Below are 144179 nucleotides of genomic sequence, written 5' to 3'. Positions count from 1 at the left end.
ATATTCTAGACATAAAACGAATATTTAAAAATCTCAAGGCTTCAAGTCATATAAATTATGTTTTCTAACTACAGTGGAATTAAAATATAAGTCAATTACAAAAAGATACTTGGAAAATCCCCCAATATTAAGGACTAAATAATACACTTCTAAATAGCCCATGGGTGAAAAAAAGAAATCAAAAGGAAAATTATAAAATATTTCAAACTGAATGAAACTGAAGTAACAGTATATTAAACTTTGTGTTATACAGATAAAATAGTACTTAGGGTAAAATTTATTGCACTAAATAGGGGTGCCTGGGTGGCTCAGTTGATTGAGCCTCTGACTCTTGGTTTCCGCTTAGGTCATAGTCGCAGGGTCCTGAGATTGAGTCCTGTATCATGTTCCATGCTTAGTAGAGAATCTGCTTCTCTCCCTTTCCCTGTGCCCCTTCTCCTGTTTGCATGCCCTCCCTCTCTCCTCTCTCTCTCTCTCTCTCAAATAAATAAATAATTAAATCTTTAAAAAAAAAAAAAAAGAAAAGAAAAGGAATGGCCTTGGGGTGCCTGGGTGGCTCAGTCGTTAAGCATCTGCCTTCAGTTCAGGGCATGATCTTAGGGTCCTGGGATCGAGCCCCACATCAGGCTCCTCTGCTGGGAAACTGCTTCTTCCTCTCCCACTCCCCCTGCTTGTGTTCCCTCTCTTGCTGGCTGTCTCTCTCTCCGTCAAACAAATAAATAAAATCTTTAAAAAAGAAAAGAAAAGAAAAGAAAAGAAAAGAAAAGAAAAGAAAAGAAAAGAAAAGAAAAGAAAAGAAAAGAAAAGAAAAGAAAAAAGAAAGAAAAGGAATGGCCTCAGCTTCAACCTTGAGAAACTTAGAAAAAAGAAGTGCACATTAAATGCAAAGTAAGCAAATGAAATTGAGAACAGACAAATACGCAATATAAATGAAACCAAAGCTGATTCTATGAGATCAAGATTATTAAACTTCTAGTCAAAGTGATCAGGAAAAAAAGAGAGAAGAAATAAATTAATAATATCAGAGATGCAAGAGATAGCATCACTGTGGACTCCACGAATATAAAAAGAATAATAAAGGAATGTTACAAATAACATGATGCAAATCAATTCAACAACCTAGATGAAATTAACAATTCCCTTGAAAGATACAAACTACCAAAGTTCACTAATGTAGGATAGTCTGGGTAGGCCTGTATCTATAAAGGAATTACTTTTCTAGTTAAATACCTTACCACAAGAAAACTCCAGGCCAAAATGGTAAATTTTAATGAATATTAAAGGAAAAAATAATATAAAATCTACATGAATACTTCTGGAAAGTTGCAGAGGAATAAATAAATACTTTTCTACTCATTCTATAAGACCTGTAGCATCCTAACACCAAACCGAGCACAGACATCACCAAAGGGAACAAACCAACAATCCGCATGAGCATAAGTGCAAAACCATTAACAAAATTTTAAGAAGTCAAATGAAAAGTATATAAAACTTATATCCTGACTAATTATGGCTTATATTTTGAATGCCAAGTTGGTTTAATATTTGAAAATCACTAAATGCAATTCATCACATTAGCAAACTAAAAAAGAAAAAAAAACATATTATATATAGTTATATATATATTCCAGTAGATAGAGAAAAAGCATTTGATAAAATCCAACATCCATTCCTGAAAATATAAGAAAATATCTTTGTAATCTTGGGTTAGGCAAAAATACCATAAATACAACACCAAAAATAGGACACATAGAAGTAAGAAATTGATAAACTGAACTTCATCAAAATTAAAAAACTTCTTTGAAAGATACTGTTCAGAGAATGAAAAGGTAAGCAACAAATTTTAAAAAATTATAAATCATACATCTGATAAGATTTTATCCAAACCAACTCTTAAATCTCAATAAGAAAACAAACAACTCAATTTTTAAAATAGGCAAAATATCTGAACAGACACTTCCCCAAAGAAGACATATGGATGGCAAATAAACACATGAAAAGATGTCAATTATCTCTATCCACTGGGGAAATGCAAATCAAAACCACAATTAGATACCACTACCTATTTATAAGAAAGGCTAAAAGTAAAAAGGCTGAACATATGAGACCTTGTCAAAAAAACTCAATCACTATTTATTAGAATATAAAATAGTAAAGTAACTTTGCAAAGCAGGTTGAAATTTTCTCAAAAGCTAAATATATATCATCATAGGATCCATTATTTATTCAAAATAAATGAAGACATAGTTCCATATAAAGCTATATAGAAATATTCATAGTAGCTTTATCTGTAAAAGCCAACAATAGGAAGCAACCCATATGAGTCAACAAAAAAAACAGATTATTATGTCCATACAATGGCATAATTCTGAGTATAAATAAGTGGACTATTGGTACACACAATAATTATTGATACACACAATTATAAGGATTGAACTATTAACACACAATAACATAGATGAATCTCAAAGTAATTATGCAAAGTGAAGGCAGCCACACAAAAACAGTACATACTCTATGATCCTGTTTATATTAAATTCTAGTTAATGTAAAGTAAGCTAAGCTAACAGAAAATAAATCAGTGGTAAGTTACCTGGGAACAGGATGGGGGTCAGGAGGAGATGGGAAAAGGGAATTAAAAGAAGAGAATAAATTTTCCAGGTGACAGATATGTTCATTATGTTAAGTGTGTTGATGCTATTACTGATAAATGCATATAATACAAGTTATCAAATTATATACTTAAATATTCATAATTAACTGTTAATTATTCTTCAATAAAGCTATTTAAAAATAAAATATAACAAATGACATAAAAACAATAATTAATTTCTTTCAGAAACATGTATTTCTACCTTTAGTAGCAGAACATACCATTATAGTTGCACATAGGGGCTCTAGGGCCACACTGGGTGCAATCCTGGCCTCCTTGAATCAAGGAAGAAAGGCCTCGAATGAGGAGAAGTGAACATTTTGGTTCTAAGATGAGATGTGCACTTTGCTGTTGGGTTTGCTCACCCACATCTGTGCCAGTGAAGAAGGAGGAACAATACTGGAGACATGGTCAGGGGAAAGGTGACAGAAGCTGCCCTACTAGGTTCTTTACCAATTGGTTCAGAAAACAGGCTCTTATTTGACTGAGGTCCTGTAGTTGGAAACTTGTTTGTTTCCATATAGGCCAGATGTGGGCCAACAGGAATTCCAACATGCTCCATGGACAAGAGGGCCAAACAAGACAAATTGACCAAAGACTCAACAGCAGCTTTGCTGTGGGTGACCATATATGGAGACATATGCCTTTCTTTTCCTCTTCTGTACCCTAACACTAAGTCAGTATGTGCCAGAAAGAGGGATGGGGTGGGGCGGTGGGGGTCATGTGAAAGCAGATCCCTTCACCAGCCCCTCCTCACACACCCTACCACACACTCACATGGCCAAATGTTATGTTGCCTAAGCTTTCTTGGGGGAAAAAAAATTGAACCAACTAGAGATTAGAGTTTTAAATGTCCACAATTAAAAGTGAGATTATTTAAATAGTAGAAAATATGTGAAACATCATGGAATCAGACTGACAGGCTATTGAAAGAGCATTCTGTTCAGATGGAAAACAGATTTGATAAGGTACTGTCAGCAGAAATTTCTAGGGAAAAGAAAACTTTCTTATGTTTATCCTTGTGTTTTGTGACTATGTATTAAATTGGTTAACACTTTCTTAATATACATGTTACCTGAAAAGTATATCACATAAAGCATTCGGGTCATTAAAACTTGATGTAACATAGTGCTCTTGAAGCTTTAACAATGTGGTTTTGGGTTGGAGTAGGGAGTCAGGAAGATGAGAGAGGTGGCCATTCTCATTTCTAGTTAGCATGTGAAGATTTCTCCTTCCAATAAATAGGGTGGGAAGCTCTGTTTTGAGGAGAGATTCAAACGGAATTGAGTAAATCTGTGAACCTGACAATCTAGAATGAAAAAATGTACATGTTAGGGCGTTTTGGAGGGAGAGAATCCACAGTTTTTATAAGATAATTTCAGGATTCCATGATCCCCCATTCTAACTTGCAAGCATAGTTCTAGGTAGTGGCTGAAACAGTCTCTGGGAAAATGGGCTGGCGGGCAGATATGGATTAAAAATGAGTAGAAGAAACTAGTGAGATATGGGTAAGCAATGATTACCTTTAGACAGGAACGGAAGGACACAGAAAGGAGAGAAAATAGTACTTAAGGGGGAACTAGAAAGGCACAAAGGCAAGAGTGCAATTAGAAAAGTGTGCCTAGAGTCAGAACAGCATATTTTAATGCAGTACATTTAAATATGAGTGTGAAATTGCTTCCCGTTATAATTTTTGTTTCTGCAGAGAACTTTAAAGAACCAAATAATTAGTTACCAAGGCAGCATTTAAATACTGCTAACACCAAACATATGTTAAGGTTTAAAAGGAAACACCCAGCAAGAAATTAATTTATTTAAATTTTGTGTAAATAATTTCTGTTCTCTAAATTATAGGAAATAAGTCAAATGTAAATATATATAATTTAACGGGTTACCACTCTATCCACTTACTCTTACTCTTGCTGTTATATGCACTTAGCTTGGAGATTTTTTTTTTAATTCAACTGCCCAAAGTATTTATGGAAACAATATAATAAAATAGACTATCCCCACTTTAATACTCATTGCTTTATTCTGGGGGGGGGTGGATTAGGATTATGGATTTTTCATTTTTCCCATTAGACTTGAAGCTCCTTGAAGCAAGCAATATCAATTTATTCCTGTCTGTGTCTTCAAGTTTAGCAAAGAGTTCTTTACACACAGGGTATTACATATCATAAATGCTCAGTGCATGTTGCTGAGAAATAAATAGAACCCTGGAAACATAGAAGGTTACAAGGAACAAGTTCTTAATATTTAGGAAAGCGATAACTCACTGTAGGCTCTAGTAGAGAAAGGTTTATAGAAGAGGAGGAAACGAATTGCATTACAAGAGGTAGGTAAGATTTTATATCAGGGTTTATTTATATTCAATAAAATACTAAACAAAAACTATAGAGAAATTTTAGTTAAAATAATGAGCTATGAAATATGATTTGTCAAAATGTTTGCAAGCAGACTTAGCATTCCATGGCTAAGAGGATATCACACTAATAAGACGTACCTTGAGGCAAAATTGAGACCAGGAATACACTGGAGAACAAAGCAAAAAAGATTATCCACTAGCAAACACACATAAACAGAGAAGCTTGAAAAGCCTTTTGGCTCTTACATCTAAATGCTTTGAAAATAGAAATGCTTGAAGGGATTCAGTCAAAGTTCCATCCGAAGTTGCCTACCAACTTACTAAAATCAGAGCTGGAAATTCCAAACAAATTATGTTTCTTGTGATGGCATACAAGTTATATACATGTTTGGGCCAAGAATTCCCCCTACCTCAGCCCAATTTCCTCTTCCCCGGGAAGTCATTTGTCACACCTGAAGCTGACTTTTATGTACCCAAAACAAACAAACAAAAAACAAAACAAAAACAAAAATAAAACGTAAAGAAACAGATCAGAAAAGGCAGAAGGAGGGAAGTAATTTTTCTTTTCTTTTTTTTTTCCTCTAGGGAAGTAATTTTCCAAAAGTCAATCCTTGTACTGAAGGCCTCAGAATATTACAAGGTATTTGGAAGGATTTGAGAAAAGGGTGTTAAGTAACGAAGATGTCCTGAAGTGGGGTTCTCTAAAATGAGGCATGAGAAATGTTGCTAGCCTGGGGTTATAAATATTAATATTCCTTATAATATTCTGCATACCGAGAAGTAAAAAAGCAAATCCCTCATAAGACTGCTTTATGTTTATTTGGATTATGTGTCTTTAAAGACTACACCTTGTCAGGCCTGAACTCCAAGAGGCCAGCTTCAGTGATGTATACAGAAACTATGAATTAATATATTAAAAGAATTCATGTCTCTGCTGATTTTTTCTAAGTCCTCCCGAACAAAGTTTCACTTGTCCAAAAATAGCATTTTGGTTTTGATTCTGGCAGCTGATGGGCTTCTCCTGGTCTTGGGAATAGAAGCGGTGCAGTAATCTTTGGAGAGGGTAGCACAATCGGTTTTACCTTATAAACTGCATATCAAGGAAGGGCATCTTTGTGCTCAGGACTAAACATGAGCCTTGGTATATTTCTCTGAAGACTTAATCCATGGAAAAAGACTGGCTGTGGTAAAGTAGGTGTGGCTGAATAAACGAAAGGGAGAAATAAATTAGAGAAGAAAGGAAAAAGGAGAAAGATTATGGTTGGGTCTGGCTCACTCAGGCTCTCCCATTAAAATGGTCATTTCCCTGATGTGTGCACAAAAAGAAATCCTTTCACCCAAGGAATTAAAATGAGCTCTGAACTTTCTGACATGCCTTTAAAATGCAAAATACTTCAAAATCTTACACAGTGCAAAATTTAAAATGTATTTTCTACATTTACTGTCCACATCATGTTAGTAGCTTCCCATGCTAGTTTCATCTCTAGGAAGGAAAGAGACACCAGGAGCAACTATTTACACCAAGGATGAAGAAAACTCATTCAGAAAATACCTGAAGTTAAAGTATTTAACAGGCTCTACAGATAGGGCCTGACCCACCTTATATAGGGGGAAAAAATAAGTTATCTGTATCAGGCTATATTCATATCTCTTATCTCCCCCAGCCTGCATATATCAACATCAGACCAATTTCAGTCCTTGGCTATTTGATAGAATTGAGGTAGACATTAGCCATGGTCTAATAGAGAGCCAACCCCTGACATAGAAATAAGAAATTAATACAGTTTAATATGATAGCATCAAATGAGTATACTGGGAAACTCTTGCTTCATGATTCTAGGTCCTCTAATATTTTTCTTAGAAATTTCGCAGTGAGGGAGTAAAGTTGAAACAAATTTTTCATTGAGTAAACAGTCTTTTTCATAAGAAGTAGTAAGAATTTCATTCTGAATTCAATAAATGATATTAATTCTATTTCTACCATCTTCTTAAACACACACAACTAATTTGACTAAAAGCTCACTTGGGCAAACTTCTTTTGACTGCTGGAGGCTGAATGCCCTTGATTAGCTCTGGTTCGAACACCAAAACTACAGTTCTTTAGCTCATTTAGGTCATAAGTTACACAGCTGTTTCCCCTTACCCACAGGGGATATGTTTCAAGACCTCCAATGGATGCCTAACCTGTGGATAGTACCAAACCCTAGGTATATACTATATTTTTTCCTATACACACATGGCTATGATAAAATTTAATTTATAAATTAGGCACAGTAGAAGATTAATGACAATAGCTAATAATAAAATAAACAATTAGAATGATATACTATAATAAAAGTTAAGTGAATGTGGTCTCTCTCTCTCTCTCTCAAAATATCTTATAGTACTGTACTCACCTTTCTTGTAATGATGTGAGTTGATAAAATGTCTAAATAATGAGACTAAGCAAAGTGAATGACAGTGTTAGGCTACTATTGACCTTCTGATGTGCCATCAGAAGGAGGATCATCTGCCTCCAGACCACAGTTGACCACGAGTAACTGAACCTGGGGAAGGGGACATGTTGGATAAGTGGTGTCTACTGTATTTGCTATTCTCACACCTGTGTGTCCAGAAAAGTTTGCACATTTCCAGACTTTAATTTGTAACCCTGCCAGGGCTGAGAAAAGCCTTCCGGAAGTGTTAGTCATTCTTATTAATTATGGAGACCCAAATTCCCACTTGACATTGCTCATAGGGATGTCTGTTAGGACTAAGCACTCCCCACCTCCTCTGACTTTGTGTACCTTATGAAATAGTGATTCATTTCCCTCTTGTTGGAGAATGCTTGCCAAGCACTTTTCTATAAAGTTACTGACCTTCTGGCCCATTCATTTAAAACTTATGTATGTGCACTAAATTTAGTTCTGAAAAGAGGACCCTCAAGCAGCCCACTGAGGTTCTTGGAAGCCATACTGCTTAACGGCAAGTATCTGCAAGTCATGTCCTTACAACTGTCTGAGCTCTTAACAAAAGGTTTTACAATCACACTGATCAGACTTTGGGGTTCATCTCTATTGCGAAAACATGCTTTCTTGATAGCACTCTGTATTACTCACTGTCCCGATGCTTCTCTTACTGTTAGAATCTTCTGCTAGAAGAGACTGGGAATAAAACATAATTTCATTTTCTAACTCGGCAAACCCTGGCTCCTTTAAATTATCTTTAAATTCCTTGTAATGAATAAATAATTACTTCATTACATCATCTATCTCCATCTGTATTATATGATTATCAACTAAAAGAAACCAGCTGACATTTTTGACATTATGTCTGGAAACTTCCTTAGCCAGATCCATCGATTAAGTGGGTGAATTTCCTATTTTTCATGTTATCTCAGGTGACAGGTTTTCTGTACTTTCTACCACCATGTAAAAAAGAATGTCTAAGATACCTTCTTCACTCACATGTTAGTCACCTGGGCCAGGCTGGATGGAACAGCAAAGGCTAGGTGAACATCTGTCCTCTTTTCCTGTCTTTTCCACATGGGAACATGGGCTTCCCCATAGCACAATAGTCTCAGGATAATCTGACTTCTTGTGTGGCAGCTGTCTTCCCCAGAGAGAATATTCCAGGAGACAGGAATTGGAGGCTATGAATTTCTTAAGGCTTGGATCTAGAAACTACCATGGAATCACTTCCAGCATACTTTACTTGTCAAAATAGAGAGCCTACCCAGACTAAACAGGAGAGAAAATAGACCTCTCAAAGGTGCAAATGTCAAAGAATGTTTGGCTCTCTGTAATCTACCATATTTAATCTATGCTCTCCCCTCTACATTTTACTGTTTTAGAGGCTTAAACTTTTAGTATCCATCCATGTAATTGGCAGCTCCATGTGGATGTCTCAAAAGTATCCGACCACATCAAAAATTAAACTCAGTCCTCTAGTGTTTCCAGAAGCATTCAAGGGCTCTGTCACTTCCAAAACCCTTGAGGTCATCTTTGACCTTTCTTCTATATACTTTATGTAATGCATCACCAAGTTCTGAGGATTTTACCTCATAAATATCACTATTTGCTATTTTTAATCTATTAAAGATCCATTCTAGAGCTCAGATTTCTTGAGAATAATTTATCATTCAGATATAAAAAGATGGTGAAAAACTAACATCACCCCTCTCAGAACTGCCTATTTCTTGTTTACAAACCCTAAGCCAGCAAGAATCTACATATCCCTCCCCCTCCACTTTAATTAGAAGCTGCATAATTTTAATTAATGTCTTACAAACCATATGAATAAAAAAATTGTAGGAGGAAGAAAAGATGGTGTTTTTCTGTAAAAGAATAAATTACCACTTGTCATCCTTTGGACAATGAAAGTATACTCTGTAATATAGTTTACAGAAATCTTTAAGATACAGGACTGCCAATTTCAGGAAGCTGAAATTGTACCATTATGTAATTTTAAAGCATGACCTCAATTTTAGTCTTCATTTATAACTTATGTAATTTTAAGGCATGACCTCAATTTTAGTCTTCATTTAGATGATTTTGTTTTTCTATTATATTGTTATGCAGCTCATTGTTTTTTCTTTTGGTCTTAGGAATGCACTGAAATAGACTTACCTCTGGGGTGGAGGGGACATGAACCATCCTACACTTCAACTTTAATCTCCCTTCCTTCTCCCAATACATTTCTCACAGGTTGAGGTCTAGGATTTTTTTTCCTTTTTTAAAAATATTTTATTTATTTATTTGTCAGAGAGAGAGAGAGAGAGCACAAGCAGGGGGAAGCAGAAGGCAGAGGGAGAAGCAGGCTCCTCGCTGAGCAAGGAGCCCGATGTGGGACGTCATCCCAGGACCCTGGGATCATGACCTGAGCCAAAGGCAGACGCTTAACCAACTGAGCCCCCAGGCATCCCGAGGTCTGTCTACTTCTTGATCTCTGGCCTAGGTTTTCTTCTATGATGGAGATACTGCTTTCTAACTCTTAAGGAGCAGGGGTATCTCAACTGCTGTTAGGTTTGTCAAATCCCTAAAATACCAGTCCACAAATGGAACTTTTTAAGTTTGAAAGAAATTAATACTAAGGGTGTGTGTGTGTGTATACATAATAAAATTTAGCTTATTATGTACTAAAATCTCATTATTTGCTTATGAATTTATACTTTCATCACAAAAATAAAAATTACTACTATTAAATGTTTATTTGGTGTCTAGAACCCACACAATATTGCAATATCTTCATTATGCTGCCATTTTTACAAATGGAAAAACATAGTCTCAGTTTTTAAACAACTTTCACAAGTCACATAGTAAACGGTGATCTGGAATGGCCTGTACAAGGACCTCTCTTCATCATGAAGATGAAGTCCCACAAAATTATGGAGTGTGTGTCTCTGTCCTAGCAAATCTCACATCCTGCCATGTACTTAAGTTATTCGAATACATGCTTTTCTTTCCAATGTATTTTGTAGTTTGGAGTCAAGGACTCCCTACTTCATAGCTTTTTCACCTTGGGAAAGTTATTTAACCTCCCTATTCCTCATTTCTCATGTATGTGAAATGAGGGGGTCAAGCTAGAAGGTCTCTATGGTCTCTTTAGGTTCTAGCGTTCTATGATTTCTGTGACTGTGAGCTCCTTGGAAAGAAGTATCTACTCATCTTGTATTATCGAGAACACATATTTGAATATATTATACCTAGCAGCTAATCTACAAATGACAATTGAGTGAAGTGGGTGGGTTTTAGAATGTCTTAATAATTAGCATTTAAAGTTAGAAGTCCATTTATACATACATGCATTCATCTTTTTCATCACTTACTTCCACAAATGCTATTGTTGTAAAAAGATAATGTATAATCTCTGCCCTCAAAGAATTTCCACTTAAAAAATAGGTTTTGATCCTTTTTACAAACAACTAATATGAATTTCATAAAAAATGATGCAAGGTAAATATTATTACCATTATTTTAACTTAAAATATGTGAAAACTAAGGCTCTGAAAGGTTAACTGAACTGCCTAGGATGACATAATCAGTGAGTGAAGAAGTCCAAATTAAAACTCAATATTTGATTCTAAGTCCAATAGTCTTTCCAGTATAGTATATAACAATCTCTATTATCTCAATGACCACAGGAGAAACAGGCTGACTGAAATCAGATGAGTGAGCTGAGGACTAAAATGTAGCAACACCCATACTTAGGGGAATGGAGAAGGGAATAAGGTTAATATGATCCCGCATACATGAGGAGAGAAAGGAAGTCCAATGACACAAGAACAGTTCCTAACACTGCATTCTAATAATAGTCATTTTTCAAACCTAAGGCCTCAGAAATGGGAGCTTACACTTATTTTGTGTTTAATCAATAAGATACACATGTGATCACAAAATAAAGAATATCTGTCTTCTGGAGGCATTTGAAAATAGAAATGTTTCTACTTTACATAGCATAATGGGGAGGAATGGTGCTATCTGAGGGCAGAAGATAAAGATGGTTCTTCTTTAAATTCCTAAATATAGGTATCCTTCTTTGATGATAATAACCCTAAATATGGGTATCCTTATTTGATGATAATAACCCAATTCATTTGAGAGTAAAACTTAATAGGCGAAGAAAATGAAAAGCACTGTTGATTTGTTTCATACCTATCTACCTAAATCTGTACTTTGGGAATAAATAAATTTTTCCTGAAGAGTAAAATAAATCTATTAAACCACTGTGCTAAAGGAGCCTATAATTTAATAAGAATCCTCATCCGCTAATACTCCCTCCTTGATTCTACTGAAATTGAGTTTTAAAAATAAGATTGTAAAATAAAACAATTCCCAGTCAATGCCAACTATTTCTGGACTTCTCCATTTTCCTCCATACCTCAAATTTTATAAATTACCACTAACTTAAAACCTGGTTTGAGAGTCTTATTAAAGGAACACTGAATATTAGCTATAAAAATAAGTATGGGACCACTTGAGCAGAGCTTAAAAGAAAATTACAGTGGTCTTATTAAGAATCAGAAGATAGTCTTAATGAGGATGAGTCAGCAGACCTAAAAGGAAATTTAAAAATGGTTCTTGTTGTCTTTTCCATCTCACATTGGCTTGATTTTCTTCTGCATTGCTCTATGTTTTGAAGACAACTCAGAGTTTATAGGCTCTAGGCAAATTTTCAGCTGTGTATTGAACTGGGGAACAAGAAGGGAATGCTAGAAATGAGAAGACATGATTTCTTTCCCAGGCACACATTCTTTTGAAAATGTTGACATGGCTATCTAAGCAGGGAAAATTACAAAAAGGTCAAAGACTTATTTTCTATAAGCCTGGGATATAGCCTTAGTATAGGGATAACCTTGTCTTATTTCTAATACAACTCAATTTATAGACCAGGTTAAAAATTTTAAAGGAACAAGAGCAATTTCTGAGTTGAATATTATTGCACTTCAATTACTTCTACAGAATGTTTTCTTTTTCTTTTTTTTAAAGATTTTATTTTATTTATTCGACAGAGATAGAGACAGCCAGCGAGAGAGGGAACACAAGCAGGGGGAGTGGGAGAGGAAGAAGCAGGCTCATAGCGGAAGAGCCTGATGTGGGGTTTGATCCCATAACTCCAGGATCACGCCCTGAGCTGAAGGCAGATGCCCAACCACTGTGCCACCCAGGCACCCCTACAGAATTCTTTTCTTTTCTTTTCTTTTCTTTTCTTTTCTTTTCTTTTCTTTTCTTTTCTTTTCTTTCCTTTTCCTTTTCTTTTCCTTTTCTTTTTTCTTTCTTTCTTTCTTTCTTTCTTTCTTTCTTTCTTTCTTTCTTTCTTTCTTTTTTTTTGTCACTAAGGTTAGGAAACAAAACCTAACTAGCTCTATTATTGATTTATCACTGATTTTTGTTCTGATACTTAAGATTTTCATGCCTTAATTTTGTCATTTTTAAATGAAAAAGTGGGTGTCATTTTATTGTACAAGGATATTGTAAATGCACTTAAAATATACTGCACTAAATAAAATATCTCAGCAAGTAGGAAAATGTACATAAATAATATTGCTAACAATTATTCAGACCCAATGTTACTTGAAAATATGACTTATTTGAGGGAGGAAAACTGTAACTACACTCAGCTTATTTTAGAAGGGCCCAAACTGCCAGGATATCATTTTGCCTGACCCAAGAATTTCCAATGCAACTATGAATTTTAAGAATATCTCATTCTATGAGCCCAGCATTACCTTAAGACCAAAAGCAGAGAAAGATATTACAAGAAAATTACAGATCAATATCTCATGAATACAGATATAAAAAGTCTTCAACAAGATGGTAGCAGATTGAATTCAGTAATGTATAAAGAGAATTATATACCACAACCAAGTGGGATTTATCCTAGGTATGCAAGACTTGCTCAACTTCAAAAATCAATTACTGTAATCCATCACACTAACAGTCTAAAAAAGAAAAAATACACATTATCATACCAACGGAAGCACAAAAAGCATTTGACAAAATCCAACACCTATTCATGATAAAAACTCATAGTGAACTAGGAATAGAGAGAAACTTTCTCAATCTGATAAAGACTATTCACAAAAAATCCTACAGCAAACATCATACTTAATGGTGAGAAATGTGAAGCTTTCCTACTAACATCAGAAACAAGAAAAAGATGTCTCTCATTATTTGTTTTTCACATTGTACTGTAAATTCTTGCTAATTGCAATGAAGCAAGAAAAGGAAATAAAAGGCATACAGATTGAGAAGGAAGACATAAAACTGCTTTTGTTCACAGGTGACATGAATACCTATTTAGCAAATCTGAAAGAATCAACAACAACAACAAAAAAAAACGCCTGGGCTTAATAAGCAATTAGAACAAATTTGCAAATATGTTAAGTAAATGAATTTAAATAAAATCAGTTAATAAAAAAAGAATAAGTTTGTAAGATACAATTTACAATAATAAATTGCTTTCCTATATACTAACAATGAACAAGCAGAATTAGATATAAAAAACAAATACTATCTACATTAGCACCCAAAAAATGAAATACTTAGGTATAAATCTAACAAAATACATACTATACAAAATATGTATAAGGAAAACTACAAAACTCAAATGAAACCAAGAACCAAGTAAACAGAGAGATATTACATATTCATTGATAGGAAGACTCAATATTGTCAAGATGTCAGTTATTCCCAACTTGATTTATAGATCCAATGCAATCATGAACAAAATCCTAAGTTATTTTATGGATATCAACAAACTGATTCTGAATGTCATATGAAGAGGCATAAGACATAGAATAGCCAGCACAATATTGAAGGAGAAAAATAAGGTTGGCATTACCCGACATCAAGACTTAAAATCAATCTACAGTAATTAAGACAAAAGAGCCCAGAAATATATATATATTTTTTCCTCCTATGTTATATTCTAGGAGACTATATATATATATATATATATATATATATATATATATATATATAGATAGCCAACTGATCTTTGAGAAAGGAGCAAAGGCTACAATGGAACAAAAAGTACTAATAATTTATAGTAGAAACTTTAGTATAATTTTCTATCCATTCTCATGATTCTACTGATGAAATGATACCTGAATTCTAATTTTTATTTAGGTTGTAACATCAGTGTACATTTTATAATTTATTGTCCTTCAGTGGAGAGAGAACATCTTTGATGTTCCTATTGTTTGAAAAAGTGGGTTTTTATAAATTCAGAATGATAAGTCATACATTTAATTAAATCAAAGTTCTTTACATATTTAAACTCAAGCAGAGAAATTTCTATATTGAAAAAATGATCCAATTTATGCAAATTGTACAGCAGGAAAATGTATATGGCAACAAGTTGAATAATGGATATACTATGATCAATATAGGGCAAAATATAATATTAAGCCACGTGGTTCACATATTTTTTACTTTACTCCCTGGGAACAAATTACTGTCTGGAGAGCAAATAGAAGAGCCAGAGCAGAGAGGTAAAAATTTTTTTAAAGATACTAGTCAATACCAACCCAAAATAAACAACGATTACAAATTGTTACAATTGTCAAAATTGTTATAATTGTTAAATTACAGTTATAAAAATATTTATAATCATAATCTGATAAGACTGGATAAGATGTTTTTTGGCACTTTGATGTACTGTGGAAATAGCCAAAGATTTTTTTTTTTTAAAGATTTTATTTATTTATTTGACAGAGATAGAGACAGCCAGCGAGAGAGGGAACACAAGCAGGGAGAGTGGGAGAGGAAGAAGCAGGCTCACAGCAGAGGAGCCTGATGTGGGGCTTCGATCCCATAACGCCGGGATCACGCCCTGAGCTGAAGGCAGACGCTTAACCGCTGTGCCACCCAGGCGCCCCAAAGATTTTTTTTTTAATGATTTTACTTTTTGGGGGAGCAGTTTTTAGATTTACAACAGAATTGAGAGATACAAAGATTTCCCATATGTCCCCACCCCCCACACATGCATAGCCTTCACTGCTGTTAACATCACTAACCATTATGGTACATTTTTTATCAAGGATGAACCTACATTTGTACATCATTGTCACCCAAAGTCCTTAGTATCTTAAGGTTCACTCTTGATTTTGTATATTCCATGGGGTTAGACAAATGTATACCAAAATTTCTACTATAAATTATCATTTTGCAAGATCACGAATTCTTACCTCCGATACGGACCAATACAAAAATTAAATAAAATAACAATACAGTTGTTTTCATTTAAAATATGCTCATTGTAAAGGGAAGAAATTTACAATAATTATTCCATTTTCTTACTTTGGTTGCCTTTTTTTTTATAGTCATCCATTTCGTCTTAATCTGAAGCTGAAGTCTTCAAAATAATTGTATTTTTTTTTAAAGATTTTATTTATTTATTCAACAGAGATAGAGACAGCCAGCGAGAGAGGGAACACAAGCAGAGGGAGTGGGAGAGGAAGAAGCAGGCTCACAGCAGAGCAGCCTGATGTGGGGCTCGATCCCATAACGCCGGGATCACGCCCTGAGCCGAAGGCAGACGCTCAACCGCTGTGCCACCCAGGCGCCCCTCAAAATAATTTTAGTCTCAATTTTATAATACAATGTAACCATTACAACTGCCTTCCTAAAAAAAAAAAAAAGGTTACCTTCTTTATTGAATACTCATAAAACTCGTTATTTGAGCCATTAGAAATCTTGCTATCTCTACTAAGTACAATGAAATAAGGAGGTTTATCTTTATCATCTGGCTTATGGCAGAAACAAAGCTAGAATGCTTCCATACCATACGTATTTTAATGCACTTGTTCAGAACAAAAAAGAGTGTCAGTTTCTGAGGCCTGACAAATCCATTTATTACATGTAGAGACAGAAAGATTTAGTTTATTAAAGAGCTGCTAAATTTTTTATCATACCTAGATACCTGATCCATGTAAATGAGCAAGCTACATTGTCACCCAAATTATAACAGGTTACTTGCATTGTCTGTGAAAGAACAAAGTAGGCATTTTGAAAATTGCAATAGAAACAGAAGTTTCCACAAATTCATTATAGTGTAAAATACTGACTTAAAAAATGTTGATAAGTTTATCAGTTACTCATGTCTAATTGTCTTATGTAAATGCAGCACATTTTTAAAACTGTTTTCTATGTGTTGAGTATTTTTTCCATTAGATTATTATTTTTTGTTCCATGATGTGTTCCAGTGCCCTCTGCTGAAAACTAAGATGAAGTTGCTATTTAATAGATGAAGGTAGAATTCAGTAAAAGTACTTTAAATTATAACTGTTATATGAAGATGATTATTCTGAGGTGGTGGTGTATCGGTAATAACAAGAGGTGGCATTCATCATACAAGAAACATCTGTCACTATTTAATGTAGATGTCTTATTTATTATCTTTCTCTCCACAAGAATTTGGTCTCTTGTGATTCTATATATTGTTACTCATCTGCACAAAATTCCCAAATATATACATTTATCATAAAATGCAAAACTACAAATTATTTTCAAATTATCTTGCTAATAGAGAGTTGTCATCCTAAAATGTTACAGTTTTAGAGTCTATTCTGTGAATCCATTAGTATATTTCTTTTTTACTTATTTCATTTTTTTCCAGCTTTTTTTAAACTTTGGTGTATTTTTGTACATAATTTTCAGGTGTACATCATTACAACTCGCCATCTGCATACACTACAAAGTGATTACACCCAAAAGTCCATTACCATCCATCACCCTACAATTGACCCCCTTCAACCCTTTTGATCACCGCCCAACTCCTTTCCCCTCTTGTAACTACTAATCTGTTCTCCATAACTGTGAGTTAGTTTTTGTTTTGTTTTTTGTTTCTTTGTTTTGTTTTTGTAGACATAAGGGAAGCCATATGGTATTTGTCTTCATCTTTCTGATTTATCTCAATTAGCATAATACCTTTGAGGTCCATCCATGTTGTTGCAAATGGCAAGATTTCATTCTTTTTTATGGCTGAGTAATATTCCATTTATATAATAATAAACCAGACTTCTTTATTCATCCATTGATGGATTTTTAGGTTATTTTCATCTGTTGGCTATTGTAACTAAGGCAATGAACATAGTAGTGTCTGTATCTTTTCAAATTAGTGTTTTTGACTTCTTTATACAAAAACCCAGAAGTGGAATTGCTGGATTATAGTAGTTCTATACTAAAATTTTTAAAGAATCTCCATACTGTTTCCTATAATGGCTGCACCAATTTACAACCCCACCAACAGTGTACAAGGGTTCCCTTTTCTTCACATCCTCATGAACACTCAATATTTCTTGTCTTTTTGATAATAGCCATTCTAACATGTATAAGGTGTACCTCATTGTGGTTTTGATTTGCATTTCCCTAATAGTGATACTGAACATCTTTTCATGTGCCTATTGGCCATCTGTATTTGTTCTTTGGAAAAAATATCTATTCAGATCCTCTGCTCATTTTTTATTAGGTTGTTTGTTTTTCTGTTGTATGAGTTCTTTATATGTTTTGGATATTAACCCCTTATCATATATATGATTTTAAATATCTTCTCCCATTCTCCTATTTAGTAGTTTGCCTTTTCATTTTGATAATGAAAGAACAACTTTTGTTGTGCAGAAGTTTTTTGTTTGCTTGTTTGATATTGTCTCATTTGTTTATTTTTGCTTTTGTTTCCCTTGCTTTTGGAGTCTGATTCACAAAAACATTGCTAAGACTGATGTCAAGGAGCTTACTGCCTATGTTTTCTTCTAGGAATTTTATATTTTCAGGTCTTACATTCAAATCTTTAATCCACTCTGAGTTAATTTTTGTGTATGGTATAACATAGTGGTCTAGTTTCATTCTCTGGCATGCAGCTGATGAATTTTCCCAACACAATGTATTGAAGAGACTGCCCTTTATTGTATGTTCTTAGCTCCTTTGTCATCCATATGTGCGTGGGTTTATTTCTGGGCTCTCTATTCTGTTTCATTGATCTTCATGTCTGTTTTTGTGCCAGTACCACACTGTTTTCGTTACTACAGCTTTGCAGTGTATCTTGAAATCTGGGATTATGATACCTTCAGTTTTGTTCTAAAGATTGCTTTGGCAAATTCAGTGTCTTTTATGGTTCCATACAAATGTTAAGATTATTTATTCTGGCCCAGTGAAAAATGCTATGGGTATTTGGATAGAGATTGTATTGAATCTGTAGATTGCTTTGGGTAGTATAGACATTTTAACAATATTAATTTTTCAAATCCATGAGCACTGAATATTGTTCTATTTATTTTTGTCTCCTTGGATTTCTTTCACCAGCGTCATCATTTTCAGAGTGCAGTTCTTTCCCTCCCTTGGTTAAATTTATTCCTAGGTATTTTATTCCTTTAGGTGAAATTGCAATAGGATTATTTTCTTAATTTCTCTCTCTGATAGTCTGTTATTAGTGTATAGGAACACCACAGATTTCTGTATATGGATTTTGTATCCTGTGACTACTAAATGCATTTATTAGTTCTAACAGTTTTTTTAGTGGAGTTTTTAGGATCTTTCTATATATAGTATTAGTGACAGTTTTACTTCCTCCTTTCCAATTTGGATGCCTTCCCCCTCCCTTTTTCTTGACTAATTACTGTGGCTAGGACTTTAAGTACTATATTGAATAAAAGTAGTGAGAGTTGCCATCCTTGTTATGAATTATTAATGCATTGCTTTTTCAAATAGTTCTATACTATTTTTATTTTAGTACTTATTTAAAACTCTGTTGTTTCATCTAGAAAATAGACATGGCATGCATGTTTTATTTAGCTCTGCATGTAACTAGAAAATGTCTCCAATATCTTATACTGCAAAGCAGAGTTCAAGGATACCTACCACAGAGGGCTCTTGGGGGGGGGGGGTGAGATAAAAATTAAATCCTCTCACAAATTATACCATAAAACTACAGTATGATGGATAATATAATCGACTTCCCTTGAAAGAGGTAATCCTATATTGATTTGAATAGCTATCATGGACACCAATTGTTGTTTTCAGGCATATTATATTTCTACTGGACACAAAGCAAGAAAAGCAGAAAATGTACTGATCATATTGGAATGATCCAGTTATCTTCTACATGAATCCTAAATAGCCATGCATGAAAAAGAAATAATAAAAATAGTTCTCATTGAAATTTCCCATATGAAAAATATCAAACTTACTTTGATCTATTTAATATAATATTTAAATGTAATGTCTAAATTAGAACATTTAAAACATTATCAAATTATTTCCCTGAATGCTAGTCTAAGAAACTGTATTCTTAATTGTAGTCCATCTCTTAACAACTTTTTATTGTTCTTTTAAAAGCAAAATAATAAGCAAAATGTATTCATTTTTTATTAGTAAGTCGCCACCTATACCTCTTGGCTGCATATCATAATAAGAAGTACTAAATTTTACAAGTTACAATCAGGTTCCAAGATAAAGTCCCACCTTCTGAATTTCATCTACTTCCACAGATAATAGATATAAAAAGAAATGTAGATAGATACAGATATAGATAAGATAGAGATGATAAAGATAGAGATAGAGATAATGAGAGAGACAGAGACAAAGGGTTGAAAAATTTCCCCATATTTCTAATTTAGGGCAAATGTTACTACATTCCAATTTCCCATTTAATCTATGACTATTAGAACCATATCATTAAAATAGTTAAGGCGAAGTTTAGATGCAGTTGGGTCCAGCCAGGAAAATGGAAAACATACATAATTCCACAAAAGAACTAAAATATAGAAAATAGGTTACATAAGCTTTGGAGTGATGAACAAGCAAAAGGGAGATGCTTAAACATCTCAGAGATAATAATGGCAACAATCAGCTATCTTTTCCAAAACTGGCGGCATAAAAGAATACATTGGGGGTTCTCAAAAATTAGGAATTCAGAGGTGAGGTTTTATCAAATAGGTGCTCCGATGTTTGAAGGAGAAAATTGTCCTGGGAGCTACTAGCACCATAAGAACTTGAAGGAGAGGTAGAGTCACCACTGAGCTTTTGCTGATCTCGTAAGTGGATACAAAATTGTGATTCTGGGAGTGCCTGAAAGAGGCTGGAGACCGGAGTCGACTTGCCCTCTGGGAGTGAATGCTGCTCCTCAGGTGTCAGTGAAGGAAGATCAAAGCAGAAGGAAACACCTTGTCCCTGACTACTGCCATACAGCATTATTGTTCTTAGTCTTACCTTCTCACGAGAATCATTTAATCCTAAAAAGCCTGACCCCCAGTCCTCACCAGCAAATAATGAAATCTGAAATTGTGGACATGGAAGTTAGGCACGAATAGTTTTCAAAGATCCCCAGATGATCTCAACATGCAGCCAACGTTGAGAACCACTGCCCTGGTGCCTCCTATTGGAAGAGGTGGTCTAGGAAATGAGTCTGGGTAATACAGTTCACAGTTCCTGCTCCAGAACCACAGGAAAGAATATATAAAGGTGGATTTGGAGTAGAGAGTCAATAACAAATCAGCAACAATGCGACCAATGTTTCTTGGCAACTAACCACAAATAAATCAGCAGTAATAGTAATACTGGAAAATTGTCACAATGTATACCAATGTGTTTAACATATTGTACAGGATCTGTCATAATGACTCAATTTAAAACTCATATAGTCTACATTATACCATTTGAAAATATATTTTATTACATAATGACTCAAACCTACACAATATAATCAATAAATATTTTTAAATTATAGAAACAAAGTCTTTAAGATATAATAAATGTGACTGTAATATTTTGATATCTTAATTTCCATCACATATTTCTACAATTGAATAATCTTCATACAAATCAACTTTTTAAAATCTGAATTGTCACTTTTCATAATAGAAGAGGATACAGATCAATGCCTCAAACAATTAACAGTACAGAAATAATCAAAATAATAATTATCTTAACATTGAACTTTAAAAGGTTTAAAAAATGACATTATCACTTTCCAACAGATTTTGTGTACTAATAAACAAGTAAAAAGACCCATATCACCCCAAGTCCTTGGATATAAGTGACTAATATTGCCTTTAGTAAGACATGCTCTAAATTCCACACATACCGAATTAAAGTAAGCAAAATTTGATGTAAAGACACCCACAAGATTTGACCATTCATTAGTTGCACGTATTGGTAAATCTTAAGAAGTAATAAGTCATTCTAAATGGAGGTTGGTGAACCAGAAGTCTAGATAACCAGTCAGCAGGGTAGTTAAAGTTGACACTTGCAAATGTCTTAAATTACTATCAAACTATCTGATCTCATTGACTTGGTTGCATAGACCCTAGAACCTTATGCTATTAGACATAAAATCCTATTTGTAGATCCCATTCCTTGGAACCTATGTGACTCTCCTAAAAGAAAACCCCACTGACAGTTTAGTTTCGATGTAGTTTTTCTGGTGTAAAGAACACATTGCCCAAGATGATTCACTGGGAATCATCTGTGTCATTAAAAATTAAAATAAACAAATTGGCATTCTATATTACACACTAAAATGTGTTGTGATTTTGGTTAGAGTGAGTCATTGGGACACTCAAGATCAAGATTCTAGGCTTAAAAGACCCATTAGATCTTCCCCTGGAGATTCCTGAACTTATTGACAGCCTCTGCATTCAAACACACTTACTAATAAAATGAATTGTTTCAAGTTTTGAGTAACACTCTTTTAAGCTTTTTGCAGGTGTCTTAACATAATACGTCATTTTCTTATCTCCTTAGTCTGTTGTAAATGACAACATTTATATTGTATAAATTTGTAACATATATGGAATTATAGAACAAAGGACCTCAGAGATTTCCAAAGTCAAATTCTCTCTCCTTTATGAGTGAAGTTGTAATCTCTCCGATGTCATCTGTTGTGGTAAAACTTGAATGCAGGTCTTTAATTCTACTGGTCATTTATCAAAGTAAATAAATACATCTTTTACCAAATGATATATAAATTCTTGTTGAGAAAATGAGTGTATTCATGAATAAAGATATCAATGAAATAATGAATAAGATATAACATTTTAAATTCAAACAAATATAGAAATTCAATTCCCATAGAGACAAAATTTGTTTGACAAGCTCCTGAACATTATCATTCATGACCCTGTCAGCAGGTCCTGTTTAATCGTGCATCAACTTACTTTAAAATACATAGCATAGATTATTCAATCTGAATATCAAAGTGATCTTACAAGTTTCAGATAAAGCAGTATTTCTTGAGCTTGATATAAAATATTACACATTGGAATTCTGTAATCTTTTGGTCTGCCTGCCTCCCTGTTAGCCTGAGAAAGTCTACTGTATATGTTAAGGACAAAGGAAATAGTGCTGTTTCCATTCTAAATACCTTATACACTTATCCTTTGACGCATTATTAAAATAATAATATTACTGTTAAAACTGTTAAATTTTGGTATAATTATAGGTGCATGGGTGTTTAAAAACTTTAGGTCCTCTTTTGAAGGGGAACCATTCTACCAATATTCAGGTAAAAAACATCCTATAGGAACACAGTAGAAAATAACAACTCACAAACTTTCAGCCCAAGTTTTTACATTTCATTGCAAGGTACTTGGCAAGATATGCTAATGAAAGAAATATTTTCTGTCATATTTCTATATACAACAGTTGCTCAACATACCTTAGTTATAAAAAAGATAATGTTGATTCTTCCAGACTGCTCTCATTAATATTATATAAGCATTTTTTAGAAAGTAGGTTCTATTTTTACACACAAAAACAGTAATTGAATAAGTGTTATGTTAATGGAATAAATAAAATGTTGAGAGATAATCCAAACTTGTTATCAGTGATAAGCTAGTTTGTATAGATCTCATAAAAACAACAAAATACTTCATAAAACATTAAGACTCCTTTTAAAAGTAATGAGCTAACAGAATAATAAAGAACCACCAGACTAACACATAAGAAAATTTAGAACCCTAGGGCAAAAATTGAAATTGCAGAGCACCAAAGCTGAGATTGACTAAGATCTTCTTTTTTTCTTTCAGTGATATAGATTGGAATAACTAACATGATGTGGGAATTCAGAGGAAATTGTGATTCATTGCTATGGGTAGAGGGCAGGAAATTGCAAAATATTAAAACAGGTGGCTTTTATATGTGGGCCTTCATGAATGGGCAAATCTTGAAAACCATTATGTCTTATTTATTCATATTCATAGAAAAATTACAAAATGTTGATCAGAGAAGAGGCTTACTTAGTCCCATTAAAAAATTTGAAAATCCCACTACTTAGAAAAAAAATACCATTTTTTCTAGTTTGAGAAATAATGACGTATAACAGTGTATTAGCTTAAAGTATACAGTGTAATGATTTGATAGATGTATATATGGCCAAATGATTACCAAAATAAGTTTAGTTAACACCCACCACACATAGCTACAGTTCTTATTTTTTGTGATAAGAACTTTTAATATTTATTCTCTTAGCAATTTTCAAATATATAATGCAGTATTGTTAGGATTAGTCATCATGTTGCATATTCCATGCCAAGAACATGTTTATCTTATAACTGAAAGTTTGTACACCTTGACCGTCTTCACCAATTTCTTCCACTGGCCACCCTCCATCACTGGTGAAAACCAATCTGTTCTCTGTATTTATGGATTCGGATTTATTTATTTATTTTTTTGGTTCCACATATAAGTCAGAACAAACAGTATTTGTCTTTCTCTGTCTGACTTATTTTACTTAGCATAACTCTGTCAGGGTTCATCCTTTTGTCACGAATGGATTTCCTTGTTTTTGATGGCTATATATAAAATATTTTCTTTGTCCATTCTTCCATCAATGACACTTAGGTTGCTTTCATGTCTTGGCTAGTGAAAATAATGCTGCAATGAACATGCAGTTATCATTTGTTCCTTCAAATATATACCTAAAAGTGAAATTGCTGGATCATATGGTAGTTCTGTTTTTAATTTTTGAGGAATCTTTACACTATTTTCCACAGTAGCTATACCAATTTAAATTCCAACCAACAGTGCGCAAGGATTCCCTATTGGCTACATCCTCACCAACATTTGTTATCTATTGTCTTTTTGATGATAGGCATTGTAACAAGTGTGAGGTGATATCTCATTGTGATTTTGATTTGCATTTCTCTGATAATTAAGTGAAGTTGAGCACCTTTTCATGTACCTGTTGCCTATTTTCTTTGGAACAATGTCTATTCAAATCCTCTGCCTATATTTTATTCAGATTGTTTTTTGCTGTTGTGTTGCATGAGTTCTTTATATACCTTAGATACTGGGCATTTATCAGGTATATGAATTGCAAATATTTTCTTCCACACATAGGTTACCTTTTCACTTTGTTGATGGTTTCCTTTGTTGTTCAGAAGCCTTTTAGTTTAATGTAAACCCACCATTTACTTTTGTTTTTGTTGCCTTCACTTTGGGCATCAAATCCAAAAAAGTCATTACCAAGGCTGATGTCAAGGAGGTTACTCTCTATGTTTTCTTTAGGTGTTGTTATGGTTTCAGGTGTTATGTTTAAAGCTTTAATCCATTTCAAGTTGATTTTTGTTCATGCTGTAAGATAAAGATCCAATTTCATTCTTTTGCATGTAGCTGATCAGTTTCCCAACACCATTTGTCAAAGAGACTATCCTTTCCTCATTGTGCATTCTTGGCTCCTTTGATGTAAATTAGTTGACCTATATGCATGGGTTTATCTTGACTCTCTATTCTTTTTTTTAAATTTAAATTCCATTAGCCAACATATAGTACATCATTAGTTTCAGATGTTGTATTCAATAACTTTTGTTTGTTGTCTGATTGCGGAGGCTATAACTTCTATTACTGTTGAACAATAGTGATGAGAGTGGGCAACCCTGTCCTTTTCCTGACCTTAGGGGAAAAGCTCTCAGTTACCCCAATGAGAATGATATTCACTGTAGGTTTTTTTAGACGGCTTTTATGATATTGAGGTATGTTCACTTCATCCCTGCACTGTGGAGAGTTTTAATCAAGAAAGGATGCTGTGGGGTGCCTGGGTGGCACAGCGGTTAAGCATCTGCTTTTGGCTCAGGGCGTGATCCTGGCGTTATGGGATCGAGCCCCACATCAGGCTCCTCTGCTATGAGCCTGCTTCTTCCTCTCCCACTCCCCCTGCTTGTGTTCCCTCTCTCGCTGGCTGTCTCTATCTCTGTCGAATAAATAAATAAAATCTTTAAAAAAAGAAAAAAGAAAGGATGCTGTATTTTGTCAAATGCTTTTTCTGCATCAATTGAGAGGATCATATGGTCCTTGGCCTTCCTTTTATTAATGTGATGAATCAAGTTGTTTGATTTGCAAATGTTGAACCACCCTTGCATCCCAGGAATAAATCCCACTTGGTGGTGGTAAATAATCCTTTTAATGTACTGTTGGACCCTAATGGCTAGTATCTTGGTGAGAATATTGGCTTCCATGTTCATCAGGGATATTGGTTTGTATTTTTCCTTTTTGATAGGTCCTTTTTTTTTTTAGATTTTATTTATTTATTTGACAGAGAGAGAGACAGCCAGCGAGAGAGGGAACACAAGCAGGGGGAGTGGGAGAGGAAGAAGCAGACTCCCAGCAGAGAGCCTGATATGGGGCTCGATCCCAGGACCCTGGGATCATGCCCTGAGCCGAAGGCAGACGCTTAACGGCTGAGCCACCCAGGCACCCCTTGATGGGGTCTTTGTCTGGTTTTGGGATCAAGGTAAGGCTTGCCTCATAGAATGAATTTCGGTTTTCCTTCCATTTCTTTTTTTTTTTTTTTTTTTGAAACAGCTTCAGTAGAATAGGTATTATTTTTTCTCTAAATGTTTGGTAGAATTCCCCTGGGAAGCCATCTGGTCCTGGAGTCTTATTTTTTGGGAGGTTTTGGGAGGTTTTTTATTTCTGTTTCAATGTCTTTCCTGATTATTGGTCTGTTCACATTTTCTATTTCTTCCTATTTCAGTTTTGGTAGTTTATAAGTTTCCAGGAATGCATCCATTTCTTCCAGATGGCCTAATTTGTTGGCATATAATTGCTCATAATACATTCTTTAAATTGTTTGTATTTCCTTGGTGTTGGTTATGATCTCTCCCCCTTCACTCATGATTTTATTAATTTGGGTTGTTTCTCTTTTCTTTTGGATAAGTCTGGCTAGAGCTTTATTGATCTTAGTAATTCTTTCAAAAAACCAGCTTCTAGTTACATTTATCTGTTCTACTATTCTTCTGGCTTCTAGTTCATTGATTTCTGCTCTAATCTTTATTATTTCTCTTCTCCTGCTGGGTTCAGGCTTTATTAGCCATTCTATCTCCAGCTCCTTTAGGTGTAAGGTTAGCTTGTGTATTTGAGATTTTTCTAATTTTTTGAGAAAGGCTTGTATTGCAAGGTACTTCCCGCTTAGGACCACCTTTGCTGTATCTCAAAAGTTTTGAACAGATGTGTTTTCATTCTCATTAGGTTCCATGAAATTTCAAAAATTTTCCTTAATTTCCTGGTTGACTCATTCATTCTTTAGTAGGATGTTCTTTAACCTCCAAGTGTTTGAGTTCCTTCCAAATTTCCTCCTATGATTGAGTTCAAGTTTCAAAGCATTGTGGTCTGATAATGTAGGAAATAATCCCAGTCTTTTGGTATCAGTTGAGACCTGATTCATGACCCAGTGTGTGATCTATTCTGGAGAAACTTCCATGTACCCTCAAGAAGAATGAGTATTCAGTTGTTTTAGGATGGAATGTTCTGTATATATCTGTGAAGTCCATCTGGTCCAGTGTGTCATTGAAAGCCTTTGTTTCTTTATTGATCTTCTGCTTAGATGGTCTGTCCATTGCTGTGAAATGGGGTGTATAAGTCCCCTACTATTAATGTATTGTTATTAATGTGTTTCTTTATTTTGGTTATTCATTGATTTATATAATTGGCTGCTCCCATGTTGGGATCATAAGTATTTACAATTGTTGGATCTTCTTGTTGGATAGACCCTTTAAGTATGATATAGTGTCCCTCTTTGTCTCTTACTACAGTCTTTGGTTTAAAATCTAATTTGTCTGATATGAGGATTGTTATCCCAGCTTTATTTTGAGGTTCATTAACACGGTAAATTGTTCTCCACCCCCTCACTTTCAGTCTGTAGGTGTTTTTGGGTCAAAGATGAGTGTCTTGTAGACAGCATATGGATGGGTCTTGCTTTTTTATCCAATCTGATAATCTGTGTCCTTTGATTGGAGCATTCTGTAATTCACTGAATTCATTTTTTAAGTATAACAATTTTTTTTTCTTTTGTGGAGTCTTTAGGGTCAGGTCATCTGACAATAAAGGTAGTTTTCTTATTCCTTTCTGATTTTGATGTCTTTTACTTCTTTTTCTTGTCAATTACTCTGTCTAGGACTTCCAGTATTATGGAGAATAAAAGTGATAAGAATAGGTATCTTTGCCTTATTCCTGATCTTAGAGGAAAAGCTTTCATCATTTCACTTTTGAGAATGGTGTTAGCTGTGGGTTTACCATAAATGGTTTTTATTAAGTTGAGGTATTTTCCCATTATACCCAGTTTTTTTAGAGTTTTTATTATGTGTGGATATTGAATTTTATCAAATGCTTTTTCTGCACCTTAAAATGAACATGATTTTTATGCTTCATTTGTTGATGTGGTATATCACACTAATTGATTTGTGAGTGGTTAATTATTCTTGCATACCTGCAATAAATCTCACTTGATTACAGCATATGACCCTCTAAATGCATTGTTGAATTTGGCTTGCTAATATTTTTTTGAAGATTTTTGCATCTATGCTCATCAAGGATATGGTCTGCAGGGTTTTTTTGTTTGTCTGTTTATTTGCTTTCTTATAATGTCCTTGTCTGGTTTTGTACCAGGATAACAGTGGTCTAGTAAAATGAATTTGGAAACAATCAAAAGACAAATAAAAAATATCTTGAGACCAAAGGAAATGAAAATACAACACACCAAAACTTATGAAATGTACCAAAAGCAGTTCTGGGTGGGGGGGAATGTTCATAGCAATAAGCACTTATATTAAGGCAAAAAAGCTGATTTTTTTTTAAAAAAGCTAACTTTACACCTCAAGGAGTTAAAGAAAAAAAGAACAAATAAAGGTCAAAGTTAGTAGAAAGAGGGAAAGAATAAAGATCATAGTGAAAATAAATGAAATAGAGACTAAAAAGACAGTAGGAAAAAATCAGTAAAACTAAGAGCTAGTGTTTTGAAAAGATAAATTGACAAACCTTTACTTAGACTTACCAAGAAAAAAAAGAATATCAAATAAATAAATTAGAAATGAAAGAGGAGACATTATAATGGATAATACACAAACTTAAAAAATCATAAGAGACTACTATGAACATTACAGCACTGACAAACTGGACAACTTACAAAAAATGAAAAATTCCTAATAACATACAAGCTAGCAGGACTGAATCATGAAGAAATAGAAAATCTAATCAGATCAATTACCAGTAAGGAGATTGAATCAGTAATCAAAAACCTCATAACAAAGAAAGTCCAGGATCAGATGGCTTTTCTGGTGAGTTCTACCACATTTAGGAAATAATACCAACTAATACACAACTCTAAGATCATTTGATGATGCAGGATGAAGAATAGATTCTTCAACCTTAGGCAAGTGTGGGCTTTAGTGTTGGTGTCCTCATGGAGCAAAGGAAACATAATTCAAAGCCCTTGACTATGCCAGGGAAGATGCTATTGCTTCCCAATTGGTTAAGCTTTTACATTCCATATTATAAAACCCAGAGTCCCTCTTTGAATAGCTTAGCATACTACACAACTATATCAGTGTGCACTGCTCCTGAGTGCAACAGACAAAAAAAATCTGTATATTTGCTACTGTTCTATTCTCTGTGATCTTCTGCATGTGAACACTGTTCTAGGCCTGATATGTGTGTTGCATTGATATTTGTCCTGTTTGATAAACATCTTACTTTGCTCAAAATTATGTAATCCTCTCCCCAGATCTCCTGGGGGTGAGATTTTGATTTCAACTCTTATTATAAAGCTATAAATCAAGGTAAAGGGATAGATCAATAAAACACAACTGAAATACAATAAATAAATCCACGGGTGTATGTCAATTAATTTTAGACAAAAAACAAAGCTATTTCAATAGAGAATGTAAAATTTTTTTAGAAGTGCTAAAAATAGGGGTGCCTGGGTGGCTCAGCCATTAAACATCTGCCTTGGGCTCAGGTCATGATCCCAGGGTCCTGGGATCGAGCCCCGCATCGGGCTCCCTGCTTGGCAGGAAGCCTGCTTCTCCCTCTCACGCTCCCTTTGCTTGTGTTCCCTCTCTCACTGTCTCTCTCTGTCAAATAAATAAATAAAATCTTTAATAAAAAATAATAAATAAATAATTAATAAAGTGCTAAAAATATTGGATATACATATGAAATAAATAAACATGTAAATTAAGCCTCAATTCATACCTCTCTTCATATACAAAAATTAACTCAAAATGGATCACAGACATATGTATAAAACAAAAACTATAAATAATCTAGAAGAAGACACAGGAGAGATCTTCCAGAACTTAGATTAGGCAAACATTTCTTAGTTTTCTTGGTACCAAGGGCACAACCCATTCAAAAAATAGATAAATTGGATTTCTTTTGTTAAAAATCCTCCATTCTTTGGAAGACACCACTAAGAAAATAAAATTATGCTAAGCAAAATAAGTCAGTCAGAGAAAGACAAATACCATATGATTTCACTCATATGTGTAATTTAAGAAACAAAAGAGATGAACGTGGGGAAAGGGAAGGAAAAATAAAATAAGATAAAAACAGAGAGGGAGGCAAACCATAAGAGACTCTTAACTCTAGGAAACAAACTGAGGGTTGCTGTAGGGGAGGTGGGTGGGTGGATGGGGTAATTGGGTGATGGGCATTAAGGAGGCACTTGATGTAATGAACAGTGGGTGTTATATGCAACTGATTAATCACTAAATTCTACCTCTGAATCTAATAATATAATATGTGTTAACTAAATTGAATTTAAATAAAAAATTTTTTTAAAAGAAAGAAAAGAAAATGTCAAGCCACAGATTGAGAGCAAATACTTGCAAAACACATTTGACAAAGGATTTTATCCAAAATATATAAGGAATTCAAAGTTCAATAATAGTAAAACAACCAACCAATTAAAAAATAGGTTTGAGTACATACATCACCAAAGATGATATATGGATGGCAAACAAACACATATAATAATGCTAAACATTATTAGTGATCAGGGAAAGGCAAATTATAATCAATGAGATACCACTATACATCTATTAGAATGGTTGAAATGATAAAGATGCTAAACATCTGGGACTTTCATGAGTTGTGGGTGATAAGGCAAAATGATACCGTCAAATGGAAGTATTTGGCAATTTCCTGTAAAGTTAAGCATATCATTTCGATATGATCTTACAATACCATTCTTAGGTATTTAGTGAAGTAAAATGAAATTTATATACATGTAAAAAACTATATGAATGTTTATAGCTATTATATTCATAATTGCCAAAAATTAGAAACAACCCAGTGTACTTCAACTAGTGAATGGTTAAACAACTGTGGTACCTCATTCAATGGAACACTAGTCAGCAGTAAAAAGTAATGACCTATGTACAGCAGCATGGATGGATCACAAGTGCATTAAGCTAGGTGAAAGAAACCAAACTCAAAAGACCTGCATACTATCATTCCAGAAAAGACAAAACTCTAGGAACAGAAAACGGATCACTAGATTCCAGGAACTGGAGCTGAGAGAGGAACTGACTAAAAAGTGACAAGAGGGAATTCTTTGGGGTGTTGGCAGTGTTTCATATCTTAATGTTGGTGGGGGAACATGGCAGCATGTGTTTATGAAAAGTCATGGAACTCCACGCAAAAAAGGATGAGTTTCACAGGACAGTGGTTATAGCTCAAGAATAATCAAGCCGTAAGTTTTCCAACATAACAATTTGCCACTGAAGGACTGACAAAAACAAATTCTTAAGAGTTTACTACAGGCAGAAACAAACGGCTAACAGAAGAGTCTGAGCTGCAAGAAAAAAATAATGATTTAGAAAGTTATATATATGTAAGTAAAATTAAATGAACATTGACTGTATAACACAATAATATTTTGTGGGATTAAAAATATCTAATTAAGATGCATACTAACAATAATATGACATTTGAGAGCAGTGAATGGAATAATTAACTTGATCCTCTCAGTGGAGGGTAAAGGAGAAACTTGAGACTTTAACAAGTACATATGTTTTAACATCTATTATAGTTAAGAAAATAATAACAAGAAAATGTGTAACTTCAAAACCAGTTAAAGAATAAAAATGACAAGAAAAAAATTACACAATCAGTTCAAAAGGGAAAAAAATAGAAAAGCAACCCATAGAAGCAGAAGTTTTACTTTTAGCAAAATATAGGATAAGACAAACCATTGTTCCCACAGTAGGAAATAAATAAAAAAATGCAAGGTTTATTCAGAAAAAAAAAAAAACAAGAAAACATTGCCTAAACAAAGCAATCTAAAGAAACTTTATTACAAAGAGACACAAGCCCTTTCTAAATGACTAAAACCTACTAGCTATACCCTTCACTAGGAACATTTGCCTAATAATATGGAGAGCAGAAAATTGATGTTCCTGAAAGCTTAGATACTCTACTGAATTAAGAAATTACAGCAGAGTTTTTAATGACAGTGTGAGTTGGTGGGATGAAATGGAATTTGTAGAAACTGAAAATATACAGCTAGTTCCAACACCCCACTGATTCTCCCCAATAGACTTTTGCTAAGAGTGTGGGAAAGTTGAATGGAAACAAAGAATTAGATGGTAATAACAAGTAAATACTGTTTTTCTGATTTTATATGGGTGTACTGTGTTTTTGTAGGGGAACATCCTTTTATAGAGAATACATACTAAAGTATTGGGGCATGGTAGGGCATCATGTGGGCAATCTACCCTACAATAAGAGTTTTTTAAGTTCATTATTCTGTTCTTACCATTTTTTGTAAGCTTTAGATTGTATTAAAATAAAATTTAATATGTTTAATTCACTGGATGAATTAAGAGCTGAATAAGGACCAGTAAACTCTAAGATAGCTCAATAGAAATTATCCAAAATGAAACAGAGAAAAAAGGAATGAAAACCTGAAACACCAGAGATCAGTGGGATGATATCCAATAGTGTGATACAAATATAATTAGAGATCCAGAAGAAAAAAAAATGAGGGAGAATAAAACAGAAGAAATATCAGAAGAAATAAGAGTATTTTCCAAAACTGATGAAAGATATCAAGCTCCAAAGCTTCAAGAAATTCAGCAAAACTGCCAGAGGATTAAGAAAACATACATTCAGGGGCACCTGGATGGCTCAGTCGATTAAGCCTCCAACTTTTGATTTCGGTTCAGGTCATGATCTCAGGGTCGTGAGATTGAGACCCAGAGCGGACTCCACGCTCGGAGCAGAGTCTGCTTGAGATTCTTTCTTGCCTTCTGCCTCTCCCCCGGCTTGCGCACACTTTCTCTAATTAATTAATTAATTTAAAAAATTTTAATAAAAAAATTTTTTAAATTTAAAAACAATATTGAAAAAACACATGTGGTCATCATCATAAAACTGCTGAAAAGCCAAAGATAAAGTGAAACAAGAAAAGACATTACATTCAGAAAAGCAAAGATGACCAGTAAAAACAGTGAAAAGCAAAAGACAAGATAACAACATTATGAAAGTGCTGAGGGGGCAGGGGGAATGCCCATGCCAAAATTCAATATTCAACAAAAATATAATTTAGAAATGAAGTGAAAAAACATAGTAATAGTGATATGTCAAAGGGACATAGGAACCAAATGAAATAGTACTCAGTGACCAAAGCTGGAATAATTTCAGCAACAAAACAAATAAAATAGCTTGGGGTTATCACAGTATAAAATAAGGCCTCATGAATCCATACTGATATAAATAAATAATTCAATAGGTAAGTGGAAGAGAAAAGACAAATGTCCATACAGAAGTATTCTCCCATACAGAACATTTCAAATAATTTGGAAAACAGCAGATACTCTGCCCTTGGTGAAGTAAGACAAAACTCCCACTCGTTCGTGTTCCTGTGGGGCTCTTGCCCTGATAGAAAAACTACAAGAAGGAGGTTATAAGAGTGAACTATGATTACTATAATTAATTCTGGAGATGTAACTCACACTCATCCTCTCTCCCACTGCCATTCTAAATTTTCCTCCCCTTAGCTATTACATTGGCAGTTTTGGCTGGCTTATCTGGAGGTATAAGGCAAGTCTTAATTCTTGCAGGGTCTGAACCCTTGTAATCACATGCTTCTCTGGCCTAGGTTGTTACATGTGTTTGGTTACACTGACAATGAGGCAGGGTAGTACCAGAAGGCACTCAAGTGGATCATAAGTAAATGCACATGCTTCCACCCTGCCCACATGGTGTAGAAACAATCCTACCACTGTTTGTTGATCAGAGTCAATTACCCAAATCAGAATGGTGCCTCTTCTTGTCTGCTGTTCAATAGATACTAAAAGTCCCAAGTTCTCTGGGAAGTCATAGCTTGTGACTAAATGGGTTACTTGCTCTTTCTGGGCAGTGTCCTCTTTAGGAACCAGTACCTTCACAACCCTCAAGAGCCCATAGTTTCAGGGATGAAAAACAAAAGGGTCCTCGATCACTTTTACCTTTGAGAGTGTTAAGTGGGACCAGCATATGTATTGTTAATATGTTAAGTATGGACCTATGTATTGGGACCATAGGATCATATTAGAAGCCTCCGATTCAATTCATATACCACATTCTAAAGGATAACACCCCATTCTTTAAGAGTGTTGCCTTCAAGTGGTCTTTCAGGTCTGCCTTTAGCAGGCTTTTCCAGAATTCTATTGAGGCCAGCTACTTCTGGGTAGTATGGTATGTGATATGACCAGCAGAGCCCATGGTCATGGATCCACTCCTATACCTCCTTCTCTGCGAAGTGGGTCTTCTGGTTGATTGGTATATTCTGTGGGGTTACATACTTGTAGATTAAGCTTATTCCATACACCCCAGATAATGGTGTTGGCCAAGGCTTTCTGTGTAGGAAGAGAAAAATCCATACTTGGCATATGCATCTATTCCTGAAAGTACAAACTGCTGATCTTTCTAGGACAGAAGGGTCCAAGATGGCCAATTTGTTCCAAATGGTTGGTTCAACTTCTCAAGGTACAGAAGCAGCCCACAGCTTGAGTATTTAGAGGTTGATTGGTCTCGGCAAATGAGAATCTATGTTGTTGAATCTCTACATAATCTCCAACTCTTCCACTTGTGGCCCCTATGTTCGTGTGTCCATAATGCCAGTTACAGAGGAACTTAACAATAAAGACTGGCTACATTCATCAAACTCCATCATTCTGTCTACAGCTAAGTTGCTCCTCTATAGGATGCATACCTTATTAGAACCACATTCAAAGAAATTATAAATTAGCTTTAGCTTCTATAAAATAAATATAATTTTTGAATAGATAAATTATTTAAATGTACATTAAACTTTAACAACCTTCTAGACAGAATGCCTTACAGGAAGAATTTTATGTTATCTTTTAGAGTATAATTTTGTTGTAAAAACAGGCAATATATGCATGATGAAATATTACATATTCATAGAATCATTATAGCTTCACTCTGGAAAAAAGCATATTCTCTATACTTACCTAAGATTTGCAAAAATGCTTTGTTATTCAGTTAGTCTTATGCAGGATGTTAAAAGCAAAAATGAATGTGATATTTATATGCACTATTCAATACTGACAAGATGCAGACACATGCCTCACCCTGGCTAGCACTTATTTCATCATGTGGTCACTCATTTTAGTACAAGTATTGTTCTGTTTAATAAGTGATCTTGGAATCTGCTAAGAAGGCTAAACCAAAATTGTCTGAGGATATGGTCTTATATCCAAACACTTATTTTGTTTACAAAAAAACTTATACCAGTTTGACTTAGATATGTAAGTCAAAGTGTGGTCATATGCTTTTGGGAGTGGTACCAGTTTTATTCATTAAGAAACACTTTCAATAAAAGGTGATCACTTTGTTTTATTTTTTTAACTGTGATAAAATATATATATATATATATACACAAAACATAAAAATTTACCATCGTAATCATTTTAAGTAGATAACTTTGTTTTTCATTAAAAATTTTTGTGTGATTTTTAAAATATGCAAAGAAATATAAGGAACAATGTAACAAATGTGTATGAACTCATTAAATTATCATAAAATATAAAACATTACAAATAAATTGAAGCCTTCTATGTCTTACTTTGATCTCATTTTTCTCCTCAACACATATGGAACTTCTTAATTTTTCTTGTAACATTATGTTACTTTATGATTTTACTACAATGCAAATATACTTAAGAATTCATTGAAATGTTTGAATATTATTATTACTATAAATTATATCATTGTATGTCATCTTCAACTTGCTTCTTTTTTTTACTCTGTATTAGTGATATGATTCATTCCTCTCCAATGCAGTTTAATATTCAGTTAACCATATTGCAATATATTTGTGTTGTTCATCTGGTAGATATTTATTCTATTTCCATTTGTCAAGATTACAAATGCTGATGCTTTGAACATTCTTAAAAACATTTATGTTTGAAAATCGGAAGAGTCTTTCTGTGGTATATGTCTAAGACAGTTCTTATGTCAAAGGGTATGTGCATTTTCAATTTTATTAGTCTTTGCCAAATTTAGAGTTCAAATTTATACCAGGAGTGTATAAAAATTTTTGTTGCTCTATGTTTTCAGAACACTTGGTATTGACAGACTTTGTAACTATAGCTAACCTGAGTCTGAAATGTAAACTGTTGTGGTTTAAATTCTCATTTCTCTGATTAGAATGGTATAGAGCATTTTTTCACATTTTTTGGCAAATTATGCATTTTCTTTAGTGTCATATCTGTTCAAAAATTTAGTTATTTTTTCGTATTTTAATATTGCAATATTTTATATACATTAAAAATTTTTTCATATTTTTGTGTTGAAAACAATTTGCTTTCCAGTATAGATTTTTGTTTGTTTACTGCTTAACAATGTTTTTTGATGAGTCTGTTTTTTTAATGTAATAAAATTTATCAAATATTTATTTAAGGTTTTGTACCTTTGTGTGATGTCCTTTCCCTATTCCAAGGCCATGGAGATAATTTCTTACATTTTCTTATACAAGTTAAAAAGCTTTATCACACTTAAATTTTAATCCAGTAAACACTGATCTTTTTCTCAAATATTATCCCAGTACTATTTACAAAAGTATCCACCCTTTATGTATCACGTGCAATGCTACTTCTGCCATATTTTAAATCTCTGTATCTGCATAGGTCTGTTACTAGGCTATCCTGTGTTATAGGATTGTCTGTAGCTATACAAATAACACTCCTATATGCTTAAAACAAGTCCTGCAATCTGTGGAACAAATCCAGTTTTCCCTGTCTCCCTGTCTTGTTCTTTACTCTTCTATTAGAATCATCATTAGAATGATTCATCATTAGAAATTTGACCACATGCACACACAAAAGAACTTGTCTGAATTTTAACTGAAATTGGTTAAAATTTTTAGCTCTTTTCGGGCAATTTTGATATTTTAAATGGGCTTCAAGTCCATGAACATGATATATTCTTACATTTAATTAAGTCTCCTTGACTATATTCCAATAAGTTTTTAAAATTAACTCATTAAAAGTTTTACAAATTTTGTTAGAGTATTCCTAAATATCTCATATTTTCCATGCTTATTATTAACAATGTATTTTAAATTTTAAATTTTTACCTCTTACTTCTTTTATGTAGTAATGCCATGGATCTTTTACACTGCTTTTACAATAATAAAAATAATGAACATTTACATAATGCCTATTACATGCAGATACAATTCTATATTCTTTACTCAAATCTTTTAAGTCTCAGTAAGATTTACATCATTATTATCTACCTTTTTTTAGTTTTTATTTAAATTCCAGTTACTTAACATACAGTGTACTATTATTTTCAGGTGTATGATTTAGTGATTCAACACACATACATCACTGACGCTCATCACAAGGGGACTCCTTCATCCCCAGTACCTATTTAACCCATCCCCCCACCCACCTCCACTCTGGTAGCCATCGGTTTGTTCTCTATAGTTAAGAGTCTGTTTCTTGGTTTTCTTCTCTTTCCCCCACTACGTTCATCTGTTTTGTTTCTTAAATTCCACATATGAGTGAAAACATATGGTATTTGTCTTTCTCTGACTGAATTATTTCACTTAGCATAATACTTTCTAGCTCCATCTGCGTCATTGCAAATGGCAAGATTTCATTCTTTTTTATAGCTGAGTAATATTCTACTGTATATAAACACCACATTTTCTTTATCCATTCATTAATGGACAAACCCGTCAATACATTAAAAAAAAATCATTCACCATGATCAAGTGGGATTTATTCCTGTGTTGCAAGGATGGTTCAATATTCACAAATCAATCAACATGATACACCACATTAATAAAAGAAAGGATAAGAACTATATGATTACTTCAATATATTTCTAAATATGTTATCATGTACATCAGAAATTCTTTGCAATGCAAGGCTTTTGGATACATACTATCTTTAACATATGAACTTTTGATTGACTAAATTATAGTCAGAGCACATCTGTATGGTTACCAGTTATTTGAAAATTTTGAGGCTTCACTTATGTCATATTAATTGTTCAATTTGGTAAATATTTCATGAATGCTTAAGAAATAAATGAGTTGTTCAGCGGCGCCTGGGTGGCTCAGTCATTTAAGAGTCTGACTCTTGATATCAACTCAGGTCATGATCTCACAGTCATGGGATCAAGCCCCACATAGAGCTCCCCACTCAGTGGGGAGTCTGCTTGAGATTCTCTCTCTTCCTCTTCCTTCACCCCTCCCCTCCCACCACTCGGGTAAGCACACGTGTGTATGCTCTCTCTAAAAAAAAAACAAACATGTTTTAAGAATGATATGAGTTGTTCAAATTTTAATTACATTGTTTCCACTTTATCAAGCTTATTAATTGTGTTCTATATCCTTATTAATGTGTGCTTAATTCATCAATTATTGGTAGGTATGTTGAAATCCCACATGATAATGGTTAATTTGGCCACCAATGTTTATATTTACTTGAATTTTTTCTCATATAACCTGAGATTATGCTATTACAAACTGTACAGAAGTATATGATATTCATGGAGGGCTGAACCTGTTGAAATTATATTTTGACCTTTCCTTAATAGCCTTTGCTATAAAATATATTTTGTATTGACATAATGAAGCAAATATTATTTTAGCAATTAAAAACACATAATATTAAGTGGTATTAACTTATTCACACCTATTCACCAGTTTACGCCTTATATAACGCCTGATTAGGAGAGACTATGCCTATGTTTTATTTAAGGGTAGAAAAGACATTATTTTCCCACTGTAAATATTATATTCTCACATGTCAGACTCTTTTGTGTCTTCTTTCTTGGTATTGAACCAAAGAATATATATGAGGAAGTAACAGAAACAGATACAAACCCAGTAAGACATGCATAAAAACACCATGAAAAGTATCTCAAAAAACCAAAAAAGGATCTAGTCATATTTTGGTTAAATATCAGAAAATGTCAATTTTGTGGTCAAATGTTCAGTAGATCTGTATGTATTTGGTTACTTTCAATAGCTCCCACGATCTGTTGACTTTCTGCCATATGTCAGGCAATAAACTATGCATCGTACATGTATAATCCCAGTGTATACACTGCAGCAGGGTACTTGGTTTCACCTTTGCCCCAATTTCCGCATCTTTAAAAAAACACAGTAATATCAATTTAGTTTTTTGAGTTGCTTTTTGATGTTATAAACTTATTAGAAATACCCTCTTCTGTGAGTTTTCCTGAGGGACAGAAGAGAAACCTCTGTAAGTTAAAAAAACAAAAACCCCCACAAAACCTAAGTTTTGCAATAGTGTACTAAAGGCATGTGAATTGAAAAGGTGAAAAGTAAGCCTTCGATAGGTAGCTTTTTTCTTAAAAAAATAATAATGCACACACATGTACACAAACATACACATACACAAAGAACTAACAATTTTCTCTTTAAAAATGTTTCCAAGTAATGAGCACACTGATAAAAGGGCAATTTAATAGCAAGAGTAACTGATAGGCTTTTTGCCCGAATTTTATTGATCTACTTGTCTACAAGAATAAATCTCTTTTCACACTACTCATCTGTTTATGTTTTATGACTGTACTTACAAAATTTTTCTCCTTTGCTAAATGTTTTTGTATAACAATAATTAAATGTTCTCCTTTAGTTTTCAGATTTAAAATACCCATGCAGTTCATATGAGCACTTTATAATATTAGAAAAACAAAAGAACATAGTCCCTATTAAATAAAAAATTATTTATTAAGCTATACTGTTTTTCATTTTCTTGTATTTTATGATTGTGCAAAGTATAAACTTTGTCTGAGTTTCACTTTTAATTAAGCTTTGTATATTTTTCAGACTCATCAATGAGGAAAGAGAGAGCAATCATACAACTGGTAAGAGCCAGCATATACAACACACCAGGCTTGAAATTAGTGGTGGCAAAGATAATTAACAGATAATGTCAATGCAATGAAGTGTTGTCACAAGATAATGGTCTCCTGCTGCTATATAGATGTTGAAATGGAACCCATTTTTCAAAAACAAATGTCAGGGGCGCCTGGGTGGCACAGCAGTTAAGCATCTGCCTTCGGTTCAGGGCATGATCCCAGCGTTCTGGGATCGAGCCCCACATCAGGCTCCTCTGCTATGACCCTGCTTCTTCCTCTCCCACTCCCCCTGCTTGTATTCCCTCTCTCACTGGCTGTCTCTATCTCTGTCAAATAAATAAGTAAAATCTTTAAAAAAAAAAATGTCAAAGTTGAGACAGGAATTTTTATCTCATAAAATAATAACCTTTAAACAATGTTGTATTGCAATAATTTATTTTGGATACATTATACCTTGCTCTAAAAAATGTTAGAAAAGTAATTATTTTATAATAGGGATGCTATAATTGTGTCCTGACAGTTATTTATTATTATATTCAATGTTATAGTTATTCAGATTAATCAAAATCTGGCTTATTTTTAACAACACAGAAATATTTATTTTAGTGTATTTTCCAGCACAGCTAGTTATCATTTTACTTCTTACACAGGTACCCTGGATAAACTCTACTTGAAAATAATAGATTAGCATCTGAGAGACTAAATGGAAAAATTATGTGCTAATTTATTAACAGTAAGCATGACTTACTGATGTTTTCAAATTCATTGTTACATTTTTATCTAATACCTTCAATTGAATATTATAGTTTAATATGCCTATTTATTTAACTTACATTTTTTTTCCTAAGGAATATATCTTTCCAACTCCCAGATAATTGGAAGTAATATCACAAACCCAAATGACAAGTAAGTAATCACATATGAATGATTACAGAAGACTCATGAATTAATATTGGAGGCTATTGCCAAGATAGAGACCTTTGTGTAACGTATTTGATCTAAACTTACTTTGTTAAAATAATTTTGTGCCAGTTAAAAATGTATTGTTTCTCAGCTGAAAACCCTCTTTTCCTTCCTGACATGGAATAGTGGAAATAATAATGTAACCTTGTAAACATTTTCCTTTGCCAGTTGGCACATGTCAGGCTTTGTTAGAGCAGAGTGCTGCAGGGACCCAGCAGGAGGAAGGGTCTTTTCTGGGATCCAGAATGCTCTTCTGGGTAAAACTGCAGTGCACAACTGCCAACAGCACTTTGTGGGCAGCTTCCCCCAGCAGGCTGTTTCCCAACTCACATCCTTGCAGGAGGATTACCAGTAAGTTCCACAGCCCAGGACCTCAGCCAACATTTTTGCCATTGTATGAGGTACTGCTAGACCCTCTCTAACCAGGTCTAGGTCTCAGCCTTGGGAAGCAGGTTCTTCCATATTTGTTCCTTCCTTCAGCACTGTCTCAGCCAAAAATGTAGGGGTTTTTCCTTGTATCTGCTCTTCTTATATTCTTTATTTTAGTAGGTAATCCATTATAATTCTTTATATTAAAACTTCCCTGCTAAAATTACTATGTAATTTTCTCTCTCTTGACTGGACCCTGACTAGCACAACTTTTAGTTTCTTCCCATCACTTAAAAACAAAACAAAACAAAAGGTACCAGAATGAAGTGGGTTCTTTATTTTCTTATTAAGGTGTAACCTATTTAATATGGAATTAACCACTTGAAAGTATGTATCTCAGAGCATTTAGTACATTCACAATGTTGCTCAACCACCACATACCTCTATCTAGTTCCAAGATATTTTTATCACCTCAAAAGAAAACCCTATTCTCTTTAAATGATCATTCCCCATTTCTCTTTGCCTCATTCCTAGAAATCACCAATCTGCTTTCTGTCTTTATAGGTTTACCTATGCTGATTATTTCATATAAATGGAATATATGTGACGTTTCTACCTGGCTTCATTCACATAGTGTTTTCAAGCTTCATCTACATGAAGGCATTGTATCAGTACCTCATTACTTTTTAAGGTAATATTTCATTCTATGTATACACCACATTTGCTTATCCATACATCTATTGAAAGACATTTGAGTTATTTGTACCTTTTACCTATTGTAAATAGTGCTACTATGAATATTCATATACAAGAATTGGTATATATCTCTGTTTTTAATTCTTTGGACTATATACCTACGAGTGCAAATAGTAGCCATGCGATGATTCTGTTTAAATTTTTTAATGAACCACCAAACTGTTTTCCATGGTGGCTGCACCATATTATATTCTCTCCAGCAATGTACAATGGTTCCAGTTTCTCCACATTCTTGCCATTTTTGTTTTTCATTTTTTTAAGTTATGGCCATCCTACTGGATGTGAAGCAGTATCTCATTGTGGATCTAATTTGGATTTCCCTAATGATGCTGAGCATCTTATGTTTGCTGGCCATTATGTATCTGCTCTGGAGAAATGTCTATCGAGTCTTCTCATTTTTAAGTTAGCTTGGATGTCATTTTGTTGAATTGGAAGAATTTTTTATATATTCTGGATAATAGACTTTTATCAGATATATGATTTACAAATATTTTCTCCTATTGTTTAGGTTGTCTTCTTACTTTCTTGATAATGTCCTTTGGTGCACAAAAGTTTCAAATTTTTTGTAGTCCAATATATCTACTTTTTCTTATGTTGCTTGTGCTACAGTGTTATATTGAAGGATCCACTGCCAAATCCAACATCATGAAGATGTACCACTGTTTTCTTGTAAGAGTTTTATACCTTTAGCTCTTATATTTACATAACTGATCCAGTTTAACTTTTTTGCACCATGTGAAGTATTAACTTCATTCTTTTGCATGTGAATAGCCAGTAGTGCCATCACCATTTGTTAAAAAAACTATTTCCTCATTGAATTAAGGACTTATCAGCCTTATCAAAAATGTTGCACACAGGGGTGCCTGGTTGGCTCTGTCAGTAGAGTTTGCAACCCTTGATCTCAGGGTTATGAGGTCAAGCCCCATGTTGGCATAGAGCTTTACTTTAAATTCAATTGCACACAAACGTATGGGTTTAATTCAGGACTTTCAACTGTATTCCATTTATCTGTATGTCTATTCTTTTTTTTTTTTTTTAAAGATTTTATTTATTTATTTGACAGAGATAGAAACAGCCAGCGAGAGAGGGAACACAAGCAGGGGGAGAGGGAGAGGAAGAAGCAGGCTCATAGCGGAGGAGCCTGATGTGGGGGCTCAATCCCAGAACGCCGGGATCACGCCCTGAGCCGAAGGCAGACGCTTAACCGCTGTGCCACCCAGGCGCCCCTCTGTATGTCTATTCTTATACTAGTACTACACTGTTTTGATAACTGCACCTTTTATATCATGTATCCTGGACAATGTTCCATGTGCACTTGGAAGAAAGTGTATTCTGATGGTTTTGGATACAGTGTTTTATATATATATACACGTGTGTCTGTTAAGTCCAGTTATTTTATAGTGCTGTTCAAGTCCTCTGCTTCCTTATTAGTCTTCCATCTAAATGTTCTATCCATTACTGGAAGTGGGTTATTGAAATCTCCAATGATTATTACACAACAGTTTATTTCTCCTTTCAATTCTGTCATATATTTTCATATATTTTATTTTCATATATTTTAAGGCTCTGTTGTTTGGTATATGTTTATAATTTTTATATCTTCTTGGTTAATTTTAATTTAAACTCTCCTTTTCTCATATTAAAATAGCTACCTTAGCTCTCTTGTTGTTTCTATTTGCATCTTTTTTCCATTCCCTCACTTAGAACCTATTTGTGTCTCTGGATCTAAAGTGAGTTTCCTGGGTCATGTTTTAGATTTTTAAATCTACTGTGCTAATATCTGTCTTGAATTGGTGAGTTTAATCCATTTACATTTAAAGTGATTAGTGATAAGTAAGGACTTCCCTATTTTGAAATTTGTTTTCTGTATATCTTAACTTTTATTATTCTTTCATTTTTTTTTTAAAGATTTTATTTATTTATTCGACAGAGATAGAGACAGCCAGCGAGAGACGGAACACAAGCAGGGGGAGTGGGAGAGGAAGAAGCAGGCTCATAGCAGAGGAGCCTGATGTGGGGCTCGATCCCATAATGCCGGGATCACGCCCTGAGCCGAAGGCAGACGCTTAACCGCTGTGCCACCCAGGCGCCCCATTCTTTCATTTTTCTAATAGTACTTTATTTTCTGTTTGATTATTTCCCATGTATCATTTCAACTTCCTTCTCATTTTTTTTCTGTATACCTTCAGCAATTTTCTTGTTAATTTCCCTTGGTATTACAATTAGTAACATAAATTAGTCTACTCTGAATTGATATCAACTTAACTTCAATAGCATTCACAAACTCTGTTTCTATATAGCTCCATGCCCCTTTTATGTTATTATCGTCAAAAATTACATCTTTGTACATTGTGTGTCTCTGCTAAAGACTTATAATAACTGTTTTATGCATTTATTTTTCAAATCATATATGGAAAGAAAGAGATGTTACAAACCAAGAATACAATAATACCTACTTTATATTTACCTGTGTAGTTACCTTTACTAGAGTACTTTATTTCTGTGTATGCCTTCAAGTTATTTTCTACTATCTTTTCATTTCACCATGAAGGGCTCCCTTTAACATTTCTAATAGGACAAGCCTACAGCTTTTATTTCTCTATTAAGATCTTAATTTTTTTTTTTCATTTTTGAAAGATAGTTGGTCCAGATATAAACTTCTTAGTCAACAGGTTTTTTTTTTTTCTTTCTTTCTTTCAGCAACTTAAATATGTCATCCACTGTCTGCTGGCCTGTGTGATTTCTAGTGGTAATTAAGTTATTAATCTTATTCAGAATCAATGGTTGATGATGACTCATCTCTCTCTTGCTACTTTCAAGATTCTTCATCTTTGCTTTTTCACAGTTTTATCATGTGTCTCAGTGTTAATCTTTGAGTTCATGCTACTGAAGTTTGATGAACTTCTTGGATTTGTAGATTCATTTATTTCATCAAATTTGTGAGGGTTTTTTAGCCATTATTTCTTCAAATATTCTTTTTCCTCTTTAACTCTTTCTTCTTCTGGGTCTCCCATTACGCCATGCTAGTCCACTTGATAGTGCCCAAAAGATTCCTTAAGCCCTGTTCATTTTACTTCATTTTTTCTTCTTTCTATACCACAGAGTGGATAATTTCAATTGTTTTCTATTTGGTTTTATTGATTCTTCTGCCTACTCACATATACTATTTTTTCACTCTAGTGAATCTTTTATTTCAGATATTATATTTTTTCAGCTCCAAAATTTCATCCGATTTCTTTTTCATAATTTGTAAGTCCTTACCGATATTCTCTATTTCATGAGACATCCGTCTCCTGGTTTCTTTTATTCCTTCAAAGGCTTCTTTTAGCTCTTTGAGAAAATTAAGACAGTTGATTTAAAGTTTTGTCTATTAACTCCAATGGCTAGGCTTTTTCAGTTATGGTTTCTGTCCACTTTTTTTTCTAGGAATGAGCCATACTTTCCTGTTTCTTTGTATGCTTTGTATTTTTTTAATTTTTTATTTTTTTGCTGAGAAGTTGATATTTTGAATATTATAATGTGGGAACTCCAGAAATCAGACTCTTCTCCTTTCTTTCTCCCCAAGCTTTTCTGTTGTTGCTTGTTGAGGGCCGTACTTATCCATTCATTTAATGACTTCTCCAAGCTATTTTAGCAAAATTTGTTTTCCTTATTGTATGTAGTCACTCATTCTCTGTTCCATTGTCTCAAGATTTAGCCTGTGACCTGATGGACATTTCTTTAAATGCTGAAATTTAGCAGCCTTTTCCTTCATTAAGTAATTCCCTGGTTTCTATAAACTTTTCATAAGATTTGAGAGTTCTAAAAAGTTTATTCTGTTTTTGCTAACTTAATGATAATTTCAGTGGAGTTCCCTACTTTATTTTCCATATCGTCACTCTTAAAGTGCATTTTTAAATGTTGTATTACCAAAAAAGTGACAAATTATTGACAGAATCTTGAATTACAAATGGAAAGAACTATCTTACTTGAATTCATAACTTACTCATGAACATATTTTCTATATAGAACCTAGATGATTGACAAGCTTTGCTAAATCTTTGAATCCTTTAAATAAAGTTATTTTTCCATGCTTACCCTATTAACAATATCCATTATGTTTTCTAGATCTCTTTTCAGAATTTAAAAGTAGTAAAATTTCTTAAGCAGGTGTTATTTACAGGGATCTTATTCCATATATTTTAGTACACTTTATCAGAATTCAAGGATACAGTATTATATAAAATTTATAAAACTTGCAATTACATAAAATTGCAAGAACATTTTAAAGACATTTACCATTTTCTATTCTTTTAATATAATGATGACAGTAAGTTTTTACCTGTTATGACCAAGATGAAATATCTTAGAAAGGGGGATATGATTGTAAAAATCTAAATTCTCCCCTAAAGAATCATGCTGCACCCCAGATATGAGAAACCTACCTACAGAATAATAATGTCACATGGCAAGACAGCATACCAGATAATTTTTCCCTCTATGTTTCATTTCAATTCAAATGAGAAATAAGCTCAGGAAGAGAACTTATTTTATAATAAAAAGACTTTTTAAATCTTAATTCCATTTTTGTTCATATTGCTATTCAAATATTAATCAGAAAATTGTCCACATATAGCAAAGAAAATTTTGTCCATTTCCAACATTCACCTTACAAAAAAAGAGAGAGACATGTTACCCATTTGAATTTTATTGTAGACTACAAAATAAAAAGATAATGTAAAAATAATTATATACATGTTTAAAATGAGAACATTCAGAATGGGTGTGCTTCTTCAATTTGGTGGCTCTGCACAGCTGATTTCTCAATGCTCTTCCAGAATTCAGCTAATGGAAAATAAGTCATTTGTATTTGTTCTCAAAATGCTGTTTGCTTCTTTCCTCCAAGGAAGCAAGCAAACAAATTTAACTCAAGGAAACAATCTAGATACTTACCCATTTGTATATGTACATATATGAAAGAAAACTCAATTAAAATAATTTTTTAAAGAATATATTCACCAAACCAGAACTGATATATGCCAGTCCTTAAACAAAACCAGAAGCCAGAATTAAAGAAAATATTCCTGTCAGGCCAGGATGGTGGAGTTAAATAGAAAGTCCAAAATTAAAGTGGTGGAAAAGTGAATCTAATAAAAATGAACAGAACAGGGATGTGTGTGTAGGATGGGAAATTGGGCTCATAAAGATGGAGAAGGGTAGAAAAACAATTGATTCAATTAACTTGCAAATTTTAAAGTTTCTCTTTTCTGACCTCTTTATTTTTCAACACTAGCTATGAATCAAAGCCACCTGTGGCACTTTGTAAAAATGCATACTTCTGGCATCTCCCCTTCTGGGAACCTTATCCACGAGTCTGGGGTATAATCCAAGCATTAGTATTTTAGGAAGCCCTGCAGGCAACTCTGATGAATATCCAGAGGAGCAAATTGCTAATTTATTTGTGTAGATGTTTAATAAATATATATGTGTTTATTAACATTAAATATTTTATTTAATATTTAATATACATTTAATATTTTTACTTTTGTATATCTGTGCCCATTTTATTGGCAAAATTATAATCTCTACTCTTTTTTTTTAAAGATTTTATTTACTTATTTATTTGAGAGAGGGTGCGTGCACATGCACTGGTGTGAGTGAGCAGGGGGAGGGGTAGAGGGAGAGAGAATATGAAGCAGACCCCACAATGAGCACGGAGACCACTGAGTATGGAGATCGAGATTGAGCCGGACTTGGGGCTGAATCTCACAACCGCAAGATCATGACTTGAGTCAAAAGCAAGAGTCAGATGCTTAACTGACTGAGCCACCCACATGCCCCCTAATCTCTACTCTTTGAGACTCCACAATGTTAATAGATGCATGAATTTAAATAAATTTACTTTCAGGGCTACTTAAATTTTATTTGATGATTAAATAAAAAGTAGAAACTGGGAGATATTTTTTAGTCTTACTGTAAAAAGTAAGATGCAAGAATAAATGCAAGGCCTAAAATTCAGTAACTACTCAGTGTAAACTACCAAGTTTGCCTTAACTTCAGAGTCTTTGCCTAGAGTGTAAAATAAAACTTGATGTGTATTTAATTCATTTCCTATTATGTCTGACATGGAAGCAAAAATGCCTGTTATGTCCTTTTCATGGCCTGCTATGGCCCCTTGGTACAATGTCATCGTAAGCACCAGGATTTTTCTTTCTTCTGATAACAAATAAAATTATAAATGTGACAGAAAAATTGAGTTTTAACTCTGTTAACAGCGTAAGTGTAGCCACTCTGGGTATAAAAGGGTGACCTTAATTCTAGAAAGTCTGAAAGGACATTAGGGTGATAGTGAAGTAACACTCATTCTTGCTTAGTAGATTGTGACTGTGAGTCTTAGGCTTTCTCACCCCAAAACAGATTTCCAAGGAAAGGCTACAAGTATCTATCACTCTTAGAAGACTGAATTATTGTTCATGCAGTGGAAACTTCACAGATTTTACAGTCTGAATAAACTACATTTATATTCTAGCTCCGGTATGTCCTAGCTGGGTATCTGGAGTGTCCAATGGCAATATTTTGCATTTCTTTATAGTCACATCACACCATGGGTTACCAGTGTTCTCTTTACCACTCAAGATAGAGTCATTAATGCCTTTAAATCTAATGAGATTAGAGAATCAGTTCCAGAACACCCAGAACCAATTTTAAAAATTCACCCTAATATTGCCTTTTTCTAGAACTACTCTTGGTACCAAAACTCTTTTAGGGAGGACTATAACAGAGAAATAGTACTAGTAAGATAGACAGGTAGGTAGGTAGGTAGGTAGATAGATGATAGACAGACAGATAGATAGACAGATAGAGATAGATAAATTTAAAAAAAAGATTTGTTTCAAAGAATTAGGTTACACAGTTGTGGGGGCTAGCAGTCTAAATTTAATTAATTAAATTAAAAACTAACTAACCAAATAGACAATTTAATTTAAAAACTGGGTTCTACAGCCTAGTCATGTTGACATGTAAAACTAACCATAGCGGACCCCTCTGCTTGGAAATGACAATAGCAACTTCTGAGTAAATGATTAATCAACTTGAACGTCTTCATGTGACCCATGACTTCCTTACAATGTATTATTATGTAATTTGTTGCATATAATTATCATTCCATTGAAATCACCTTTTATGTTACATCTAATGTATAATATGTACATCTTTGTTTCCACAGTTACATTTTATAAAAATCACTATTAGTTGTTTACTTTATTCCAAAATTAAAACTGTGGGACAATATCAGCAGGTACATTGATATTTCAATATGAGGACAGGCACAGAGTGATATTAATTTCTGTAACTTCCTAAAATCTTCTATAGGTCATGGCTATCTTCCATGAAATTCTGATGTAAAATTATAGGAAAATACACTTCTACAAGCTCCTAAGATATGTTGATTCATCCTAAATGTAAGGAGCATGTTCCATCTCTTTAGTGACACCTTCGGTCATGCTACAATTCCTTACATAATATTGTAGAAGAAGAATCCTACCCCTTCTATATAACAGTACTCCAATCAAAACTCCAGTAAAAATTTCATTTAAACTTTGTCCAAATATAAAGATAGCATGGTCTTTCAATTTCAATAGCATATGTTAAAAATGATTAACTCTGTGAACGCAGATTTATACTTTTTGACACCTGCAGTATCCCCAGATCCTGAGACATAACCTGGCATAAAAAGGGTTCACAACAAATTTTTTAGTTTTTTAAATATAAAAATGAGCTTTATGAGATATAATTCTCACACCATAATATTCACCCTTTTAAAGGTGCATAATTCAGTGTTTTTTAGTATAATCACATAGTTATGCAAACATCACAATATAATTTTAGAACATTTTTATCACCCCAAAAAGAAAACCCATATCCATTAGTAATCATTTCCCATTCCCTCATTTTTGTCTAAGACTCTGAGAGCTAGTAATCTACCTTCTATCTCTATGGATTTGTGTGCTCTGAACATTTCCTATAAATAGAATCATATAATATGTGGGTTTGTGATGGGCTTCGTTCACTTAGCACAATATTACAGGTTCATCCAGGTTGTGTCATATACCAATACTTCATTTTTATTGCCCAATGTATGCCAGTGTAAGGATCTATCATCTATGTTTATCCATTCATGAGTTGATGGATGTTATCACTTTTTGTCTATTAGGAATAATGATGCCATGAATATTAATGTACAATTGTGTGTGTGTGTGTGTGTGTGTGTGTGTGTGTGAACTTGTTTTCAATTCTTTCGGGTAGATTCCTAGGAGTGGAATTTCTGGTCATATTGGGAACCTTATATTAAACATTTTGAGGAACTTCCAAACTGTTTTCCAAAATGGCTGCGCCATTTACATCCCTTACTTATTTTGTTCACTGCTCTATCTCCAGCACTTAGCAGATTCCCTAGTAGGTCTCATACCTATATATATTGAATGAATGAATGAATGAACAGAGTTTTCCTACTTATTAACAAGTTCTCACTATAACAAATTATTGCCAAGTACTTATTTAAAAGAAGATGTTGTAAGGCATTCTTAATCTCATTGTCATTAGTTAAAGCAGAAAGGAATTTCAAATAATTTCCCACAACTCAGGAGCACATTATCTCTAGGAATAATCTCCTGAACATCATTTTTGTCAAGGACATAGGAATTACACATTCAAAGTAACTGATAGATATATATATGATTTACTCATAGTTAAAACAGCAAATGAGCTCAGTTGGTTAGTGTATATGCTAATAAAACCAAGGTGATAAATTTGAACCCCATAAAAGGTGGTTTTCTATTTTTTTATAGAAATATGGCTACATATTGCACTACTTTCTGTTGGCAACTTAACATTCCCAAAGAATAAGTTGAATGCAAGCACATCAGCCGAAACCATTAACTTTACTAGACAAGGTGCTTTGAGTATGCTGACAGTTTCGAGAGATCCATCTGTAATCATACAATATTCAGGCGTAAATACTCAATATTCAAAGGTAATATTTACCCTGTGTACTCTGGATACTTGAGTTAAAAACAAATCAGAGGCATATTCTTATTTTAAATTCCTAGTAAATTCATTGTGTGCCGTCATTTACTATTAACTCTACTAAGAGCTATGCATGTGGATCCACAAAGCAAAGACCCCTTAATTATCAGACATTGATGTGTTGCTGTATTTTGAACAACAGGCTGGCTCTTACTTCAATTTGAAACAATCACTGTGCTGAATACTAAAATCACTTAAAGTAGGATTTGTTTTCTTAAGTAATGTCAAGCATAAAATTCAAACTCACATGGAGAAATAATTTTCATTTAATATTTTCATGAGATTAGGACATTTATCTAAATTTATTTGGGGGTAGTGTAATGAATACAATGAAATGCAGTTCAAAGCAAAACATTTAGGAAAGATATGCACGGATATTCTTATGATCAAGATAGAGAAACGTGAGTTCTATGAAAGTTTAAGGGAGACTGCAAGGCTGCCATTTATTGAATTCCTATAAAATATTCAGCACTGGGATCTCAGCTTTACACACATTATCTCATTTAATCTTCACACCACAAATAAAGTGTTCTAATCCTCAGTTTATAGAAAATAATTCTGAGGTTTTAAAAGTGTTATTGCTTAAGAATGCTAAAGGAAGAAGCTGGGATTTAAGCCTACGATGTCTCCAGAGTCCAACTCTTAACTACCTAACTATAATACTTTCTTCCAAAAGCTATAATCTTAAAAGAAGCCCCTTTGTAAACTTCAGATTTATTCCAACAATATTATTATTATATAAATTTTTATATTATAATAGTAATATATAGTTGTTGAAAATGTGTATAATACATATAAACTAAAGAATGAAAATGAAAATAATCCAGTTGTATCCATGTTCAGAGTCCAACTGCAGAGAACCAAATCCTTTCTGCCAGTGTAAACCAGAAGAAATTTTACTATTAAATGGCCTACAGAATTACTGAAAACAGTGAAAAGAAAAATTCTAGGTTGTGCTTTCAGAAATGAATCCTACTGCCATACCACAGTTAACTACCGATTCTTCAAGATTAGAAGTTAGGATGCAAAATCATAACCTTACTGCCAGGACTCGGCACAAGCTCCACAATCTCTTCTGTGCCCACTATACTACCCAACAGCAAAACGGATGTCCCACGGATGTCCCAAGACATCAGGGTGAGAGTGAAGTACCAGCCATTCTTTCTTGGTAGATTGTGACAGTGAGTCTTAAGCTTTCTCACCCAAGAACAGATTTCCAAGAAAAGACTACAAGTATCTATCACTCGTAGAAAACTTAACTATTGCTTCTTAGCAATCATATTACAAGCGGGACCCCTGATGATGCTGCAACAAAAAAATCATATGCTTCTCCAACTCTGTTTAGAAAATGGCAAGAGTAATAGTTTCTGCTTCACCCGCAACTTGGAAATCTGCAATGACATGGTGTTCATGGACATTAATTAGATACAGAACCCAGGCTGTAATGGAGTTTAAGAAATGGAATTTCTAATTTCTAATTCTAGTCTCTACAGTATAGGAAAGCCTCTGGGTGGAAAAGATGCTGAGTGCCAGCCATCACAGCCACCGAGCCAAGCCCAACATCTGACATAACCACTGGGAGCATTTGTTACTTTTCTTGTTACTTTTTCCTACTATTTATAAATCAGTAAGTTTGTACCTACTGCTCTATAATCTGATTATTTTTTTATTGAGTAGCTGAATGGTGTTCAATTTTATGGATATACACAAGTGATGTAATAAATCCCCATTTTGGAAATGCAGGTTGTTACAACAATATAACATATTACAGTGTTTCAATAAATATCTTTGTGGCTAAATCAATGAACCCATTTATGATATCTTCCTTAGGATGCACTGTTAGAAGGGAATTTCTAAGTAAAGTATGCAAAACTGTAATGCTGTTAAATAATTTAGAGAAATATGGTATCAATTTGTTTTACCAGCAGTGTATACAATTACCCAGTTTCACCCCAAATCTGGCCTACACTGCACCTTATCATTTTTAAAAGGATTGTCATATTGATAAACTTTGTAGTTATTTGACTATTAATAAAGTTATTTTTACATGTTACAATTTGTCATGTGTACAGCTTCTCAAATTCATGTTTCCTACTTCATTAAAATTGAGCTTTTGTTTTAATTGATTTGTAAGAGATGTTTTATTATTAAGATACTATTATTATTGTCATTAGCTTTTTTATTGCATATATGCCACACACATTTTTCTCAATTTTTACGGTGATTTTTCAAAATATTTTTGTCCTGTATGTTATGGTCTCAATTTTTATAATTCAAAATTCTCTAAAAGGAGTTTTCATTTTATAATTAATTTTAAATATTTAAGGCATTCAAAATTAAATAAGCTCCCTGGTGACAAATCAGCATTTTACAAAATACAACAGCTTTGGTGAGATCAAATTCCCATACCAGAACAGTCACACTTAAAATATATAACTCAGCGGGTCTTAGTATATTCATAGAGTTGTGCAGACACTACCACCATATAATTTGGGAACATTTTCAAATGAAAATGGAGAAACCCCATCTCTATTAGCAGATAACTCCATTCTCTAGTTCTCTCCAACCACCCAGACCCCAGAAGCCACTAATTTACTTTGTCTCTATGTATTTTGTATTCTAGACTTTCATATGAATGGTTATCATATAATTATGTCCTCTTTTGTAACTGGCTTCTTAAAACAATCTTTTAGGATTCATCTATGCTGTGGAATGTATCAATAATGTATTCCTTTTTATTGCCAATATTCTATTGTACAGATATACCACCTTTATCAATTACTGGACATTACCATTTTCTATCTACTAGAGATAGTGCTGCTCGAACAGCAGTGTACATGTTTTTATGTGAACGTGTTTCCAATTTTCTTGAGTAGATACTAAGTAGTGAATTAGTAGATACCTCACAGGAAGTTCCACACTGTTTTCCAAAGTGGCTGTACCAATTATATTCCTACCAGAAATGTATGAGAGTTCTAATTAGTCCATTCTTTCCAACACATGTTTGTCTTTTTAGTAATAATTATCTTACTTACTTTGAAGTGGTATATTATTATGGTTTTAATTTGTGTTTCCCTAGTGGCTAATGATGTTGAGCATCTTTTTATAAGCTTATTGATGATTTGTAAATTTTCTTTGGCAGAATATCTATCCAAATACTTTGCCTATTTTTTAATTGGGTAATCTTTTTATTGTTGACTTCTAAAAGTTCATTATATACCCATCACCTGATTTTCCAGGGCCCACAATCTCTCATGGTTTGTCTCCTTTTCTGATTTCTTCCCAGTTTATCCCTCTGTGGGCTATTCCTTATATTCCACATACAACTGAAACCATATAATTGTCTTTCTCTGCTTGACTTATTTCACTAACATAAAGCCCTCCAGTTCCATGTTGATGCAAATTGTAAGTATTCATCCTTTCTGATGGCTGAGTAATATCCCATTGTATATATGAACCACATCTTTTTATCCATTCATCTCTTGATGAGTACTGGGTGTTATATGCAACTGATGAATCGTTGAACATTACATCAAAAACTAATGATGTACTATATGTTGGCTAATTGAACATAATAAAAAAAGAGTTCCTTATATTTTCTGATAAAAATCCCTTATTACATATGTTTTGTAATATTTTCTCCAAACAGGTAGATTGCCTTTTCACTATCTTGATAATTTCCTTTGAAGCACAAGTTTTAATTTTCATTAAGTTCAATTTATTTTTTGTTGCTGTTGATTGAGCTTTTGGTGTCATATCTAAAAAATCATTGTCTAACCTAAGGTCACAAAAAAATACTCCTATGTTTTCTGCTAAAAGGTTTATATGTCAGCTCCTACATTTAGGCCTATGATCCACGATGAGCTAATTATTGTGTAGGATGTGTAAAAAAAGTTTCAACTTCATCCTTTCACATGTGGATACTAGTTGTCCCAGTCCATTTGTTGACAAGATTATTCTTTTCCCATTGGGGCTCTCAAATATACTCCATTGATCAATACAAGTACCTCATTGTCTAAATTGCTATAGAGCTTTCAGTGGGTTTGAAAATGGGAAGTGTGAATCCCCCAACTTTCTTCTTTTTCAAGATTGTTTTGGTAATTCTGAGTGTAATACATTTCCTTATAAATTTTAAGGTCATTCCATCAACTTCTGCAAAAAAAAAAAAAGCAGCTGCAGTTTTTATATGGATAGCATTAAATCTGCAGGTCAATTTTTTGACTCATAAGCACAGGATACTTTTCATTTATTAAAGTCTTCTTTAAATTCTTTCAGCAATGTTTTGCAGTTTTCAGGGTTCAAATTTTGTGCTTATGTTAACTTCATTCTTAATATTTTATTCTTTTGATGCTATTATAAATGAAACTGCTTATTTAATTTCATTTTGGAGCATTCATTGCTAGTGTAGAGCAATACAGTCTTTTGAAATATTGGTCTCGTATCCTGTAACCTGGCGGAACTCACTTATTAGCTGTGATAGTTTTGATACAGACTCCTTAGGATTTTCTATACAGAAGATCATGTCCTTGTAAATAGAGATAGTTCTATTTCTCCCTTTTCAATCTGGATGCCTTTTATTTCACTTTATTGCCTAATTTCCCTGGCTAGAACCTCCAGTACAATGTTGAATAGATATGGCAAGAGTGGACATCCTTATCGTTTCCTGCTCTTAGGAGGAAAGTTTTCAGTCTTTCACTGTTAAGTATGGTGTTAGCTGGGGTTTTTTTCATGTTTGTTGTTTGTTTGTTTGTTATCAACTTAAGTCCTCTTTTATTCCTAGTTTGTTGAAAATTTTTATTATGGAAGAATCTTGGATCTCATTTTTTTTTAAGTTGACATTAAGCAGCCAGTATTCAACATTGATAAATAAAACATTTAATCAAATTACACTACTACAATTTAGGTTTTTTAAAAATAGTGTTAATCTGAAGTTCTTTGGTTTTCTTGGTTGCGTGTGAATTGATTTTGAAGTCAGCCCATAAGGAAGCAATCCCAAAATATTAAGTAATGTAACATTCTGAAAATTAGTGATAATCCTATAAAAATGACTATTCAGAAAAACAGTATGCTTCTTATTTAATAGGCACATTCTATGTTCTAGCACTAACTAGAGCCAAAAATGCTACAAATGCTTCTGCAGAAAACTTATTCAACAAATTAAAATTGAAATATTATGAGAATAATAATGATCATCAGAAAGTTGTTTCTAATATTCAGCCAAACTTATCCTCCTAGAATTTACACCATTTAACCTAGTTCTGCTCCCAAGAGTAGACACAACAACTTTATCATTTTTTCTGCTGGAAAAAGTGTACATGATATTAGGAAAGTTGGTTCTAGTGTACCAAACTAGAAATTGCTTTTTTCCTAGGCGTGCTTTCTTCCAAGGATATGTCTTGGGATTAGAAAGTTGCTAAAAAACTTATAAACTGTTAATTTTATCAGATATAAATTGCATGAGTATTTGTTCAATGAATGCATAAATTGTAATCATCGTGATTTACAAAACATTGGATCACTATAGCCTTCCTCTGGAACTTCCCAAAAAAACTAGTAAAGTTTCAACTTTCTGATGCTTAAGAATTGGCATAGTGCATTCTAAGTGACTATTTCAAACTTGTCAGTCCCAGATAAAACCTACTTGTAAACTGTAGTACAGTTTCAGTTAGTCCCTAAAAAGCTACATTGTTTCACTTGCTACTACATCCATCATTTTTCTCAGTTCTGGGGAGGTAGGGGGTGAAAAAAGTCAGAGAGATCTAGCTCTCATGGAGTGTGTACTCTAGTATGGGGAAGATAGATTGTGAACACATGAATAATCAAGATAATTTCAGAGAAGGGCTACTGCTACAGAGATGATAGAATATTCTAATAAGATGTGGAACAACTGGAACCTCCTCGATGAGTAGAAAGTGGAGTAGAGCACTGTCTAAAGAGGAATTTTAAGGAAGTTAAGGGTGTGCTTATAAGGTAATATATCATTTATCTCTTGAGAAAGATGTTACTTTTTAAGGCTTCTGTGGGTCTCCACTGCTTTATTTATGAATGAGATGTCAGTTTGAGAAAAGCTTTGACAAGGAATGATAAATGTAGCTTGTATGGTTTACATACCAAGTAATTCTAATCCAAAGAATGATGATGATAACTTGTATTTGCATAGCATTTGATAGCTTTTTTTTTTTTTTTTTTTGGCATTTTCATATATGTTGCCAGTATTGAGCCTCAGGACAATCCTTTGATAGAAAGTAAAACACAGTATCATTCTAAGGTTTAAAAAAGAAACACTAAGTTCAAAGAGTTTGAGTAAAGTGTATATCACACAGTCGACAAATGATGGAATTTAGACCAAAACTAAGGTTTTCTACTTAATTTAACTAACACCTTCAATCTTTTGTTATTTTAGACTGGTTATTTTGAACTGACCAGGTATGATTACCGGGGAACTTACTTCTGGTGTAAATTCTTAGGAATACTTTTTTATTTTATTTTGATTATTTTTGAAGATTTTTAAAATTTATTTATGAGAGTAAAAGAGAGAGACAGAAAGATAGCAAGCAGGGGGAGTGCAGAGGAGAGGCAGAAGCAGGCTCCTGGCTGAGCAGGGAGCCTGATAAGGGGCTTAGTCCCAGGATCCCCAGATCATGACCTGAGCTGAAGGCAGATGTTTAACTGACTGAGCCACCCAGGTGCCCCTACTTCTTGATTTTAAAGAAGCTCCGTAGAACAATAATTCTCAATGTGTGCTCCCTGGACAAGCAGCATTGTCACCTGGAAACTTGGAAATGCAAATCCTCAGACCCTCACCTCAGACTTACTGAATCAGAAACTCTGGAAGTGGGGCCCAACAATTTGTGGTTTAGCAAGCCTTCCAGGTGATTCTGATACATGCTATGGTCTGAAATTATTAATTTAAAAGATAAGTAATTGCTATCCCCATATTCTTGTCTTTTAAATTGAAAATAAATGTTTAAACTTTAACTTCATTTATATAGAGATAAAATTATTATATAGATAAAATTTTACAAAAATGTATACATATGACCATTTAATTCATGTTTTTTAGGGAAGTCTGAAAAAAATATCACACAAAATAGTGGCAAGAATTTGTAACATCTATTTTTGTTAAGCAACAGATAAGAACACATAATATTATGTATATTCCTGGTAGAAAGGTGATTTTAAATGTGATTTCATATATCAGAATTCTCTTCCTTGGGAATCTAGATCAAAGAAATAAAATTCTTGGTATGTAAGTAAATATTACAAGGAGGTTTACTGCAACAAGCTCTATAGACTACAACATACACTACCACTCTATAGAGAGAGCCACAGTGGTAAATAACTAAAAGTAAAGTGAAGTCCTATCAGTGGGGAAATAGTTGAATAAATTACGGTATATCATCACATTGAATAATTTATAGCTATTTAAAATAATTAGTTAAAGCTACCCAAGGAGACTAGAGATATTGTCATGACAGTTGGACAAAAACTGCACCTTTTTGGAAAATAAACAATGACAGAACACCTATGTTTGCACATGTCCACCCATACACTTATTTAATTATATGAGAGAGGAGAAGAATATGACAAAATGCATTCTAAGTTCTTAAATGGCATAACCATTGGGGCAGGGACTGATTGCTAATGTGAAGTAGATAAAAGTCATAATTTATCATTATACATTTTTACCAATTATAGCTGTCCTTTACTCTCATCCTGCCCATCCTATAAGCATGTCATAAGGATAGATAAGAAGCAGCATACTACAATAGTTAAGACCTAAATTCTGCAATCTTAATGCATTAGTCTGAATCCAGGCTCTACTACCAATGGCTATTTAGCTTAAGAAAGGCTACTTAACATCTCTGTGGCTCAGTTCACTTACCTATAAAATGAGAACATAATAGGCCCTATCGCACAAGCTTGTTGTAAGAATTAAGTAAATTAACTCTTACAACATCTGAGCACCTAGGTGGCTCAGTCGGCTAAGCGTCCGACTCTTGATTTCGGCTCAGGTCATGATCTCAGGGTCATGAGATCGAGCCCCATATCCAGCTCTTCGCTGGGCATGGAGCCTACTTCAGATTCTCTCTTTTCCTCTCCCTCTGCCCTCCCCCCCCACTCTAAAAAGGAAAAAAAAAAAAGAATTAAGGAGGTTAATATACCTATAAAGGCTTGTGTTATACCTATCACTATTCTATGTGAGTTAATATAAGAGTTACTGTAACAATTAGCTTACAAAGTATTTCGTTCTATACAGCTTACACTTCAAACAAAAACGATCATGATGATGATTATTATTAAACCATGTATAGAATATACATAACAGACCTGGTACAAAGCATGTATTCAAAAGTTAGTGTCAGTAGCTAAGATACAAATAACCATCTTCCTCCTTCTCAAAGGACATATTCCACTACTATCAGTCACTCTTCCTTCTCTTCCCTCTTCTCTCAACTTCCCTGGGAATAGAACAGTTTATCAGTTTCTACTATACCCAGTTTCTATATACCCAGGTATTTCTTAAACAAGTAAATAAAGGCTTTTATTTCTGATAACTAGAGGGAAAGAGGATTAACAAAAGTTACACATTAATTGATCTATTCGGCAAATATTATTGAGTGACTATTACTGCCAGCACAGTGAAGGCTCCTGGAAAGGAGCAGTGACGAGGGAGGAAAGGTTCTCTACCTACCAGTTTATATCAAATTAATTATTTAATGTAAATTATGTTATGTGCTACAAAGGAGAAATAGAGAGTGAAAAGAAAACACAAGTCAAAGAATTCAGAAAACAACAAAGAAACTAAGCGGAGGCCAGAGCACCCAGGATTCTACAGGCCCCATTCAAGGAAGTGGCATAAATCAGAATTGCCTTTTTAAACAGTTAAACACGATGGATTAAAAAAGTATGTGTGTTCCTACCTGTCCTGAAAAGACACTGAGATGACAATAGAGCAATAAAAAGCTATAAACTCAAAAGGACAGAAAGAATAGGGAAGGACACAGGAGATGACGTCAGGACAGAAGCTGTCAGATGGTTTACAAGATGGAAGCGGTGAAGGAGTGTGGCTGCCTTACTGGGCAGAAGGAGCTGAAACCCCCAGAGCAGAGGCAATGAGAAGCTAGCGCTTCACCTCACAGAGTTTCAGAAAAACTCAGAAATGGAGGTGCCTCACCCTGACTCCGCAGAGGATGGCAGGAGGAAGAAAGGCTAACAACGCAGGCAGTGTCACTCTGAAGATGTCCGGAGGCTCAAATCTCCATCCATACAACTCCTCTGGTAAGGTGATGGCCCTTCCCCAAACGTGCAAGTGAAATAGCTTTTCCCTGGAGATACTAAACTAGAAAAGCTCCAGACCTAAGGCACCAGAACTAGAAGAGGCCAGAACCATGAGAGGCTCCAGGTTGGAAAATAAAAACAGGTAGACTTCAATTATCGCCCCACATCCCTAACAAAAGATTAGATAGTCCCTTTCTGATATTTGGGGGTGCTCCAATTCAGAATACCCTGAGTCACCCCGCAGTAAAGCCCCTAGTTATAAGCCTTATTAATACACTTGGGGCTTCAACTCCATATCTTAGTGGTGAATATTTATACTTGATTATTTAAAGGAGCAAACAGCTGAGGAAATTTTACAAGAACAACAAAACAAAACAAAGTTATTCAGAGAAAAAAGACACAAGTTAGAAGTGGGGTGGGGGTAGTTAAAAATATGTAATTAATATGGTCAGATAAATAAGCGCAGACTATATATCCAAGAAATAAGTAACCAAAACAATCAGTAAATGAAAAAGTATATGTATCTTAGAACTATAATAGCTGAAATTGTAGTGATTTGAGAGAAGGCTCAGAAAAGAAAGCCAAGGAAATCTCCCAAAACTTAGAGCACAAGGAGTAAGGGGTGATAGAGATAGAAAATAGAAGAGAAATGAAAATTAAAGATTCCACCCTGGCAGTCAAAAATTCAACATAAAGGAGTTCCAGACAGGAACTACACAGAAAAACAGAAGGCAGAGAATTATTGAAGGAATAAATCATTAGAATTTCTCAAAATGAAGGAATCAAAACTGCCTGTTTGAAGTGCTCAAAGAGTATCCATCAGGATGAATGAACAAAATGAACACACTGGAACGAGGGAAGACACCAAACCTTCCAGAGTGATAAATAAGGCTGATCAAAGGATCTGGAGTCAGAATAGAAATGCACTTCTCAATAGCAATACCCATCCATGCAAACCAGAAGTCTGGTCATCTTACCAGTCGGGAGTGAGTAGTGATGTCACTCTCCAAATTAAGGAATACAGGAGCAGGACCAAGTATGTACAAGCAATTAGAATTGGGCGCATATGAATCTGAACTGTAGACCACAGAAAAGTTAGGTAGGAAAGTTTTAAGTAAATTACAATTTAATACTTGTCTCTGATCTTCATTCAGAGTAAACTCAGCTATTCTGAGATTTCCTCATTTACCCAGCTTCTTAGTGCCTGACCTGATATGGGGGTCAAGTAATATTTGAAATTATAGTCTCAGGAATGATTCCCAAATTCCCCTTACCTTAGGGAGATCTCTACCTAAGAAGATAACTCCCTCCCCTCCAGATTTTGAAAGAGCCATGGGGAAAAAGAAAGAATTGAGAGAGGATTAAATAAGCAAGGAAATCATAGTGTTGACAGTTTAAAACTACCTCTCAAGAGGCTGGCTTAGTTTATAGGGATGGGAGTGAGTAATCCTGGGCTCTTCAACTCCCTATCAATTCCTCCTTTACTTACTTAATGCAGAGATCATTCAGAAGGAAGCTGTGTTAGACACCTACCTATATATCTTGACTATCAGTGCCTCAATTATCACTTAGTATAGCAATTGGTGCTTAGTAAAATCAGTCTAACCTGCTCTCCCCTCCTTTATTATTTCAGCAACTCCTTCAGAGCATGGATGGAGAAATGCAAATCTGTATTGCTTAGATTACTTGATGGGTAGGTTCTTGTTAGTTGAAATAGTTCCCAAACATTTTTTAAAGATTGTAAATTGAAATTCTTGTCATCTTATCCTTCAGCGTTGAAAATAGTGACCTTGAATGCAGTTTCTACATTTCCGACACCTCTTACCCGAGCTGTTAATAAGTGACAAGAAAAAACTGGTTTGATTCACCTGCTAATGAGCTGTATGAGATGGTCTAAAGAACAAAGGGGAAAAAAAAATCAAAACCTTAGGATATTAATTTTAGATGAAAGCAAAAATATTTCAGACAAATTCAGAGAAATGAATATACAAGTAAAATTAACTCTGCTTGTTATGGAAACACAGGTATGAGTAACAACAGGCCAGGAACAGCATAAACAAATACCAGGAAAGTTATTTTCAAAATTTATTTACCTAATAATATTTAACACCAAAATCAAACATAAGAGGATCATGGGAGAGACCTGCATTACTCCACTTAAGCAATTAGAGTCTGCAAGTAGATAGAGATAAATTGCTCATTTGGACTCCCACATAACAGCTTGCTCATACAGTAAATATGAAAGAACAGCATTGCATTTCAGGTTGTCTTATATGGATTTGTCTAGACTGTAGGGGACTGGAAGGCAAGGACAATTGGAAAGGGCCTTTTTAAAGTGTGTTACTTTGTTTCAAAGATACAGTAGATATTTAATATTTTTGATAGTGAAATTATTTCAAAATAGTCAATCTTATCTAAAATCCATCCAAATCAATGTGCATAAAAATAAAAAGCAAAGGAGGCCTGCAGATTTTAGTTTGTCTTGATTCATGATAAAAATAGTCCTAGTTATACCAGTTGTCCTATGAATCAGGTCAAAATGATTCAACTAATGAATGCTTAGCTACTGGGATGCTATGCCTAGTATTTATAGTAAATTTAGCATAGTGTCCTTACACAGGAAATAATTTATCATAAACTGCCTAGCAGTTTAAAATAAGATTACTTACTCTACTAGTAATGCTAACAAGGTCCTGATATTCCACTTCAAAAATAAAGATCCCCAACTAATAAAGGCTAAATCAATCTTCGGGTTATAAGAGGGTATCAAACTGTCTCAAAACAGTTTAAAAACAATGTAAATCCATTTACTGTAATTTGTGGCACACACTTATTAAACATTATTTTGTAGTTGTAGCTCCATGAATGATTTTCATCCATTTGCATTAGAGAATTATAAGAACAGTAGAGTCCCAGCCCTTCATTTTACAGATTGAAAGAAGGACCTGAAAGCAATCTCTTCAAGGTTAAGCACAGATGTGTGTGTGACAGGTTTGAACTTCACTCCCTTGCCCTTTAACACCCATGCCTTGTTTTCAGTATTTCCGTGCAAAAGTGATAAGGAAGACAAGTTATGCATTCTCAATTGCCAATTACGGATTAATCGACAGTGAATATTAATACAAATAACATTTCGTTTTGCGCAGGACCTAAGAGAGTTTTAAAAAGATCAAAGGCAATAAATTAAAATCTGACTAATCATAGCATTTACGCATAAAGAAAAACTGAATTGGGTATATAGGAAATGAACCTTATGGTGACTTTCAGTGATAGCAATAAAAAGAAATGTCGGATTAAATTTTGTCTCTAAACCATCATCATTAGAAATCATTTTAAACATGCTTCCCAGTCACATCTTTCTTTTCTGTATAGACGTCTGGCTTGATTATTCATCTATTCATTCTTTAAATTTAACTTTTTCAGTTTGTGTTCAGTTGAAATGACTTTTCAGAAAAGTAAAACCGGAGAAACCAGAGAGAGCAGCACACATGTGGAGTGGAGTTGGAGAGGCAGAGGGCTGAGGTTCGGGTGGGGGCGGGCTGAGACTGGGAAAAGTACGGAGAAAACGGAGATTTCTCTAACCCCCGCCTCGCTGCATTGAGTACCCCAGCCTAAGCAGGGGCCCCAGTAGGGGCGCGGGGCCGCCCCTCCTCCAGGGACAACTCCATCCCCAGCTTAGCGGGGAGGGGGCGCTGCGGGCACCGCCAGGAGTCGTCCAGGCTCGCGCCGGGCTGCGATTGGACGCGCCGCCGCCAGACACAGGCCAGAAACACAAACGCGCTGGGAAGAGGGGGCCGTTCTAGAGAGCCGAGGGCTTAGGCTTTTTTACGCCCCCCCCCACCTCCTCCCCTCCGCGCTCCATGCCGGGTCTCTCTCTCCAGCTCGCCGCGACTGGCAGACACGACGGGAGAGTTGGCGCAAACCTCGCCGCCGCCACCTCGCGCGGGTTCCCGCCCCAGCCTCGCCGCCTTCCCCCGCGCCCTCCACTCCTGCCATGGGGATAACTTGCGGCTCCTAAGAGTTGCCGCCTCTGAGCAGCGCACTCTCCCGCCCATTTCCCCGCGGGCGGGTGATGGCTTAGGGCGCCCAAGGGGCCAACCTAGAGGTAACGGGAAGGGGAAAGGACGGCTGACTGGGGAGTAAGAGGCCAAACGATGAGTTTCCACAAGGAGGACGGAGTGAGCAGCCTGTGCCAGAAGGCGCTACACATCGTCACCGAGCTGTGCTTCGCGGGCCAGGTGGAGTGGGAGAAGTGCTCGGGCATCTTCCCCCGGGACAGGGGCAGCCAGGGCGGAAGCAGCACAGGTAACCGCGAAGGGCTCCTCTCGCTTCCGCGCGCGCAGCCGGGACCCCGCGCAGCGCCAGGCATCTGTGGGACGCCGCGCCTTCCTACCTTGCTCCTTCTTTCCGCTCCGCTCCTGGAGACTTCCAGCGTGGGCTGTTCGTTGTTGTGTCCTTGTCTCTGCCTGCCCAGCTTCTTCCACTTCCCTGGTCTGCTCCTTGCCCGCCGCGCTGTCCCTAGCTCCCCGGCTCCCGCACCCCCACTCCGCCGCTCTCCCACGCCTGCGGGCTCCCTTCCGGGGTGGCGAGGAGAGCGCGGGCGGCTGCGCCCAGCCCGCTTACCCAGCGCTGCCCGCGGGAGCCGCTCGCCCGCGGGACTCGCGCTGCCCTCTCTCGTCTCGCGGGTAGCGAGCCTGGGGAAGGGGCCGGAACCGAGAATCCTGCTTGAAAGCGAAGAACCGTCTTGCAAATGGGGCTGCCTTGGATTCCGGGAGCAGAAGGGTTCCCAGGAGGTGTAACTAGCGGCTGCAACCTGTCGAGCTTTTGACAGTGTCTAAGTCCCTTTATTAAATATGATTTTGTAGGGCTTCTTGACAACGCTGGCAAAACAGCGGGGCTTATTGATCCCAGTTCTTTTGAGGCGACAACTAAGGCTCAGGTCACATATAAAGTGGAAGGAGAAAAGATATAAATCTTTAAGGGTACACACCCCAACACACGGGCATCCTCCCTCTCCGTTCAGGAAACTTGTAAAGAAATGGGGTGGGATGGAAAAGGACATTGACCGTCAGAAATCTGGAGGTGGAAAGAAACCTCAGGCGACAGATTTTTTCGGGGGGGGGCGTATCAGAACCACTGTTTGGTCACGCTTGGGTAGGGTTTTAACCACCTGCGCAATGTTTGGTTTGTGCAGCCTGTTGTGCTGTTCATAGGAACTAGAAGGACTCCAGAGTTGCGGGCCGCGTGGTTTCAAGAGTCCCTTGTGAGGGTCACTTGTTGCTTTGGGAGACAAACACTGGTTTCGGAATTTTCCGTTTCAGCCTGGAAGATTGCCATTCCTGCTGTAGGTCTCATTTCTCTCCCTTAGCTTTCCTGCCATTGTGCTCTCCTGGCGGGGCTTCGTGGGCTGAGGGTAGCCAGGGCAACAAGTGAGAGCTGGACCACTCAACTCGAGTGGAGCGCGACTGCAGAAAGCCTGGGAAGTCTGGGAAGAAGGTCAGGAGGGCACACTTAGTGAATCTCTCCTGCCCACCACCACCACCAAAGAAAAAGGGAGAGGAAATGGGGGGGAGGATAGATGCGGTTTAGTTTTACATACAATTTTGTAAATGGAATATCTTTGGGATTTTCAAATTCTCTGATCATGGCAACAGGAACCAAGAGAGGTTTCTTTCTGTCTGCAGTTGGCAGAACCTGTGGAGATGCTGCTACTTGGACCCGGAGCAGAATGATACATAATTGGTGCTGTCCACATGCTGGGAACTTAGACATTTTGCGAATATACAGACACAAGTCTTTATTTCCTGTTCCGGGGGTGTTGATTCCTAGGAATGTATGAAACAACTATTAGTGGAAGGGACTGGTGAATACTGTGTATGCACATCATGTGTGTGGTTGCTAAGCATGAGATAAACACTCAAAATAGTGTGACCTTAAAAGTCCTTTGTGGTGCTGTTGGATAAAGTCTTCTGAACTGTCTTTAGCGATAGACATGCTAAAGATAAGACTCAGAGAAGGGCGTATGGTGGAAGAAATTAGAGTATTTAAATTTAAAGACCTATAATTTGGTCATTTAACAGTTGATGCTGTGATCCAACTGTTTGTGATCACTCACCAAGTAGTGGTTTCCTGAGTCTCAGATTGGCTGGTAATGAGGACAATTTGTGAAGGTTGGAATCCACTTACTAGCTTATAAATCTAAGTACACAACCATATAAACTTAAGGTAAAACACAGTATATGAATTGCAGAAAGGGTTTGGACTTGTTCTAAGCACTGCAAGAAGTAGTTGTAGTCCTCATTCCTTTTGGACTTTCCCTTGGAAAGAAAAAAATGGGGAAAAACTAGTCTAAAACAATTACATCGATATTTTTCTCCTGTTAAGGGAAATATGTATATATATCCAAGTGGGGTGTTTGATTTAATATATGAATATATTTTGAGTGGCTACCACTAAAGAAGATATTCTTTTAGGTTGTATATGAGATATAAAGATGCATAAGATTACATATTCCATTTGTAAATCTATGTAACAATTAGAAATAAAATAATTTAATCTGCAAATAAACTCCCAACACCAATAGATAGCTGTGAAATGGATTCAAATATTATTTACTGAATCTTTGTATTAATTAGCCACTCAGCTTCACATTGTTTTCTTGTAACTTATGCACATGTGGCCTTTATTATAGGTCCCTAAATAAAAACACCTCTAGTAGGTGATCCTTCTCCTCACTGTTTATTTAATGGGAAACACGTTGGTAGGAGGACATCGGTATTGAATGGTACAGTGGTTATTTACTTTGAATGTTAATCAGCACTGCCCATTTGGTGTCAGTTATCCAAAGGCTGCAGTGACCATTGCAAGCTTCCAGATCGTGTATATTTTTAGATTCCTTCACATAGGAGTAGAGGGAGAGAAATTCTGTTAACCTCAATGAAAGTCATTCTACATTAAAGAGCTAATGAATCACGTATATAAGTAAGATATTCTCCTACTGGTTTTTTAAATGCCAATAAAAACACACTCTTTACTATAACAGCAGTAGCAGAGGCAGCAGCGGTGTTATTGGCATTAAGGATCTACCAATCAAGTTGACCAATCCCATGTTTTCATAAAATTTGTGAAGTAGATTACATCTGCCAACACTAGTTAGTTTACTTTCTTGGAATAGTCTAATAGAGACATTATTGATGTCAACATTACTCATACACTAGAAAGTTCATCATGTGCAATTTTTAGAAAATCAAATTTTTGCCTTCTTTTTACCACTGATACTCCCGCCACCCCATAGACATGTCACCCACTAAGTTCATCTTCATGCACAATATGATTTAACAATAGATGCTTAGGAAAAATACAAAACACTATATCCGCCTAAAATGTTATTTTTCAGATATACTGTAACTAAGATACATGATGAATTTTGAATTCCATTTGGGTTCATTGCTGGTCAGTCTTTAATTGCTGCTCCATATTCAAATGCTTATGAGGTTTCAGGAACCAATGTTGCTTAAAAGGCAGACCCCATAAATCATAACTAATCAAACCCACTGAAGCGCACAGTCACATCATAATTGTATAGACCTAACCTTAATTTAAATATTTTAAATAAACATTTAATTCATCATTGTTTTGATTTTGCATTTTATACTTTTAATTTGGAACTAAAAATTCTAAAATAAAAGTTTAAACAAATTTTTCTAAATTCATACGTGTTCCTCAGTTTCTTAGATGTGGGGATAAGTAGGTCTATCAAAGAATTTCCTTGAAGTTACTTGGCTAATAAAAGAGATGGCTAAGTAAAATGTTAAAATTATATCATGATTTTCCTCTGAGATTAAAGCTTTTTAAGTCTATGATAAGGGCTTAAAATGAATAAGGGTGTTTCACAGGTTTTCTCTACAGACACAAGACAAATGACTACTCAATCAATTTATAATTATTGTATTACTACACCACTGAGATTTACACATTCTAATAGTTGTATAAAGAGTTACAATTTAGAAATAGAGTGGAAATTTTTCTTCAAGACTTATAGGTCTGAGAAAGAGTAATTGAACCATAATGAATTCAGATAGGCCAATATGAAAAAGGATGTATGAGAGGATTTTTTCCTTCCTCCACACTGTCATCCCAATGAAGAATGGCCACCTTCTATTTCTAGTCTCATTTTTACATGATTATCAATACATATTGTGCTTGGTCTCATTTGCTCCAAAGGGAAATGAACAACTACCTTCAAAGGCCAAGCCAGTCTCAGCAAACATCTATTTTTCTTAATTCTGAGATATCAATATTTTGGAAATATTGACAGGACCTTTTTTGCTTTAACCTTTCTTCTTGAAACAAATTAAGATCTATATTTTCTCTTTATATGAGCTGTAAATCTCTGAAATCTGATTCTTACAAGAATGATTTTATTATAGCTGCCCATTTCATTCGAGTCTCATTTTCTTTAAAAGTTAATCATTGTTATTTTGTTTTATGCAAAAAACAAATGGAATGTGTTTGCATTCACTTATTTCTTTTTTACAAAATGCTGGTAGAAGTTAAACATTATCACAAATGTTTATTGGAATCTCTAATGACAATTAAAAATATCTATATTTTGAAAATGTAATTGTGTGCCACCTGATGTTTACATTAAGTCAGTAGAATATAAGCTCTTTGAGAACAGTGGTTTGTTTACTGTCTTATCCTCAGTGCCTAGAAAAATCTGTGGCTCCTACTAGAGTCTCAATAAATATTTATTGAACAAATGAAAGAATGAATAAATGAATTAATAAATTTATCCTCAAGAAACCAGTTTCTTTATTTGTAAAATGATGAATGCTATTTAATAATTCTCAAATTCCACTGAAACTATATTATATATACTTGTGTCTTTGTGTTTCCAGTGTCCAATACAGGATCCTAGGTAGATAGGCATGCAAAATATGTAGTTTATGATAATGGCAGAAATTAGAGCATTTGAGGCATTTGAAATCTAGAACCTGAACAAGATACTAATGAAAAAGCAACTGAACCCCATATGGATGTCCATTGACTTTCCCTAAAGTGTGTTCAGGAAAAGCTAAGTAAGATCCAGTGGCTAAATTTGTAAGTTGCATAAGAAATGTATTGACTTTATTGAAGTTCCAGAAAAGTGGGACTATCTATTTAAAATACCAATTTATAATAGTAAAAGAAAGCCTGTTTGCCGAAGTAGAAAGGATCATGGGAAAAATAATCATATTATTCAAACGCCTATTAGTCATACCACTTGGAACTAGAAATTATCATTTTGCAGTGGTGAAAATGAAGGCAGGAAAAGTTAGCAACTTCCCCTCAAATCACAGCTAGGTAATGATGCAACTAGGATAAGAACCCAGGGCTCCTTAGGTCCTATCCTAGGTTCAACAAAAAGTAGGAATAGGAAGATTTTCTGGGGGAAGAGCACTGGAACAAATGTTTGTAAAGATGGGCTCTTAACTATTATAATACTATCGGCTATAATTAGTGGCATATTGGAAGGTATTTTTTTTTTAAGATTTATTTATTTTAGAAAGCAAGTACTCATGAGCATAAGCGGGCGGGGGGGGAAGAGGGAAAAGGAGAGAGAGAGAGAAGCAGACTCCCCACTGAACGCAGAGCATGATGCTGGGCTCCATCCCACAACCCTGAGATCATAACATGAGCCGAAATCAAGAGTCAGATCCTTAACCAAGCCACCCAGATGCCAGTATTAATAAGATTCTCTGAGTGTAATTATGACCCAAGTCCCAAAATTTCTTTTTATTAGATATATTATCATACAAGTATGACACAACATTGTCCATTTTTCTTACTTGAGTACATGAATGCTTTTGCAATTAAGTGTACATGAGTGTTTATTCATGAATTTTTAGCTAAATATAACTGATTTATTTGAACAGTAAAGTCATGTAAAAGATTTTAGTGTGTCCAAAATGCACAACTTTGAAATCATATAATTATAAATATAGCTCCTTTTGTATGTCCATAAATAAGCCTGTAATGAAAACAGATATGAAATTATCAGTTAAATTATTTTTATTACTTTGTAGTTAGAAAAATAATACATTAAAACCTTTTTTGCCTTATTTTCCTGCCATATTTTGGGTATGCAATGTAAATTATCAACCATCTACATATCTCATTATTAACAGTGCTGTGATGTCAAAGAAAACTAGACCTCCTAATGAGAAGTGTTATTATTTAAGGTCAGTAAATTATTTTGCTTGTTTCTCATTCATACAATACCAATTTTCTCTGTTAGTGGAATATCCAACACTGGCCAAGTTTAGAAACAGAATCCCTGACTGAAGAGATGGCTTCTTGTTATTATATAATAAACTATTTTTCTTTTTCCTTATAATGTTAAATACCTTAAATAACCACTGAAGTTGTAAGAGTTGACTTAGGTAGACTATCAGAAAATAAAACTCTATGTATATATACATACACACACACACACATATATGTTGATGTCAACATTACTCATATACTAGAAAGTTCATCATGTGCACATATGTGTGTGTGTGTATGTATATATGTATTTCACATGACTATATAATCATGAAATTGTGCTGTGATGCTTCAAAGCTAGAAGGGTAGAATGATGGAGGCAGGAAGACCAATATTACCTTTTCTTTCATCCAGGTGGATTCTGAGTTTTGTCAGGATCTACTCTTTAACATTCTGTTATTGAATAGAGACAACATCACAGTCAATTGAAAAAACCTTGTAAATGTCAATTTGTCATACTGCACATGAACATAGGGGAGGGCCGCCTGGGTGGCTCAGTTGGTTAAGTGTCTGCCTTTGGCTCAGGTCATGATCCCGGGGTCCTGGGATCAAGACCCGCATTGGGCTCCTTGTTCAGTGGGGACCCTGCTTCTCCCTCCGCCGGCCGCTCCCCCTGCTTGCTCTCTCTCTCTCTCTGACAAGTAAAATCTTTAAAAATCAATCAATCAATCAATCTGACCATCAGCATGTTAGCAGCAGTGATGTGTACTACTTTCAGGCTGCGCTCTTAAAATGAAAGGACATACTCTCACCTTCCCCTTCCCTTGTTATTCTGTCACCCAATTGCCTGGAATGTGGACATAGTAACTTGGCATCTTGGACTTTAAGGAGAAGGCAAAAACCTTTGAATAGCAAAACAAAAGTGTAGAAGAAACCAGGATTTTAGACACCTCGAAGCTGATGCGTATGCCCTGGCCTGCTTATGCTGGGACAGTTAATTACACAAGAGAGAAATAAACTTCTCCCTTGTGTAAGTCACTGTTAATTTGGCCCCTTGTTATAGCAATCCGAATTATGCCCTAGTATAATATTAGAGCTGATCCTTGAACAACACAGGATTCAACTGTGTGGGTCCACTTTTATGTGGATTTTTATAGTACAGTAAGTACTCTAAATGTATTTTCCTTTCTATGATTTACTTAGTAGCACTGTATTTTCTCTAGATCACTTTATTGTAAAAATGTAGTATAAAATACATATAAAATATGTGTTAATCAAATGTTTATGTTATTGGCAAGGCTTCTGGTCAGCAGTAGGCTATTAATAATTAAGTTTTTGGGATGCCTGGATGGCTCAGTCAGTTAGGCATCTGACTCTTGATCTCAGCTCAGGTCTTGATCTCAAGCTCCTGAGTTTAGGCCCCGGGTTGGGTTCATGCTGGTCATGGAGCCTACTTAAAAAAAAAAAAAAAAAAAATAGGGACACCTAGGTGACTCAGTTGGTTAAGCGTCTGACTTCAGGTCAGATCATGATCTCAGGGTCCTGGGATTGAGTCCCATGTGGGTGGGGCTCCATACCCAGCAGGGAGTCTGCTTATCCCTCTCCATTTGCCCCTCTCCCCACTGTGCTCTCTCTCATATAAATAAATAAAATCTTTTTTTAAAATTAAAAATAAAATAAGAAAGAAAGAAAAAGAAAAAGGGAAGGAAGAAAGGAAAGAAGGAAGTTAGTTAAACTTTTAGGGAGTCAAAAGTTATATGGAGATTTTCACCTGTGGGGGTAGTGCCCCTAATCCCCTCCTTATTCAAGGGTCAACGATAGTACCATATGAATAGGATAAATAGGTTAACTTCTGAGATAATTCCAAATTTTTATCCTAGACAGTTTTCCTCAGCTTTCTTTGAATAAGAGTTGCTGATTTGAGTTTTATCCCCCCCTTTCTTTATCCACATTAATGAAACCTCAAAACCCTGAAAACTGAAAATTATTTTGAAAATTGTAGCACTTTGGCACCAACACCTTACCTGACTTGGCATTAAGCTACGATCTTCAGTGATCCCACTCAATGTGACTAATTCATACATTTCATTATAGATATATTGATGTGTTTGGTTATTGGACGTTATCCCAGATAATGTGTACCATGTTGCCTTTCTAATATCCAAAAGAAAATAATAATAATTTTTGAAACTCCTCATGTCCCAGAGTTTGGAGTAAAGGATTAGAAGCCAATCAGTTATTATAATAGTGTTACAGTGGTGGGTGTGCTTTCAAAGCCCTTAGGAAGGCGAGAGGCAGAGTGTCAAGAAGGAGGTACTACTGGATCTGATTGTTGAATACAAATTTGCCAGGCAGCCAAAGAGAGGAAGTAAATGCATTGGAGCTACATGAAACAGCCTGAACAAAATCATAAGACAGTAACATGTGGTCAGGGGAAGGAGTTTAGGTGGGAAAGTGGCAGAAGAATAAGGCTGGTCAGTACTGAGTGGTCAAATCACAAAGATGCTGTGGAATGCCTTATGAAGTTTGGATTTTTCCCAGATGGTTAAGAGGTGACCTGGAACGATGTTAGGTGAAGAGAGGTAAGGCGACCATATGTCTTAGTTGCCAGGACAGGACTTGGTTTCTTCCTGCTTCCCTGGCATTACTGATAGCACAACTTTTCACTTTCACAAGTTACTTAGTATGGATGAAATATTTTATAGTCCCCGAAATGGTAGAACCAGATGGTGATTTTAGAAAGAAAATTGTCAGCAGTAGGGAAAATGGAATTACGGTCAGAGATTTCCACAGGACTTTTTCCTAAGATGAGAGCAACCTTGTGAGGATGCCAAAGCCCATCACTTAGGAACAGTGGAATAAAGGAATGTCATCAAATTTTTGTGGGTAGAGTATAATTTCTCTAATGTCCATAAGTAAGATGGGGGGCATTTTCAGCTGCAGACTGAAAACTGCTTAGAGCCTTCCTCATCTCTTGGCTTTTGGCTCCACCTGGATGGAAATTAGCAGGTTGAAGAAATTGAGTTAAAATATCCATAAAAATATAATGTAAATGGAGACAAAAATACATAAAGATTATGAATACATAATTGTAGTATTTATTCCTCTATTTAAAACCACAGTTAATAATCAGAAAGCACATTTCATATATTTTTTCTTTTTTTCTCCAAGTTATGGGGCTAATGAACAATTAAAAAGTAAAAATAAACTACAAAATATAAAGTATGATCACATTCTTCATCAATGGAATATAAATGGGAAATATATTCAATGGTTGCTTTAATAAGCAACAGGAAAATGAGGTAAAATATTAATATCTATGTATAATAGCATGTCAAATTAATTTTTATTCTTATAATTAAATAGCATTAAAAACTTGGAATTATTTCAATTTCTGAATAGGTTTCCATTAGCTACAAATTAGGAGTTTAAACAGAACCATTTTATCTTACTAATCAGGAAAATGTAAATTAAAGCAAGGTATCATTTCCTGATCATATCAGTGAAAATTAAAGTACATCACCATTTCTCTGAGACTGTAGGAACCGATAAATTCACATAATGTTTTTGTTATAGTCACTCTGGAGTTATTTTGGAAATATCTAATAACATTAAATATGTGCATAACCTATGTCTTTGAAATTCTATTTTTAGATTTTTACCTTAGAGAAACATTCACAAATATGCACAAGAAGAAGGGTGCAAGTATGCTCATTGTAGCTATGTTGTAACAGCAAAATATTGGGCATAATCTAAATATCTGTTGTGAGGAAGTATTATAGAATACTATGTGAGATGAAGTTAGACCTCAAGGATCACTGAATAAAAAAATAAAGCAAACTGAAGAAATATGCAATAAGCTATTTATGTTTTTTAAAAAATATATTAAATAATTCTATGGTTTTGTAGGTTTGTTTGTTTTTTTAAGAAATATCTTTGTTTATTCGTGCTTGGGCTGGACAGATAAACACGAAACTGGGATCAAAGGTTGCTTCTAGGGAGGGGTAGAAATCCTGGACAGTTGTGGAAACCAGAAGTCTGAGATCAAGGTGTCAAGAGGGTTGATTTTTTTTCTGAGGCTTCTTCCCTTTTTGGTTTGTAGGTGGCCACCTTCTCCCTGTGTCTTTACGTGGTCTTTCAGAGTATATTTGTCCTAATCTCCTCTTCTTATAAGGACACGAGTCACTGGAATAGTGCCTATTCATATGAGCTCATTTTGCCTTAATTACTAATCTAAAGGCCCTGTCTCCAAATACAGTCACATTCTGAGACCCTAGGGCTTTAGGACTTCAACATAAGAAGGTGGAAGGGATGAAGGGACAGACATAATTCAGCCTCTAACATATTCCTACCATTTTTATTTTTAACAAATAAAAGATATTGGATTCATATTTTACACTGAGGCCAAGCAAAGTTGTAAAAGAAAATTACGAGGTTATTTACATCTAGAAAAATCTCCCTTTATAGGAACTCTATTTGGTTTTGAAGAGAGCTATTACACCAGATTGCTAACATTGGTTATCTTAGGAGGCTGAAAATGGAAGTGGGTAGTGGGATATCATTATCTAAACAGACTTTACTGTTTAGAGCACTTTTAGATTTACATAAAAATTGGGGAAAATAGTCCAGAGGTCCCATATACCCCACACCCAGTTTCTCCTGTTATTAACCTTTTACATTAATATGGGACATTTGTTAGGATTAATGAACCAGTATTGATACATTGTTGATTTAAGTCCATACTTTATTCCCATGTCCTTAGTTTTTACCTAATATCCTTTTTCTATTCCAGAACTCTGTCTAGGGTACCACATATTTGGTTGTCATGCCTCTGTAATCTCCTCTTGGCTCTGATAGTTTCTCAGACTGTCTTTTTATCTGAGAACCTTGGCAGTTTTGAAGAGTACTGGTCAGATATTTTATAGAATGCCCAACTATTGAAATTTGTCTTCTTTATTTCTAATGTTTAGACTTGGGTTATGGGTTTGGGGAAGAAGCCCACAGAGGCAGAGTGCCATTTTCATCACTTAGCAGGAGTGCATACTAGCAACATGATTCATTATTGTCGATGTTCTCCTTGATCAGCCAGGTGAGGTTTCTCCACTGTAGAGTTACCCCCTTTTTTATTTTTACCTTTTCCCATACTCTCCTTTTTGGAAGGAAGTCACTATGTGTAGCCCACACTTAAGGAGTGGGAAGCTGTGTTCCACCTCCTTGAGAGCAGAGTGTCTGTGTAAATTATTTGGAATTCTTCTGCACAGGAGATTTGTTTCTTCTCTCCCATTCATTTATTTACTCAATCTTACTTTTTTTTCCACTCTATTTCTTTAAGCTATTTTACATAATGAGAATGTATTAAGCTTGTGAATATTTTGAAGTAAGGCTATTTTAGAGATACTTAGGTAACACATCATTAATTTGAGACTTTAGAAAGTAGGAACATGCAAGGTTATCAGAAAGGACCTGGGGAGTTTAAAAATACAGCTACTAGTATACCCACTCTCCATTAGCAACAAGTCGTCCTCATTTAGACTCTGGAAAGTGGTTTATGCGAATATTTAACATTATTCCCTGCTTCAAGAGTGAGAAGTTTGCATCTTTAGATGAGAGATGAAGCAAACAGAAGCCTTTCCTGTCGTGTGCATTTCCCCAGTTTCTTAAGCTTCATGATTTCAAGGCAAGTTGCAAGTTGCCACCCTTCAGTTTGCAAACTCTTGGACCCCTTATAGTCTTCTTGGAAGTAATATGCTTCTTCTGTGTACAATTCGAAATTTTCATATAACTTCTTTGAGAATTTCCAGGCACAATTATTAATCTTTTCTCCCTACAAAGATAACTTAAAAGTAAATTTTGAAACTCTCACTCAGAAAGCTATTAATAATAATCATAATGTAAATTATCTCACCATTGCTGCTCTTTTATCTACACTATCAGTGAATTAATATTTCTTTACATTGTAATTTTTTTTCCAGATATTTCGGTCAGCTTGTTAGCAGTGGTTGTCAGCTTCTGTGGCCTGGCCTTGTTGGTTGTTTCACTTTTTGTCTTCTGGAAGCTGTGCTGGCCTTGCTGGAAAAGCAAACCAGTGACTTCCAACATCAGTACCCTTCCACAGAGCATTTCAAGTGCTCCTACTGAAGTTTTTGAGACTGAAGAGAAAAAAGAAGTTAAAGAAAATGAAAAGCCAGCTCTAAAAGTTATTGAACCTGCTATAAAAATCAGCCACACTTCCCCTGACATCCCAGCAGAAGTCCAAACTGCTTTAAAAGAGCATTTAATTAAACATGCACGTGTGCAAAGACAAACTACTGAGCCTACATCTTCATCCCGGTAAGAAAAGATCAAATACATAAAACTGGGCGTGTGTGTGTGTGTGTGTGTGTGTGTGTGTGTGTGTATGTGTGTGTGTTTGTAAGAGAAAAAAGGTGGGAAACGAGAAAAGAAAAGACAAACAGGAGAAATGAGGACATAGGAAACATAATTGAATAAGGAGGAAAAGGGCAGAGTAAGTAAGGATGGGAGAAACTGAGGACAAAGGAGCCAAACAGGGAGCAGTACCAAGAAAGGAGTTTAGTAGATTTTGAGGTCTCAGTAAAATCATGTAACTACAGATTATTATTTATTAACTCTTTCCCTTGAAATATCATGGCTGGATAGTTGCTAGTTGCAGTCTTTTGATTTAGTTTAGGTCAACCAATAAATATCGAGAAAACAGCCATTTGCAATGTCTGTCATGAAATCATGTAGAATTTCACAGTCAAAATTGACTAACAGGAACTAATGTTTAGTCTACAGTTGTTTAGTAACTACACCATCAACGTGGACCCCCTAGAAAATGTTATTTGAAACCACAGAGACCAAACTCTTACACTGGGCAGAGTGTGATACGCTCTGCCAGAGTTCTGGTGAATGTCATGAGCGTACTGAAGAGTGTACCCAGAAGGGGGCTAAAGGGAGGCCTCTTTGTGGAGATACATTTTTTTTTTTAAAGATTTTATTTATTTGACAGAGATAGAGACAGCCAGCGAGAGAGGGAACACAAGCGGGAGTGGGAGAGGAAGAAGCAGGCTCATAGCGAAGGAGCCTGATGTGGGGGCTCGATCCCATAACGCCGGGATCACGCCCTGAGCCGAAGGCAGACGCTTAACTGCTGTGCCACCCAGGTGCCCCATGTGGAGATACATTTTAACTCCGGTTGGAAACATCAGCAAAAGATTGTTTGAATGAAAGTATTTTGCTATAGTGTATTTCAAATTGCATTAACTATAAAAGAAAAATATATTTTTGTGAAAATAAGGCCTTAAAGGTGCACAGAAATTTTAGGGTAAAAATGTTCAATTAATTTACAAACCTTTTTTTAAATAGTAGCAGCAGCTATGTACATCAGTGAGCTTAGCATTCAGAATTATTCAGCTCCTTTAACTGATAAGTGCACCCTACATAAGGACGATTTTTCTCTCAATCTTAAAAAAACTTAAAGATTGAATTATACATATCTCATATTTTCTAAGAGAAAAAGTGGAATACAAATTCAAAGTTTTGTTAGAACTTCGATATCATTGCATCTGCCTCTTTGAATTTCCTTGTTTATATGAGTGGCTAGGAAAGGAAGAAACGAAGAATTATTTTTGAGCACTTGCAATTTAACCACTGTGCCAGGCACCCTTCCTGCTAACCCTCTACCAACCGGGATGAAGTCAGTATTATTAATTATTCGCATTACTTGTGAGTTAACCCAAGCCCAGAAAGGTTTAAAAATTGCCTAAAGTCATGCAGCTGACGAAAGTTAGAATTCAAATTTATCCCCATTGATGGTTTCACATTTTAAGCATCAAAGCCCAGGGTATATAGTTCTCTGAAATCAAAGATGTTGGTTACAAAGTTTGCTGAGGACCGATGAAAAATAAGGGTATCTTCCTGTTCATTCTACTCAGAAATCTAAAATTGTAAGTGGTTATTATGAATGACCAGAGTCATGATTTTAATCTCTTTGGCACTGAAAGGAATTCCTTGCAGAAAACTTGATTATACTTAGTTCTTAAAACGCCTCATCTACATTAATTCCTTCATCATACTAGAAATTACCTTATATAGGAGGAGGAGGAAACTGCTGAGTTCATTATGCAGCCCACTTGGACACAGAGATCAAAGGTACATTATCATAAATCAGATTATTCTGCTCAAATCTTAACTTTTCACTGAAATGTAGCAAAATCAAACCACACACATACACAGACACATGCGCACACACACATAATTAATTTAACTTTAACTGATTTCATCACCTCATTAGGCTATGTCAGCTCCAGTCTCCCGTTGGGACTCACTTTGACTTGGCTCAGACAGTAGATGACAAACATCTTACCCTTTCAAGCTTTATTTGTCTCTATAATTTCATAACATTTTGATTGTTCCAGAACTTAACAGCGTTGCTGGAAACTGGCACATTTTCCAAGTTCTCATCTTCCTTTTCAAGTTCCTGGACATTTGGCCCCATCAGCCTGCCAGAGGCCAAACAGCCAGGAGGCTTCCATGTGTTGCTTCATTAGTAACATTCTTATAGCCTGTGTCTTGATTGTTCATTCATCCAGTAGTCTTATTCAGTAGATATTTACTAATGGGCATCATCAGGTATTATGCATACTCCGTCCACTCTGCAAGTCCAAGGAAGCTGGAAAAAAATTTACAGCATTATGCAAAGATAAGACATGTAAGACCAACTTCAATATAAGGAATTATAAGTGCAAACTGTGGTGGAGAATGTGGAATTCTGAGAACAGAAGAATTATTTCCAGCATGAGGCTGAGAGAAGGTCCATTAAGCAGAGGCTAAAGGAGACTAAGAATTCACATAAATGGCAATTGGGAGAAGGTGTGCATCCCAGATGGAAACATTTTATGCAAAAAGACACAGAATAGGAAATGTTGCCATGAAAACAGCAGGTAAAATACCTTGATCAGAAAACAGAATTTAGTTGGAGTAAAGGAAGAGGAGAGAGTTGGCTGAAATCAAAGTACAAGAGGCCTTGAAATCACGGCCAGGATGTTCAAGTTCTGTCCTGTCAAAAAATATTTGCCGCAGAAGAGTCCCTTGTATAAAGAGCTGTGGTTTAGAAAAATTAATTTGGCAGTAGCTTATAGGAAAAGACATCTAGAAAAAGACATCTATTTGGAAACTAATATAATAGTTCTAGTTTCTAGACATCTAGAAAAAGACATCTATTTGGAAACTAATATAATAGTTAAGGCATGATAAAAATCAGGAAAGGGCAAACAACAAACAAAGACAAAAGCCTGAGGGAAGTTGTAAAAGAAGAATCTAAGATCCCTTATAAAAAGCACTGTGACACTTCAAATCATTGCAAGTGTAGCCTAAGCCTTTGCAAAGCCTGCCATTCGAACCATTACAATCTGATGATACCAAGCTACCATTCAAGCATTTTAATTCCGTATTCCCCCACACACACAGCTCTGTGTTGCTTTCTTAGGCAGAAAATCTGCCAAATTCACTTTGGTATTGCTCTTGACACCGAGACAAAATACTGTAGGAACTCAGGCTATCTTTGTTGGTTTTAAAAAAAAATAAATGAATTTGGGGACCTCATCTATCTATCCAAATGGATATTTTATGATTGCCAGCAAGAGGACTGCTTGGTCTTTTTACTATCCTCCTGTAGACCTCACCTCTATGTGTCTGCTTTTGCTTGTGTTGCTTCCCACAACTAGAATGGTGACCTGTTTATCTGCTGTAAGATGTTTAAGGAAAATACATCTGAGAGTCTACTTTCTCTGCCCAATTATAAGCTATTATCTTTTATTATTTAAAGCCATAGTGACAATCTAGCAATTGTTTATTGTCCTAATATTGAGCCATAGCTACTTGCCAGACTCGATGCTAAGTTCTCAGAGAACAAGGCTGTGTAGTCTATTTTAGGCATTCCTAATTTCTGTCACTGTATAGGTACCTAATAAGCATCAAGTGATGCTTTTGATTGATTGGTAATCTCTCCACTTCACTTTGCTCCTTCAATAACAGCATCAGGTGGTGAGATAAACTGCCCATATTAGAAAGAGGTTAATGATGGTAATATTCCCAGGATGAGTATAAGAACCAATTTTCTGTGCATTCACTAATGGTGCCCAGAAGAGGTGAAAATAATAAGTGGCAAAATAATTTGTTGAGGATGAGGAATTATGTAGGTTAGCCACTGTTAGAGAGGATTCTAAGTACCTACTGAAAAATAATTAGGAAACGTAAAGGCAGAGCCAATTCAACATGAACAAAAGGAAGAGAATGTTCACGGGAAGAAATCATTGACTTATACGTGTGCTTGGATTTACAAGAAAGCTATGGTTGCTTAGAAAAGTAATTTTTTAAATCATCACATAAGAGAAATGAAAGAATTATGTAAAAATACTTAAAACTGGATTGTATAGTTTAAGAGATTTTTTCAAATTAAATTCCTCTGAAAAGATAGCAAAACTGCAATTATCCATTGCAGGGCACTGTAAGGAATAGAAAGCAAGATGTTACACAAAGGGAGAGTTTAAAAGATATATACCTAGCTAGGATATCAAGAAGCACACTTGCCCAAAACTGTGAGGACCTGAGATCTATCTCTTCGAATTAAAATTTCATGAAACATGCTGTGCAGTTGCTTGAGATGGTTAAATAAGCCTTTTCATGAAACATGTATTCAATAAATACACCAACTTCTTTTCTGAAATGGGATGTCTATTTGTACCAAGGTCAGAGACAAAACTTTATAAAATAAAATCAAACTTGAAGAGTTTGTTTTCTGGCCCTGATAAATACCATCTCCTCTTTATAAACATTAATAAATTGACTGGGCCCTCCTTTATAATATAAATCATTCTTGGGATGTTTGATTTCATTAGTAACAGGAGTATTAGGGTAAATGATTTTTTTTTTAAAGATTTTATTTGTTTGAAAGGGAGAGAGCAAGAGAGAGAGAGAGTGCACAAGCATGGAGGAGGGGCAGAGGGAAAAGGAGAAGCAGACTCCCCGCTGAGCAGGGAGCCCGACGGGGGACTCTATCCCAGGACTCTTAAGATCATGACCTGAGCCAAAGGCAGATGCTTAACTGACAGAGTCACCCAGGTGCCCAGTAAATGATTTTTTTTAAAGATTTATTTATTTATTTTAGATCGAGAGAGAGCACGAGTGGGAGGGGCGGAGGGAGAGGGAGAGAGAATCTCAAGGCTCCACAGTCAGTGCTGAGCCCTGACAAGCAGCTTGATCTGAGGACCCTAAGATCACAACCTGAACCAAATCCTAAAGTCCGACGCTTAATGGACAGCACTACCCAGGTACCCCCTAGAGTAAATTATTTTAATACAAACTCCAATAAACATTTCCTGAATCCCAGTATATGTTAGTATGAAATTCATGAAAAGATTAATAATACATAGTCTCTGCCTTTATAAAGACCACCGGCTAGCAAAAGGTTTGAGGAATGGAAAACCAACGTGAAAACAAGTAATTTCAATACACTGCAGACATCAGTTTGCAGACTGAGTAGAGACTAGTAAAATAGGAGAAAAGCCAGGAGGGTATAACTTGAAGCCAAGTGAAGAGTATATGTAAACAACAGGGAGAGGTTGTTAAGTGACTCTAGTAAGGCTGGCTGGGATGAAGACTGTGAATTGCCATGTGAGTTTAACAATGCAGGGGAGACGTTGTTCATATTTCCAAGAGTGGTTATGGTGGAGTTGAGCAGATGTAAAGCTAATTAGAGTATGTTTAAATAGAATAGAAGGAAACAAATTGGACAGTGAACAGACTGTCCTCAACTCTTTCAAGGAGTTTTGCTACAAATGTGTCAGAGAAACAGAGTAGTACAGACAGAGGAAGTGGTATGAGGTTTTCTTTAAGATAGGAGGAACAACGGTGTGCTTTTATGCTGATAGTAGTGATCCAATGGAGAGGGAGGATAATAATGCAAGAATCAGAGGGGATATTCTTGAAGGTGACATTAGAGAGAATGGGATTTAGTATATAAGTGCAGAGAGTGTCTTTAAGGCAAAATATATGGGTTACAGATGCTGGTAAGAGGGTTGATGAGATGGTGTGTGTGGAAGGTTTCTGCTCCTTGCTTCAATTTTTCTGAGTGAAATGGAAAACTAGGTCATTAACTGAGACTTAGCATGAGAAGAAGGGTGATGGAGGTTTGTAGAAAGCTGAGGTGTGAAATGGTCTTGCAAATCTAGGAGATTGAGAGGGAGAGGGATTACTATGCTACATTAGGGTTCACATGAGAAATGTGGTCATGAACTTAAAGTGGAGCAGTGACAGTTATTTTATGTTTTTCTCCAATTGCATTCACCTGCATGTGTGCAGGTGTGGAGATGATGGAGGCTTGAATTCAACCAGAGCTGCAGTTCTTTTTTTGTCCTGCAACTAAGAAGGTAGAGAGAAACAGAGAATTGGGGATGTGTCCCTGAGAGTTACTCTAATGATTAGCCAGGAAATTAAAGCTGGATAATGAGAGGGAAATGATATCAGGGAAGCAGGGATTATGAAATGGTGGTACAGTTACAGATTGGAGGTTCTGGTAAATTGGAAAGGTTGTCTGAGTGGTATAAGAGGGTCTGAGCTAAAAAGATAAGACATGTTGATCAGAAAGAAGTATGCATGACATTGGGGTTGTGGAGAGTTTGTAGCTAATGATGATAAAATCTATGTACATGGTAGTAATTTCAGTAAGTAAAGGGCATCATTGCAGGAGGGGAGTTCAAAGAACGTAGAGGCCACAAGGTGGAAAGAAACGTGCATTGCTAGAAATTAGAACAAAAACACTGTCAAAGAGTGTTAGTGAACCAGGAAATGAAAATAATGAAGACTTTAAAAGGAGTTATTTATTAATCAATAGATGACTAACAATAACTAATAATGGAAATGTGACTTGCTGACTTGAGCTTCAGGGCTGGTAGAGGTGGATGAAGGGAGAATGGTGTCAGAGTGACAATGGGGAACAAGATGAATGCACAACTGCCCCACCACCAGGCTAGTGGAACAGGAACTGTAGGGAACAATTATCAGCCACCACATGAGAGGGACACAGAGGAAACCATGTCCTTAGAGAAAAAACATGTTTCTGCTGAGCAATAAGGTGAGAAGAACATTCAAAGAAGAAATTAAGGATATAGAGGATTTTGCTGATGTCCAATTTTTATTTTTAAAAATGCATTGTGACATATTATAGAACTCAGTCGGCCTTCATATATGCAGTGCCTTGCCTTGGTTAGGCTTGGTTAGGCTTGGTTAGGCTTGGTTAGGCTTGGTACTACATGTATTTGTTTGCATGGGGGGTTTTTTGCTGAGATTTTTGTGTATTGAATGTTCTTGTTTCAAATTGAATAGAAGAAAACAGGAAACAAAGATGAAAACTTAGTTTACCACAAACTTGATTTAGTCTTACTATTCAAGTCTTCTTAACTGTGAAATGAGGCTATAAGTTCTAATATATGCTGATAGTTTCTGATAAAAAGTTCATTACTAGTAAAAACAAGGAGAGATGAATTCCTTATAAACATATTGAATAAATCAATAAATGCTGCTAAATATATTTTTGTTTCCCCTCTGAATTCTCAAGAAATATCTAAGGTAAGCTTGACGGATGGTAAAGACACTGCAATAAGAAATGCCTGAATGGCTCAGTTGGTTAAGCATCTGCCTTTGGCTCAGGTTACAATGCCAGGGTCTTGGGATTGAGCCCTGCATTGGGCTCTCTGCTCAGTCAGGAGCCTAGTTCTCTTTCTGCCTCTGTCTGCCTCTCTGCCTACTTGTGCTCTCTCTCTGTGTCAAATAAATAAGTAAAATCTTAAAAAAAAAAAAAAAAAGACACTGCATCTAAGAGTAGGAGGATATAAAGTTTTCCCATTTAAGGAAAAGAGAACTGCTAGGTGCTAAGAAGTGAGTGAATTAGAGGGCCAGTGTTATGCAGGGTTGTGGCCCAGGACATGCTCACACGGGAATGACTCTGTGCCACCTGTGCACCCCCGAAAAACCACCCTAGGCTTGCAATGGTCAAAACCAGAGAATTCATTATGGTATTTGCACTTCAGCCCCTTGTGTCCTGAATTCTAATGATACTAACAGTTACCAAGTATGAGAAGTTATAGTTTTCAAAGTTGTCTTATTTAATATCTCATTCAGTCTTCCAACTGTGAAAGGACTGTTTTATAGATAAGGAGAGTATAGCTCAAACAAGTTAAGTGACTTGCCCAAAGTCTCACTTCATGGGGAAGCTGGGAGCTAACTGTCTGATTTCCAGGTCAGCCCTTATCCCACCTCATCTCAGTGTTATGATCTTCAAGCACCTTCTTCTGGGTAGTAGAGAAAAGTTGGTTTGGTTTCCACTGAGATTTCAGGACTCTACCCACACAACAACCAGAACAGCTCTGTCTTTACATAGTCAACTTATGGCTTCTGATTTTGTTTGAAGGAACGGATCTGTTGGTAATAAGTATCTGAAAAATCACCATGTTGATGCATGTTATTCCTATGGCATCAAGTAATTTTGACTCCAGCTACTATAAAATGTTCCAGGTAGGATAGGGAAAGCTTTTCCTTCCTACGTGGAGAAGTACTTGGATGCTGCCCTTCTAGGTTTGAAGGGTAAGAATGAGATCAGTAATAATCAAGTGGAGTATACTTTGATTGGTTGTATATTTGTGTGAGACTAGCCACTTACCATGTCATTCCAAAAGAGAAAAAGAAAAGGGGCTTGTGGAGTGGGGGGAACAAGAAGAAAAAGATCTGTTTTGTCATGGCAGTAGTTTAGCATTATAATAATTAAAGCTTCTCCTAACTGACTAGCTAAATTATGACTTAGAATATACACTATTTACCCTATAATTAGGGCACTAGCTTACTAGAACAAAAACATCACTACTCTTTGATTCCTCCTGGAGGGGCTTTACAGCTGTACAGTTATATTCAGAGATATAAGAAAGAAATTACTGATTTTTAGGGAGAGGATAGAAGATTAAAATTTTATGATATTGAAAAGTATATATGCAACTAATGAATCATCGAACTTTACATCGGAAACCGGGGATGTACTGTATGGTGACTAACAGAATAAAAAATCATTAAAAAAAAAAAAAGAAAAGTATAAGTGAGTGTGAATGGAATCAATCTATAAAAATAAGGAATTTACCTTTGGGGGGATATTGTTTATAAAATTTTTCTTTAAAAATCTTATATAGGTGAAAGTGACTTGGGCAGAAATATTAAATTATTTAACAAAATATCCTAATTTCTTAGGTAAACTGAATATAGAACTAAGTTATACTAGACCCCTTTCATAATTCACAACATATATTACTTTTATTCCTTTATTATTTTTTAAAATTTACATCATCATTTTTATTGTCATTAATAGCTAGTATTTGTTGAGTATTTACTATATGCCAGGCAAAGGGCTGAATGTTTGGCATGCATCATTTCACGTAATTTGCACCACACATTATGGCGTGGGTAATACCATTACACCCATTTTCCAGAATGAAGCCTGAGAGGCCCTGCCCAGAGTCATGCAACTGGCAAGTGAAGGGAGTGAAATTTGTACTATGGTTGGTCTGAACTTGTATTCCTTTTAAAATCCTTCTTATTTTCCTAAGTACTCTCTAATGGTTGCCTGTCCCTAATTTAAGCCCCTAATCCTGTATATCAAGAATAGATATATAGGCTTAAAGAAATAAAAGGTATTCCATTATCAGATTAGTGCTAAGGAATATCAGGAATTAGAATGGTATTAGCTGTACCATTTCTATGATATTTAAATAGTTGTTTAGTGTCCTAGCCTCAGCAATTAGACAACAAAAAGAAAACATATCCAAATCAGCAAGGAAGAAGTCAAACTTTCACTATTCGCAGACAACATGATACTTACATAGAAAAACCAAAGCCTCCACCAAAAAATTGCTAGATCTGATACAAAAATTCAATAAAGTCACAGGATACAAAATCAATGTACAAAAATTTGTTGCATTTTTATACACCAATAATGAAGCAGCAGAAAGAGAAATCAAGGAATCGATCCCATTTACAGTTGCACCAAAAACCATAAAACTCTAGGAATAAACCTAAACAAAGAGGTGGAGGATCTGAACTCTGAAAACTATAGAACACTTATGAAAGAAATTGAGAAAGACACAAAGAAATAGAAAAATATTCCATGCTCATATTTAACAAATTGTTAAAATGTCTATACTACCCAAAGCAATCTATACATTTAATGCAATCCCTAACAAAATATCACCAGCATTTTCCACACAGCTAGAACAAACAATCCTAAAATTCATATGAAACCACAAAAGGCCCTGAATAGCCAAGGCAATCTTGAAAAAGCAAAGCAAAGCTGGAGGCATCAAATTCCAGACTTCAAGCTCTATTACAAAGCTGTAGTGATCAAAGCAGTACTGGCACAAAAACAGACACGTAGATCAGTGGAACAGAAAAGAAACCCAGAAATGGACCCACAACTATATGGTCAACTAATCTTTGACAAAGCAGGAAAGAATATCTGATTGAAAAAAGACGGTCTCTTCAACAAACGGCTTTGGGAAAACTGGACAGCAACATGCAGAAGAATGAAACTGGACCACTTCCTTACACCATACACAAAAATAAATTAGAAATGGATGAAAGACCCAAATATGAAACAGGAAATCATCAAAATCCTAGATTAAAACACAAGCAGCACCCTCTTTGACATCAGCCATAGCAAATTCTTGCTAGATACATCTCTAGAAGCAAGGGAAACAAAGGTAAAAATGAACTATTGGGACTTCAACAAGATACGGATTCTGTACAGCAAAGGGAAAAAAATCAACAAAATTTAAGAGCAGCCTTCAGAGTGGGAGAAGATATTTGCAAATGACATATCTGATAAAGGGTTAGTATCCAAAATTTATAAAGAACTTATCAAACTCAAAACCCCCAAAAAACCAAATAATCCAGTTAAGAAATGAGCAAAAGATATGAATAGTCATTTTTCCAAAGAAAACATACAGATGGCTAACAGACACATGAAAAGATGCTCAACATCACTCATCATCAGGGAAATACAAATCAAAACCACGATGAGATATCACCTCACACCTGTCAGAATGGCTAAAATAAACAACTCAGGAAACAACAGATGTTGGTGAGGATGCGGAGAAAGAGGAACCCTCTTACACTGCTGGTGGGAATGCAAACTGGTGCAGCCACTCTAGAAAACAGTATGGAGGTTCCTCAAAAAGTTAAAAATAGAACTATCCTATGACTCACCAATTACGCTACTAAGTATTTATCCAAGGGATACAAAAATATTAATTCGAAGGGGCACATGCACCCCAATGTTTATAGCAGCATTATCAACAATAACCAAATTATGGAAAGAGCCCAAATGACTGTCAACTGATGAATGGGTAAAGAAGATGTGGTACACACACACACACACACACACACAATGGAATGTTACTCAGCCATGAAAGAGAATGAAATCTTGCCATTTCAATGACGGAGACAGAGCTAGAGTGTATTATGCTAAGAGAAATGTCAGAGAAGACAAATACCATATGATTTCACTCATATGTGGAATTTAAGAAACAAAACGATGTCCATAGGGGAAGGAAGAAAAAAAAAAGAGAGGGAGGCAAACCATAAAAGACTCTTAACTATTGAGAACAAACTGAGAGTTGCTGGAGGGGAAGTGGGTGGCCAGATGGGCTAAATGGGTGATAGGCATTAAGGTGGGCACTTGTGATGAGCACTAGGGATTATACGTAAGTGATGAATAAATTCTTTTCCTGAAACCAATATTGCACTGTATGTTAACTAACTAGAATATAAATAAATACTTGAAACAACAACAAAAAAATGAAATATGGAAAGTGCCACACACAAAAAAAATACTCTTTTTGTATTTCAGTCCAATTAATAGAAAATAAGCTAATTCAGTGTAAGAGAATGAATTTGAAACACCTCAGATTATAATTCTGATTTTACATAATTTAAAGTTTGCATAATAAAATTATATTTAATTAATAGAAATAACATCTTGAATAAAATTATTAAAGAATCACAGAATGATAATCATAGAAATTAAATGTTAGAAAACACTTAGAAGTCTAGTATCTCACCTAAGGCAGAAACCTTTTCCTTCAACATCTAACCTTTGTTTCTATATTTTATATTTTATGTTTGTGGAAGTTCATTACTTCACCATTTTGGACAGCTCTAGATATTTTTAAATGTCCCCTTATATGAAACTGAAGTCTGTCTTTACCTGTAATTTCCACTGATTCTTACTAATTCTGCCATGACAGTCCTTCAGATATTAGAAGTCAGATTCCTGTCCTTTCTAGGTTCAACATCCTCAGCTCCTCAAACTACTTCTCAAATGGTATCTTAGCTAGGTATTTTACTTCTGGCTATCACTACTTTTTTATCCCTCTTAAATCAGTCCTTATGTGTGCATCAGTGAATCAAGTATTAGTCCTCAGTAATGGACATTAAGCAATGTCCTCAGTATTACTTAGTGTTTGCTGTAAAAAATAATGTGGACCTGATGTAATAAACAACAGAAATGAGTACAGGATTTTGAAGTAAGTGCTAGACAGATATTAAGTATAAGAGAGAGCTGAAAGAAGGAAAATCAGCCAAAGGCTAGTATAGAAAGCCAAGTATTAGGCGATGAGGATCTGGACTAAGTAGCAATGGAAATGAAACAGAATGGACAAGTGTATGGGATGTTTCAAAGCAAACATCAACAAGATTTAGAAAATTGAGTAAATCTCATGAATAAAGGAAAGGTGATTCAAAGCATAATGCAGGCTTCCAAGCATAATTGGCTGGTAAAAATGTTAGAGCTATTTTCTAAGATTGTGGAAGGGAGCACCAATTTGGGAGTAAAAGGCGGAAAATAATGATTTTGCTTGAGTTTGGAGCAAAATTAAGATAACCATTTAGAAATCTTCCTTAGAGATATAGAAATATGGAACTAGAGGTTTATATATCTGAGATACATGCAGAGAACCATCAGATTTAAGATGACAGTTATAGTCCAAGAAATGATTGGTCTGATGGAGAGACCAAGGAGAATAAAGAACAAAAGACCTGGGACTAAGCATCGAGTAGTCACATCAATTGATACGGTTCCTGCCAGAAATCACAGAGGAGGTAAAAGAGAAGCAGGTCTTAGTGCAAGTCACGGTTACAAGGTACTGGTTAGTTGATAAAGCCAGTGTTCTGGAAATGTTGACTAGATGAATAGGAACAGTGATAACAGGAAAGTCAGCTTGAATTCTGAAACACTCTATTATGTTGGCCCCAAATTCTAAAACTCTACATTTTTTAATCCTCAGGATTTCTGAAGCCCACTCCATGTTGAAAAAAGAAAAATGTACTAATTTTGGCTGTCACCACTATATATTCTTTTTACGAGTAAATATTCATTTAGTTATCTTAAGTATTAGAAATAATTAACCCAGTATAAGAATAGGTGGACTTATGTTTTTTATTGTAATGGAGTAGTCAGCAAACATGAGATTCATGAGACACAAATATGCAGATATAAAGAAACCAGCCATGTGAATGATTTGTCTACATAAGACTTACAGCTAGATATAACCAGATGATTGATGATTCATGGTATTTTGTGGAATTACTTAACTTTGTTGGTAATCACGTTTTTTTGCAATTGTATGTAATTATATGCTTGTGATTGAGAGTACAAAATTCCAAAAGCTCATAAAAAATGTACATTTGAGTGTTTCAGGTGTTTCTATCATTTTAGAAGCCTTTTCCTTTGAATATTGCATTTCTCCCGTTTTTCAAAAGTAGCTCTTTGATTGCGTGTGTCTGTCTGTCTGTCGGTCAGTCTATTAATACAGATGAAATGCTTTCATTATCCTGGGTGTGGGAGAAAGTTTATATGCCACCATATTATGTTGTCATCAAAATGATCTTCCTAAATTATTTTGTGTGTGTGTGTATGTATGTATGTACAGCCACAATTCCTTCAGGAGACACCTACCAAGGCAAATGCAGGTTTCCAGTGTTGATTTTAGCATGGGCACAGAACCCGCTTTACAAAGAGGAGAAACAACAACCAGCATTGGGAGGATAAAACCAGAGCTCTACAAGCAGAAATCAGTTGACTCTGAGGGCAACAGGCAAGAAGATATTAAAACCTGTGGGAAACTTAACTTCACCCTCCAGTATGACTATGAAAATGAACTTCTAGTTGTTAAAATCATCAAAGCCTTAGATCTCCCTGCTAAAGACTTCACAGGCACTTCTGACCCTTATGTGAAGATGTATCTTCTTCCAGATAGGAAAAAGAAATTTCAGACCCGTGTGCACAGAAAGACTTTAAATCCTCTATTTGATGAAACTTTTCAATTTCCTGTAGCATATGATCAACTAAGCAACCGAAAACTACATTTCAGTGTATATGATTTTGACAGATTTTCTAGACATGACATGATTGGGGAAGTGATTCTTGATAATTTGTTTGAAGTCTCTGATCTCTCCAGGGAAGCCACAGTGTGGAAAGATATTCATTGTGCTACCACAGTAAGTAAGAATTCCGCCAATATATTGGTTTTTATTTGACCTGCAGTGGTATAGAAAACTATCACCCAGCTTATTGGAGTAAATTTACAAAGTTATATAATTTATACACTAAGAACCTGCAAAGGTAGGATTTGATTAAATAAATAATAATAATTCAGGCACCTAACACAATTCTAGTGATTATATAAATTTAAAAATAGCTCTTTAAGTTACCAAAAATAGTAGGTATTTTCTCTTATAAAATATTTATTTGTAACCACCTCATAGTTCATATTGACTTTCATTATTTTGGAAGATTTTGTTCCTCAGATCAAACCTAAAATGTATTTTGATGCTATTTTGAAAAGCCCTTGGTTGAGTTTGAAGCAGCCCATTCCTACAGAGGCTTTCATGAAATAAACATGATTACAAAATTTGAAACATTGAATGATTATAAGTGATCGTTTATATTAGAATTTTTATTTTTCATTATAAAACACTTTCTCTGAATATAAAGTAATAACTTAAACAATTAAAATTTGGAAAACAGTAAAAAGCAGTACAAAATTAAAATACCCTATAATACTACCAATTATGTGTAATATTATGGCATATTGCTTTCTAAATTTTTTCTATACATGTTTTAAAATTATTGAGATCAAACTAAGTTTAAAAATTTCCACACTGATTTTCTTTCATGCTACATTTGTTTTAGTGTGTGATGTTTAAATATATGATCTATTACCTAACCATTCTCTTATTGTTGGACATTGTGTTAGGCATAAATTTTGTTATACTAAAAATTGTTGTGTTCTTTGTTGCATAAATTTGTTTTATTTGAGATTATGTGTCTAGGACGGAATTATGGAATTGGAACTAGAGAACTGGTTGCTTAGGTTAGATTGCAGAATTGTTTTGATTTGTTTTTTTGCTTTGTTTTGTTTTTTAAGAGAGAGCCAGAGCATGAGCTGGGGGGAGGGGCAAAGGGAGAAGGAGAAGGAGAATCTTAAACAGACTCCGCACTCAGCGCAGGCCTGACATGGGACTTGATCTCATGTTCCCGAGGTCATGACCTGAGCAGAAATCAAGAGGGGATGCTTAGCCGACTGAGCCACCCAGGCACCCCTGATTTCTTGATTTTTCAATGGAGTCATTTAATTTTTTACCACCAGATTGTTTTTATGTATTTACCATCTTTTGTCCAAATTTTACCAAAATTTATAAGCTTAAAATGTAGCAGTTTTTAATACAGATAAGGAATTATTTTAAAAAAATGAAACTTATATTTTAATTCAAAGTAATTCCTTTTTTATTTTTCTTCCATCGGTGTTTTACTAATTAAAATCAGTATTTGGGTTCAATTATATTTTCATTATAATTATTAGATGGATAAGGTAACTTAAAATTTTATACTTCCAATTTGTTGCATTGCCTCATCATAACATTTTCAGTTGTTAGGTTTTTATTCCACAGTTTCCACATTTATAGGGAACAAAGAAGAAATTTTCAAACTGGATCATATTTCAAAGGTACATTGGGGCTGTTTTGATTTCATGGTGTTTTTCACCTTATTACTTCTATTCCTACAGGGAAAAAAATGGTGAGCAGTGATTTTTACTGTTTTAAAAAGTATGACACCTTCTAGAATTCTACAAATACAGATAATAATTAATTAATTGTTAGGTTATTTCTTTCTTGATTCCCCAATCTTATATTATTCCTTCTTTTATTCATTCAACAAATATTTGCTAAGTGCCTACTATGGGTTTGGCATGTTCTAAGTAATAGGGATGCAAAAAAATTGTTTTGAAACATGTTCTTGGGCCCATCTCAAAGTTCATAATAATCTTAATCACATCTGCAAAGTCCCTTTTGCCATGTAGGTAACATATTCACAGATTGAAGAAATTAGGATATGGCCATCTTTGGGGGTGTCTTTATTCTGAGTACATCTATAGATATTTTCATTTCAATATTCTGGATACAAAAAGAAGTAGGTAGATAATAAAATATATTATTAAATTATTCTAGCCAAATGACATTGCTCTGTAACTGGAACATTGAGCCACACATTGTTCTAGGTACTGCTAATGGCTTTCTGTTGGGAAGATAGTAATGAAACCTAAATTTCTAGACTGTGACACCAAAGCTCACGATATACACTAGCATCATCTTTATGGGTAGTGTAATGTTTAAGTAAAGCTTCTCCTCAGCTTTTGAAAAATCATTAAGCAATTTTATATTTCAGACTAATAAAGTGAAAAAATGTGGGTTGAAGTTTGCTTAAGAAACTATCTTTTCTTACACATTTTAACTTTAGATAATTTCATACAGAAATGTAGAGTTTTCTACAGAGAGGGAGAAAGAAAGGAAAGAAAGAAAAAAAAATGTAGTCATATATCTTCACTTACCCAAGTTTTGTAGAAACCTGCAAAGGTGATCCAACTATGTGAACATAGATTTAAAAGAATTTATGTAACAGATAAAACATATATTTGAATTACAATATTAGCTCTCTTTATATCAGGAGATACTAATGACAAATACCCATAAATAACTAGTTAAACATAGATCTTAAGCTATTCTTATAATTTAAGGTTCTTATTTGAAATAATCATGTATGAGTTTTTTATTTTTTTTATTTTTTTTTTAAAGATTGTATTTATTTATTTGACAGAGATAGAGACAGCCAGCGAGAGAGGGAACACAAGCAGGGGGAGTGGGAGAGGAAGAAGCAGGCTCATAGTGGAGGAGCCTGATGTGGGGCTCCATCCCATAACGCCGGGATCACGCCCTGAGCCGAAGGCAGACGCTTAACTGCTGTGCCACCCAGGCGCCCCATGTATGAGTTTTTTAAAAGAGTACCTTTATATACTGCAAACCTCCAACTTAAAAATTCTAAAATTTAGTCAAAACATTTTATCATCAACTTGAAATAGTTGATTTATCTTTAATGTTTAATTAATTTCTTTAGTATCATAAACTCCTGCTTTACTATCATATTGATATAAATGCCATGGACCTCCTCTTACTTCTTCAGGCCAATGATATAATTATTAAAAATAGAACTCTATGGAAATCAGAGTTGCTATTTTTTTCTGATTGTTGTTTTTAATTATTTTGTGTCTCATTCCAACAAATTTTTATCAGAGTCTCTGTCACAGTTTTTTTTCCCCATGTATCCAAAGTCTTGTCCAAGACCTTATTCAAAAAATCTTCTTAGGCCAGTTCATTAAATGGAATTGATTTTTTTTTTCTACAGCATTGGGTTCAAATAACTTCAATTTGATTACATAAGGATTTACTGAGAACCTTCTATGTACAAAGCTTATACTTTGTTCTAAAGTGGAAATAAAGACCAGTAAAATACAAGTTTTGGTCAAGAACTTTAGTCTAATAGAAGAAACAAGTAAAGAAGTAAAGTATGTGCTAATATATAAATAATACTATATAATATCTTCCTGATAACTTCCACAAATGTGGTCTTGCTCACACACACACATTTGCTCTCTCTCTCATACAGATTATGTCTAATATGAATATAGTATAAAAGATCACCATATGAGGATGCCAGAATTCTGAAAAAAGGAGAGGGAAGTTTCTTGAAGAGAAAAACAGCATGAGGAAAAAGAAAGCAAGTTCTAGAACATTTTCAGAGGGAAAATAGTAGGCTTGTGAGTTTGGGAATATGAGATGAGGAAGGGACTAAAGGGAACCAAAAGTAGAATATTCTATTTAAACTACAATCAATAAGCATTTTATTGCTATAGAGGTTTATATTTATTTTGTTTCTATCAGGAGAGTGGAGCTATTGGAGCCGTTACCTACCATGGCATTGTGTGTACCCTGGGTAGGAGTGGGTGCTTATGAAATGTAGGGGTCAGGTGGGAGTCTAACATGGCAGCCTAGATTAGATGAAATAGACTGGCTGAGGCTGGTAGCAATGGAGACGGAAAGAAGCTAACATCTGCCAATGGAAGTGCCATCTGTAGCATGCATTTAAACATTCTCCAAGTAGATGTCTTATGTCTTCCTCTTCCCTCTAAGCTGGAAGACAGAAATCATCTTCTATATCTCTTGTATTCTTCACAGCATATATGAGCAGTTCGTAATTAATCAGTAAGTACTTGTTGAATAAACTAATGTAGCAAATTTTCATAGAAGGTCAAGTGTCAGAATGTAAGTATAAATCTGCCACTAGCAGAGGGGGGAAAACAATGCAGTCTTGTGCCCTGTTGTTTACAAATTAATAAACATATGCTTAGTTCTATTTGTGAACATCAACCACTTTCTGTAAAAAAAATTAAAAATTTACTCAGTGTGTGGCATAAATCCATATGCAAAATGAAGCAGGAATATTTTATTGTCCAAAATCCTGGACAATCAGGTTGAAACAAAAGTCACATCTTTTGTATTCATAATTTCATTACTAATTATTTCTATACAAGAAGTATTAATATTTTTATCAGAAATTAGCAAGGTTTTTAAAATTCAAGATTGGGAATAAAAAAAGAAAAGTTGAGAAAAAAGGAAATAAAAGGTATGTCTTTATTCTTTGCAAAAAATTAATTTTCACTTTAAGGGTCATCCCACTATATACCAGAAATATGGCAAGCCAGTCATTGCTTGCACTAATAGAGAAATATCTCCCAACATAGGGCAAAATAAGATTGAAGAAGAGTGTGTACCCTTTGCCACTATTTTTGTAATGAGAAAGAAATATATATTCATATTTGGTTTTATCTATTTAAGGACACACAAGAATCTAACAGTAGTAGTTACCTATTGGCAAAAATGGTAGAAACTAGATGAACGTAGAAAAGGAATGATTTGCAACATATTGCTTTATATACATTTCTTTTTAAGCTACATAAGTATATTGTTCAAATTTTTAATTAACTTTTTTCAAGAAGTCACTTGTTACAAAGACTAATGTATTTTAAGTATTTGAATGTAGTGATCTCATGCACGCTCAAGAAGCCATTGAAAGTATAGTTAGCTAAAGAAAAGCTTTTCTTTTTTTGAATAGAACTAACTCTATTTTACATATTTATTTACTCATCTAATCAATGAGCATTTTTTTCAGCACCAGTGATGTTCTAGACACTTAAGAACTCTCACAGGAAAAAGAGTGTATGCACATCACCACACTGACATGGTTTACAGCTTTAAAGTACTTGAACCTATTATCTTTTAACTAAGGATCTATCAAGTTGTAAAAGTAGACCTCGACATGCCAGATACAAAGAAACTATTGTGTTCGTTATACCAACCAGAATACTGAATGTACTAGCTGAGCTTGAGTTTGAAGTAATGCCTTTTACTATCCAGTACCAAAATAGCTTTCAATGTTTTTAAAAAATTTTTTTGATTTTTTTTCTTGTTTCTCATGATATATTTTTAATTTTTCCCGTGAGCATCCTGGATCTATTCCAGGATCAAAATAATACTGTTTTTTATTTTGTTTTGGTTTTTTGCATTTAGCTATCAATTCTCTTTTAAAATTTGTTAACTCTGGAATAATTTGTTATCCAATAGCATTTTAAAGAGTGGCAAAATTCCAACTTCATTCTAAAGAAAAAAGTGTGGTGGAAGGCAAGGCAGTAGAGAGTAAACTTTTTGGTCAGGGGCCGTCTAGCTCAACCTTCGGGGTGCAGCAAGCAATATCACAGTCCTAGGCCTGCAGATGGGGTCAGTGAACACTTACCTGCTTCTCCTTACACATTCCTAATTTTCTCTTTCATCCCTGCACTAAACCTGATCTTGGAGTGTCACAGATATCACATCTGCTAATGGGCCACCACTAATTTAGACTATTAAATGATGCAAATAAATTCTATGAACTTAATATCTAGAAGGTCTTTCAGTCATTTTGCAAGAATTTATAGCAAGTACCTATGTTGCAATACAAAATCAAATTAAAATTAAGTTCAAAATAATAGAGTCTATCATAGACTATCAAAAGCAGGAACAGACCCATAAAAACACCAAACTAGTAGTTGCCAGAGAGGAGGGGAGTGGAGTAATGGGCAAATGGGGGAAAAGGGGGAAAAAAAGAAAAGGAACTTTGTCTCATGAATATTTGGTATTCAATAAATCAGCATAGCTTTTTATATAATTTTGAAAGTTAAATCTCATCTATGTACATTTAGAGAACAAGGCTTCAGTGTTCTGTTTTGACTGCCTTTGCATTTCACATGAAAGACTGCAGGCAAATTAGCTTTAAAATAGCCCACAACAATTAAATTAGCCTTTTATTATCGTTTAAGCAGTAGATTCCTGTAATATTGGTTACAGCACTTTGTTTCACAAAACAAAAAAAGTTAATGCATGTCTAAAACTTAAATTGATGTCACCAGTTTTAGTCTTAATTCAGCACTGATGCTACACTTTTTAAATAAATAGAGAATTTTGGGGTAAGCACAGTAAGATATGTTGAATCATTGAAAAAATACCAGTCAAAAATTGGTAGCTGACCATATTTTAGTCATAATGTTTGGGGTTGTTCAAAAAGCAAAATGATTTTTTTTTTGGCCTAAATTCACTGCATTCACATAATTTCCAACTTAAATTCCTACCTTGCTTGACTTGTAAAGATTATAATGCCATCTAACTTTCCTATCACCCTTGGGTCTCCCCTCTCTGCCCTTCTCCTCTGCCTACCCTCATCCCTACTTATCCCATTACCCTCTCCCTATCTGGCTATCTGGCCCTGTAGCCTAATCACTGAAGAACTTAGGCTTTGGGACAAACTGACAAGCTTTGCATCTCTGCTGTGTCACTTGTCTCTGTGGCTTTGAGCAAATTACAAAATCTCTCTAAACCTTAATTCCCTTATCTGTAAAACAGGGATTATGAGAAGGCAAATCATAGTTTGTTGAATAGAGTAAATAAGATAAATGCTTAGCAGAGCCAGGCATTTGTCAGTGCTTACTGTATGTTAGCTGCCAAGGAGTATTACAGAATGCTATCATCAGAATATGGTTTTGGTTGTTGTTGATGTAGCTTACATATTAAACAGGAATAAAGATCTTGGTGCTAAAAAATGGTTATGTCCTATTATTATGGTAGGAGATAATTTTAGGTGGTATGCTTTTCTATGTAGGGTGGAAAGTTTTGTGTAAGAGTTTATTTAAATCTTTTTTGTTACTGTGTACTGTGATTCAGTGAGTATATAATTTTTTTTATGAAGTATATACTCATAACGTCACATTGCATGCCCCTCATCTGCAGTCTAACCTGACTCTTCCTTTTACACCGGACACTTCTCCTCTTTGCTCCTTTACCCGCCTGTACACGTGCTTAGTAAGTGCATCTTATAAACCTTCAGGAGCTAAAGATGCTAGATGTGCTCTGTGTGTCCCTTCAGGTTCACTTGCTACCATCTTCCACGCTGTTTGGTACCTCAGGGTTCTGGCCTGTTAAGTCCACAGACACTATTCTCTGAGTTTTGGCAAGAGATGTTAGGGCAGCAGGAGATGTCATTTGGATTTGGATTCTCTCAACCTTCTCTGAGAGATTGCCTCAGGCTGGCTGTGTCCTTCTCCTGAGGGCACGGTTCCTCTCAAAGCAGCCTTTTCTTTTTGCCGCTTTTTCCTTCTGAGTCCAGGTAGCTGTCCCCCTACCCTTGTCCTTTCAGACCTAGGGGTCATCACAGCCTCCGCTGTTACCAGTGCCCGGTGCTGTACCCTCCTTTGTGGTTCTCCGACCTCTGCTCACATCTCTGTAGATAGTCCATTCATCAAGCTCCCTGAATTAGTCTAGTTTGTGTTTGCCATCTGTCTCCTCCTGGATCCCTGACTGATAACCTAAAGGGCAAAAACAACAACAACAACAACAAAGAATTACTGATTATAGTTTAATTTCTTATAACCTTCTTGGACTTTGCCGTGTGTCTGAGATATTCTGTGTGTTCATTACCTTTGGTCCTTTGATAGTAAGACAAGGCCTTCAACCACAGAAAATGAGAAAGAACCATGGCCATGCTAAAATCCTCTAATCTTTATACACACAGAATTTCAAAGAACTCCTTAAAATGGAATTTCACATTTCATCACAATTGAAAAAGTCAGAATTCCTGGCTCTTAAAAATCAAGATTTCAGACAGGAATAATACATCATGTATTTAGAGTCATCTGGAAAAGTCTATGTTAATACTACAGGTTTTAAAACATATTTATGTGCCCAATTCCTTACTTTAAAAATTTAAAATAGAAATACTCTAAAACACTATGCATGTCCCTGTTTTTTAAGTAAGATGTACTGAATAATTTAACCTTTTCTTAATAGTAGTGATCTTTATGACCATTAGTTATAATAAATTTAAGAAGCAGATTTTTATTTCTGTCCAGTGCTCTTCTATTACACTATTTCATCTCCATTATACGTATACAGGCTTCCTGCATTCCTTACCTCTCCAATTTGTTACTTTTAGGTTTCTAATAAAATACCTAAGTTGGGAGAATTGTATACAAATAAAATCAAAACATCTTAAATATTGACCTGTGATCTTTTGCTCAGAGTAAAGTGCATGAGACTTGTAATAGGTCAGAAGTCTTTTCATATTAATTTTAAAATTCTAGAGTATATTTGGAGTAGGATTTCGAGAACAGTCATGTCTAGATCATGTGGTCATATTATTTTAGAATTGCTAAAGAGTTCAAGTGTAATCCTTTAATTTTATAGTTTAGAAAATGAAGGCTTGGGGTGTTCTGAAAAAAAATCATTTAGGCTCACCCAGCTGATTAACAGAAGATCCAGAACTAAATTTTAAATCTTTAACTCTTAATTCAGTGTTCCTTGTCTTGAATTATGTTGGAGTGTTACCATGTTTGGAGTATACTAAAAAGAAATAAAAAGAACTGAATTTTTTTTTAACATGGAAGTTCAACTTTTGGCTTACAGGGTTGAAATCTCAAAATACTTACATAATTTGAATTAAAGAAAATTTTAATATGATACTTAGGACAAAAATATGTGTTTAAGGCCTTTAAAATGTATAATCCTATTAAATCTATCTTGTTAACAACTTGTACAAAATGCATGGAGAACTAAATAATGACTCTTAGCCTTATTTAAAGGAACCATTCCAATGGTTTTCCTCTCTGATGTAATTAGCAAAAAATCTGTACTTACGGTATTATTGAATTTTATCATTTGTGTCCTGCTGTACTTTAATGTTTAGAAGTTGCAGCAGATAAGGAGAAACTCTTCAGCTCCATGACGTGCTAGCAACATGCCTGCCTCTGTTGCAAATTTTAGGAACTCAGTATAGTTCTAAAAGTATCATGAGTTAAGGTTGTTCCTTTCTTGCACTTAACTAGTTTAATTATTATTAACATGCTCTTATATAGTGAAGGGAATATGCTGTTGACTTTTAAATGTCATGTTCAAAATATTCTCCTCCTTCTCTCTAAAAGACTGCATTTAAGTTTCCTATAAATCAGGTCACTGATGTTCTAATTTCAAAAGAATTTTTTCAAAGAAATATAGCACTTCGTCTGCTAGCTTTGAAATCTAAGGCCATGAGAACTATTTAAAGTTTGTTGTCCCGGCTAGTAAAATTTGAAGCACTGTTTCTGCTGGGGAAAGTCACAGAGGGAAGCAGAAATCTACAGGAACTGAAGTGAGTGTAGTTTCATTGGAAACCTGGCTCTGCTCCCTTCTGGGTCCATTCCTTTGGGTAAGTTGTTTCACATTTTGAACTTGTTTCCTCATCCACAAAAAAGGTTTATAATAATATCAAAGCCATAGGAATATTTTGAAAATAAAATGAAATAATAAATGTGAACTTCTTGTAAAATTTCCCAAGTGTCATTTATCACCAATATGCTATATACTCCTGCACACAGCTATTTTTATCTACTTAATTGCTAATATCCCAGTGTGTTACATGTTTTAAATTTCTTACCCTAATAATTAAATTTCCTAAATGAATCACCTTCATTTAAAAAAAATGAATGAGATACTTTTTCTTTATTCTTTTCTTCAATCTTGAACTTGAATAAAATAAGACAATGTTACAAGAGACTATGCCATGGCTTATATCGCATTCAGTCTTTCTGTAAATTTAATTCACTAAACCAGAGATCTTACTGACTGAATATCAATGTTATGCATGTCTTTGGAATGCTTTTAAACTTTCAAATGCTCCATGCACATTCCCACACCCCATGGTAAGTAAAGGGATGCTTTACAAGTACAGGGACTTACCAAATACCAGCCTACAAAAGAGCCGATAACCAGAAGCAGAAAATTATGCCTAATCAGGCTTTCGTCAAAGCAAATAGGTTGCAAATATTTAACTTACAGTCTAGTTATGTATACAGTAGCAAGTATGATATATTGGCCATCCAGAGAAAATAATGGATAAAAGAACTTTTTGTAGGGGTGCCTGAGTGGCTCTGTCCTCTAAGTGTCCAGCTCTTGGTTTGGGCTCAGGTAGTGATCTCATGGGTTGTGAGATCCAGCCCCCACAGGGCTCCACACTCAGCAGGGAGTTGGCTTGAAGGATTCTCTCCCTCTGCCCCCCCCAACTCTCTCTCTCAAAATAAATAAATCTTTTTTAAAAAGAACATTTTTATAATAGAGGCTAGTTACCTGCTCTGCCCACTTACAGAACAGGGATCTTAAATCCATCAATTCAGCTAACTCTGTTTAGTTCTCCTATTTACCAGGCACTCTTCTGGATGTTTTAGAGCATGATCTGTCCCCAGTGCATAAGGCCTACTTTCTAGAAAAGGGAGGCAGGTAATAGTGAAGGGAATATGTAGTATGTCCAACGAACGAAATATTATGGTAAAGGACAGTGTAAAGGACAGAAAGTGGCAGTGGAGCAGGGCCGCTCTAAACGGAGTGGTCAGAAAGGGCCTCTCTGACAACAGTGTGAGGAGATGAGATCAGAGACAGCTGAAGGTCAGATCTTTTGGAGGACTGAAGCCATGAAAAGAGCTTTTAGTTTTACTCTGAGTGACTTGTGAGACCATTGGTGGCTTTTGATCAGAAGTGAACCATGGTGTCACTTAGCATCGATAAGATCTCTGACTACTGTGCGGAGAACAGACACTGGGGAGCAGAGGTTGTTTGGTTCACAGCAAGTCATGCTCAGAGACTAGACTGTCTTTGCCAGTAATTTGTTTAACATGGTTCACTGTAGGAATTATAATTTATAATAATATTTCACAAACCAATAGCATACAGAATAATGTCTTTAGTATGCCAATAAAGAGATACCGAGCCAATAATAGATTAATTACGCTATTGTTCCAGACAAAGAGGAAATGAATGAAATAAAGTCCACATTTATTTGAGGTATTCCTTTTAACAAGTTTGTTCTTGGTAGAGTCGGTCTCTCCAACTAAAATCTGGGTATCAGCTGCTGGCCTAGTAGACACTGGGAGGGTGTAGCTAGCAGGCGACCACACTGCATTGCAGACAAGATGGGCTGCTCCGAAGGCTATTACTCAAGAGACACAGCTTGCCTCACTGCCTGGGGTGAGTAGTCTTGCCAAGGCAGGAACACATGTCCCTTCTCTTCCTGAGACTGCTGCTCAGTTTCACAGCACTTCCAACCAAGAGTAGCTTGGCCATGGCAGGGGCAGGTGTCTCAAAATCTACAGACAGCTATTTAGATCAGCAAAGAGTAGACTTGCCCAGACCAAACACTCTCAAGTTACTGGTCAAATCTTGGTTTTTAAAGTTTTAAGGTCCATCACATGATGGACACCCCTGCCATTTCTCTGGTATCAATGATGTAATTATCCTCTCCTTTTCATGTGCATGAATTTGGTAAGAAAGTTTTAATATCCAACTGCAGAACAATTTCACTGAAGCAAGTTATTCAAAACAAATCCAAACTGCAAGCAGTGTTGTCCAGAACAAGCTTTCAAAACATGGGTTTGAAATCATAACAAGTCAGTACGCAATAGGGGTGAAACTGTAGAAAGTAAGGTAGGCTCTAAAGCAGTGAAGCCAGTTTCTTCCAGTCCAAGCGTTCGTGTACAACCGTACTGAGAGAGTTGTCTCTAATGAGGAGTTTCATGAAGGTATTTAAAAGCTGCAAATACTCCAAGGAGAGTTGCATAGTGTACTGTGCAAGTTTCTATGCCACTATCTATAAGCAGTGATTACGGTTTGAGAATAAGTCTCCAGCTCCTCTCACCAAGAAGTTTAAGATTTCTCTTAACCAGTATTATAGAGGGAAGAATTCTTATTAAATTTGTATTGTCTTCTTGTGCCCCAAGTTGATCTTATCTCAGTGTCTACATTGGACTATCCCCTCTGCTTCAGGCTGCTCATTACACCAGTAGTTATGAAAGTTGATTTGTTAAATCTGTGAAAGACTCTTTCAAGACTTCAGCTCTTCTCTACAGCTTCAGCATTTTGTCCCTCCTACTGGCTAAGTCTGAGGCTGTGTTGGATAGGATAAAAGCTAAACCATTTGGCAGGCAGTTATTTCCCACTGGGATTGGGAGCAGAAAATGGTTCTCCCACAGAGCAGAAACACAGCACTATTAAATAGTATCGCTGGCAATGGTAGTTCTGGGTTGTGACTATTAATTACTTAATGCTCAGTGGGGTTTGTAATCATCACATCTCCAACACTGCCATGTTCTCTGCCCCCTTTCTGCCCTGACTTCAGCAAAGTTTCACCTGGACTTTGTGCCATGGCCAAGCACAACACTTAATATTATACACTTACTAGAAAGTGTGTTCTTTCCTTCCTGCAGAAATACAAGCAGGTCCTGCTAAAGGACACCTGTTGAGCATTTTCTCTGTCTTCAAATGGAGATGGTGGGAAAGAATCAATAATGAAAATGTTATGTAAAATCCAGGAGTCTAACTAGGTGTAGTGACAGAACCCTCCTTTGCCTGTTCCTTCCCCCACCTCGTTGACCGTGGTGAAATCTGGTCTAATAACAATCACTAGAAGAAGGAGGAAGGGCGGGAGGAAATGTTGTGCGAAAATTGTGGTTCTTTGAAAGAAAAGGAAGGAAATGGGCTAGAAACTGGAGGTTTTCATGTTAATTACATTTCCTAATTATATTCTATCAAACAGCTTCCTCCTCCTTCTTTGCCTCCCAGAGTCACCAGACTGCTTGTTTGGTGGAAATGCCCAGATGTGCAAGAAAAAAATGCAATTTACACACCTTAAGGATACATTTGATTCTGAAATCCCAAAGCACTGTAGAATTACAGCAAACCTAATTCCAGATCATACTCGAGTAGAGGGATCTCTGAAGACACAAAGTTTAGTAAAAACCAATAGATAAATATCCTCTAACTTAAGCTCCCCAAACCTTTAGTGAATCTTTAGATGGCTCAAAACTATTACCACTAGTATACTTCCAGGTCTACCATATGTAGACATGCCCTTGCACAGTTCCAGAAGGCTACACTCAGAGCCCACACAACCATAAAACAGTGTCTTTGTTCACTTGCTCTCTGGTTATTGAGTAGCCTTCAGTCCTTCAAACAGATGTCCCTGCTGCCACTGAAGTCATGACCTGGCCTGGTGCTTTTATGATTTATTCATTCAATACATTTTTTTAATTGAAATCAACCTTGTAACAGTCATTGACCCTAGAAAAATTGTTGTAAACAAAAAATATTATTTTTGTTCAATATCTACTGTATGTCATACTGGGCCCATAACAAATACTAGCTTTGTATATCATCCCTTTGTAACTTAAATGCAACCCTTCCAGGTAATTGTTATTAACCATGAAAATGGATCTCATCCTGACTGCAATAAAAATCAGGGTTGCGGGGCGCCTGGGTGGTGCAGTCGTTAAGCGTCTGCCTTCGGCTCAGGGCGTGATCCTGGCATTTCGGGATCAAGCCCCACATCAGGCTCTTCCGCTATGAGCCTGCTTCTTCCTCTCCCACTCCCCCTGCTTGTGTTCCCTCTCTCTCTGGCTGTCTCTGTCAAATAAATAAATAAATATTTTTTTAAAAAAATTTTAAAAAATCAGGGTTGAGGGGCGCCTGGGTGACTTAGTCGTTAAGCATCTGCCTTTGGCTCAGGGCGTGATCCTGGCGTTCTGGGATCGAGCCCCACATCAGGCTCCTCCGCTGGGAGCCTGCTTCCTCTCCCACTCCCCCTGCTTGTGTTCCCTCTCTCTCGCTGGCTGTCTCTCTGTCCATCAAATAAATAAATAAAATCTTTAAAAAAAAATCAGGGCTGATCTAAGTATTCCTGGGGAGGGGTCATTTATTTTTTTTAATTTAAGAGAGAGAGAGAAAGACAGCATGAGCAGGGTGGAGGGTCAGAGGGAGAGGGAGAAGCAGACTTCCCACTGAGCAGGGGGCCTGATGTGGGCTCAATCCCAGGATCTCAAGATCATGACCTGAGCAGAAGGCAGATGCTTAACTGACTGAGTCACCCAGGTGCTCAAGGAGGGGTCATTTAGAATAAGGCCAGTGTGTTGCCATTTTAAATTATCCTATGTCATTGCCAGAGCCAGTGGTCTCTGTTTACCTTTTGGTCACGGTTGGACCCTTCACTATGCTTCTCTCTCAAACCTCTTTATATGCTGTTCCCTCTGTTTTTAATTCTCTTTACCTTTAGTCATTCTTCAAAGTTCAGATTAAAAGTCACTCACGTCTGAAGTCCTAGATTTCATAGAAAGAATTAGGTATGTTCATTATCCAGTATGGTCTTTCCCCATGTATTCCCAACCAGATCAACCTTGTATCCATCAACCTTGACCTTGTTCTTGAACTTGAACTTGAGTTATTAGCACCAGTTGGTCCTTTGTGGTCTTTCGAATAAGGCTCTGTTGGGTCTATAGCAAACAAGGGCTAAAAAGGCCTATGCATACATTCCTGAACATGCTTGAACTGTATATACTATTTAGTACTCATTTTACCAGTGTTTAAAATCACAAAATTTTAGAGCTGGGAAATAAATTAGTTCATCTTTTTGAACACCCTCATGTTATACCAAAGAAACTGAGGTCAAGTGAGGTTAAGTGGATTGCCCAAGGTTAAACTCCATGATTTTCTCAGGTGGATGGATGATGTGGGTCAGAGAGAAATAAATACTTTATAGCAGTCTGAATGCAGTAGACCCGCTCAGGGACTGCACTGCACTGTAGCTTCAGTTTGCGAGCAGGCGAATGAAAGGCTAGTAATTTAATGAAGATGCTCATTGGATCTAGTAACACATCGTCTAACAGTGTGAGGAAAACCATCCGTTTTCTTACCAACCAGGAAATGTGGAAGGCAGGCAGCATTTAGGGTGCTAAGTGAATGTGATAACTGCTATCACCATGACAACCAATTGTTTAAAGTTTTTTTTTCAATGTCTTAATGATTCTTACTTTCTACTATATCTCTGAATTCAAACTTTTCTTCAGCCAACACTTCCACACACCTGTTTATTTTAATGGCCCCTCTCCCTCCCCCTTTTTAAGATTTATTTATTTATTTGAGAGAGAGAAGGAATTGGGGTTGGGCAGAGGTAGAGAGAGGCTTAAGCAGACTCCGTGCTGAGGACAGAGCCCAATGCGGGGCTCCATCTAAGGACACTGAGATCACGATCTGAGCTGAAACCAAGAGTCTGACGCCAACCAACTGCGTCCCCTAGGTGCCCCACCCTTCTCCTTTTTTCATCCGAATCTAGCCTACTCAAAACAAAATAGTGTTTTCCAAATATTATTTTCATTACCAACAAGTATGTGGGAGATGTAGGATTTTAACTCTGGCTTTTCTGATCTGGGAACTCTGGCTTTTTTGATCTGATCTATGCCCTTTTTATCCTGCCAAGCTCCCACTCTTTCATATTACCAACACCTTCGGATCCCTATTACCCATAGGAGTCACAGAATAAACTACAGAGTCTTAAACCTCCTCCAGCATGTCACCAGACTCCTTATTTCTCAACATAAACTGCCCATTCTTATTTGTAAGTTTTAATCCTCATACTCACATACATTATTCCTCTTCTTCTCTGCTAATCCCATTGAGTTTCTTTAGGCTCTCAAACCTTAATGTGCTGTTTAACTTTCCTCCAGGGGTGCTTCCCTTGGTTAGAACATGCTGTAGTTATCAAGGCTTGAATCTGCTTCCTCTCCATCTCTGTACTCAGTTGCTATAGTTTGATCTTACTATTAGCGCAGTGCTGAAAATAGGATGTGCAATGCAACTACCTGTATATCAACTTATCTTTCCAATGACTTTTATTTTTACCTTGGAGAGAGGGTACATGGGAAAATCTTTATAACTGTGACTAGGTTTATGAGGTTAACTATTGCTGGTTATTAGAAAATGATCTTTATCTACCCAGCTCTATGTCTGTGGAACCAGGATGAAGAAATAAAATGTACAGTCCCTGCCCTGGCCTCCGTGTTAGCCTTTTTCACAAGCCCTTGTTCCAAGTGTGCAGTCAGAAGACTGTCACTGTGAATGTTCCACCAAATACATTAGTGTGTATGAGAATGGTCTTCGCACTTGAAAGAAATTTTATGGAGCACTATATGCTAGACTTAAAGCAGGGTTTCAAATGATTATTTGCCCAAAGGTAAAAATGGTGTTTCAAAGGTTAAAATGGGAAGTTCATGTAGATGTAGAATTGAAGTAAATGAGGTTGTCCATAAATCAACTTTTCAGAAACTCAAAGCCTTTCTCATTTTAAGAAACTAAAACCCAAAATTACCAGTTCAAACACTTTAAAGATTTGGGATAAAAAGAATTCCAAAAAATAGTGTATACCTCTCTACTTTCTTAAACAGAACATATAGAATATATTTTCTAAGCTTAATGACTCCAAAGCCACCATTCTGAATATTAATTACTGTTAAAACCTATAATAAAATGCTGTTTTTAAGTTAGTGAGGCACTTTTAGTGTCAGTTCCCCTTGATACAAAATGATTCCAGATTGTTATCCTTTTTCAAACGTTTGCTTCTTTCTTGTATGAGTAGTGTCTCTCCAGCTATCATTTATCGCTGTCTTCAGCAGACAGACTACTGTTAGTTCCCCATCTCCACATTCCACGTGTGAGTTTTGACCTGCTGTAGGCAGATAGACCAAGTAAATATTCTTATTAGAATTTTCTCTAAAATAACAGTAAATGGGTAAATGAGTGAGTAAATAGTAAATGAATAAGAAATGAGGTAGTCTCCTTATTTCAGAGAATTTCACTATATAACTTTGTTACATTTATGCTATATGTACACAGACCTTTCAACTTATTTTCTGGTTCTTTGCTGTGCAGGAGGGGGTTCAGACTGTTGGGACTGAGTGTGGCCTTATAAGATGCAGTGATCTAAAGGGGCTGAGAAGAGGTGGCAATTAAAACTCAACCTGCTCCCTGGAGCTGGGCCATCAACACAGGGCCAGACTCAGTAGGGTTACCAAGAATTAGTGCACACTAGCTCACAGGACTATAGCCAAAATCTGGAGTTCTGTTACATTTGTTACAGGACCTTTTTAAAGGTTATACAGCCATTTACCTTCATTAAGTTCATTTCTCATAATTATCTCTTAGATTGCTTCTAGATTTAAAAAGTTACAGAATATTGGTATTTACCCTAGAGAGTATTCTGCCCTTTTCAGTGTGTATGTAATCTCAGTTCTTTCACATTCATACTTCCTGAAGGAAAAATCTAGTCTAATGAAGAATCTAACTTTTGTGCAGTTATTATGCACACATACTGTACCTTAATCTTTACCATCCAGTTCATTCCAGTTTCATTAAAACTCCTGACCTAATGAAGTTTAAATATTCAAGGAGGTGTCTTACTACAACAGTAGGCAAAAAGCCAGCTAGCCTGTCATACAGAGCTGCCTGGGAATGTTTTTTACTAATGCTCTTTCAATTTATTTAGGCTAGTACTTTGGTCAGCTCCTCAGTTTAACCTCTTTATGTTTACCAATACCTGTTCATAACAGATAGTCAAAATCATGTTGCAACTGGATAGAAAGGACCTTTGAGAGATGGGAACCAAATATGGTGAACTTTCTTTGTTCCAACAAGTAACCATGTGGTATATCTAGAGAAGTAGAAAAATTACTTCCACAGATTGTGTCATGTGTAAAAGAAAAACCATATCAATCACACACATAAAAATGTTTTATTTATTAATCTCTTTAGATATCTCTGTCTGTGTACTTTTGTCTGTTTGTATGTGGTACATTCCCTCTCAGACTCTAAGCGTTTCATCTCTGAGATCACGTACCCTATTTCCTCCCTAGCTTCTCCATTGCTATCCCTACCATATTTCTAGGTGGAACTTAATACCTGCTCTCTACATTCATAAAGGGGTCCCTTAATTTTTTCACCAGCTGGGTGACAAAATATGCCTACTTTTACTGATAGTTCCTGGAGGAGAAATACCCAGTGAGAGAAAGGGAAGGGTGGTGGCTGCCAGATAGAAAACTGCGGAGAAACTACATTGACTCAGCCTAAAGAAACACTAGAAGAAGAGACAGAGAAACAGAAAGAGAATCATCAGATAAAATAGGATCCAGACTTATTTTTTTAGCCTTTTAAAACCTTTTGTCCTTCTCAGCTGAGATTCTCAAGGACACAATCAGGCCACATCTATCTTGATATGTATGGTACGTACCCGCACACCTAGAGAATAACACGCAGGAACTGCTTGGTGGCGGAAAGAATGAATCCTTAGTAGGAGGCTGTACTCTTTCTGTTTCTTCTCTGGCCTCTCCCATTGGATCTTGCTCACTACTTTGGATTTGCAGCAATCCAACAGCCCAGAAGAGACCCAGTTGGATATAGCTTTGTTTTAAAACTAAAGTTCTTTAAAAATAGTAACTGCTTTCCTTAATTAATTTTTTTTTCATTTATCTAGTACTTACTGAGCACCTGATTCTGTGTAAGGTACTGCTCCATGTGACGGCAATACAGCCATGAATAAAACAGCATCCTTTACCATATGCCAGACACTGTGTCGAATGCCCTGAACTTTATTTACATTATTTCCTTTAATGATTAAAACCATGGTTGAGTATTTTCTTCAATTTGAAAATGAAGTTCCAGAGGTTCAAGCTTAATTAAATTTCCTAGGATCTCCCAGCTAGGAAGTAGAAAATGGAAGTCAAGCACACGTTTAACTGACTCTACAGTTTATGCTCTTAATTAGCGGGATTTACTACTTCTAGACCACGAATAAAGAAATAGGAATTACATAAATCAGAACCTAAGCTGTAAGAATAAGTCCAACAAATGCTAATAGTTGTATGAAGAATTTTTAGGAACCTAGTTCTACGGCCCTGGGTGCATAGCAACTTATTTCCTGCCAGATTGAATCTCCCACATATTGTCTTACCAGGAATGATTTGATTAAATCCTATAAACAGCTCTTTGAGAAGCATCCTAAATATACATTGTTTGCACTCATTTTGTTTGTCCACCATCTACATAGCTATGAAGAGGAAATCTATATCAGGGTACTGTGGATAGTTCAAACTCATATTTGATACAGAGCGGGTCAGTTTTTATCCATCTGAACTAATAATCTTTTCATTCCTTCAAAGAGATGCACTGAGAACTAGCTATGTACCAGGCACTTCGGTAGGATGTAGCAGTAAAAAGATAAGAACTCTGCTGTCCTAGACCTCACATATGGGAATTGGGGAAACAAAAAACGAATTTAAAAGATAAGTTCTGATGATTATAAGTGCTATGAAAAAAAAATGTGAAGGATCTGTTGAGTAGGTGACCATAGGATAGGAAGGGTAAGGTCTCACGGAGGAGATGCTATTTGAGAGGAGTCCTGCATAGTGAGAAGGAGTCATCCATGGAAAAATATATTAGAAAAAAAGAAAATGCACCAGGCAAAAGCAGGAACAAACTGCATTTGCTTGAATAACAGAAAGAAAAAAAAAGGGCTTTTGATCTGTATCAGAGTAAGTTGAGAAGAAAGGCAAGAAATAAAATTAGAAAGACAGCTAGGGTCCTGATCACACCAGGCCTTACATGTGTGACCTTGTGATGTACTGTCCAAAGCAAAGACACATTTAAGAATTGAAGGGGATGTTCTTACTAATTACACCAGTACAATAGATATAAACCCAGGATTTCTCAGATATACCAAGATTTATAGTTACCCTGCTAATATGCCAGGAGTTTGAATTTTATTCCCATATAATTGTGAGCCCTTAGATTGGTTTAAGAGGGAGAGTGAAATAACTTGATTTGCATTTCATAAGTGATCACTTTGACTGCTTCTGAAATAGATCAATTTTAGAGACTCATAATCCTGAGAAGAAGTGATATTGCCTTGAATGGTATTCATAGAGCTGAAAAGGAAGTCACTAATTTGGGATCTATTTTGTAGACAGCGTAGACAACACATGGATTAAATGTGTAGGGGCGAGGGCAAGAGTAGAATAAAAGCGACTGCTGGGTTCTGGCTCCAGTCTCTGGGTGAATGAAGACATCCTTTGCTGGGTCTTGGAAAGACTGACAGAAGAATCGGTTTCAGAAGATGAATGGGGGGGTGCCTGGGTTGCGCAGTCGTTAAGCGTGCCTTCGGCTCAGGGCGTGATCCCGGCGTTCTAGGATCGAGCCCCACATCAGGCTCCTCCACTAGGAGCCTGCTTCTTCCTCTCCCACTCCCCCTGCTTGTGTTCCCTCTCTCGCTGGCTGTCTCTCTCTGTCAAATAAATAAATAAAATCTTAAAAAAAAAAAAAAGATGAATGGGAATGAGTGGAATCAGCAATCTGGTTTTGACTATATTAAGTTTGAGATTCCTGTTAAAAACACAAGTGGAGATGTCAAATGAGCAACTGGAATATACTCTCTTTTCTTACTCTGTTTAGAACTTTCTTGCATTATCTGTGTCCTTAATAAAACAATTTAGAATGACATTCAAATATTCTATTGAAGTGATTTTTCACTTAGCCTCTTCAATTATATCTTGTTTTCACTGTCTGGTGTTTGAAATTGCTAACATTACCAATTGCCTTTCTAGGAAAGTATAGATCTGGGTGAAATCATGTTCTCCCTTTGTTATTTGCCAACTGCTGGACGTATGACATTGACGGTCATCAAGTGCAGAAATCTGAAGGCTATGGATATCACTGGCTCATCAGGTATGTACACATTTGGCTAGTACGTCCAGAGTATGTTCCAAATAAAATATTTCATGTATCCAAAATTATGTATGGCTATTGAATTATTGAGTTCATTTGTCTGTAGTGGGTATTATAAAAGTGGAAAAAGAGATTACCAAACAAAGTATACCAAATCACCTCTTGTATTTACATTATCATTACAAATATTTTTTAAAAATTTATCAGATAGATTTGACTATGAACTTGGGTTTTTATTTCTTTCTCTAATGATTTGGTTCTCAAAAATTCATAATTTGCCAGTCACTGCCCTACTTTTAACTAGTCAGTTGCTTATGCAGATTCTTGACTTCAAGCTTGCATTACCCAACAAGTATGAAAACACGTGTAGACTGAATTTATCTCCTTCACCTGATCTGCAGAGAAATAACAAGTTTCCAAGACCATTATTTGCATTTGCATTCTTACCACCTTTCAAAATAAAAATTTGGGCAAGTGTAGGGACTGAAAGAAATAATAAAGTAAAGGAATGCTTCTTGAAGTTTCTTAAAGATGTTCTAGGAGGAAAATCCTCTTTCTGTGCTAATTTTGATGAAAAGATAAAGCCACGTCATGCTCTTTACCCCTTCATTTATATCAGGGTTATGTATTCACTTAATATGTGAACTCTGGCACAGGTCTGTAGAAGAAAAAAATGATCAGGACAGAGGAGGGAGGTCAGTAAGCATTTGTCGAATTAAATAAGAAATGGTAGTGGAGATACAGGAAAGGATGACATGGGGAAAGGAATCTATAACTTTGTGGTTCTTCAGATCAAAGAATAAACTCAATTTGCATTACAAAAAGCATGAGGGAAATCTAAGTTCTAGTGTGGAAAGAGCTCCAAGGTATACTAAGTGAATAAAAAAAAAAAAAGTGAGGTGCAAAAATAAATATGGTTATCGTGCTCCTTTCTATGTAAGAATGCGGAGTGTTACAATATATATTTATGTTGTTAATGTTTGCAAAAAGAAATACCAGAGTGACACAGGAAAACTAAGGGGTGGAGAGAGAGGTATGGGAACAGACGGGAGGGAGCCTTTTCATTATACGTTGTTCTCTATCATCCTCACTTTTGAACTATTTTGTGAATAATTCTTTCATTTTTTAAAATTTGCAATACATCATTGATACATAAAGCTAGAAAGAAAGAAAATTCCACATTTATTTTGGTGAAAAAGTCTTGGGTCAGTAAATGTTGAAGCATTTAAACAGTGTACTCTGCAAATTATTGTTTATCCTACTCTTTCCACCATATATCAAAAGAGATCAAACTTTGAGACAAGCAGACAGCACCAAAGTTGTAATTAAGTGCAAGATTACTTTTTGTTTATATGAAGCTTTTCATCGGAGGAGTGCATGCTCTGAGAACACCACCTCATTAATTCTCACAAGAGGTTTGTGAATCAACTAAGGAACCAGTAAATTATCCTTGTCTCTAGTGGAGAAATGTCGTCAGAAACATGATGGGGGTGGCAGAGGATAAGGCATGTTTTGTTCCCATTGTTAATAAGAGGTCTCGGCCTGGGGCCTCATACACAAAAGAGTATCACAGAAGAGTTTCTTCCTTAGAACATACTTCCTATTATTAAAAAATTGAGAAGTAAATGGGAAACAGCCATTGAACGTTGCCATTTTACTTTGCTTTCCTTTACATACCCTATTTCTAGCCAGAAAATATATTTTTTGCTTTTTGATGGAAATGCTTGTGAAATATACAGATACATCTTTCTAGAGCTTAACAGGCATAAATCCAAGTAAATTTATACTGCCATGATTTCGGCTTATTCTAAGGAAATGAGACTTACTGCTACATTGGTGGAAAGAGGGAGAAAAACGTGGTGGTTCTACTGTTGGAGGACCACCAGAATAAAGGGAGGGAAATAAATGAACGTAGAGCAGACACTGATTGTTTTAACAGCTAGCATTGTCACCCCAATGCCAACACCCCCTCCCAAAGCCATGCCTCCTTCTTGTGAAAAGGTACAAAAGCAAGGCTTTTCTAGAAACTTTCATATAATACTGCATAATTTTCTGTAATACTGTAACAGTTTTTCTACTCAAGGTGAGAGAAGTAAAAATAGAGATCAGTCAACTGGGGCAGTATTTGTTAACATTTATTTGACTTCCTTGGCCCATAAAAATATACCCCCACTAATTTTTTGTCTTTCAAGTTGGCATCATATAGACAATGTCATATAAAGAACCTTCCTTGAGAACATCTTTAAACCAAAAATTCGCTTTTTTACTGTATACAATTAAACACAATGTATTTAATATACTTGTAGTGATCATTTCTTCAGCCTGAGCCCCTTATCAGGCACCAACACCATGACTGTAAAATGAAACTTAGTTTAGTACCTTTGACAACTGAGAAAATTCTATTCATTGTGGTTACACACACACACTAGATACAATGTTACTCTTTCACAAATTTTAGTCTTCTTATCCTAAATCATTTTGAAGGAAATTAACTTTAAGGCAATTATACTTACTCATTAGGATTACATTCCCTAGAAATCACTTTTAACAAAATGTGTCCTCAAATAGTTGTGACTAGAAGACATACTATAGTTCATATTATAGCTCTTGATGGACTAGTAGGTTTTCTCTGTTGTATTAAACTCAGATAAAGTTAATGCTTTTTTGCTTCATTCAAGATAAATTCATACATTTAAAGTAAGAAGTGTAAGCCTATTGCCTCTAAATAAGTTATCCGAATTTAAAACTGATAATACTAAAAGGCTTAGTATACCACTTTCTTATTTAGTAACAGTTAACTACAGTTTTATTTATACTTTGTACTATAATGTTCATTTTAATGAAATTACCTTACCATTCCTAGATCCTTATGTCAAAGTGTCTCTGATGTGTGAGGGTCGAAGATTAAAAAAGAGGAAAACAACTACAAAGAAAAATACTCTAAACCCTGTGTACAATGAGGCCATTATTTTCGATATCCCTCCAGAGAATGTGGACCAGGTCAGCCTCTCCATTGCGGTCATGGATTATGATAGGTACGTACATGTATTTCTCACTCACTGAAGAACAGCCATCTTTAGTCATATGTAGAACATATTAAACATTCCAGGTTATTTACTGCTCCCACAGTTTTAATTTAAAATGGAAGAGGGAAAAAACATTCATTTAAAATTCATTTTTCTCATGTTATAATTTTTTTTTTTTTCCGATAGAAGTCATTCTTAAGTTGAAGGACAGGACACCTGGGGCTGGTGAAAGAGTGGTGCAGAAGTAATATAGAACCCATTACAGAGAGCACTATTGTGACGTCTTTTTACAATAAAAACAGAAACTACAATCAATGGCATTTGTTTTCCTAACTGGGCTGGAATATGAATATCATAATTCTTACCCAAGCTCTATCATTAACTGGCTGTGTGAAAGGGCAAATTATGTAATCTCTTTGGGATTCACTTTTCCCATATGTAAGACATTAGCATAATACAGAACCATTAACAGTGAGTATTAAGAGTGGAAAGTGGGGGCGCCTGGGTGGCAGAGCGGTTGGGCGTCTGCCTTCGGCTCAGGGCGTGATCCCGGCGTTGTGGGATCGAGCCCCACGTCAGGCTCCTCTGCTGTGAGCCTGCTTCTTCCTCTCCCACTCCCCCTGCTTGTGTTCTCTCTCTCGCTGGCTGTCTCTATCTCTGTCTTATAAATAAAAAAAATAAAAAAAAATCTAAAAAGAGTGGAAAGTGAATAATGGCCATAGGGACACAGCCTTGATGCCTTCACATCAATCTTAAAATGTGCTTTGTGGGTAATTCTTTCAGCTCACACACTTTGAGTTAATTCTTTCATAAAATAAACTGCAAACTCCCAAGTGCAGCTCTGACGTTTCTTCCTGCCTCACCCTTGCCTTGTATGAAATGCCACCCTGCTCTGTGTATCTCATCTCACCCAGGCTTCACAGCCCTGCTCAAGTCACCCCTTCTGTGTCTTTCTCAGCTAACCAACCTCTTCTTCCTCTGAACTCTTGTCCCACTACTTATTTGGCCCTTGCTATATATTTCTTTGTATTATTTTATAAACATTTGGAAAGGAATACTATATGTTTAACCTACAAAATTATCAGCATATAGACAGTGTCCTACTATGTTTATTTTGTTCTAATGTATTCAAAAGGTGTGCTCCATTTTATAGTAACCAGAACCCTATAGCCTAGAGAAATTAATATGTTATCCTCTGGCTCAGAGCTAGAAAACGAAGCACTAAAAAGTAAAATGATTTATACCATTTATTTACAATTAGTTTATATCACAGTTTAGAAAAAAAATTGTCACTAGAGAGAGAAAAATCTTGAATTAGTTAAAATTTCAAACTCTAAAAATGTTACAGTGTTTTCATCAGAAACTGTTATTCTGCTTTCCAAAAAGGTATTCCTATCGATTTTTCACAGTGATTGCAGGTAGATACAACAGAGCCTTTGTCATGCAGGCAATTTCAGGGAAATGGATCTTGACAATATATAAAACAGAAAGATTTAAAAAATTATTCCTAAAAATATACTTGTATGGGAAACTCCATATGGAAGAAACATGATACTAAACATTCATATCTACATCAATGACAGAAAGTAATGAAAAGTCCTAACATCATCTCGAAAGTCTCCTTAGGATGTCTGTCAGAAGAACCCTACAGTAATGCCTTTAAACTACATTCCATTCTTGAGCAGCAACTTAGCACGTGCACGCTTGAGTCAACTGTCTTGTTCAGATCCTGCCTCTGCCTCTCACTGTGTAGAGGTGGGTTCCTTAACTTCTGGGTGTTTAGTTTCTTTTTCTGCAAAACGAGATGATGATAATGATACTCATGGTCATGGTGTGAGAATTAAGTGATTCAGTACAATTACATTACTTATAACAGTGTCTGGCACATAACAAGCTCTCAAAAATATTAAGTATCATTGTTGTTTTGATTTGTTGCTATAAAAACAGGACAGGAATAGGAAATAGGAAAGTTGTGCTGTATGCTCTGGTGTTGTGCAGTAATAAATCAAATCCATAGTACTGAAGATTGCCCTGCCTTGTTTAATTGTGGTACAAGCAGTGACATATGACATACGCTGACATATCACGTAGATTCAATTAAATATGGCCATTTATACAAGAAAGTCGGTATTGAGCTCTTGGTAAGAAATCTAAGCATCATTATAAAACATTAAGCCTTGTGGAAAAAACAAGATCTGATTTATAGCACTTAAAGTTAATAGTACTGCTTCTAAAAAGGAAATTCAGGTTGGGAGGTTAAGATGGCGGAGGAGTAGGGGACACCTTTTTCAGCCGGTCCCCTGAGTTGAGCTGGATAGGTACCAGACCAGCAGGAATATCCACGGAATCAGCCTGAGACGCAGGAAGATACATCTGGATCTCTACAAATGAACATCTCCAGCGCTGAGTATCGAGGTACGAAGCGGGGAGCCGTGAAACCGCGCACAGATATCGGAAGCTAAACAGAAGGGGGAGGGAGCCGCCGTGTCAGGGCGCCGGGAAGCGGTAGCCACCTACAAGGGGGAGCGGACAGACCGCGGACCCGCACGCTTGAGACAGCAGGCTGAGAAGGGAGCTCCGGGAGCGCACGCGGGACGGCTGGCGGTTGGCGGGCCACCTGCACGGGGGAGCAGGCGGACTCGCGGACGGCACCCGCGAGACAACAGACTTAGAACGCGAGCTCCAGGAGCGCGCGCGCAGGGCGGCTGGCGGGCCACCTGCACCGGGGAGCGGGCGGACCGCGGACCCGCACTCTGGAAACGGCAGACTGAGTCCGTGAGCCGGGAGCGTGCACCACCAAGCATCTCACGGAGCTCCGGAGCTCCGGTGTGCTCACTGGATCGAGGCTGAGACCGGGAGCTCCGGGAGCGTCCGCGGGGCGGCTGGCGGCTGGAGGGCCACCTGCACGGGGGAGCAGGCGGACTCGCGGTCAGCACCCGTGAGACACCAGACTGAGACGGGGAGCTCCGGGAGCCCGCGCGGGGCGGCTGGCGGCGGGCGGGGTTGGAAACACAAAGGACAGAGACGTGCCGGCCCTGGAAGTGAGGGCTGGGACGCCGGGTGTGGGGCGCACAGCCCGGGATGCTGCAGGGTTGAGCAGCACCAACAGAAACAGAGTTAAAGTGGCCAGAACATCAGTGGAGAACGATCCGCGATCCCTCTGTTCTGAGACAGAGGCTGAATTTCAGCCGCTGCTGCTCTCTCAGAAGAGGCATAGCAAACCGCCAGGGAAAGCCGCCAGAGAACAAAAGCCCGGAAATACCGGCTCACAGGGTGCCCATCCCCATCCCCCCTCGCAAGGGACACAGAGACTCTACCCAAACAGGGTTTTCTGAGTACCTGCAGGCAGGCCCCTCCCCCAGAAGGCAGGCTGAAAAATCAAGAAGCCCACAACCCGGAGCGCCTGAGTGGCGCAGTCACCAAGCACCTGTCTTCGGATTAGGGTGTGATCACAACGCTCCGTAAGGAGTCCTTCATCGGGCTTCTCCACCGGGAACCTGCTTCTTCCTCTCCCACTCCTCTGCTTGGGTTCCCTTTCTTGCTGACTGTCTCTCTCTCTCTCAAATAAATAAATAAACTCTTTAAGGAAGAAGCCCACATCCCTAAGATCTCTATAAAACAAGGGCGCACGGCCTGGGTCCCAGTCAACACTTGGGCTCTGGACAACCCTGCAATCTCTCTTCATCAGAATGACGAGAAGGAGAAGTCCCCCCCAGCAAAGAAAAGATAATGAGTCTGTGGCCTCTGCCACAGAATTGGCCTCGGCCACAGAATTAATACATATGGATGTATCCCAATTATCAGAAATGGAATTCAGAGCAACAATGGTCAAGATGATGAGTAAACTTGAAAAAAGCATCAGAGAAAGCGTTGCTGAGAATATAGAATCCCTAAGGGCAGAAATGAGAGCGAATCTGACAGAAATTAAAAATTCTATGAGCCAAATGCAGTCAAAACTAGAGGCTCTGACGGCCAGGGTCACCGAGGCAGAGGAACGCGTTAGCGAATTGGAGGATGGGTTAGTAGAAGAAAAAACGAAAATAGAAGCTGGTCTTAAAAAAATCCACGCCCACGAATGTAGATTACGGGAGATTACTGACTCTATGAAACGATCCAATGTCAGAATCATCGGCATCCCTGAAGGGGTGGAGAAAAACAGAGGTCTAGAAGAGATATTTGAACAAATTGTAGCTGAAAACTTCCCTAATCTAGCAAGGGAAACAAGCATTCGTGTCCAAGAGGCAGAGAGGACCCCATCCAAGCTCAACCAGGACAAACCTACGCCACGGCATGTCATAGTGCAATTCGCAAATATTAGATCCAAGGATACAGTATTGAAAGCGGCCAGGGCAAAGAAATTTCTCACGTACCAAGGCAAAGGTATCAGGATTACGTCAGACCTGTCTACAGAGACCTGGAATGAGAGAAAGGCTTGGGGGGGCATTTTTAAAGCTCTTTCAGAGAAAAACATGCAGCCAAGGATCCTTTATCCAGCAAAGCTGTCATTCAGAATTGATGGAGAAATAAAGACGTTCCAAAATCGCCAATCATTAACCAATTTCGTAACCACGAAACCAGCCCTACAGGAGATATTAAGGGGGGCTCTATAAAGGTAAAAAGGCCCCAAGAGTGATACAGAGCAGCAAGTCACAACCGATACAAAGACTTTAAAGAGAAATGGCATCATTAAAATCATATCTGTCAATAATCTCTATCAATCTAAATGGCTTAAACTCTCCCATAAAACGCCACAGGGTTGCAGATTGGATAAAAAGACATGACCCATCCATTTGCTGTCTACAAGAGACTCATTTTGAACCCAAAGATGCATTCAGACTTAGAGTAAGGGGATGGAGTACCATCTTCCACGCAAATGGACCTCAAAAGAAAGCTGGAGTAGCAATTCTCATATCAGATAGACTGGATTTTAAACTAGAGGCCATAGAGAGAGATACAGAAGGGCACTATATTATTCTTAAAGGAAGTATTCAACAAGTGGATATGACAATTATTAATATATATGCCCCCAACAGGGGAGCAGCAAGATACACAAGCCAACTCTTAACCAAAATAAAGAGACATATAGATAAGAACACAGTAATAGTAGGGGACCTCAACACCCCACTATCAGAAATAGACAGAACACCCTGGCAAAAACTAAGCAAAGAATCAAAGGCTTTGAATGCCATACTCGACGAGTTGGACCTCATAGATATATATAGAACACTACACCCCAGAACCAAAGAATACTCATTCTATTCAAATGCCCATGGAACATTCTCAAGAATAGATCATGCTCTGGGACACAAAACAGGTCTCAGCCAATACCAAAAGATTGAAATTATCCCCTGCATATTCTCAGACCACAACGCTCTGAAATTGGAACTCAACCACAAGGAAAAACCTGGAAGAAACTCAAACACTTGGAGGCTAAGAACCATCCTGCTCAAGAATGACTCGATAAACCAGGAAATCAAAAAACAAATTAAACAATTTATGGAGACCAACGAGAATGAATACACAACGGTCCAAAACCTATGGGATACTGCAAAGGCAGTCCTAAGGGGGAAATACATAGCCATCCAAGCCTCACTCAAAAGAATAGAAAAATCTAAAATGCAGTTTCTATATTCTCACCTCAAGAAACTGGAACAGCAACAGAGGGACAGGCCTAACCCACTGACAAGGAAGGAGTTGACCAAGATTAGAGCAGAAATCAATGAATTAGAAACCAGGAGCACAGTACAGCAGATCAACAGGACTAGAAGCTGGTTCTTTGAGAGAATCCATAAAATTGACAGACCACTGGCAAAACTTGTCCAAAAACAAAGAGAAAGGACTGAGATTATTAAAATTATGACTGAAAAGGGAGAGGTCACGACCAGCACCATTGAAATTGCAAGGATTATTAGAAACTTTTATCAACAGCTATATGCCAAAAAACTAAACAATCTGGAAGAGATGGAGGCCTTCCTGGAAACCTATAAACTACCAAGACTGAAACAGGAAGAAATAGATTTCTTAAATAGGCCAATTAACTATGAAGAAATTGAGTCAGTGATAAACAACCTTCCAAATAATAAAACTCCAGGCCCAGACGGTTTTCCTGGGGAATTCTACCAAACATTCAAAGAAGAAATAATACCTATTCTCCTAAAGCTATTTCAAAAAATAGAAACAGAAGGAAAGCTACCAAACTCATTCTATGAGGCTAATATTACCTTGATCCCCAAACCAGGCAAAGACCCCCTCAAAAAGGAGAATTACAGACCGATTTCTCTAATGAATATGGATGCCAAAATCCTCAACAAGATCCTTGCTAATAGAATCCAACAGTACATTAAAAGGATTATCCATCATGACCAAGTGGGATTCATACCTGGGATGCAAGCATGGTTCAACACTCGCAAATCAATCAATGTGATACATCATATCAACAAGAAAAGACTCAAGAACCATATGATCCTCTCAATTGATGCAGAAAAAGCATTTGACAAAATACAGCATCCTTTCCTGATTAAAACCCTTCAGAGTGTAGGAATAGAGGGTACATTTCTCAATCTCATAAAAGCCATCTATGAAAAGCCTACTGCAAGCATTATTCTCAATGGGGAAAAGCTGGAAGCCTTTCCCTTAAGATCAGGAACACGACAAGGATGCCCACTCTCGCCACTATTATTCAACATAGTACTAGAAGTCCTTGCAACAGCAATCAGAAGACAAAAAGGGATCAAAGGTATCCAAATCGGCAAAGAAGAAGTCAAACTGTCTCTCTTTGCAGATGACATGATACTCTATATGGAAAACCCAAAGGAATCCACTCCCAAACTATTAGAAGTTATAGAACAATTCAGTAAGGTGGCAGGATACAAAATCAATGCCCAGAAATCAGTTGCATTTCTATACACGAATAACGAGACTGAAGAAAGAGAAATTAGGGAATCCATCCCATTTACAATAACACCAAAAACCATACGTTACCTTGGAATTAACTTAACCAGAGACGTAAAGGACCTATATCCTAGAAACTATAGATCACTTTTGAAAGATATTGAGGAAGACATAAAAAGATGGAAAAATATTCCATGCTCATGGATTGGAAGAATTAACATAGTTAAAATGTCCATACTACCCAGAGCAATCTACACTTTCAATGCTATCCCGATCAAAATACCGAGGACATTTTTCAAAGAACTGGAACAAATAGTCCTTAAATTTGTATGGAACCAGAAAAGGCCCCGAATCTCCAAGGAACTGTTGAAAAGGAAAAACAAAGCTGGGGGCATCACAATGCCGGATTTCGAGCTGTACTACAAAGCTGTGATCACAAAGACAGCATGGTACTGGCACAAAAACAGACACATCGACCAATGGAACAGAATAGAGAACCCAGAAATGGACCCTCGGCTCTTTGGGCAACTAATCTTTGATAAAGCAGGAAAAAACATCCGGTGGAAAAAAGACAGTCTCTTCAATAAATGGTGCTGGGAAAATTGGACAGCTACATGCAAAAGAATGAAACTTGACCACTCTCTCACACCATACACAAAAATAAACTCCAAATGGATGAAAGACCTCAATGTGAGACAGGAATCCATCAAAATTCTAGAGGAGAACATAGGCAACAACTTCTATGACATCGGCCAGAGCAACCTTTTTCACGACACATCGCCAAAGGCAAGAGAAATAAAAGATAAAATGAACTTATGGGACTTTATCAGGATAAAGAGCTTCTGCACAGCCAAGGAAACAGTCAAAAAAACTAAGAGACAGCCCACGGAATGGGAGAATATATTTGCAAAGGACACCACAGATAAAGGACTGGTATCCAAGATCTACAAAGAACTTCTCAAACTCAATACACGAGAAACAAATAAACAAATCATAAAATGGGCAGAAGATATGAACAGACACTTTTCCAATGAAGACATACAAATGGCTAACAGACACATGAAAAAATGTTCAAAATCATTAGCCATCAGGGAAATTCAAATCAAAACCACACTGAGATACCACCTTACGCCAGTTAGAATGGCAAAGATAGACAAGGCAAGAAACAACAATTGTTGGAGAGGATGTGGAGAAAGGGGATCCCTCCTACATTGTTGGTGGGAATGCAAGTTGGTACAGCCACTCTGGAAAACAGTGTGGAGGTCCCTTAAAAAGTTAAAAATTGAACTACCCTATGACCCAGCCATTGCACTACTGGGTGTTTACCCCAAAGATACAGACGTAGTAAAGAGAAGGGCCATATGCACCCCAATGTTCATAGCTGCATTGTCCACAATAGCCAAATCATGGAAGGAGCCGAGATGCCCTTCAACAGATGACTGGATTAAGAAGCTGTGGTCCATATATACAATGGAATATTACTCAGCTATCAGAAAGAACGAATTCTCAACATTTGCTGCAACATGGACGGCACTGGAGGAGATAATGCTAAGTGAAATAAGTCAAGCAGAGAAAGACAATTATCATATGATTTCTCTCATCTATGGAACATAAGAACTAGGATGATCGGTAGGGGAAGAAAGGGATAAAGAAAAGGGGGGTAATCAGAAGGGGGAATGAAACATGAGAGACTATGGACTATGAGAAACAAACTGAAGACTTCAGAGGGGAGGGGGTGGGGGAATGGGATAGACTGGTGATGGGTAGTAAGGAGGGCACGTATTGCATGGTGCACTGGGTGTTATACGCAACTAATGAAGCATCAAACTTTACATCGGAATCTGGGGATGTACTGTATGGTGATTAACACAATATAATAAAATAAAATTAAAAAAAAAAAATAAAATAAAATAAAAAGGAAATTCAACAATATAGGTAAGGAACAGCTGGCATTTCTCATTCTATTTTATTGTAAAATGTGCTCAAGTTACAGAGAACTAAAATGGTTTGTATCCTTTTACAAACTCATAGTTGAATGCCGATCCTGTGTAGGAAATTTTGCCTACTTAAGATTTTTAATTTGACCTAAAGTAGTTTAATCTGCAGAATCATTTAGAACCTATCATAAAATCTAGTGTTTAAATCATATTTTAAAATTCTGCTAAGATGTGCAAAACTCCATTTATCTTTGAATGTTGGAATGAAAGTGTGTTATTCTCTGAATCATAGGGTAGGACACAATGAGGTCATAGGAGTGTGTAGAACAGGACTGGACGCTGAAGGTCTTGGGCGAGACCACTGGAATGAAATGCTGGCCTATCACCGAAAACCAATAACACACTGGCACCCCTTGCTGGAGGTATGCTGTGGTTTGCTGGCATCTACTCTGTTTTTTATCTCTTTTGCTGAAATATTATTTATCTGCTAACATTCGTCTGTCATTTTATATATTCAACTATTTTTTTAAACATAGCTCTTACTTCCATCCCACATACTCTTTCATCCAGTATTCAAAGTTCTGTGTGCCTTGTAGGATTTTAGAAACCACTAAAATGTCTGGGTTTGATATTCCTTTGAACAGTAAGCTCATAAAAGTTGCAAGTCTGTCATTTTCTTTACATAGCCTGAAAACTTCTATCAGTGAATGATAGAGCAATAAAGTAAATGTATCACTAGCTGGAAACTGAATTTTGCTGCTTCTCTTTTGTGGAAACAACCACCTCATCTAAACTTCCCTAGAATCCCTAAATAGAAGTACTATCTTCTAATACAACTCTTTTATGTAAAGGGACAGGTATATCTCCCAATACTCCAGGCAGTAAGTAAAAGTGCTCACAGATTTTTAAAATATTGAGGCATCAGCTTGCCTGAGTTCAAAGCCTGGCTCTGGTGTGTGACTACATATTGGAGAACTTTGGGCAAGTTCCTATAACCTCTCTACACTTCTGTTAGTTTGTGATAATAGCAAACTCAAAGAGTAAAACTAAATAAAATGCCAAATTTTAAGTCCTTAGCACACAGTTTGACATAATGTTAGCTCTGATTACAACTACTATTAATAGTTACATTAACCAGAAGTATCAACACCAGTTTCTATCAGGACTTTTAGCCTTTAAGTTAGTTGTCAGTCTACTTGATACACCGAATGTTGCTAGCTGGAATGATCTTCCTTCCCAAAGATGGTTGCTGGGGACTCTTGAAGAGTCACAAAGTAAGTCTTATGTGACCTGACCAAGAGATAATGCAGGTTGACAAAAGGATGTGGGGTAGATGATGGAAATCATGCAATTCGATTAAAAGAATAGTTGTGATAGCCACATAGTAAGTGAAAAATACAGTGCCATCTGCTCATGTTCTGCTTCTTGTTCTGGCATTAAGCACTGGGTTAAACGAGAGAGGCAGCACAGTGTAATTAACTAAACGTTAATTTAGTGGGCCCAGGTTCTTTCCAGCTTAGTGGCAAAAATGTGACCTTGGCTGTGTTACCCAGGACATTATAGGGAAAATTTGATGAACACTGTATGAACACTGCATGCTCAGGCAACAGAGGTGAGCTGTTCTCATGCATAAGATATCTGCTTGTATATATGGATGTTCTGAATCTTTATCTCACTTCATTTAATGTAAATCATAAAAGGCACACACACACAAACATAAATGCACCTTGACACAGCACTTTCCCCTGGAGTGCTTTCAAAGTACAAACAGGTGTATTCAGCAAGTCTTGGGAAAGTTGGGTTTCATGTCAACAGTGTGTATTGTCTAAAGTGTAAAGTATAATCTACTTCTTATTATACAATCACTATCCTTTTCCTGCTCCTCATCTTGCTTTCATTTAAAGTTTGAAAAGCCAATATTAATTCTAAGGATCTAGACATGAGAGTAAAGTTTGGTGGGCAGAGAACCACACTGAAAAGTGATGTGGGATCTAAACCTGTTTCTCTGGCTGTCTAATCCTGAGCAGTTCACTGGTTCTGTCTACAGCTGGATTTCTCCATATTTAATGAAAATAGAAATGCATGCCCCTACAGACTTCATAGGAATTATGTAAGGAGAAAAGAGCCAATGTGAGCAAGAACTTTTTACTAATGAAAAGACAGGGGTGGTATAACCCAAGGTATATTATAATTACATATGACTGTTTCATAAGCAGCTATACATTTATCTGGTGAAGGGGAGCTCTGGAATAGGCATATGTTTGTGTCTCAGGACATGTGAACACTTTTCAGTCATTGTAGGACATACAGGAAGAACACGCTACAATATGGGCATCAGAAGAAGATCTCAGATATTTTTCTAGCAGCTGAGTATCAAAGGACAAATGGGACTAAAAGACTATGTAAATGTACTTTCTCCAGCAAGTAGCTCCTTTTTTCCAACTCCTGCACCTACATTCATTGGTCAAACAGCACATATGGACTAGAGACCTAAGAACTGGCTGGATTTTGCATTTTGGGCAAGTGGTGAGTGTATAATTATATGTTTTATTGCCAGAGGAGGGATTAAAATGAGAAGGGAACAATTATTTGAGAACCAGGTAAGTTGGTGGTACAGAGACTAAAGCATCATTTAGAAAATCTGGTTACTTCTACCTAGTCAAAAGTTTATGCTATTGTAACTGAACTTTTTAAATACACATAATATTTAGGGACCATGAGAAATTATTCTTCAACACTCATGGCTCCCATTTGCCAAAGTCAGTCCCTCTTGTCTCATTAGTTGCCCCTGTGAAAATCACCTCCTGCCTTAGAGCAAGTGCAATGCAGTCTCTTGTGCCTTGAGCCTCCTTGCTCTTACCTAGCAGTCACCCCCAACTTCCACAAAGCAATAATTATTTGACAGTAAGAACTAAAAGCCTATCATAGAATGTGAAATGAGTCTGCGGTCATGACTAGTTGTGTGTACAGTGTCGCTCCGCATGCCATTTTGTACCATTCTCTGCCTACATGTCCATGAGGTGTCTGTGCCCATGCCGCTCAAGAAGGTGAGTTCTAGAGGGCAGGGGGAATTATGTATATCTTCTCTTCAGAGACTTGCATATTATGGTTGAATATGCACTATTAAAAGGGAGCAACTATCCACTTTATTATTTTTTTGCACTAGATCATGCATTATGAAATTATTGTCTTTCAGTTACCTGGCCGAGCAACCAGTTTTGATAGTCAAGGATCCTGTCCATCTCCCAAACCACCTTCCACACCATAATGCCTCCAAAATAAAGACCATTATAATAAGGACCCAGGACCCTGTGCTCATCAGATCAGAAAAAGAATGGAAGGTTTGATTTCCTCATTTAAAATATATCTTGATAATGAACAAATGACATATAATTTTTAATTTACTTCTTTCTGTCTGTTCATTAACTTTAGCCATCTTGATATATTTTACTTGAATACAAATAGTCTTTACTTGCATAAGGCATTTTATTCTTCATGTCATATGCCTATTAGCACAAAGAGGGTTTTCATAAGTTGCAATTCTTTGCATAAGTAAAGAAATACATTCTTCTAAAACAATCTGTATTTATCTAAAATTAAATATAGTTTATGCTGCTATTGTATAAAGTAGCACGTCATGTATGTATGATTTTGATTTTGTTACAACAATGTTAATCTCTAGTTGTACAGATGGTTCCATATAAACTTTAATGGAAATTTTGAACTTACATAGCATTAAATCCTTGTGCAATCAAATTAATGTTACTTATCTGATAATATATTCTTTTAGTCTAGGCAAATTACGTCCTTAGTGAGGTTTGGCTCTGCTAAACTCAAAACTTCGTCTCTCAAGATTGTTCTTTAAAGCATACAGATAATGCTATAGTTTAAAGAACAATTTTGAATTAAATTTAAGAAGTAATATTTAGTAGCTGGAAAATGGAGGTTGAACCATTTGGGCTACCATTTTATACTGTCTTAATGTTACATTAGTTCAAACATCTGTTGAACTGTTTAACTGATACTTTAAAAATTCTAATACTCTTTATCTCAAATGTAGCATTAGTATTCTTAAATGAATAGAATCAGAAATTGTTCACTTTTTAAGTGTTTGTAAGGTTCTCAAGTACTGTGACATGTATATTTTGTGACATGAAACTATCACGTAGATCCTATATTTCTGATAGAACATACTAGCAGACACCAAAGGTACAATAAATGTCTGTGCTCATTGTCAATCAGATTGTACATAGTAACGGTGACTTTTAAACTGAATCAGAAACTAATCACTAGAATTGGGTATTTTCCTAAAGAAGGGATGACTTATTTTTCAGAAAATTATATAAATATACCATAAATAACATAACTTCCACATTTAATAAAAATAAAAATAATTCTACAGGCCCAGACCCATAGTCCTTTCATAAAAGGATCAAGGATCAGGCCAGGAGTCGTAAAAACTATGCAAATGTTTTTACATGACAGGACTTTCTTTTAAATCAGGTCAACTTTTTATTGTCTCACTTCTGGGCCCTATCAGAAGGTATACATGTTGAATGACCCCAATCTTATTTTTTGAGATAAATACTATGGATAGTGCATATTTCAAGATTACCCCAAGATAGGAGGTTAAAAACACCAAAAAAAAAAAAAAAAAAGGCAAGAAAATCTGTACTTAGAATATGAAAACATATTCATCAGAATGAGAAAATTTTATCAGCAGTTATAAAATTTTGATTTTAGTAAAATCTCTTATTTCTAAATATTAAAAAATTAAAAGCTGTGAAATTTTGTTTGTGGCATCTCTCATACGATGGCATTACTGCTAATTAAGATGTAAATATTTTACACATTAACATTTTCATTTTTTTTTTTTTTTTTTATTTATTCGACAGAGATAGAGACAGCCAGCGAGAGAGGGAACACAAGCAGGGGGAGTGGGAGAGGAAGAAGCAGGCTCACAGCAGAGGAGCCTGATGTGGGGCTCGATCCCATAACGCTGGGATCACGCCCTGAGCCGAAGGCAGACGCTTAACCGCTGTGCCACCCAGGCGCCCCATTTTCAAGGCAAACACAATTCCCTAAAATTTTTTAAGAATGCCTGTATCATCCTAGTAAAAACAAATATTTCTAGCTAGCATTAGCTGATAGAAAATAATAGAAGGAACCTGTTTGAATATACCTGTCTACCTTATGAAGCTTAAAAGAACAATTTGCTATAGACAGAATGACCGAAGATGACACTTCCCTTTTGGAATTCATCATTTTACTAAGAAATAAACATTTCCAAATGGGAAGACAAGTTACACTCTTAATAAAATGACATTTTGCAGGCAGATGTTTTATTAGTAGATATAACTGCAGCTTACAATGAATTAGCAACTATATTTCCTGAGCACAATAATTATTTTCATCTAAAAACATATTTTAAGAACTTTTTATGCATTCTTAGAAGCTCTTGCTTTTCTTTGCCTCCTATGGAGAAAAGCCAATGCTTGCGACAGAAAAACACAAACAACCAGCCAAACAGGAGACTTTACTGTGGGGATTATGGATTAAAATATGAATATGTTTTTAAGGTAATTTTTAAAAACTGTTTCGTAGGGATTAAAATAAACTCATCATGCCCAATATTTGTTAATCCTGTGAGAGAGATTAAGGAGAAACGATCACAACTCCCTCATGCAATGCATGAGCGAGGTGTACCCTCCTATCCATACAGCGTGATCATTTCAGAGGCTATTTCGTGTTATAAAGACATAATCCGACCACTTTCAATACAACACACCCTCACTCTCTACACAGACACGTTCATGCAAACCTATCTTATCCTCCTGTGTGTGATTGAGGATGGAATATTTTTAATTTCAGTATTTAAAATAAGGTTTGATGTTACAGATATCCACCTCTAATTTGTGCAGGACACCACATTTTGATGATAGCACTGATCCATTCTGAAGTTGAACTTTAGGCATACAATGAACACCTAATTTCAGGGACTATTCAGGGACTTGCCAAACCTAAGTTTAGGGAAAGGGAGCACGTGTTGATTCATTATGTAACAATACTAATGTTCCTTTTGGTTTATTTATTTTATTTATTTGTTTGTATATTTTACCTGATTCACTAAGTAATCAGGGGAATTAGGAAATTGAATATATGGAAAGTGTGTTGATGTTTGAGGAGTGTAGAGTCTTCTCAGAAAAATCTGAATAGATGCTTTTTTTTTTTTAACAGTGGTTTCTTAATAATATGTTTCTTGACAGTTTTAATTTTCTTTGTTAGGCTAGCCCTGTTTCTGGTACTTTGTTTCACATGTAAAAACTCATGATATTAATATATTCACAATTCAATAAAAAATATCATTACGACTATGCCAGGGAATTAGAGATGGAAATGCAGAGCCAAGCATCCACTTTCTTATGCAGTTTTGGGGAGTGTGTGTGTTCTAGTTACTGCAGGGAGATCACAACTGATCAATACTGACTCAGGTTTTAGATAAAAGCAAATATATTTGAACCTATTTGATTGTGATATTTAATTGGCATTTCCACCCGTGTTTGTTCTCCTATAATGTTTATTATTTTAAAATTTTGCAGACTCAATAAAGAACTATCAATCTCATAGGATTTTAACTTAATAATTAATTGCTTTAAAAGTGAAAAAGCCAAACTTTCACTCCCTTCTCAACTTTTGCTATCCATCAAACAGAATATAACTTATTTCAGAATGAGTTCTCAAAAAAGCCAAAGGCTATTCATAATACAGGGACACAAAATCTTAACTTTGAACACATAGTCATTTCTTTACCTCTTTAAAAAGAGTACTTGATATTATCTACATAGATATATTTTCATGGAATGGATTTCCATCTGATTATTTCTTGCCACCTTAGATGTGATTATCACCAGATAATTTAATTACCTGATAATTGAAACAAAACAACAACAACAACAAAATAGAGTTGATAAGGAGTTAAGAAAAGTCACTCAACCTCTACTAAATCTAAAGAAAATGTGGAGATTTGTTTTCTTCACAACTTGTTCTTGAAGCAGCTCTGGTTGTTCTGACGTTCTTTAATTGATCTAAACTTCTATAGTTTTAACAGGCTAAGAAGGTATTGCTGCCAGTAAGAGATGATGCAAAAGCATGTATAGTAAAATAATTTAAAGTGAAAATCTACATAACTAGATGGCAGGTAAACACAGATTTTAAAACACATGGAATAAAGATTTTGAATGCAAAATCAAAATCTCCTTTGTACCTTTAAGTTTTAGTGGAAAGTAAATCCTCTAATACTGCTTAAAAAAACTCATGACACAGAATTTTAATAGTTCCTCAGTGATACGGCTCAGGATACGATTCATCTGAACCTACTAAGACTCATTCTTTAAAAGAAAATAGTGAGTTTATATTTTACATGGGAAACAGCTGATGAAATGAAATTCTGTTTCCAATGTATTACTTAGTGATGCTCTTTAAGATAAGAATTTTCTATTTCATTAAAAGACTTTTCCTATATTTACTCAACTTTATGTTAATTAGAGTGAATGGTAATTTAATAAAAGATGCATCGATAATACTTGTCATCCACCATTAACAGTTAACCAAAAAGATGTGTATTTGAACAGTGGCAATAAGTTAATATTCAGTTCAAGTGTTTTCTTATCAAAGTAAAAAGGTGTTCTCATTTTCACCCTGTTCATCGGGAAGGTGGGTAACCAGGATTGAATTTGATGGCGTGTCAATATCATGTTACAGAAACTTAAAAAAAGAAACAGCTAAATTAAGGGCTGAGGTGCAGTTTAAGGATTTATTGAATGCAAACATTTTGAATACTAGAAATGGTGATTGAAAAAATAAGTAGGTGTTTAAGAGAAAAGTAGACTTCTTTATGCTTGAAATGATATAAATACACTCCTACAAGGAGGAATTGATTAGAATAATTCTATTTTTATCTACTCTGAAACACTGGAAATGATTGCTATTGACAGATCCAGAGATACAGAAAGTATTTATATGGAAATGTTTTCATCTCCAACTGACAATGATCTCTTCTGAGCTCACCTCGGTCATAAGAACCCTCTCCAAAGAGCAAACTATGCCTGATCTTATGAAAGGGTAAAAACAGGTCATTTTCTTCAGAAGTTTTGTTGCAATTTACATCTGCTGTGCACAGAATCCCTATTTACTGTACAGGGTGGTGGATTTCAATTATTCAATTTCGTATTTTTGTTCCCTCAAAAACAATTTAATGCATAACAAGGCATATTATAGAAATGAATGAAAAATTGTTAGGAGAAGTAAGTCTCAATGTTGGACCGTTAATGCATTGGATTTTTGTTTTTGTTATCTATTTCAAAGATGTTTTGTTTTTTGTATTTTTTTTATTTTCCCAGTCTGAACATCAATACAGAGAATTATGTTTGGCAATGATTTTGCTTTAGAGTAAAGTTTGTGAACCAAAAACAACAACAAATACACTATAATCTGTAAGACTATGGACAGGCTAGCCACAGAATCTGTCTATATAAAAATTGCATGATTTACTCTATTTGTACCATTTATATCTACTCTATATAGATCATGTTGTGGGTTTTGTTTTGTTTTGTTTTGTTTTTAACTTAAAAAGACCCTTTAAGCTTTCCATTTAAAAGACAGTAATCCCTATCTAGTATGAATAGCTTCATAAATTCTATCACTGTAGAAGAAAGGTGAACTGTATAAGCAGGTGAACAAACTTTAATATACAAAACATTTGCATTTATATTTTTTTATAGAAAAAGTCCAACCAAAGTTCATGTCATTTGCATTGACTTTATATTGACCCTTCCAACTGAGAGAAATGATGGGGTTCATCTGCATTATATGGGTAGGTTATAGAACACATTGAAGCGAGACCTTCTTTCAGCATGAAGAATCAAGAGGTCAAAATAGAAAAGAGCTGCCTCGCATTGTAAATGTGATGATTCAACTAACAAATAGTCCAACATATTTGCCAATTATGCTAAACTGCCAGAAAACACAAAAATTTTTCATTTACACATGATATTGAATAATTTAGATCCATCGTATTTGATCTTTTTTGGTATCCTTCAGTCATTGTTCATAAGGTGACTTTTTAACTGGTTTGTGATGTAATACATTGTAGCCATTGTTCAAATCAATATCTTTGACTTCAGTATCATAGAACAGAAATTTTAAAATCTTTTGAAATTCGTGTTTCGGGTTTTTGTACATGGTAACCAGCCATTTGTGAAACTTGACCGCATATAATTGTATTATTTAGAACAAATGTTTTGCAACCACCTTTAAAACATGTTATAAATATCAGTATTTTTACAATGTCTTCTTTAGAATGTGTGGGAACATATTTGTCAGGTTCAGATGAATTATGTAACAATGAAACCTCAAAGCTGTTATGAAGTACACAGTTTATGATTACTTTTGTAAAAGAAAATGGAAAAGCACTTGAAATATAATTTTACTGTTTCATATGTATTTTGAAAAATAAATAAAGTGATTATAAATTATTTTTTGTCTGAAGAAAATACTTTTTAAGATTTACTTTAGAGACCTTTGCATTGCTAAGTTTTACTTTAGTAGTCGTTTTTGCCACTCATTAGAGAGTGATGTGATGCATTTATCAATAATTCACTAACACGAGCAACTGAATGTATCTTAAAAATCTCACTTAAGACACACCATTTTTTCACCAAACTGTTAATTTAAGGTCCTGGATTATTTCCACTGAGGAGTAATGAAAACAATCAGCAATCAAGTGTTAAAGAGGTAAATACCTACACAGATTAGCTATGTTTGTTTCATCTGCAGAAAATCCCTATAAGTAGCAAGTGATACAGTAGCTCGAGTATACCAGTTATTTTGTTCATTTGTTTCTGTTTTTCCTCAGATTTTCAAAAAGATTTTCATAAGGAACATTGGTGTCACAACGAGTCATATGTGGTCAGCACAGCACATGACGCACAGGAAATCATGATCATTGATAAACCAGATGTGCCATACTAGCATCATCGCTTCCAAAAAAAAAAACAAAAACAAAAAAAACCCAGCTCATAAGAAGAAACAAGTAAATAAATCTATGCCTTTGGATAGAATGCAGGATAAAGAGTTAGTGATCTGACTTGTCTGGCCTTACTTAAGTTTCTACACCCAAAAGGTGTGCAGCACCTAAATGAAATCCAAGTTGCTCTGAAGAAAAAAAATAATAATAATAATAATTAAATGCCTACATTTAAGGATTTTTTTTGTTAGTATTTCCACATATCTCAACAAATGTTTATATTTCTATCCACAGGGATTTAAAATTTACACTTCCACTAACAATATAAGATAGTTTCTAAGTACTCTGGTCAGTACTTGGTAGTATTATGATTCAAATCTTTGCCAATTTGAACATGACAAAGATGATATCTCTTCAATGTTTTAATTTTTATTCCTTTTTTCGTACTGGTATTGATCACTTTTCATATGTATTGATTGGAAACTTGGATTTCATTATTTAAGACTTTTCTCATTCTTCTATTAAAATTTCTTCCTTACTGATTTTTAGAGGTTGTTATCCCATTTTTTTTAATGAATACAAATTCTTCATATGATCACATCTTAAACATAGCTCCATTCTGCTAACCAGAAGGCACAATAATTAGGTTATGATCATATAGGCAACTTATACAATATATATGATGAAAAATATACATTGAAAAATATATGTGAGAAATATAAAGCAAAGTGCAATCAAAAGGTATCATCTCTTGAAAAGCATGAGTTTTTATCTTGACAGTTTGCGCTGTCACCACCATTGTATCTGACAGAATTTGAAAGCATCCAATTCATGGATAAACTATTTAAAATTCCTTTGTGTGTGCGATTTGAACAGTTTTGATTCTATTCACTCTTATAGAATAATACAATACCATAGGAATATATATCCTTTAATGTCTACGGAGAATAAAACCAAAAATCTGAATAGTACCACAAATAGGATACTTGACAGTTTCTGGTTCTTTAACCCACTTTTCCTCCAAATGGATAAAAATCATATAAAGTTCCAAATATGAGTATAAATTATGTGAACAGAATCAATTCCCACTGTGGATGCACTTAGTGAATTTAATTGTTAGCTTGTACGCATTTTCATGAGCAATTTTTTTGGTAAATTTCAGAACAAATAAGACTGAACACTTTATCTTAAATGGGAAGCTACACCTGAGTCAGTGATGGGAAATCAAACCAGATATAAAGGAGCTAACATGTAAGAAACATACTGAGAACACAAAATACAAACAGGCCGCCAAATTGCACAATTCCTGAGAGTACTGATCACACTGTAGTCTATGTAAATGGTGCCTCCAGGAACACACAAATCTAACCAACTTAAATTAGTGAATGACAACGGAGAAACAGTATTAAAAGCCATAGAGTTACCTCAACCAGAAGCTCTAACTGAAAGCGAGGATCAAGAATTAAAGGAGAGTTTTTTTAATTTGTTTTGTTTTAAATTGGGCATATTGCCTAAAACCTACAGGTCATGTACTATGCACCAAGCACCATGCTCATTAAATACCTTATCCCTAATCTATACAAAATCCCTGTGAAGTATTATTATGACCATTTTTAAATGGAGAAATTGAGGTTCAGATCAATTAAGTGGATATACATAATATTTAGTGGTAGAACACAGCTTTGAACAAATGGTTAAACCATTCCAAAGTCTGGGCTTTTATTCTCTACGTGTCATGAAATATAAAAGCTAATATTTATGCAACTTAAAAATTTTTTGACAGATGCTGTTTCTTTCTTTCTTTTCTTTTTTCACACATGCTGTTTCTTGGTCCTTACACAAAGTGTGTGTTTTCTCTCTCTCATTTCAAAGGGATGGTGTTTGTGATTAAGAGAGGTTAAACAGAAGCGCAAGGCCATGTAGTAGATGGTGGGACCGGCCTCAAATCTAGGTCTTTGGTCCTCAAACTGCATGCACGATTTATTAGCTGATGCTTTCTCAGTAGAACACAACACTAAACATGCTATGAAACAAAGGAGAACCTACTGGCTTTTTTAATGCCTGTTGGTAGATCACCAAGATGAAGGATATATAAACTTCAATGACTTTTACTTTAGTCATCTATAAATTGAGATCAATTTTGTCTGCTTGATCTACCGATTAGTTAATGCATGCCATTTTTATGATGTGTAAACCATTATGCAAACAGTAGGTACTGGTTTTTGTCACCAACACCATTCCTATCATTAATGCCTAATGTCTTTGGATGGGATAAATATTTTTAAGAGCCATAAGCTGGGCATATCAAGTTGCTAAAAAGAAGGGAGTAGATACCAAATTGACTCTGACCTTACCGAAAAGGGCAAAGAAGGGAAGAGAAGGAGCATGCTACATAAGCTCAGGTCCTATAAACTCCTACTAATCATATCCCATTTTTAAATTATTTTTCCATTGTTACAATCCTAGTTCAAGCCACGAAACCTCTTTTCTGAGTTTGATAAATCTTGCTAATTGTTTTAAAAGCCTCCAGATTCTCAAAGAAGTCACTCTCTACTGCCCAGTGCCACCTCTAGAAAATGCATCTTTGTACATTCCAGATCCTTACACAAAAACCCTAAATGAGTCTTAAAGGGGAAAAAAGTGGTATTGGAACGTCTGGAAATTCAGTTTAAAAATAATAATTTGAAAACCTACTTCACATCATACATAAAAGTTAATTTCAGACATATCAAACCTTATTGTACATCTTAGGCCTATAAAGATTCTGAAAGACCAAGCAGGATGTCTTCATGACCTTGGGGTAAGCATACTTGGCTAAGACTTTCTAGTTTCTTAGAAATAGCCCAAGGCAATAGAGAATGTTTTAAAAATGGAAAGATTTAAATTCCCTCCAAATTGATAAGCAACTCAAAGTTTCAAAGACACTCTAATCAAAACCCAAATGAGTTTTTTCTAAATTTTATTTTAATAGAACTTGACGTAAATGTGTTTAGAAAAGTAAAAGTCTATGAACAGCCATATTGCTGAAATAGAAGAAGGAAGGGGTGAGACTTACTCTAAAAACATCATGGCTTATTAGGAAGCTATAGTGATTAAAACAGTGTGACAATAGTGCAAGGTTAGACAAATTGGCAAAACAAAGGGAGCAAAACCATGTCAGGTAGATATGGAAATTAGATATGTGACAGAGAAGACAAACTAGATTGCAGGAAGAATGGAATTATTTATTTAATAACTGCACTTGTAACAATGGTTATTCATAGGGAAAAATAGAGTCCACACATTATGTGTCAAAAACTTTCAAAATTCTATTAGAGAGTTTAATTTTTGGATACAAGAGAATGGCTTCTTAAGCTACAAAATATGCTTGACATTTTTTAAAAAGATCAATAAAGCATATTACATTTAATAATTTGATACCAAAAGCAAAGGCAACAAAAAAATAAACAAATGGGACTACACTAACTAAAAACTTCAGCACAGCCAAGAAAACTATCAACAAAATGAAAAGGCAACCTACTGAATGAGAGAAAATATTTGTAAGTCATAAATCTGATAAGGGGTTAATATCCAAAATATATAAAGAACTCATCTGACTCAATAGCAATAGAACAAAAAATCTAATTTAAAATTGGGCAGAGGAATTGAACAGATGTTTTTCCAGAAAGGACATTAAAATAACCAACAGGCACATGAAAAGAGACTCAACATCACACTACTCATCAGGGAAGCACAAATCAAAAACCACAATGAGCTATCACCTCACACTGTTAGAATGGCTATTATCAAAAAGATAAGAAATAACAAGCGTTGGCAAGGATGTGAAGAAAAGGGAAATCTCCAGCACCACTGGTAAAATGTAAGTTGGGACAGCTACTATTGAAAACAGTCTGTAGGTTCCTCAAATATTAAAAATAGAGCTACCAGTGGCTTCTGGGTGCCTTAGTCGATTGAGTGTCTGAGTTGGTTTTAACAGAGGTTGTGATCTTATGGGTCGTGGGATGGAAGCCCAAATCAGGCTCCCTGCTCAGGCGGGAGTCTGCTTGAGATTCGCTGCCCCACCTCACTCCCACACTCGCACATGCTCTCCCTCTCTCTCCCAAATAAATAAATCTTAAAAAAAAAAAAAATAGAACTACCATATGATGCAGCATTTCCACTTCTGGGAATATATGCAAAGAAAATGAAAACACTAACTTGCAAAGGTATCTGCACTCACCCCCCTCAATGTTCATTTCAGCATTATTTACAATAGCCAAGATACGAAAATAACTGAAGTGTCTGTCCATCAATAGATGAATGGATAAAGAAAATGTGAAATATATATATGCAATGGAATATTAGTCATTAAAAAGAATGAAATCTTGTCATTTACAACAACATGGATGGACCTCAAGGGCATTATGTGAAGTGAAATAAGTCAGACAGAGAAAGACAAACACCATACGATCTCATTATATGTGGAATCCAAAAAAAAAAAAAAAAAACCACAACAACTACTAAGCTCACAGATACAAAGAACAGACTGGTGGCTGCCAGAGGTGTCAGGGTAGAGGGGTCATGTGTGAAACTGGTGAAGAGAGGCAAAAGGTACAAACTTCCAGGTACAAAATAAATAAGCCAAGGGGTTGTAATATACATCATGGCAACTATAGTTAATAATACTATATTGAATATTTGAAAGTTCTTAAGATAATAGATTTTAAAAGTTCTCATAGTAAGAACAAAAAATGCTGTAACAACGTATGGTGAAAGATGTTAACTAGACTTATTATGGTGATCATTTCACAAATACCGTCATTATGTTGTACACCTGAAACTAATAAAATTTATGTCAATTATACCTCAATTTTAAAAAAAACAAATTATTTGTCATTATCAAAACAAAAACACCTTTAAAAGTGAAAAGGCAAGCTCAAGTTGGGGATAAGATATTTACAACACATAATGTTAACCAAGGGTTAGTAGCACGTTATATGAAAAAATCTTACAAATAGATAAGAGCTTAAATAACCTAATTTAAAATTTAAAACATCAAAACCATGGAAGGTGTTTTAAGGAGGAGGAGAAAATGCATTTGGGCAATAAACACATAAAGAGATGCTCCACCTTATTAGTCAAGGAAATATAAATCAACCCTTTAATGAGATAACGATATACAGCATTAACTGACAAACTCACAAAGTCTAACAATACCAACTCTAAAAATACTAACTCTAATAGGATTTCTAATATATTTCTTATAGGAGAGTAATAGTAAGAAAACAATTTGGAAATATCTATTAAACACCCACATACCCAGGATGGAGCAATTCCACTACTGAGTATACACCCAGAGAAACACTACTCATGTGGGTTTAGTAGACAGGTACAAGAATTTTCATAGAAACACTGTACAAATGGGGGCATAAAAGCAGGAAATGACCCACGCGTTTATAGAAAGGGTGCTGGATGAAGAAAGTAGGATACATTCAACAACAAAATATTACAGAACAGTGAAATCACCAAATTATTTCTACCTATGACACGGATAAATTTTAGTAACAAAACATTGACCGAAAACACTGAACTCTGAAGAATTTATGTACACAATTTTATATAATTTTTTAATCTCTAAAGAATATTGTATCATTGGAAACAAAAACTACTCAAAAACTAACTTAAAGAGAACAAAAGAATAAAAACTGTGATAACTGAGTAAGAATTGGCATGAAATTTAGATTCCAAAAATAAACCCCCATATTTATGATCAATTTTTGACAAGTACGCAAAAATAATTCAGTGAGGAAACAATAGTCTTTTCAACAAATAGTGCTGGAACAATTGGATATCCACATCCAAATGAATGAAGTGGGATGACTACTTCACACAATATACAAAAACTAACTCAAAATGGATCAAATACCTACATGTAAGAGCAAAAATGATAAAATTCTTAGAAGAAAACATAGTATGCCTATGCTTGGATTTAGCAATGATTTTTTTAAGTGTGAAAACAAAAGCACTAGCAATCAGAGAAATAAATAAATTGAATTTCATAAAAATTAAAAACTTTCGCGCTTCAAACGATACCATCAGGAGAGTAAAAAGACAGGGGCGCCTGGGTGGCGCAGTCGTTAAGTGTCTGCCTTCGGCTCAGGGCGTGATCCCACCATTCTGGGATTGAGCCCCACATCAGGGTCCTCCGCTATGAGCCTGCTTCTTCCTCTCCCACTTCCCCTGCTAGTGTTCCCTCTCTCGCTGGCTGTCTCTATCTCTGTCAAATAAGTAAATAAAATCTTAAAAAAAAAAAAAAAGTAAAAAGACAAACTATTGAATAGGAGAAAATATATGCAAATTACGTATCTTATAAAAGACTTGTGTCGAGATATATAAAGAACACTGATAACTCGGTAATAAAAAGACAAAGAACCCAATTTAAAAATGGGCAAGGGATCTGAAAAGGCATTTCTCCCAAAAGTCATACATGTGGTCAATGAGCACTGAAAAAGATGTTCAGCATCACCAGTTATCAGGGAAATGGAAATCAAAACCACAATGAGATACCACTTAACACCCACTAACATCTATAATTTAAAAGATAATAAAAAGAACTGACAAAATTTTAAAAAATTAAATGGAACCCTCTTGATGGTTAATAGAAATGTAAAGTGGTGTTGCCAGTTTAGAAAATTGTCTGGCAGTTCCTCAAAACTGTACACATAAAGTTATCATATGACCCAGCAATTCTACTTCCTAAATATACCCCCAAGAAAAATAAAAACACATGTCTGCAAAAACACTTGTACATGGATATGCATAGCACCATTATTCATAATAGCAAAAAAAGAGGAAACAATCCAAATGCTCATCAACTGGTGAATAGAAAAATAAAATGTGGTATAGCCACACAGTGGAATATTATTTGGCAATATATAAGAATGAAACACTAGTACACACTACAATATGATGAACCTTGGAACATTACGTTAAGTGAAAGAAGCCAGTCACAAAAGTTAGTCTGAACATGATGATTCTATTTAAGTGAAATGGCTAGCAAAGACAAATACACAGAAACAGAAAGTAGATTAGTGGATGCCTGGGGCTGCAGGAGACAAGGAGCATGGGGAGGACTCCAAAGCGCACAGAATTAGTTTTGGGATGATGAAAATATTCTAAAATTGATTGTAGTGATGATTGTACCAGTATGTGAATACACTAAAAAAATTAATTATATGCTTTAAGTGGATGCATTTTTTGGTATATGAATTGTATCCCAATAAAGCTGTTGCTACAAAAAAAAAGAGAGAGAGAGAGAAAGAATGAAAAAAATCCACGGTAGTGTTTATATGGAAGTGGGAGCTAGAGGAATAGAATAAGGATGAATAAATATATAGGTATAAATAACTAGAAATAGTCTAGTTCTTGATTAAGTTGTGAGTTCATGGATATTCTTTATATTAATAATATACATACACACCATACATACAAACATAAAATAAAAGAGTACCTCGCATGGACCAATGAAGATAATTTGTGTACAAACCAAGCATTATGATTAACAGAATTCTGTGCAACTAAGATCCATTTAAAAATTAATTAATTAACATCTCCTGTTAAATCCTATAAATCACATCCGCAGTTCAAAAAACTGGATTTGTGGATCAAAATGCTTAGCTGAATCTGTTAAACTAGATAAAAATTTAATTTTATAATCTAAAATAATAAGTGCAAGAATTAACAGGCACTGATCTCTTTCAACCTCTATTCCACCAGCATCAATAACTACATCCGTGTTCATTCCCCCATTGTCCCCATTTCCTCCATACCCATGTTCCCTTTTGAATAAATTTGTTTCATTTTATTTACCACCGCAGTCTCAGCCATTGTATAGACTATGGAGAAATGAAAGAAAGAGTAAGGATAGTAGCAGTGCTGGCCAAAGGGCCGCCATATAAAACTGGCAATGGAGTAGAGATTGGGGAGAGTGCTCTTGTATTATAAAACAGGGTTTTATATGACTAGTCTCACAAAACATTTAATCTAAAAATGTTTGTTATTTGTGACTTTGAAATATCAGTTTTGATGTTTGCTTTTTCTGTTTGTTTGGTTTTGGGATTTTTGCTTTTACATAATTCCTCTTTACCCTTCTCCATGGTTTAGTTTCTCTTCTATGCTCCTACTTTTGAACAGGAAGTGAGGAATGGCTATAATTTTACTTTGGCACCTTTGGGAAAAAACCCCCAGCTCTTAACATACAATGCAGAAGTTTCCAGGAAAAGATAATATGTGAATCTGAAAGTCAGTTTCAGCAAATCACTCTAATTATTAACCACGTTACATTTTTGAAACATTGCTTCTTATAACACATGATGATATACAATTTAATGTGTTTTCAACAAACACTATCATTTTTTTTTAATTTTACTTATTTATTTGACAGAGAGACAGCAAGAAAGAGAACACAAGCAGGGGAAGTGGGAGAGGGAGAAGCAGGCTTCCTACTGAGCAGGGAGCCTGATGCGAGGCTTGATCCCAGGACTCTGGGATCATGACCTGAGCCGAAGGCAGACGCTTAACTGACCGAGCCACCCAGGCACCCCAAAACTATCATTTCTTACATGATACACCTTTGCCTTCTTCACACAAATTTTGAAAAACAAAATGCCCAAATTTCAGACGCATAGTGTCATATATATATATTTTTTTTAATTCAGAGAATTTTGGAATTCTCTTATTCCTTACAAAGACTTATCATTGTACAAACCAAAAGGTGTTTTCTAAATCGCCACTAAAATTCAAATTTATGTAGATACCATAAATATTAGTACTGATCTTATTTAAATTAACTTTGATTTATTTAACATTCATTATAATAACTCCTTTCAGTTTTTCCATCTGTCTCTTCAACAAAAATAAAATTTAAGCATCTCTTTTTAAACAAATTTTGTCATTTAATCCAGCTATCTTGCATGAACTGACAGCTGTCACTTATTTGTACATCAATATTTCTGCAAGAAACAACTAAATAAGCCCAAAAGAATCTAGCTACCAATGTCATACAGCATTCCAGTCCTTATGATTCTATTTTCAATTTTCACAATTTTGTAGGAATATTATCTTATGAACTAAAACATTGGAATAATTCTCCTTTTATGGACTATATCCACAATGAACTAGATTAGCTTTCTTAAGTATAAGCATAGTTGTCTAAGTAAATATAATAGCTAGTTGTGCATTCTAGTTGTTTAACTTATTGTGAGGGTTAGGTAATTTAATTATAACTATTGTAAATCTCAGCAATAGCTTTACCATGAAATTGGCATTCAGTCCCTTGCATTGATTTCAAATGTATTTAATGTTTGTTTATATTTTCTGAAAATTTTCATTGTTATTCAATGTTGTTGTCTTCATCATTGTATTGTTAAATTAGAATATTTTGTATCATAAATAGCTATTTTTCATGGGTAAATTTTTTTTAAGATTTATTTATTTATTTGACAGAAAGAGAGAGCACGAGCAGGAGGGGCAGAGGGAGGGGGAGAGAGCACTCAAGCCAGACTCCATGCAGAGAAAGGAGCCCAACGTGGGACTCGATCTCATGACCCTGAGATCATGACCCAAGCCAAATCCAAGAGTCAGATGCTCAGCCAACTGTGCCACCCAGGGTGAATTTTTATTATTAAAACAAATGACATAATCAAGGGAATTCTATCTCCTACATATAAAAAGATGGGAAAAATCCGAACCAAGGAGTTCTAAAATTTCAAGTCTTGATTTAAAGTTTCCTTCTTTAAAGATAATTTAGCTGATACTCTTTCTACATTGTTTTCAACCTTATATTAGAACCTTAATATATTCTCATTATATTGGCACTATATGGAAACTTT

The 144179-nt window shown here is 35.6% G+C and overlaps 1 protein-coding gene across 1 annotated transcript; it reads left to right on the top strand.

Annotated features, from left to right (window-relative positions):
• The first annotated feature begins 64379 nt into the window (after positions 1-64379).
• On the top strand, positions 64380-127587 carry SYT10 (synaptotagmin 10). The gene is made up of 7 exons (XM_002916584.3): positions 64380-64858; positions 76774-77131; positions 90826-91393; positions 112312-112432; positions 115296-115467; positions 124579-124708; positions 127483-127587. The coding sequence occupies exons 1-7, from the start codon at positions 64708-64710 to the stop codon at positions 127552-127554; spliced, it is 1572 nt and encodes a 523-aa protein (XP_002916630.1). The 5' UTR covers positions 64380-64707; the 3' UTR covers positions 127555-127587.
• The last annotated feature ends 16592 nt before the right edge of the window (positions 127588-144179 follow it).

The sequence above is a fragment of the Ailuropoda melanoleuca genome, chromosome 16, assembly GCF_002007445.2.
Source record: "Ailuropoda melanoleuca isolate Jingjing chromosome 16, ASM200744v2, whole genome shotgun sequence".
Classification (NCBI taxonomy): Eukaryota; Metazoa; Chordata; class Mammalia; order Carnivora; family Ursidae; genus Ailuropoda; species Ailuropoda melanoleuca.
This window is presented reverse-complemented; position numbering and strand designations above follow the sequence as displayed.

What these genes read in the sequence shown, in the direction of transcription:
- SYT10 (XM_002916584.3), top strand. Translation starts at nt 64,708, where the DNA reads ATGAGTTTCCACAAGGAGGACGGAGTGAGCAGCCTGTGCCAGAAGGCG. An exon ending in CCAGGGCGGAAGCAGCACAG is followed by an intron (nt 64,859 to 76,773) that starts GTAACCGCGAAG and finishes TTTTTTTTCCAG; the next exon opens with ATATTTCGGTCAGCTTGTTA. An exon ending in ATATTCATTGTGCTACCACA is followed by an intron (nt 91,394 to 112,311) that starts GTAAGTAAGAAT and finishes TTGCCTTTCTAG; the next exon opens with GAAAGTATAGATCTGGGTGA.